General features: G+C 38.7%; 2 protein-coding genes and 2 long non-coding RNA genes across 5 annotated transcripts in view; 1 reads left to right on the top strand and 3 right to left on the bottom strand.

The window, feature by feature from the left end:
- Positions 1-11,564: 11,564 nt before the first annotated feature.
- On the bottom strand, positions 11,565-13,378 carry LOC118767902. The gene is made up of 3 exons (XR_005003813.1): positions 12,639-13,378; positions 12,030-12,229; positions 11,565-11,783 (listed from the first exon to the last, which is right to left on the bottom strand). It is a non-coding gene; the product is annotated as an uncharacterized LOC118767902 (long non-coding RNA).
- Positions 13,379-25,215: 11,837 nt separating this feature from the next.
- Positions 25,216-34,290, bottom strand: LOC115224524. 2 transcript variants are annotated; one of them, XR_005003811.1, is made up of 3 exons: positions 28,045-34,290; positions 25,617-26,618; positions 25,216-25,562 (listed from the first exon to the last, which is right to left on the bottom strand). XR_005003811.1 is itself a non-coding variant. In XM_036513274.1 (2 exons), the coding sequence occupies exons 1-2, from the start codon at positions 33,882-33,884 to the stop codon at positions 25,730-25,732; spliced, it is 6,729 nt and encodes a 2,242-aa protein (XP_036369167.1). In that variant the 5' UTR covers positions 33,885-34,290; the 3' UTR covers positions 25,216-25,729. The 2 variants fall into 2 exon arrangements, 1 of the variants encoding a protein (XP_036369167.1); XM_036513274.1 differs by having other exon boundaries at positions 25,216-26,618.
- Positions 34,291-34,470: 180 nt separating this feature from the next.
- Positions 34,471-89,389, bottom strand: LOC118767903. The gene is made up of 2 exons (XR_005003814.1): positions 89,198-89,389; positions 34,471-34,795 (listed from the first exon to the last, which is right to left on the bottom strand). It is a non-coding gene; the product is annotated as an uncharacterized LOC118767903 (long non-coding RNA).
- Positions 89,390-129,902: 40,513 nt separating this feature from the next.
- The window catches only part of LOC115224463 (solute carrier family 15 member 4-like), a 40,454-nt gene continuing 39,745 nt past the window's right edge, over positions 129,903-130,611 (top strand). The window contains exon 1 of the mRNA XM_036513430.1: positions 129,903-130,611. This exon is cut by the window's right edge and continues 43 nt beyond it. Within this exon, the coding sequence (XP_036369323.1) occupies positions 130,067-130,611 (545 nt within the window). The 5' untranslated portion in view covers positions 129,903-130,066.

Genomic DNA, 130,611 nt, shown 5'->3' with positions numbered 1-130,611 from the left:
CCGAAGTGTGCAGTATTGCAAGTGGTACTTGGCACGATGTGCAGAAGATGCACACTTTCCAACAAAGATTGTGTGGAGTGATAAGGCCACATTCAAATTAAATGGTTCAATTAACCACCACAATTGCACCGCCTGGGGACCTGAGAATCTGTATGTTATGGTGGAGCACCTTGTTAATTTACCAGGAGTGGCTGTGTGGTAAGTAGCTTGTTAACCAACCACATGATTCCGGGTTCAGTCCCACTGCGTGGCACCCTGAGCAGGTGCCTTCTACTATAGCCTCGGGCCGACCAAAGCCTTGTGAGTGGATTTGGTAGACGGAAACTGAAAGAAGCCTGTCGTATATATGTATATATATGCATGTGTGTGTTTGTGTGTCTGTGTTTGTCCCCCTAGCATTGCTTGACAACCGATGCTGGTGTGTTTATGTCCCTGTTACTTAGCGGTTCGGCAAAAAGAGACCGATAGAATAAGTACTGGGCTTACAAAAGAATAAGTCCCGGGGTCGAGTTGCTTGATTAAAGGCGGTGCTCCAGCATGACCGCAGTCAAATGTCTGAAACAAGTAAAAGAGAGTAAAGAGAGAGTGTGGTGTGGCTTATTATCAAGAGAATTAACTGGACCATTCTTTTTTGACGCTACTGTGAGTGGTCCCGTTTACTTGAACTTGTGGCAGCAGTCTCTCATGCCAAGCATTAGAGAAGACCTTGAAGATGAAGAGTTTTATTTTCAGCAAGGTGGCCCTCCCCCACACAACCATCACGCTGTTAGATCCTTCCTTGATGAGATCTTGCCAAACAGGTGGACTGGACGAAGGGGTTTCATTGAATACACTCCGTGTTCACCAGACAAGTTGGTGCAAGCATGGCTGGGTGGTAAAAAGTTTTCTTCCCAACTGCATGAATCTGGGTTCAGTCCCACTGTGTGGCACGTTTGGCCAGGCTGATGAAAGCATTGTGAGTAGATCTGGTAGAGGGAAACTGAAAGAAGTTCATTATGGCTCTTTTATTCTTTTATTTGTTTCAGTCATGTCACTGCAGCCATGCTGGAGCACTGCCTTAAAGGGTTTTTTAGTCGAACAAATTGACCCCAGGACTTATTTTTTAAGCCTAGTATTATTTCTATCGGTTTCTTTTGCCGAACTGCTAAGTTACGGGAATGTAAACACACCAACACCGGTTGTCAAGCGGTGATGGGGTGACAAACATTGACACAAAGACACACACACATAAATATACCCACGCACACACACATACACATATATTATAGTGGAGTAGGCCGGTTTATGGGATTGCCCTGGGTTTCTCACTCATAAGGGGTTTAGCCTTACGGCATATCTTCTGAGACCAAACACTGCTGGCCTCTTTAAAATATGGAGGGAGAAAGCCTCATTTTTAAGGGTAAGCCCCCTGGTGATTATCTCCCTTCACCATTGTCCATTGAGCTTTGCCCGTGCTGCCATCTTGCGGTCACCAAAGCACCACGAAGGTAAACAATTGTCTCCCTTTAGTCTTGACTATTGATTTCCAGCTGTGGTGCTGCCATATATGTACAATGGGCTTCTTTCAGTTTCCATCTGCCAAATCCATTCATAAGGCTTTGGTCAGCCTGGTGTTATAGTGGAAGATACTTGCCCAAGGTGCCACACCGTGGGACTGAACCTAGGACTATGCGGTTGAGAAACATGCATGTGTGTGTGTGTGTGGGGGGGTTGTCCCCCCACCACTACTTGACAACTGGTGTCAGTGTGTTCACATCCCTTTAACTTAGTGGTTCGGCAAAAAGAGAACGATAAAAATTTTCCAGAGATACTGGCATAATTTAAAAAAAAAAAACAAGATCAAAATGGTGCCCCAGCATGGCCGCAGCCTCGAGGCTAAAGCTTATAAAGAGTAAAAGAATGATCAAATGTGGTGCCCCAGCATGGCCGCAGCCTCGAGGCTGAAGCTTATAAAGAGTAAAAGAATGATCAGAAGTGGTGCCCCAGCATGGCCACAGCCTCAAGGCTGAAGCTTATAAAAGAATAAAAGAATGATCAAATGTGGTGCCCCAGCATGGCCGCAGCCTCAAGGCTGAAGCTTGTAAAAGAGTAAAAGGTAAGTTTGTTGATATGGAGGTTTGCTATGCTCTAAGGTTGGAAAATTTCATAGAAAAATATTTATCTAGCAAATTCCAGAAGGGAAAGAATGGAATAGTCTTCCAAATTCTTTTTCTGCATCATTGAAATGTAGGAGGAAACAAAGACGAGGCTTGTAAATCATCCGAAATCCCTCTCAACCCATTTGGAAAAAAAATTTTATGGCAAATTCCAGGCATGGCTGTGTGGTAAGAAGCTTGCTTACCAACCACATGGTTCCAGGTTCAGTCCCACTGCATGGCACCTTGGGCAATTGTCTTCTACCATAGCCTCGAGCCGACCAAAGTCTTGTGAGTGGATTTGGTAGACGGAAACTGAAAGAAGCCTGTTGTATATGTGTGTGTGTCTCTCTGTCTGTCTTTGTCCCCCCCCCCCCCACCATCGCTTGACAACCCATGTTGGTGTGTTTACATCTCTGTAAGTTAACAATTCGGAAAAAGAAACCGATAGAATAAGTACTAGGCTTACAAAAGAATAAGTCCTGGGGTTGATTTGTTCAGCTAAAGGCAGTGCTCCAGCATGGCCGCAGTCAAAATGACTGAAACAAGTAAAAGAATAAAAGAATCCAAATTCCACAACAAAAACCTTCTGGAAAGTATTTCTCTGTTATTCTTTTACTTGTTTCTGTCATTAGACAGCAGCCATGCTAGAGCACCACCTGGTGGAAGGATTTCCGTTGAGTGAATTGATCCCGATATTTTTTTTAAAAATGAGTATTCATTCTATCAATCTCTTTTTGCTGAACCACTAAGCTACGAGGATGTGAACACACCAACAGCGGTTGCCAGTGGTAGGGACACACACATATTATTTTGTTAGTTGTTTTAGTCATTTGACCGCAGCCATGCTGGAGCGCCGCCTCAAACGGTTTTAGTCAAAAAAGTCGACCCCTGGACTTCATCTTTGTAAACCTAGTACTTATTCTTTTTGGTGAACCACTAAGTTACCGGTACATAAGCATACCAGCATCGGTTGTCAAACAATAGCAAGAAGACAAACAGACAAATACATAAACACACACGCACACACACACACACATATACACGACGGGCTTCTTTCAGTTTCCGTCAACCAAATCCTCTCACAAGTGACACTTGCCCAAGGTGCTATGTAGTGGGACTGAACCCAGAACGATGTGGTTAGGAAGCAAACTTCTTACCACATAGCTACGCCTGCACTTATCTTTTAACAAATTCCAGAAGGCAAAGAGCACAAACAAATTATGTAGGTATGCCACCCACCCCAACATCAATATACGTATGTATGTATGTATGTGTGTGTGTATATATACATACACACACACACACATATATATATATATAGGTGCTGGAGTGGCTGTGTGGTAAGTAGCTTGTTTGCCAGGTTCAGTCCCATTGCACGGCACCTTGGGCAAGTGTCTTCTATTGAAGTCTAAGGTTGACCAAAGCCTTGTGAGTGGATTTGGTAGACGGAAACTGAAAGAAGCCTGTCGTATATATATATATATGTGTGTAGCCCAACATCGCTTGACAACCGATAGTGGTATGTTTACATCCCCGTAACCAAGCGGTTCGGCAAAAGAACCCATAGAATAAATACTCGGCTTGCACAGAATAAGTCCTGGGGTCGATTTGCTCGACTAAAGGCAGTGCTCCAGCATGACCACAATCAAAATGACTGAAACAAATAAAAGAGTACATATATTCGAAATGTATAGTATTAAATAGAATGTACCGATTATATAACTTTACGTGTGTGTGTGTGTGTGTGTGTGTGTCCATCAGCAGAGAGAGTGTCCAGGTTTTTACGTAAAGGCCTATCCTATCGATATAGTGGGACACGAAAGCTCAGTTGGTGATATTTACAGATAAAGGGAGATAACTTCGTCAGACCAAGAATAGCACAATGTATTTCTGTTACATGCACCGTTTTGTTTACGCTTTTCCCTTCTTATAAACATTGGGTCTTTTCACGTAACTCTTGGCTTCATGTACCGAATCGTGCTTTTCTTATTTGTGCCCTAAATTTGTGTGTGTCTGGCTCTGTGGTTAAAAGATTCGCTGGCTCCAATTGTATGTTCAGTTAGGATTAGGTAATTTAGTAAATTTCTTCTACAATAACTTCGTGTTGTGAGTGATATTTTGTGGACAGAAATCGTACACACACCTTATATATATTTATACACACACACACATAACAGTAAACCTATTTCTTTACTACCCACAAGGGGCTAAACACAGAGAGGCCAAACAAGGACAGACAAACGGATTAAGTCGATTACATCGACCCCAGTGCGTAACTGGTACTTAATTTATCGACCCCGAAAGGATGAAAGGCAAAGTAGACCTCGGCGGAATTTGAACTCAGAACGTAACGGCAGATGGAATACCTATTTCTTTATTACCAACAAGGGGCTAAACACAGAGAGGCCAAACAAGGACAGACAAACGGATTAAGTCGATTACATCGACCCCAGTGCGTAACTGGTACTTAATTTATCGACCCCGAAAGGATGAAAGGCAAAGTAGACCTCGGCGGAATTTGAACTCAGAACGTAACGGCAGATGGAATACCTATTTCTTTATTACCAACAAGGGGCTAAACACAGAGAGGCCAAACAAGGACAGACAAACGGATTAAGTCGATTACATCGACCCCAGTGCGTAACTGGTACTTATTTAATCGACCCCCGAAAGGATGAAAGGCAAAGTCGACCTCGGCGGAATTTGAACTCAGAACGTAGCGGCAGACGAAATACCGCTAAGCATTCTGCCCGGCGTGCTAACGATTCTGCCAGCTCGCCAGTAAACCAATAACTGACCACCTATCATTAGAGTCCTGTAGCCAACGACGCTATTGTTCACCATTGCCGCTATATACATAAATAAATAAACATCCAGCCAGTGTTTTGCTTTACTGCTAGCTCTGTATTTGTTCTCCCTGATCAACTTCTGTCTTTCTTTCACGCGGTTCTCGCGTATCTGCGATGTATTCCACTCAACTCTCGTACGCGTCTCTGTTTCCCCTCAGCAGCAAGTAAGAATCAGCGTGTACGCACTCTTTCTTTCTCGCTCTATCTATCTATCTATCTATTAATCTATCTGTTTATCTAAGTATCTATCTATACGTCTGTCTGTCTATCTATCTATTTCTTTACTGCCCACAAGGGGCTAAACATAGAGGGGACAAACAAGAATAGACAAACGGATTAAGTCGATTACATCGACCCCAGTGCGTAATTGGTACTTAATTTATCGACCCCGAAAGGATGAAAGGCAAAGTCGACCTCGGCGGAATTTGAACTCAGGACGTAACGGCAGACGAAATACAGCTACGTGTTTCGCCCGGCGTGCTAACGACTCTGCCAGCTCGCCGCCTTTTTACCAATTTACCTGTCTGCCTACCTATCTATCTATCTACCTGTCTGTCTGTCTGTCTGCCTATCTATCTATCTGCCTATCTATCTATCTATCTATCTGCCTATCTATCTATCTATCTATCTATCTGTTCCACGGGTAAACCTCACCTGTCCTCCCCTTTACACTTCATATTGACATTTCTGTGATAATGATCCCTATTGATCAATTTTTTTCTTTTCCCTCCCCCCTCCTTTTTTTTATCTTATCCCCCCTTTTTTTATCCTCTTGCTTTCCTTTTACGATCCCTTTTGATCGAAAACCAACCCCCCTTTTTTACCCCCAAAAGAAAAGCTCTACCTTGTAATTTGTCCTGTCTGTGTGCAGCCCTGTGTGGCTAATAAAGAAACATATCTGTCACCATGTCATGCACATATGGTTGTGATGCATGTGCCTGGTGTACCCTCATCAGATGGGTAGTCATGATGTGTATACTGGGCTTCGTATATTTGTACCCCAGTGTCACTTTGATGGTATGCACTGCTCTCTCACTCAATAATAATAATCCTTTCTACAAAAGACACAAAGCATGACGTTTTTGGGGAGTGGGGTGACTGGTCGATTACATCAACCCAAGTGCTCATCTGGTACTTATTTTATCAACCCTGTAAGCATGAAAAACAAAGCTGACCTCAGTGGAATTTGAACTCAAAACTCAAAGCCGGAAGAAATACACCAAGCATTGTTGTCTGTTGTGCTAACAATTCTGCCAGCTCACCATTTTAACCGTTTTGTTACCATATTTCTGTTGAGATGCTCTCTGTTTCTTTCAATTAATTTAAAATATAACAAAGAATTTAGTAAAATAACTTAGTTGTCATTCAGCTAGTGTTAGGAACATAAATTGTGACTAAGGTTTGGTGGAAGATTTTAATTCAGAACTTTTGAAAACAAGACATTTGTACTACAGAGCCAGAGGCGGTTTCAGCTGGGTTGGTATTGAAAGGGTTAAGAATTGTTCCTCTATTATATATTTTAACCCTTTTGTTACCATATTTCTGTTGAGATGCTCTCTGTTTCTTTCAATTAATTAAAAATATAACAAAGAATTTAGTAAAATAGCTTAGTTATCATTAAGTTAGTGTTAGGAACATAAATTGTGACTAAGGTTTGGTGGAAGATTTTAATTCAGAACTTTTGAAAACAAGACATTTGTACTACAGAGCCAGAAGCGGTTTCAGCTGGGTTGGTATTGAAAAGGTTAAGAATTGTTTCTTAACCCTTTTATTACCATATTTCTGTGGAGATGTCAGAGGCGGTTTCAGCTGGGTTCGTATCAAACTCATAATAATAATATTCTATTATGTCTGGGGAGAGTAATTTTCTTTTTGTGCCTTATAATGTAACACACTCACGGTAAAATTTCCACTTCTTTTTTTTTTAAATTTTAATTTTTCTATTTTGTAGGAAAATAAAAATAAGAAATAAATGGAGATTTTACTGGTGAGTGTGTTACATTAAAAGGCACAAAAAGAAAATGGCTCTCCCCAGACACAACAGACCTGGTCTTTAGCCGTCCGGAAAAGGTGGTTGTTGTCGACGTGACTGTCAGATTGGAGCAGGAGGACGCCTTGAAAGAGGCTGCCCTCGAGAAAGTGCACAAGTACCGACTGCTTGAGCAATTGCTTTTGCAGGAGTTCGACCGGCCGGTGGAGGTGCATGGACTCCCAATCGGTTCAACACAAGAACTCGCATAAAGAATCTTGCAAACCAAATCCCAAAACGAAATAATAATAATAATAATCCTCTCTACTAAAGGCACAAGGCCTGAAATTTGAGGGGAAGGGACTAGTTGATTACATCAACCCCAGTACACAACTGGTACATTATTGACCCGAAAAGGATGAAAGGCAAAGTCAGCCTCGGCGGAATAATAATAAAATTAACTCCAGATACTGTTTTGTATGAAATTAATTAAGTAAATCGAAAGAGAATTTCTTGCTAGATTACATTTCAGTCAGCTATAGGCACAGGAGTGGGGGTGTGGTAAGTAGCTTGCCTACCAACCACATGGTTCCGGGTTCAGTCCCACTGCGTGGCACCTTGGGCAAGTGTCTTCTGCTATAGCCTCGGGCCGACCAAAGCCTTGTGAGTGGATTTGGTAGACAGAAACTGAAAGAAGCCCGTCGTATATATGTATATAGGCGCAGGAGTGGGTGTGTGGTAAGTAGCTTGCTTACCAACCACATGGTTCCGGGTTCAGTCCCACTGCGTGGCACCTTGGGCAAGTGTCTTCTACTATAGCCTCGGGCCGACCAAAGCCTTGTGAGTGGATTTGGTAGGCGGAAACTGAAAGAAGCCCGTCGTATATATATATATATATATATAATATATATATATATATATATATATATGTGTTTGTGTGTCTGTGTTTGTCCCCCGAGCATCGCTTCACAACCGATGCTGGTGTGTTTATGTCCCCGTCACTTAGCGGTTCGGCAAAAGAGACCGATAGAGTGAGTACTGGGCTTACAAAAGAATAGGTCCCAGGGTCGAGTTGCTCGATTAAAGGTGGTGCTCCAGCATGACCGCAGTCAAATGACTGAAACAAGTAAAAGAGAGCAAACAACATTTTACGGAAGTATGAGCTCAGAGTCTCATGGCCACATTCCCCTACACAGGCATCAAAGTCCAATTAGGATGGGGGGGTCAGGGCGGGAAGGAGAATCACACAAACAGCAAGGGAAGGGGGATTGTTATGGAAGGAGGATTGTCACTTTGGTGCGGCACATGCGACATTTCCTAGAACATTTCTGTAATTAGCCCAGTCACATGTCGGCACCCACCTCTGTTAACGAGGGTGAAGCTACTGTGAAGGAGAACAAAGTTGCCAGTCAATCTAAGTGCAGTACCTTAGGCAAGTATTTTCAACCAGTAGCCTCAAATCAATTAATCTTTTAGCATTCAATCCAGCCCAAACATTCTGCCCATTTTATGTTAAAACTGATCAGATCCAGCCTCTCACACCTACCCTACAATGTCATTCTAAAAATATACGAACACAGGAGTGGCTGTGTGGTAAGTAGCTTGTTTACCAACCCCATGGTTCCGGGTTCAGTCCCACTGCGTGGCACCTTGGGCAAGTGTCTTCTACTGTAACCTCGGGCCGACCAAAGCCTTGTGAGTGGATTTGGTAGACGGAAACTGAAAGAAGCCCGTCGTATATATGTATGTATATATATATATATGCGTTTGTGTGTCTGTGTTTGTCCCCCTAGCATTGCTTGACAATCGATGCTGGTGTGTTTATGTCCCCGTTACTTAGCGGTTCGGCAAAAGAGACCAATAGAATAAGTACTGGGCTTACAAAAGAATAAGTCCCGGGGTCGAGTTGCTCGATTAAAGGCGGTGCTCCAGCATGGCCGCAGTCAAATGACTGAAGCAAGTAAAAGAGTAAAAGAGTACACCATTGAAATTTCGAAGCTACATGAGAATGTATGATTAATCTAAAACAATGTAAATAAACAAGCAAAGATTTTGACAGAGTAATCTGAATTCTGAAGCGTTAAAATTAATTTAATTTAAACAAATTTCTTATTTGCATATTTGCAATATGTTAATTTTCTCAATTTAACATAATTTATACCTTTGGAAACTTATTTCTGCAAAATTTCATTTCAGCATTTTAGCATTTAAACCAGTTAGGTCCGGCCAAAATATTCTGCCGGTTTTATGTTAAAACTGACCAAATCCAGCCTCTCACACCTACCCTACAATGTCATTCTAAAAATATGCAAACACACCATTGAATTCTTGAAGCTATTAAATAATGCATGATTAATTCAAAACAGTGAAAAATAAATAAGCAACTATTTTGACAGAGTAATTTGAATGCTGAAGGGTTAATGGATGGAAGCACTCCGTCGGTTACGACAACGAAGGTTCCGGTTGATCCGATCAACGGCCTGCTCGTGAAATTAACGTGTAAGTGGCTGAGCACTCCACAGACACATGTACCCTTAACGTAGTTCTTGGGGATATTCAGCATGGCACAGAGAGTGACAAGGCCGGCCCTTTGAAATACAGGTACAACAGAAACAGGAAGTAAGAGTGAGAGAAAGTTGTGGTGAAAGAGTACAGCAGGGATCACCACCATCCCTGCCGGAGCCTCGTGGAGCTTTAGGTGTTTTCGCTCAATAAACACTCACAACGCCCGGTCTGGGAATCAAAACCGTGATCCTATGACCACGAGTCCGCTGCCCTAACCACTGGGCCATTGCGCCTCCACTGAAGGGTTAAAATTAATTTAAATTAAACAAATTTCTCATTTGTATATTTGCAGTATGTTAGTTTTTCTGGATAAGGCCGAAAATGTCGCTAGAAGCTAGGATCACCAAGCATAGATTGGCATATTTCGGTCATATTGTGCGGAGAAAATCCCTGGAGAAGGACATCATGCTCGGAATGGTCAGTGGCAAGAGAAGAAGAGGCCGACCAAGAACCCGCTGACTTGACACCATCAAGAGCTATACCGGAATGGACATAGCCAGTCTGAAAGAAGCGGCCCAGGATAGAACTGACTGGAGGACACTGATCCAATGAGTGACCAAGAGTCGACTTCGACTGAGCAGTTAGAAGAAGTTTTTCTGAATTTTAACATAATCTATACCTTTGATAACTTAGCTTAGATAACTGATATTGGTTTTGGCCATGACTAACTCAACAGCACCACCTGGAAAAGTCTTTTAGTTAATTATTTAAGGACACCATGGACCACTCAAGCAGAGAGTTGTTGGTTGAGACAAATCCAGGTGTAGGTGGTTTATCCTGTATTTCCTGGAGGAATTTGTCCAGGTACCATTTGAAAGTTGTGGGGTCTCTTTCTACTTTAATTTCTTTCGGGATAAGTCGACCTTGGTGGAATTTGAACTCAGAACGTAACGGCAGATGAAATACTGCTAAGCATTTCGCCTGGCGTGCTAACGTTTCTGCCAGCTCGCCACCTTAATAATAATAATAATAATAATTATTATTATTATTATTTCTTTTTACAACCCACAAGAGGCTAAACACAGAGGGGACAAACAAGGACAGACGAGTGGATTAAGTCGATTACATCGACCCCAGAGCGTAACTGGTACTTAATTTATCGACCCCGAAAGGATGAAAGGCAAAGTTGACCTTGATGGAATTTGAACTCAGAACGTAACGGCAGACGAAATATGGCTACAGATTTCGCCCGGCGTGCTAACGATTCTGCCAACTTGCCACATTAACAATAGCAATAATTATAATAATGGCTTCAAATTTTGGAACGAGGTCAGCAATTTGGGGTGGGGTGAATCGATTACATTGACCCCAGTGTTCAACTGGTACTTATTTTATTGACCCTGAAAGGATGAAAGTCTAAGTCAACCTTGGCAGGAAAAAAAAGTGACAACACCAATGCTGGCGCCAACCATGACCACCATCTCTTTACTCTTTTATCTTTTACTTGTTTCAGTCATTTGACTGCGGCCATGCTGGTGCACTGCCTTTAATCGAACAACTCGACCCCGGGACTTATTCTTTTGTAAGCCCAGTACTTATTCTATTGGTCTCTTTTGCCGATCCGCTAAGTAACAGGGACATAAACACACCAGGATTGGTTGTCAAGCAATGCTAGGGGGACAAACACAGACACACAAACGCATATATATATGATGGGCTTCTTTCAGTTTCCGTCTACCAAATCCACTCACAAGGCTTTGGTTGGACCGAGGCTATAGTAGAAGACACTTGCCCAAGGTGCCACACAGTGGGACTGAACCCGGAACCATGTGGTTCGTAAGCAAGCTACTTACCACACAGCCACCCCTGCATCTATTTTTTAAAATTTATACATCAATAAGCATTGACAAATTTAAAGACTGCACTACCTCACCTGTCTGGTTCTTTTGATAACCTGTAACATATTGGTTGGCACCATTGATCAGACCATTCCACCATTCCAGCTTTATAAAAAAAAGGCATGACAATAAAATTTTAAAAAAAAGAAAAAAAGCGTAACAGAAATAAATAAATAAATAAATAAACAACAATAAAAGACAAAAGTTATTATTTGACCGAAATACACACCACTCATGTGACGAGACACACACATGGCATGTGTATATTTCACCGTTTATTTGTTCTCATTTCAGTGGGAGGGTGGTAGGTTGGAGGTGGGAGGAGAGGAGAGAGATTTTTTTTTTTTGTTGTTTTTTTTTTTTTCTTAAATTATTTTTTTTTTAAAGCTTTTCAGTTTGAGATAAAGCAAATTATACATTATACCTATTTCTTTATTACCCACAAGGGGCTAAACACAGAGGGGACAAACAAGGACAGACATAGGTATTAAGTCGATTACATCGACCCCAGTGCGTAACTGGTACTTAATTTATCGACCCCGAAAGGATGAAAGGCAAAGTCGACCTCGGCGGAATTTGAACTCACAACGTAACGCAGACGAAATACCGCTAAGCATTTCGCCCGGCGTGCTAACGTTTCTGCCAGCTCGCCGCCTTTTATACATTATACCGTAAACATGCATGCGTCAATGTCCTGAAATTCATCGTTCTTCATCACCATCATCATCATTATTATTTAAATTTTTCGTGTCCATTTCACCATGGTTTCATGTCTTGGACAAGTCTTTTCTGGCACAGTGTCAGGCTGTTTGTTGCAATTCTATGAGTTTTTTTTTTTTTCATTCATTTAATTATTTTTTACATTTTTTTCTCTTTACTCTTTTACTTGTTTCAGTCATTTGACTGCGGCCATGCTGGAGCACCGCCTTTAGTCGATCAAATCGACCCCGGAACTTATTCTTTGTAAGCCCAGTACTTATTCTATCGGTCTCTTTTGCCGAACCGCTAAGTGGCGGGGACGTAGACACACCAGCATCGGTTGTCAAGCAATGCTAGGGGGGACAAACACAGATACACAAACATATACACACACATATATATATATATATATTATATACATATATACGACAGGCTTCTTTCAGTTTCCGTCTACCAAATCCACTCACAAGGCATTGGTCGGCCCGGGGCTATAGCAGAAGACACTTGCCCAAGATGCCACGCAGTGGGACTGAACCCGCAACCATGTGGTTGGTTAGCAAGCTACTTACCACACAGCCACTCCTGCTTAGTTATTTTTTTTTTGTCATTTCTTTCATGAAATTTTCCACTTACTCTGAGATCAAATTTTTCTCCTCACTTCTTCCTCTTTTGCACGATTCCTTCAACGTAGGATCGCTTGGCACTTCTTTAAAAACCAACTGTCGGCCTTTGCATCATAACGCATCACATATCCACATGCAAGCACAGTCTTCTATCTTGCACCCTTATATTTATTCCCTCAAACAATCGCCTCAATTAAGGTTCTGTCATTACATACACACCGAGCATCCAAGCAAACTCGCTTCCTGCCCCTAACAACACCAATGATTTCCTACATGGCGCTTAAGGCCACAAAATCTCAGGTAAGTTTCACATCAGGCAAATGCAACATTTTTAGAGAAGTGGGCCACATGAGTCATGGCTCACCATCAAGGGCGCCGCACCACTAAGAAAAATATCCAAGGTAATTTTCCATTAGGTGTGCCATTCTTCAGTAAGTGCCACAGGTTGCAGTTGACCCACATACTGCTTTAGATGGTTAACATCGATCCCAGTATATGACTGGTACTCTATTTTATTGACCTCAAAATGATGAATGGCAAAGTTGACCTTGAAATGTTTAAAGAATGCCATTAGATACCACAAGGTTCTACTGATTCTATCAATCAATCATCTTAATAATAATAATAATAATCATCATAATAATAATGATAATAATAATTATAGTAATAACGATCCTTTCTACTATAAGCACAAGGCCTGGAATTTGTGGGGAGGGGGGACAGTCAATCACATGGACCCCAGTACTTGACTGGTACTTAATTTATTGGCCCTGAAACGATGAAAGGCAAAGTCGACCTTGGTGGAATTTGAACCCAGAATGTAATGACGGACGAAATGTCACAAAGCATTTTGTCCTGTGTGCTAACAATTCTGCCAGCTCACTGCCTTAATAATAATAATCACGTAACCGATGTTGTTATACATCGCTGGTCACAATGCGCTTCGCATTGTTTTAGCCTTTGAATGACGCCACCCCGCTGGCTAAGCGAGCAGGCCAACAGAAGAAAGAGTGGGAGAAAGAGTACAGCAGGGATCACCACCCTCTGCTGGAGCCTCGTGGAGCTTTTAGGTGTTTTCGCTCAATAAACACTCACAACGCCCGGTCTGGGAATCGAAGCCGCAAGTCCACTGCCCTAACCACTAGGCCATTGCGCCTCCACATAATAATAATAATAATAATAATAGTAATAATAGCTTAAGGGCTTAGTCAATTAAATCAGCCTAAACAATGATATCACTGCATACATAGATGCCAAAACAAATGCGCTTGTCTGATGTATATATATATACACACATGCACACATACATACATAGTCATCAAGCTAAAAAAACGTGCATATATCCAAAAACGTATAATGATGTTGAAGATGATGTTGATGACGATGATGATGACAGCAATGATAGATCATGTATCATTTGCAATGATGTATGTAGCAGTTGTTCGGCCAACAGAACTAAAGTCATTGTACTGAGAGTACATGTGGCTGAGTATACCTGACACTTGCACTCCAGAATGTGATCCCCAATCAGACATCTTGAACCACACAGTTATACATACATACATATATGTATGTATATATAAATATATATATATATAAATATATATATTATAAATATATATATATATATTTTTTTACTTGTTTCAGTCATTTTGACTGTGGCCATGCTGGAGCACCGCCTTTAATCGAGCAACTCGATCACGGGACTTATTCTTTGTAAGCCCAGTACTTATTCTATCGGTCTCTTTTGGCGAACCACTAAGTGACGGGGACATAAACACACCAGCATCGGTTGTCAAGCAATGCTAGGGGGACAAACACACACGCACATACATATATATACGTATATACGACGGGCTTCTTTCAGTTTCCGTCTACCAAATCCACTCACAAGGCTTTGGTCGGCCCGAGGCTATAGTAGAAGACACTTGCCCAAGGTGCCACGCAGTGGGATTGAACCCGGAACCATGTGGTTGGTAAACAAGCTACTTACCACACAGCCACTCCTGCACCTATATATATATTATATATATTGTTTGTTTCCTTGTTTTTGAGGCCGTTTTTCCAAATTAGTGAATATCACAAGTGATAAATGGTGATTTCTTTGTTGACAAATTGTCTGTAAGTTTTGTGTCTTTGAAAATATATGGAATAAGAGACTGCTTATTTAAAAAAAAAAAAAAAAAAAGGTGAGGAAGTGTTAGTGATGGGAAGGGCATTCATCCATCTGGTTGTAAAACAAAACCGCAATCATAAATTTGCCTAACCCATGCCAGCATGGAAAAAAAAAAAAACAATGAACAATCTATATATATATGTTTCTGTCATTTTGTGAACCACAAAGCTATGAGGACGTAAATACACCAACACCAGCTGTCAAGTGATGATGGGAGGACAGACACAAAGACACATGCACATAGGTACATACATATACTCTTACTCTTACTCTTTTACTTGTTTCAGTCATTTGACTGCAGCCATGCTGGAGCACCGCCTTTAGCCGAGCAACTCGACCCCGGGACTTATTCTTTTTGTAAGCCCAGTACTTATTCTATCGGTCTCTTTTTGCCGAACCGCTAAGTGACAGGGACGTAAACACACTAGCATAGGTTGTCAAGCAATGCTAGGGGAACAAACACAGACACACAAACATACATATATATATATATACATATATACGACAGGCTTCTTTCAGTTTCCGTCTACCAAATCCACTCACAAGGCATTGGTCGGCCCGGGGCTATAGCAGAAGACACTTGCCCAAGATGCCACGCAGTGGGATTGAACCCGGAACCATGTGGTTGGTTAGCAAGCTACTTACCACACAGCGTGTATATATATATATATATATATATATATACACACACAACAGGCTTCTTTCAGCTCCTGCCTACCAAATCCACTCACAAGGATTTGGTCAGTCCAAGGCTATAGTAGAAGACACTTGCCCAAGATGTCACGCAGTGGAACTGAACCCAGAACCATGCGGTTGGGAAATAAGCTTCTTACCACACAGCTGTGCCTATCGACACTGTTTTGAATTACTCATTTACCTTATAGCTTCACAATTTCAAAGGTGTGATCGTATATTTTCAGAATGTGAGAGGTTGGGATCTGGTCAGATTATAAAACAGGAGAATACTCCGGCCAGATTAAAAGGCTAAAAGGTTAAATGGTAAATCTTGGATAAAACATTAAATTGCATTTGGTGATGGTGCTCCAGCTTGGGAGTTGAGCAATTTTGTAGAGTAAGATGTTACTCTCTACTGCTTCCAGGTCAGGTGTGGCTCAGGGCGGTACTACCTGTCGAGGACTCCAGTTATGGGTCAAATAGTGGAATTTAAGCTTAGGCTGCAAAGATGACAGAACTAATTAATGCTGCAAGACATTATTTTGTTTACCTTAATTATATTTTATTGCCACAAGAGCGACAGGTAAATGGGCATTTTGGAGACAGGTAATTAACAAAAGAGAGCTGGTTACACAGATACTGAATGAAATGAAACGAGTGTCTTATTATACACATTTATACAAAACTAGCAGTATCGCTCGGCGTTGCTCGGGTTTGTAAGGGAAATAACTATATAAGCATTTTTAGAGATGTAAAGTATAATAGCCATCTCAATATGGCTAACCACAAAGGGGGGGTGTTACTGTAGCTTTTTACGTTCTGAGATTTAATAATACATTTTTAGAGAGTTACTTCCCTTATATAATAGCAAAAAAAATGCATTAAAAATGGGAAAAAATGATGGTAAATTTATTTTTAAATCGTAAACGTGCGCTAATACCCAGAAGGGCTCAATATGAATCACGACTATAAGATACCTGCTTTTGGTTACACTGCACCGCAAAATGTGGGAGTAGTTAGGAATCTAAATTGTAGGAGACAGACACAACTTCACTTTTAAATATAAAGATATGGTGATGTCCCAAGAAGAAAACTTGTCACACAGAGCCAATCAAGGAACAGTACAAATTCAGGATGATCCTGGTTACCAAGGGTAAATACCTTCTCGTAGCCCTCATTCTCAGGCTGACAGGTGCACACTGAGGGCAGGCTCATTCAAGTGAGTCATGCTTACCACTTTCATCCACCTCTACCAAATTTACTACAGGGCAGCTATTCCCTCTCCTTCCTCTCAAATGGAGTAAGGCACAACGGCCAGGCAGAAATATATAATGGGACGAGTAGACAATGTATGTATTTCCTACTCTCTTTTACTTGTTTTAGTCATTTGACTGCGGCCATGCTGGAGCACCGCCTTTAATCGAGCAACTCGACCCCGGGACTTATTCTTTTGCAAGCCCAGTACTTATTCTATCGGTCTCTTTTGCCGAACCGCTAAGTAACGGGGACATAAACACACCAGCATCGGTTGTCAAGCAATGCTAGGGGGACAAACACAGACACACAAACGCATATATATACATATATACGACGGGCTTCTTCCAGTTTCCCTCTACCAAATCCACTCACAAGGCTTTGGTTGGCCCAAAGCTATAGTAGAAGACACTTGCCCAAGGTGCCACGCAGTGGGACTGAACCCGGAACTATGTGGTTGGTAAACAAGCTACTTACCACACAGCCACTCCTACGCCTATGACCAAAACTTTCAGGGATAGCTTGCTCTCAATCCGCTTGTAACCTTGTCTCAGTTTCTTATTCATTTGGAGAACCTGACTGAATCAAACCCCAGTTCAGTGACCGGGATGCTGACTAGCAGCATGGACTTGCCTCATCAAGTGCTGATCTGCAGGCTCAGATTTGTCAGGGTTAATCTTTTACTCCTGTTACCACCTTGTATCCTTTTAAAGTGGTATCACCCACTATGACCCCCATGGTGTCCAGTGACAAAGTTTGTATTTCCTGACATTGTTCTCTGGCATCTTAGCTTCAAAAGGTTGTCCCTCAATCTCTCGACCTCACACAGCAATAGTTCAGCAGTCCAGTGCAAATATAGAAGAGATGAGAGAAGACACCTTTGATGGACTATGTGATTCAATATAGTTTCCATCAAGTGATGTGGCTATTTACTGAGATCATCAGGCCACTGGACAGATGCTGCCACACAAGGCCAAAAGCTGGCTGTAGTGGTACTACCAAGTAGCATTAGTTGACCATTGAATGCCACTCTCCCTAATAGTAATAATTAAATGAAACATCACAGATCCATAGTAATGTGTATGCGTGTGTGTGTAATGAAGGTGCATGGCTCAGTAGTTAGGGTGTTCAGTTCACAATCAGGGGTTCAATTCCTGGCGATACATGTCCTTGAGCAAGACACTTTTTTTCACGCTGCTCCAGTCCATTCATTGGACAAAACTGAGTAGTACCTGTTTTTCAAAGGGCCAGCCTTGTCACATGTTGTGTCATGCTAAATTTCCCTAAGAAATCCATTAAGGGCATGCATATCTGTGGTGTACTCAGCAACTTGCATGTTAATTTCATGCGCAAGCTGTTCTGTTGATCGGATCGATTGGGATCCTTGTCATCGTAATCAATAAATTGCCAATGTACTAGTGTGTGTGTGTGTGTGTGTATGTATATATATATATATTTTTCTTTACTACCCACAAGGGGCTAAACATAGAGGGGACAAACAAGGACAGACATAGGTATTAAGTCGATCACATCGACCCCAGTGCGCAACTGGTGCTTAATTTATCGACCCCGAAAGGAAGAAAGGCAAAGTTGACCTCGGCGGAATTTGAACTCAGAACGCAGCGGCGGACGAGATACCGCAAAGCATTTCGCCCGGCGTGCTAACGATTCTGCCAGCTCGCCGCCTTCTATATATATATATATACACACATTGTTGACATTATAAGAATTTAGAAATTTTTAGAGAATGTGAAATAATTTGTTTTTAACAGTTGAACTTGAAGAAGATAAAGCTATAAATAACAGTGTTGTAAATATTAAGTTGAAACACACTTTGGATAGAATAAATCAGCTGCTGCCCATAGGACTCGAACATACATCTCCTCTATACACGACAGATGGTCTAACACTGGACTAATTTTTTAACGTTCTTTGGAAGCCTAGTACTTATTCTATTGGTTGCTTTTGCCGAACCGCTAAGTTACGGGGACGTAAACACTCCAGCATCGGTTGTCAAGTGATGTTGGGGGGACAAACACACACACGTATATATATATATATATACATATATATGACGGGCTTCTTTCAGTTTCCGTCTACTAAATCCACTCACAAGGCTTTGGTCGGCTCGAGGCTATAGTAGAAGACACTTGCCCAAGGTGCCATGCAGTGGGACTGAACCCGGAACCATGTGGTTGGTAAGCAAGCTACTTACCGCACAGCCACTCCTGCATTTATATATATATATATATATATATATATATATATGTAGTATACTTTATTTAAAAGCAGCAGAAATATAACAAAAGCTGTTACTCAGAGTTTCACGTTCCCGTTCGTCGGACAGTTTTGTTATATAGTGTATATAAATGTATATGCAATATTAATGCTGACATGTAAAATAATCTATTGTACACTGGAATTATTATTACATGATAAAGGCTGCGAAGCAGTCGTAATCCCAAGGATAACAAGTGGGTTAAATATATTCACCTCTCACACCTCCTGACTTTTTATGGTTAATGTATGAATGAAAATGGTACATGATGGATATGGTGGACACATGTAAGGGAAAGACGAAAGCCAAGATCAAGAAATAAATCAAAATATTTGCTGAATGGATGGCGAGGGCAAAAAACCATTTTTGGTTCTGAAATAATTGATGGCTGCTTTTCTGGAAGCATCAACATCACAGCTTGGCACTACCAAAGGGAACGGTGTTAAAGAACTGGAATTGCTTCAGTCTCCAAGAGACTGTTAATAAAAAGAGTGCTCTAAGTGGTTAAATATATTGACCTCTCACACCTCCTGACTTTTTATGGTTAATGTATACATGAAAATGGTTCATGATGGATATGGTGGACACATGTAAGGGAAAGACGAAGGCCAAGATCAAGAAATAAAACAAAATATTTGCTGAATGGATGGCGAGGGCAGAAAACTAGTTTTGGTTCTGAAATAATTGATGGCTCCTTTTCTGGAAGCATCAACATCACAGCTTGGCACTACCAAAGGGAACGGTGTTAAAGCACTGGAATTGCTTCAGTCTCCAAGAGACTGTTAATAAAAAGAGTGCTCTAAGTGGTTAAATATATTCACCTCTCACACCACCTGACTTTTTATGGTTAATGTATACATGAAAATGGTTCATGATGGATATGGTGGACACATGTAAGGGAAAGACAAAGGCCAAGATCAAGAAATAAATCAAAATATTTGCTGAACGGATGGCGAGGGCAGAAAACTAGTTTTGGTTCTGAAATAATTGATGGCTGCTTTTCTGGAAGCATCAACATCACAGCTTGGCACAACCAAAGGGAATGGTGTTAAAGAACTGGAATTGCTTCAGTCTCCAAGAGGCTGATAATAAAGGGAGTGCTCTGCAGCGCAAGCTGTAATACACACACACACACACACACATGCATGTACAAAAGCTGATTCAAAACTTCAACACTCTTTTTCATCATCTTACAATTTTGCTGTAAGTGTGTGTGTTTGTGCGTGTCTGTGGGTGCGCATAAATGCACTCATGTACATGTATGCTGTATATGCATGTGTGTGTGTGTGTATAAAAGTAGACAGATGTGCACATTTTATCTTCAAAAAAATCGTATTACTTTTTAAACCACCTCAATGTCATTATAACAGTGATTATATATATATAAATATATATATATATACATACATACACACACACACATACATATACATGAGGGTGAACCAGAGAGTAATACAAATAAAAATTGCATATGTATGCATGTATGTATATATATAAATATATCTATACAGACATGCACAAACATACATATATATATATATATATATATACACATACATACAATTTTTTAACTGGATATTTGCAAGCTATTATTTATAGATTTTCCACTTTGAGCTCAACCATTAGAAATAAATTATATGTGTGTGTGTGTGTATGTATGTATGTTTGTATACATACACATACATATGTAATTGCAATATTAATGCTGACATGTAAAATAACCTATTGTACACTGAAATTACTATTACATGATATCTTTTACATAAATGTAAATTTCCTTTTGAGATTTATTAAGGGGCTCCGCACATGACCCTTTTCAACAAGACTGGCAGGATCGTGGTTGATTTAGATTTTATCAATAATGTTTGAAGGTATGTAACATCTGCAGGGAACATGTTAGCCAAGAGGATCAACGCTGTGGTGGTGGTGGTGGTGGTGCGGGGGTGGGTGGAAATAAGAAAAAAAAGGAATTGAGGTACGGGTGAAGGGGGGAATGGTTAGCACAGGATATGCCCGGATGAGACAGGGTGGTAGTGATGGTGGCAGGGTTTGGTCGGAAGGGATGAGACAGCTGTATCAAGCAGACTAGTTCCATCAGGGTAGCGAGAGGAAAAAAAAGACGAAAGACACAGCATGTCTGAGGGAGCAAGTACACTGGTTTCATATTTTAGCACAAGGCCAGTAGTTTTGGGAGGTGGGGGAGGAGGTAAGCTGATTATATCAACTCCAGTGCTCAACTGGTACTTATTTCATTGCCTGTCCCCACCTCGTGAAAGCATGAAAGACAAAGTCGATCTCAGGGGAATTTGAACCCAGAACATAAGCATGAATGAAATGTCGCTAAGCATTTTGCCCAGCGTGCAAACGATTGAGCTCACTGCCTTATGAGGAGACAGGTATATCACCTTTTATCTTCTACCTGTCTCAGTCATAAGACTGCAGTCATGCTGGGGCACTGCCTTCGAGAATTCGAGAACCTGGCACTTTTACTTTTTAAGCCTGGTACTTGTTCTACTGGCCTCTTTCGCCAAAGTGCTAAGTCACAGGGAAATAAACAAACCAACACCGGTTGCCAAAGCATGGTGGGAGACAAACACAGACGTAAAGACACACACACATATATATACATATGACAGGTTTTTTTCAGTTTCTTTCACAAGGCCTTGGTCAGCCTGAGGATATAGTAGAAAACATTTGTCCCAAGGTGTTGCACAGTGTGACTGAACCCGGAACCATGTGGTTGGGAAGCATTAGTAGAGATATGTGTTCACGGGTTATAGCACAGCTATAAAAATCCCCAGCAGAAAAGGACTCCGTCCTAGCAGCTTAATTATTTAATTTCTTAAATCTACCCAAGTTCACTTCTCATTACTGATGTACTCAAACGCAGGGCCATCTTTACAGCATTATAGTCCCTGGGCAAATTAATGCACTGGATCCTGTAGCATTTATTGACAGCAAGTACAGAGCTCAGAATCAGATCTATAGATCTGTGAGGGGTACCCCAGGTGACTACAAACGTGTGTCTACACCCTTAAGATGACAATGCTCGAAGGAAAGGTGTGAATGTCACATCTTCCTGTTTTGTTTTGAACATAAAAATTTGCAGTTTTATCTTGGTTTAGAAGGTTAGAAAAAATAAAAGAAGGAAAAATGAGTTAATAGAAATGGTTTTTTTTTTAATACCACTGATATTGTATTATGAAAATGAAAGTAAAGCGAACATGAAATACATGGAGTACAACAGAGTACATGTACGAGGCAGCAGAGACTCATCATATGAACAAAGTAATGTAAATCTATAATATACATATATATATATATATATATTATATATATAACATAATATTTATTTTATATAATATATACATACATACACACATATGTACATGTATGCATATATACATGTACATATGCACACATAGACACAAACATACAAATATATTTATATACATATTATACACAGACACACATATATACAGACACACATATATATATACATACACACATATACATGCATGTAAATAATAAAAAAAAAACACTGCTAATATGAACTCGTTTACAACATATGTGGTTAGTTGTAAAATACAATATAAAACAGCCAAAAAGCCCTATATATAGGTTTCTTTTTTTTTTTTGGTATTTTTTTCTTAAAAGAGACAGTTTCCTGATATTAAATAGAGGAGAGATAAATTACCCACTGGATAGGCAGCTAGTCTATCTTTGGTGCAAATTCACAACTTACTTATTGCAGCTGATTGGGAACTCATGATTTTTAAGCTGCTATCCAGTATGTTTAGACACCCTCCAATTTTGCATGATTGATTGATTGGTCGGTTGGTCGGTCAGTTGGTGACTCTCGTTTAGATAGGAAGGAAATGACAAAGAGGAGAGTGGTCACATAGACTGTCCTGATTTGGCAGTCTAGGGCATGGAAGTAGCCAATCAAAAAACATGGTAATGACATGCATGAATGAACCATGTCTGGTGTGTTAGCTACATGGTAATATAATATATTCCTGATAATTTTCCAACCATTACCATCCCTATATATACATACATACACACATATGTATATACAAATGTAATGATAATGAGGATGCGTACTCAACACTACGATTGGCAGATAAATATTTTCTCTATTTGTGGATAGACAATGTTACCATTGGTTTCATGCGAAACATTACAATTATCAAGTGTTCCATAATTAATGATGCAACTATGATTTACCTCCTCTTATCAGTATATCATGTATTTCACTCCATATCACCAAACAACGTTTCAAATCTCACAAAGTCTCTTGTAACCTTATATGGCTATGTCCAAAAGGAAATGGATTACCAATACTTTAAGTGATAATTGTGATGTATTGCATGAAACTGATGGTAGAATTGTATATCCACAAATAAAGAATATATATATATTATATATATATATATATATATAGTACAAAGTAAGATAGTGGTTATGGGTGAAACCCGCTATGGGATATCATTTATCCAATATACTGTTGGTAAAGTACTCAAATTCTTAATACATAAATGTTTTTAATTGCAATGCAATTAAGTCATTTATTGTATTATCTATTGTTTTATATAATATTTTTGTATGCTTTTGATGTTCTCATTTGTAAAATGAATAAATAATCCAGCATTATAATATCCGTAAGTTGATGAACAAACCAAATTTGTTTCTCCATTTTCATATATATATATATATATATATATATATATATTGCTCAAGAGTTTTACAATTTTGGTACCTAAAACGGTAAAGTTTTCATTGGCTGGATAACAGACATTGAGCAATTGAACAAAAAAAAAAATGCTATATGGTGGTCTAGTAGAACAATGTTCTTTGATTTACAGTTTTCTCTCCACCACCTTCTCATCTATGTTGGGTATATTAGAGACATGCACATCTAATACACCAGGACAATTAAGAAGATAGCTGTGTGACCTTCAGTTGTAAACAGAAAGCAAGAATACCAGCACTCCCAGTACCCCAGCCACCAACCCAAATGGGCCGTACAACGATGACGAAAACAATAATGGCAATGTCACACCATAAGTGTAACAGGTTAGCATGCTTGCCTTCTATTCCCAGATTTTCCAGTCAGCACAGGTTGGTTTTAAAAACGTTTATGAACCTTCTGGATCGCTGCTTTTATTTTTTAAGATTTGGATTTTTATCAAATAGAACCTCCAAACTCAGCACTTTAAGGCATTAATTTGGCTTTTTAGTGCTGAATACCACCCTCCCACAAATTCCTCTTCATTGTTTTTTTTCAGAACATTAACGTGTGTGTATATATACATATATATATATATACACACATATATACATACACACATATACATTCACACACACGCACTGATATATATATATATATATACACACATATGTATATATACACATATATACATACACACACACAAATACATACACACACACACACTCACATATATATATATTTATACACACATATGTATATATATATATACACACATATATACATACACACACATATACATACACACACATGCACTCATATATATATATATATACACACATATGTATATATATATATATATATATATATATAATATATATATATATACACACACACACATATACATGCACTCATATATATATATACACGCATATGTATATATAAAACGATAATCGTCAAAATAAATGACAATCAAATTGAAATACAGTCACTGTAGGAAATCTGTTGAATCACTGATAATTAATTAAACTTCAAAAAAAAAAAATTGTTTTTTTTTTTTAAAGCAAGATGATTTGATTTTTTAAACCAGTTTCAAATAATATCACGAGTTTTCCTCTCCTCACTTTGAACAACAACAAAAAAAAAAGAGCATGATAGAGAGAGAGAGAAAGTATAAATAAAAATAAAATAAATAAAGTCATAAATAAAGTTTACAAAAAAAAAAAAAAGAAAAAAAAAAGAAAATTGTGATATCTTACAAATAGCAGCAAATTCCAATACACCCAACCAATTATTATTATTCTTTGTTTTTTTTTTATAGTTTTCTTTGCTTTTTGTTTTTTGATGTAGGTTCTGAGATTCTCACACCCATACAACTACCGCCACACATACACATACACACACTGCTATATATATATAGTTTTTGGTTATTCAAAGAGAAAAGAAGTCAGCCATTCTTTCTTTAAATCTCCTTTTCCTTTCTTTCCTGTTCTTTGGTGTAACATTTACAAAATAAAAAAAAAAAAAAGAAAAAACATGATCTGTCTATGATATGGTAGTGGTGGTGGTAGTGGAGGTGGTCATCGTGGGGAGTGTTGGGAAGGAGGGAGGGAGGGAGGGTGAGTGTTGAAATTTTAATCCATTGATAAAAAAAAAAAAAAATTTGGACAGAAGTTAATTATTCGGTTTTGTTCATGTTATTGAAAAAAGACAAAAAAATTTTAATTCATGAACATACATCCACACACACACACACATACATGCATGCATACATACGTACGTACGTACGTACATGCATACATACATATGTACGTACGTACATATAGTCCCTTCTCAAACAAAAATTTTCTCTCTTCTTCCCATATATTCTTTTCGTTTGAGCAAGAAAACTTGTAAATCGTTAACGATATTCATAATTAGAAGGGAGACGAGGTCAGTGATGAGATAGATAAGGAAGATGAGGCAAATTAAAGCCGCAAAAGAAAAAAAAAAAAAACGATATATCTGATATATGTGTGTGTGTGTGTGTGCCTGTGTGTGTATATGTGTACACACATACACACGCGTGCACACACATAAATATATATATATATATATATATATATATATTATATATATATATATGCTTATGTGTAAAAATCAAAAATTCAGGCTTATATGATGCAAAAATGTCTTGAAGTGTGACATGAACGTTGAAAATGGTAGGCAGCAGAACTTTCGACTTGGTGTTGTTGTTGATGTTGTGAGAGTTATTACTGCTGCTGTTGCTGTTGTTGTTGTTGCTGTCGCTGCCGCCACTCTCAGGGGGGACCTCTGGCTCTGACCCTGGCCAAGCAGAAATCGAAGGATCAGATGTGACAGCCGCAGCGAGCTTTTTCTCGCAGCAGGCCTTCAGGTGCTGTTCGAATGCACTGAGCTGGTCAGTTTTGAAAGTACAGAAGGGGCAGCAGTACTTTAAGTAGTCTGTCCAGAGTGCAGACACAGCAGCGGCTGCCGATGCAGCGGTGAGGGTCAGGCTGGTGGGGCTTGAGGGCCACCACTCAGCAGTAGAAGCAGGAGGGGTAGTGTGGCCGTCAGAGGTGGTAACAGCAGAAGCAGCAGGAATGACAGTAGCAGCAGCAGCAGCAGTAGTAGTAGTAGCAGCAGCAATAGCAGTACTGGTAGTAGGACCAACAGGTGAATAAACTGAAGACTTAAATATCTGGCAAGGTTTGATAATACTCTCAGGAATATCCATCAGAGATTCATGGCAGAGTACGACAATATTGATGTTCTCTTTGGGAGTATTTTGGTGAGTGCGGATGTGGTTCTCCATAAATTCTCTGGAAATAAAAAAAAAAGTACACAATAGAAAACAATAAGCAAAATTAAAATGGGTTTTTTTTTTTTTTTTTTTTTTTTTTTGGAAGTATGGAGCAGTGTCTGTGACCTTTGTAATGTCTCAATAACTTTTGTAGGGTCTTCTGGAACTAACATGGGGCTGAAATGGTTTATGGTTTTATGTTGAGCCCAAACACCACCAGTCAATATCGGCAGGATATACATTAGCTGGAAGGGAATTCCAGGAGGTTGATGTGCCAAGGAAATAATAGGGTAAAGACCCCCTTCAGTCATAAATGACCATGGGAGTGCACCTAGGAAGTTCCCCCTCTGAGGTACAAGTCTGAGCAAGGTTGTTTATGGAAGACTAGCAGTCACCCATGCATACCAGCCTCCCACTTTTCATGCCACCAATGTTATCCAAGGGAAAAGCAAAGGGGCCAATACAGCTTGGCACCAGAGACATTGCAACTCATTTCTACAGCTGAGTGAACTGGAGCAACGTGAAATAAAGTGTCTTGCTCAAGAACACAACATGCAGCACAGTCCGAGAATCGAACTCACAACCTCATGATCGTGAGCCTGACGCTCTAACCACTGAGCCATGTGCCTTCACTATTTTTAATTAATTGAAAGAAAAACTGTATTTCAGCAGAAATATAACAAAAAGGTTAACCTTGAAATAAGGTGAACTTGGCAGGATTTGAACTCAGAACATAAGGAGCTGGAATAAATACCACAAGGCATTTTGTCCAATGGTCTGCACAGCCCTTATATTATTAATAGTGGTATAAGGTAGTGAGCTGGCAGAATCGTTTGCATGCTTTCTTCCAATTCTTTACATTCTGGGTTGAAACTTTTGTGGGTCGATAAAATAAGTACCTGTCGAGCACTGGTTCTGCCAGCTAACTGCCTTAGAAAAGATTATTAACAACAACAGATAATTAATTAGCAGAGTCATTAGAACGGCAGGCAGAATACTTTGAAGTATTTGTTCCAATTCACCACATGATGAGTTCAAATTCTGCTGAAGTCAACTTTGCCTTTCATCTTTTCCAGGGCCCTCCCCACCAAAAAAAAAGTACCAATGCAATATGATAGACTGGCTGGCTGGCTGGCAATATTTATTTCAGCTCTCAGTTCAAATCTCACCATGGCCTACTTCGGAGCTAAACTAAGTCTGTCACCCTGTTTAACATCACCACCTGGTACCTAAGGTATCTTTAGCAGGGTCCAACCCATTGCAAGTGTTCACACCCCTATTACAAGCATTTAGAATGGCTGTCCAGTTTTGAGGATTACCTTCCTCCCTAACCAGACTTAGAGATCCTGCAAGGGGCCATAGGCACTGCCTACCTTCCCAATTAAAAGACAAAAGATAAATAAAAAAAAATATCAGGAAAAAAAAAAAACAGGCTTTTCTCTTACCTTGGGTATGTTTTGAAGGAACACAATGAGCACTGGTAAATTCGTCCGTAGTGTTTAGTGACATGTTCAAAAAACAGCTTTTGGCTCACCAACTGTAGTGAACATATGGTGCAAGTGTAGAGAAGGGTCTGGTTTTTAATACAAGAAGCCTTTGAGTATAAGCTTCTATAATCGGTGGTCACATAGATGTCAGTGGACTCAGAGCTAGTAGTAGTAGCAGAAGTAGTATTAGTGGTAGTAGTAGTAGTAGTAGTATTCGTCGTCCGGTGTGGGTTACATACATCAGAGGGAGTTTGTTCATTCTTGATAGCCACATCAGCTGTGTCCGGTTTGACTGGATTATTTAGCAAGGAGTCCATAGGGTCAGGCGGTCGGTGATTACCTGTCGACATGATGCAGCCGTGCACCGCCTGCACATGCTTCGACATCTCCCCGTCGAACCAACTGGTGTAAGGACATTCTGAACATCTGTTCACCTCTAGCTCTAAATGGTGCATTCGAATGTGGTCCATGACCTTGCGGTGACTTTTTGACCTGAGCTGGCAGAATGGACATTTGAAAAGTTCAGAATCATCGAGTTGATACTTTATCATCCGGACGATCGACAACTGCTGCTGATCCGTGCAGCTATTTGAGACTTTCATTTGGTCGTCGTCATAACTCCAGCTGAAGATACAATCAACATCATCATCATCATCATCTGTAAAACTGTCGGCAAGGAGCATAGGAGAATCGGTGTTGCTCTTTTCTTCCTTGTTGCTCATCTCGTAGTCAGTTCCTGTCCTGTGCTGTGTTGACATTAACTTGTTTTCAGCCGCCTGCCATTTATTTGCATTCGGTCTCGGCTTATTTGAACTCGCTTTCCTTTTCTTTGGCTGCTTTCTGACTTTATAAGGATCTCTTTTCGGCTTCGGGTTTTTAGACTTTCGGTTTGCATCTGTAGCACCCCGTGGTTTGGCGGCAATAGGCACGATGATTTCTGGACGTCTGGTTTTCTGTCGGAAAATTTGGAAATTCTGACAAGGTAGTTCAGAGGGATTGGCAACCTTTTTCGGGTGCATCGAAAGAATGTGTTGTCGCGCTTCATCTTCGGTGGCCATGCTGGTGATGCAGAAATTGCAGAGGTAGGAACCATCGTAAGTCTTGAATATATAGCGATTATATATCTCCATATCGACTTTCTGTAATTCCGGCAATATCTCACCTGATCTCTGTGTCTGAGACTCTGTGTCATTCCCTGACTGAGCAGCCAGCTTCTCAGTCATATGAAATTCCCTATCACGGAGGGTTTCAGAAACCATATCATTATTTAAGTTCTCTAATGAATTTCTTTCATTAGCTTTGCTTTGAGCTGTTTTCTGTTTAAGTCGTTTTGCTGGAACACGCTGGTTTTGCTTCGTGGCTGGACGTTTAACTGGACGTGGATGGTCCTGGTTTTCATCGTATAATAAATTCAAAGCCAAGGCATCTTCACTTCCTTCCGGAAAACCATCACCTTTGGCAGAATTCCTTCGAGTATGCTTTAGGGCCATCGATTCTTCATTTGCATCTCTTGGACTAGATTGTTCGCTGGTATTCTTAGACTGAGTTTTAACCTTTCGACCCTTGGCAGGCTGATGTAAGTGTTTTTTAAGTAACTGTGATCTTTTGGAATTCTTGCGGGAAGATCCAGCGCTCTCCTCTTTGGATTTCAGCAAAATACCAACATTGGTTAATTCGTCAGAGTGCTCTTGCCACATGTGTTTCTTCACTTCGTCAGCAGACATGTTCACAGAATTGCAGAATACACAGCGATACAGTGTTGGCGGAGCAGATGGCACGGGAGAGGTGTTTTCTGACTTACCATCAGTCTTGGAGCTTTCTTGCTTCTCACCAGACAATTTGGATCGAACAGAAGCAGTCAGATTCATTATTGGAGATTGTAAGTTACCTTCAATGCTTTTACCAAAAGCGCCGTGAACATAAGAAATATGTCTCAAGACGTTTGTCTGATATATGCTACAGTAAGAACAAACCTTACACTTGTAGAGATTCCCAGGTAGTTTTTCAATTTCTATAATCTTCATTTCACTTGGAACTTTAATATTGCCTTCTTTCAATTTTGGTGACAAAGGAGGTATTTTCTCTTCACCCGTAGAAGACTGGGAAGTGGTCGTAGGAGAGAGGGGCATCTTTGGAGATTTTGCTTCTGATGTGTTTTGAGCCTTGTGGTTTTTGTTGGCAAGACAAATATTTATTTTCTTTTCCCAGTCTGGAATGCCAAGCCACTTGGCATATGGCTCGCAGCTGGCGTGATGCTTTATGCAGTGCCTCAGTATCTTACACTGCTGTAAATGGCGATAGAAACAGTAGCCGCATCGCCAGAAGTGAACATTGAGATGATTAGAAAGCAGATGCCGATGCATATAAGACGGAAAATCGGAGGAATAATCGCAGAGGTTGCATTCCTGAAGCATTCCTCTGACAGTGTAGAGTTGGGACAATTTAGAGGTTAAAACGGGGCCACCCAATTTGGAATATTCTTCTTTATCGACATCACTTTCTGATTGTTTATTCATGATAACTGTCTCAGATTCAACAGGGTATTGCATAAGAGCTGATGCATCTTTGCCATCAGATTCAGGAATTTCGTTCACGGAAATTTCATCAGGACTTTCTGCTGTTTTCTCGGAATTTTCGTTGGTCAAATTAACCAACTGATCTGCATTTATAGCAGCTGGTAATTCAGTTTCGGAATTAATTACTGGTACTGAATCAGAATCTGAAGTTTTGGGCACATCTTCAGCAGAGTTGGTGTTGCCACTGGCAGCTGTTTCTGAATATTTGTCATATTTAGGTTTGTGAAATTCGTATTTCCGTCTCGTATTTATACAAACAACCATGTTTTCATGCCGTTTGATGTGTCCATAGAAACCCATTACGCTCTGAGATTGATAGGGACACCGAGGGCAGTGGATGTATTCAGTGAAATGGTCCCCGACGCCAAACTTTATAATTTCCATTTCCTGCACTTTGTTAGGTGTTTCAGTTTTCAGTTCTTCTTTCTTTGAGGCACCAGATTCTTCAGGATCTGAGACACGCTGCTCCGTAGATGGCTTTTCAGGGATCACCTCAGTGTTTTTACTTTCAGCTGGCACATCTTTCTGTTTGAAGGGTTCGTTGTTAGCTTGTTGCGACCGGCCCCAACTACTACAGCGTTCCGAGGACACCTTCTTGACCGCATCGCTGTCCAATTTTTCTATTGGCTCTATGGTCTGGATCAGTTTCTTATTATTGTCTTGCTGCACCCGGAATTTTCTGGATATGATTTCAGAAGGCTCGTCTATAAGAAGGATGCCAGACTTGCGACCGAAATGTGTGCGTTCAATGTGTTGCCTAACAACAAGCTGAGATGATGATTTCATGTGGCACGACAGACACTGATGCAACGAGATTGGTTTGTTGTAATGCTCTCGATGACTACGAAATATGTGGATTTTCATAGAATTTATCTTTTCAAAGCTCTCAGAGCAGTACGGACACATGAATTTGTACTTGTCGTCCACAATATTATAAACAGAAGGCCGAAGAGTGCTGCGATTTTTTTTACCTCTCACACCCACAATTTTTTTCTTGTCTGGCATGATCTTTTTGCTTGGTAAGTCAAGATTGCTTATGGGCAAATGCTTTCCGTATGGCTGTTTCGGAACATTTTTCAACGCTTCCTTTACATGACAATGATTCAAAAACCCCTTTTTGCTGCTTGTTGCAAACGTGCACTCCTTGCACTCAAATTTCACCTCCTTGGGATTCACCATAGTTTTCAAGGGGAAGCAAGTCTTCATGTGTGCGAGGAACAATTGCGCCTTGGTCGTACTGAAAATGCAGTCTGGACAATTGTACCAGCGGCTTATAGTGTAATTACTTGACACATTACTAGAATCGTTATTGTTGAAGTTGAGGCTTTCATCGTCGTCCGCATTGTAACTGCTATTGTTCCTATTACTATCAAAGTTGTTGCCGTTCATAATCTTATCAATCCTCTTGCTGTTACTAATAAATCTATCAACAGTAATAGTATTACTTCTAACAATATCTTTTAAATTTTCAACACTACTACTGCTAAGGGTTTCAACATCAATATCATCGTCTTCAACTTCACTGTCACCAATGTTGTTGTTATTATTATTATTATTACTACTACTACTATTAATATTATTGGTGGTAGCGATGGTGGTGGCTTTCCTTTTTTTGGTTTTTTTTTTTTTAGTAATAGTAGTAATGGTAGTAATGTTAATATTATTATTATCATCATTATTGCTATTACTACTATTACCATTACTATTGATAGTTTCGTTATTATTCAAAACGAATTTCTGCTTATTCAGCAGGCTGACATAGGCGGCTGTCATTTGGTGGTCTTTCTCTTGAGGCGGTAATGATAATGTTGATGATGATAATGATGACACAGTGGCTTCTGCTTTGCTTCGGCAAAGAATCATGCTACCTGCGATCACCCGTTGAGACTCTCCAGGGTGCTCTGTGGAAATGTGTCGAAGGATTTCAGTTTTGCTTTTCTCTTTCAAATGGCAATGAGGGCACTTCACCCAGGGCACAACAAAGTTATCTCCGATATGATCAAGGAATGCACCAAGAGAGTTCAGATATGTCTGGCACCAGCGGCATTGGTAGGACGATAAATTGTCGTGATTCTCCGAGTAGTGTGCTCGAAACTCTCGGATTATGTTGGTGCCGAAATCACAATTTGGTACAGAGCATTGATGTAAGTAAACCTTTGACCGAGGAGCGGTTGTGTGCGACTGGATATGCTGCTCATAGGAGAACTGGTCAGTAAGGATTGTGGGGCAATGCAGGCACGAAAAAAGATCTTCATTTTCTTGCTTCACCACTGAGAGATCAGGAACATTTTCCTCTAGACCTGGTTCAAAGTGTGGTGATTCATTTTCTAGATGGCTAACACTGGATTTAGGGTCAGAATCCAATTCGCGCCAAGGGGCGTAATCAGTGGCATCGTAGTCTTCGTTGACTCTGACCTTTATAAAATCTGCGTAAGTACCATCTTCCGTGTCTTCCTCTTTCGTGTCGTTTTCGTCATCCCACATGTCAGCACTGAGCGAAAAAGCCGAGGTTATTGTCAAGCCAGGTAGAACTTCAGAACTTTCTGCACTTTCCGAATGTGTTGGAGACGTGTCCCCAAAATCAGTAGAGATGTCGTTAGTCTTTGCAGAAGAAACAAAATCGGAAATGCTTCTGACTCCTGAAAGTTTTACAGTAGCTGACGATTCCTGTAAACGATTTGGTGACGACGGGGTCGTAACGACATCAATGTCAGAATCCCCATCATCATCCTCTTCCTCCTCCACATCCACATCCTCATCATTATCATCATCATCTTTGTCATCAGTAGCTGCAGCGGTAGTGGCAAGAGAAAACTGACTACCGTTATCTTGATTCTCCAGCATCTCAGGATCTTCCTGATCGGTTCCACCGATTCTAAAATCATCAATGTTGGAATCTTGCAAACTGTTGCAGCCGTCCCTTCCAACGGGATCGATTGTGCCGCAAGCCGTTTCTGAGACCTTCACGCCAGTAATATGAAAAGTTTTGTAATGTCTCCCACTGGTAAAGTCATCCGTTGCCATGGTGGTGAACCCTGGATCACCTGACGGAGACTCTTTGTTCTTACTCTTAGCCAACGTTAGCTTCTCGGCCGAGTTGTTCTCCGACAAGAAACTATTACTATTATTGTGTATCTTAACTGGCTCGTTCTCTTCCGCATAGTCATGCAGTGGAGAAAACTCCTGCTGCCTATATTTCTCGACAGCTTTCTTTTTTAACATTTCATTGGATTTAATATTTTTCAACTCACAGAAAAAACATCATTATCATTATTATTATTATTACTATTAATATTGGAAGAGGTAGTCATTTCACATAACTAGACGGTGTATTTATAAAATACATAGTTTCTATGATACAAGCATGAAAACTCAGCTTGATGGTCGAATGGGGGGAACAGAAGTCCCTGAAACTCTAGCAAAAAAAGAGAAAGATGGAGACAAAAAAAGGGGATGATACAACATGTTACTTTGGAATAGACGATGGTGGGGAGTGATGGATGAATGGCTGGTGCATGGTTAGGGGCTTAAAACTCATTCGATAACATTGAGGAACTGTGTTACCGATGTTTCGTTATGCGTCAAACGTGAACCAAAAATTCATTAGAGTAGATAAAATTGAAATTCTTTTCTTAATTATTACAATTCCAGTCAGATCACAGTTCCTGATGTCAACTGACTGAGATGAAACAGAGACTTTTTGATATGGCTTCAGAAAATAAAAACAACAAAAAAAAAAACTTGAATGTTTTTTGCATAAGATAGCCAAAATAATGAAAAAAATGCTGATTTCAGTGTTTGGATTTCTTTTCTTTTTTTTAATTTTTGATTACAATATCTATCACTTTCTTTTTTTTTTTGTGTGTGTGTGTGTGTTTTTATTTCTCTCCCTTTTTATTTTTGTTTTTAATTCTTTAGATAAAAGTGAATGCGTTCTTGGAATTTGAAGATGATTTTTCTGGAATATGTTGCAGCACTTTCTTCTTTGGTTCAAAGAAAAAAAATTTAATTCCTTTACAACTTCAGGTCTTGTGATCAAGTATTGGTGGGTATTTTTCCTGTTCTTTACTTCAATCTATATTTCTTCAGTAAAATACCTATTTCTGCTCTTGTTTTGAACCAAAATAGATTTCCTGCAAAAGATTAAAAAAAAAAGAAAAAGAAATAAACAAAAAAATAAAATAAAACCATGAATTTATTTCCACACACATTATTAACAGGGTATAGAAAGCATAAATAATATTTTTTGCTCTGTAAAATATAATTGTTTTGGCAAACAACAGCCAGGATTACATAATGGTTCAGACATTAACCAATAGCACATGCAGCGTAGAGTACAGAGGTTGGGGACCACACCTTCCCAAGTGGGGGGGGGGGACTCTGAAAAGGGTCTCAGGGAGTAGCATCCCTGCCTTCCTGAGCTAGCTTCTCACCACATTTCTTTAAAATTGTGGTATCAGAACCACTCATGTCTAGAAACTGAGGTTGGGAGTAAACAAGGGTATGCTCTCTGTAGAAAATCCAGCCCCAAAAAAGCCTCATGATAGCAAAGGAGAATGGGCACCAGCGAGTCCAAAGGCTGGGGTGGGCTGTAGCTGCCTACTTCGGTTGCTATAGCATTGAGGTAGATCCGGCCACCCCCATTAACGGAGACAAAACCCAGATTTAAAACACTGGATGATGATGATATATATATATATGTATATATATATATATATATATATATATATATATATGAAGGTCTTTTCAGGTGCTGGTGCCACTACTGCATAAATGCACCTGTGCCGGTGGAACATAAAAAGCACCCAGCACACTCTGTTAAGTGGTTCACATTAGGAAGGGCATTGAGCCATAGAAACCATGCCTCAACAGACAGCTGGAGTCTGGCTGTCAAACTGATCACGATTGTGTATGTTCCACAGAGTGTAAGCATCTTGAGAGAAAAGTTGGTCATAAGAGGCATCAGATGTGCTGTGCAAGAGAGACAACTGCACTGGTATGGTCATGTGATGTGTATGGATGAGGATAATTGTGTAAAGAAATACTGATCTCTAACTGTGGAAGGAACCTGTGATAGAGGTAGATCCAGGAAGACATGGGGCGAGGTGCTGAAGCATGATCTTTGAACCTTGGGCTTCATAGAAGCAATGACTAATGACCGAGGCCTAAACATGCTCTATCCAACCGGACGCTGGTCAACATCTATCTCTTCTCTTGCTATTTCTCTTTTCATATTCATTCAGGATTTCTTCCAGGCATTACCCAACTTCCCCGTTTGTTTGGCCGAAAGGCCCTAAGTATTCCGTCTTCATTAATTGTTTCAAATTACACTTGTTTACTTTCGTTATGTCCACCCTGTACTGTTTGCTTGCTCAAGCCTTAATTCTCTGCAAATTTTGCGGGTTCTGCCAATATGCGAAGATCTCAGTCTTATCATTAAAGACATGAAACTGTACTGGTATTTCCATCGATAACTGATGAAGAATTAGGGTTTTTTAGTATTTGATGTATTTTTCACTTATATGAAAGAAAGCAGTAAGAAAAAAGGAGGAAGAAAGAGAGAAAGGTCTCTTTTTACTTTTTAGTCTGTGAGATGGCCTTTTAGGGATTGTCTGTGGTTAGTAGTTTTTTTTTTTACAGGTGGCTGATCTTAATGACATTTCAAGCAAGATGTCAATTTTGGTTTTTAAAGAGAGAAAGAAAAAAACAGGAAAAAGGAGGGAAGAGAGAGAGAAAGAGGGAAAGAGAGTGAAACCCAAGGTTCAAAGATCATGCTTCAGCACCACGCCCCATGTCTTCCCGAATCTACCTCTATCACAGGTTCCTTCCACAGTTAGAGATCAGTATTTCTTTACTGTGAGACTTCTTTTCAATTGATGTGGCCATCCTGTTGAAGTTTAATTACAATTGCAGATGTAAACTTTGATTTAGTCATTGTTTTAGAAAACATCTCTCTCTTACTATAAACATATTAGTATGTTTGTAAATATACACATATATACACACAATACACCCAACATGTAATATTACTTTATATATATACTTTATCTCTCTATATATAATGTCTGTCTGTGTGTGTGTCCTTTATACAAATCCACAATTTTTCAGTTAGAGGGCTGACCCCTTCTATGGTCATTCCACATCTTTACATTTCCCCAGTCACCCCACAAAACGAAGCGCGCCACAAAACCATTAAAAAAATCAATAGAAGTGACTTTTTTGTGAATTTTCTATCCAAAACTCAATCAAAATGCCTGAAACTTGATACGCCAATTGAATGCCAGCTAGCTGTATGTGATTGGTTGGAGATATGGACAGTATGTATAAAAATCTTGCCAAAACAGTCACAGAAGTCCAGTGCAGGCTTCTTTCTGGCTGGCTCCTGTCAAACTGTCCCACCCTGCCAGCATGGAAGGTGGATGTTAAATGACGATGATGATGATGAAATTATATAGGTATTATGTGTATATCATACAGAGACCTTTGGCAATATGCTGTGCTTAAGAAGGAGACCCATCAAGCCAAGTGAAATGTTAGTCATGGCAGATACTGGTGTCACACAGCTGGCACCCATGCTGGTGGCACACAAAAGCACCCATTACACTCTCGGAGTGGTTGGCGTTAGGAAGGGCATCCAGCCATAAAAACCATGCCAAATCAGACTGGAGTCTGGTGCAGCCTTTCAGTTTACCAGCCCTGGTCAAACTGTCCGACCCATGCCAGCATGGACAACAGACGTTTGATGATGATGATGATGATGAGTACATCTATTTACAGTACAAAAAAAACTATCAATTTCTTTTTCAGATTACTTCATACTGACATAAATCCTGTTGATACGATATCCTGTTACTGCCATCCACTTTTTATAAATAGGATAAAGATCTTTGCCGAGTCATACAGACTCATAGGGCCAGTTTCCTGAGGTTTGTGGTGCATTTATTACCCCTGGATGGAACACTAGTCCATTTCAGAATTACCCATTTCTGTCAGCTGAGTGGACTGGAGCAATGTGAAATAAAGTGTTTTGCTCAAAAACCACAATGCATCACCTGTCCCAGGAATTGAAACCATAATCTTAAGATCTGAATCCAAAACCCTAACCACTAAGCCACGTGCCTATACCAACCTTTTATATGGAAGCATACAAAATACATAACACAGAATGCAAACACTTTCATAGTACTTTTGTTTGAATATTTTCATTATTAACCGATTCCCAGTTGAAGAAGACATGTCAGTTATGATGCAAGAGCTCTTAGTAAAAAAAATGAATATCACTAGAGATATTTTTACAATTCTAAAAGCCATAGGGATTCTTGATTTCTCAGAAGGAACGAATATTCTCCAGTGGAAGAACACTGACAACTATGAAGCTATTTATTTTTGCAGACATTACTGCAAACAACAGAGAGAAATTCAAGTTACTAAAGCTAAAACAAATGGAAATAAATAAATTTGCAAATATGGTCAATCTATAGGCACAGGTGTGGCTGTGTGGCAGGGAGGAGTTGGCTTCCGAAATACAAGGTGCCAGATTCAGTCCAACTCAGGGGACAGAGCATGTTTAAGAGGGGGGGATAGAGCATTTTAGGAGGGGGGATAGAGTATGTTTAGGAGGGGGGATAGAGCATGTTTAGGAGGGGCGATAGAGCGTGTTTAGGAGGGGGGGGGTAGAGCATGTTTAGGAGGGGGGGTAGAGCATGTTTAGGAGGGAGGATAGAGCATGTTTAGGAGGGGGGATAGAGCATGTTTAGGAGGGGGGGATAGAGCATGTTTAAGAGGGGGGCAATAGAGCATGTTTAGGAGGGGGGATAGAGCATGTTTAGGAGGGGGCGATAGAGCATGTTTAGGAGGGGGGATAGAGCATGTTTAGGAGGGAGGATAGAGCATGTTTAGGAGGGAGGATAGAGCATGTTTAGGAGGGGGGATAGAGCATGTTTAGGAGGGGGGATAGAGCATGTTTAGGAAGGGGGATAGAGCATGTTTAGGAGGGAGGATAGAGCATGTTTAGGAGGGAGGATAGAGCATGTTTAGGAAGGGGGATAGAGCATGTTTAGGAGGGGAGATAGAGCATGTTTAGGAGGGGGGATAGAGCATGTTTAGGAGGGGGGATAGAGCATGTTCAGGAAGGGGGATAGAGCATGTTTAGGAGGGGAGATAGAGCATGTTTAGGAGGGGAGATAGAGCATGTTTAGGAGGGGGGATAGAGCATGTTTAGGAGGGGGGATAGAGCATGTTTAGAAAGGGGGTAGAGCATTTTTAGGAGGGGGGATAGAGCATGTTTAGGAAGGGGGATAGAGCATGTTTAGGAGGGGGGATATAGCATGTTTAGGAGGGGGGATATAGCATGTTTAGGAGGGGGGATAGAGCATGTTTAGGAGGGGCGATAGAGCATGTTTAAGAGGGGGGGCAATAGAGCATGTTTAGGAGGGAGGATAGAGCATTTTGGGAGGGGGGATAGAGTATGTTTAGGAGGGGGGATAAAGCATGTTTAGGAAGGGGGATAGAGCATGTTTAGGAAGGGGGATAGAGCATGTTTAGGAGGGAGGATAGAGCATGTTTAGGAGGGGGGGTAGAGCATGTTTAGGAGGGAGGATAGAGCATGTTTAGGAAGGGGGATAGAGCATGTTTAGGAGGGGAGATAGAGCATGTTTAGGAGGGGGGATAGAGCATGTTCAGGAAGGGGGATAGAGCATGTTTAGGAGGGGAGATAGAGCATGTTTAGGAGGGGAGATAGAGCATGTTTAGGAGGGGAGATAGAGCATGTTTAGGAGGGGGGATAGAGCATGTTTAGGAGGGGGGATAGAGTATGTTTAGGAGGGGGGGTAGAGCATTTTTAGGAGGGGGGATAGAGCATGTTTAGGAAGGGGGATAGAGCATGTTTAGGAGGGGGGATATAGCATGTTTAGGAGGGGGGATATAGCATGTTTAGGAGGGGGGATAGAGCATGTTTAGGAGGGGCGATAGAGCATGTTTAAGAGGGGGGCAATAGAGCATGTTTAGGAGGGAGGATAGAGCATTTTGGGAGGGGGGGATAGAGTATGTTTAGGAGGGGGGATAAAGCATGTTTAGGAGGGGGGCATATAGCATGTTTAGGAGAGGGAATAGAGCATATTTAGGAGGGAATAGAGCATATTTAGAGCATGTTTAGGAGGAAGTGAATGAAGGTGGGTTTGCAAGTGGATGGAAACAACTTGAAATATCTGGGATGAAATAAGATAGCAAATCTTACATGTTTAACACTGATACATGCACACACACACACACATTTTACATACAATAAACTCTAATAAACAAGCTCCTATCATCTCAAACTGGCACCAGATCATGAAGAAGTTCAGTTTTGCAACTCTACAAGTGATTGTTTTACTTATTTACTTACTTTTTTTTTTTTTTCCTTAGTTGAGATTCCATACCATTTTCTACTTACAGAAATAACAAACATTGAAGAGTCGGGGCAAAGACAATTATTTGGATTATTACCAAGAAGAGAAAAAAGAAAGAAGGAAAACAACAAAGCTTATGGTAAGTAAACATTTTTGAGGTTTCATTTACACCAACCAACCAATGTTTGTTTTCATTCCTTCTTTTTTCTTTCTTTCCTTCTTGCCTTTTATCCAAACTGCTGTGAGAAGACATCATCTTCAACCTAGAAAATACCACATCAATGCTGAGGCAGGGTTGTGCCAGCCGCAAAGCAAGCAGCCTGATATGATGTACGACTTGGTCTGGCAAAACATTGAGAAACATTTTTCTAACGGATGAAACGAGTAACTTTATCTGTCTCTAACATCATTCGCAGTACGTCGTCGGACAAAGGAAGAAGAGAATCAAAGGATGTATTTCCTTGAAGGATTTCCAAACAAGAGAAGAAACGAAAGAAAGAAAAGATGAAAAAAAAAAAAAATTGGAAAAGCTTTATCGTTAAAGATGTTTGTAAATAAATAATACTGCCTTCACGGATACAAGTGAAATTTGAGGAAAATCTCTGAAAGCATCTGCTTCATATATAAATAACGTAGCAACCATATTACGTCTTAAGTTGAGAGTAGGAGGAAGAGTCGTTAACATGTTGGTGGTGTTTTATTTCATCTTGGCCCTGGTTGAGTAGACCAATTATTGAAGACACCATCCGAACATGGCCGATGCCAGCGCCGCCTTGGCTGGCTTCCATGCCGGTGGCACATTAAAAGCACCAACCGATCGTGGTCGATGCCAGACCCCACCCCCTGGTACCTGTGCAGGTGGCACGTAAAAAGCACCCACTACACTCGCGGAGTGGTTGGCGTTAGGAAGGGCATCCAGCTGTAGAAACACTGCCAGATCAGACTGGAGCCTGGTGCAGCCCTGGCTTCCCAGACTCCGGTCGAACCGTCCAACCCGTGCTAGCGCGGAAAACGGACGTTAAACGATGATGATGATGATTCTAACTATGACCATCCAGTCCAATCTTTTTTAAACACGATTTCAAGTTATGATATCCCACATGTCCTGTTATTGGTTTCAAATTTGGGCACAAGGCCAGCAATTTCAGGGGACTCGGGTAAATTGATTAATTCAACCCCAGTGCTCAACTGGTACTCATTTTATCGGCCCCACATTCTAACTATGACCATCCAGTCCAATCTTTTTTAAACACAGTTTATTTTAGGTTATAATATCCTACAAGTCCTCTAGTTATCAGTTTCAAATTTGGGCACAAGGCCAGAAATTTCAGGGGACACGGGTAAGTTGATTAATTCAACCCCGGTGCACAATTGGTACTTATTTTGTTGGGCCTGAAAGTTTGAAAGGCAAAGTCGACCTCAGTGGAATTTGAACTCAGAACGTAAAGACGAACAAAATGCCACTAAACATTTGGCCCAGCATGCTAACGATCCTGCCAGCTTGCCACTTCATGTCCTCCTTCTATTAAAGATTTGAGAAAGATTTAGCTGCTATTACTAGCAAGTACATTGAGCTACCACACAGAAGCACCCCCATCAGCAGGAGCTGATATCATGTTAGCCTATCAGCTGATGACTTTACAGTTTATATCCACTGAGATGCAGGTGTAGTCATGCAGTTGAGAAGTTTGCTTCTCAACCACATGATTTTAGGTTCAGTTCCACTGTATGGCACCTCAGGCAAGAGTCCTTCACTACAGCCTCGGGCCAACCAAAGCCTTGTGAGTGGATTTGGTAGAGAGAAACTGAAAGAAGCCAATCATGTGTGTGTATATATGTGTGTATATATATATATATATATATATATATATATATATATATATATTCTTTTATTGTTTTACTTGTTTCAGTCATTTGTGGCCATGCTGGAGCACTGCCTTTAAGGGTTTTTTTAGTCGTAGAAATCGACCCCAGGACTTATTCTTTGTAAACTTAGTACTTATTCTATTGGTCTCCTTTGCTGAACTGCTAAGTTGTGTGTGTGTGTGTGTGTGTGTCCTTGTGTCTATTTGTCCCTCCACCACCACCACCACCAACACTTGAAAACTGGTGTTGATGTGTTTACATCCCCAAAACTTAGCAGTCTGGCAAAAAAGGGGCCAATAGAATAAGTACCAGGCATAAAAAAAAAAAATTCATACCGGGGTCAATTTGTTCAACTAAAATTTTTCAAAGCTGTGCCCCAGCATGGCCACAATCTAATGATTGAAACAAGTAAAAGACAAAAGATATATTATTCCTATCCATTCCTATGCTGATAGAATGATGTAGGTTAACCATACTCTTACTCTTTTACTTGTTTCAGTCATTTGACTGCGGCCATGCTGGAGCACCGCCTTTAGTTGAGCAAATCGACCCCGGGACTTATTCTTTGTAAGCCCAGTACTTATTCTATCGGTCTCTTTTGCCGAACCGCTAAGTGATAGGGACGTAAACACACCAGCATCAGTTGTCAAGCAATGCTAGGGGGACAAACACACAAACACACACACATACACATATATATATATACATATATACGATAGGCTTCTTTCAGTTTCTGTCTACCAAATCCACTCACAAGGCATTGGTCGGCCCGGGGCTATAGCAGAAGACACTTGCCCAAGATACCACGCAGTGGGACTGAACCCGGAACCATGTGGTTGGTTAGCAAGCTACTTACCACACAGCCACTCCTGCGCCTAACCATGTTTGCAAATTTGTTTATTTCCACTTGTTTTTAGCTTCAGTAATTTGAAGTTTCTTCTATTGCTTGGTACAAGCCCTGTGAAGTGCCCTGTCACTGTTATTTCACTATGAAGTATAGGTTTCTTCCAGCAACTCACAAATCGTTAGGATATTTAGAACTGGGGAAACCATTTGTAGCGATGTTTGTTTCTTTACTAAAAGCTTTTTCGTCATAACAGACAAGTTTTCAAGTGTGAATCTGAATCAAACTGTGGTGTTTATCTCAGCATAAAACACCACTGTCTAGTTCTTGACATGTTAAGTGGAGTCTACAATATTGCAGGAAAACACCAGCACTTGGTACTTGAGTGGTTCCTTTAGTAGAGACTACTTGGCTGCAAATGTCCAGGCCAGGTCTTCAGTTTTAGAATAATTTTTTCTTTCTTTCCATCTACTTATCCCAGAGATCTTGAAAAGTGTCGTGTGTGCTGCCTCTCTTCCTCTGGCTAAGCAACGAACACACACAACCCCTGAAGCAGTATTCACAACAATACTAAGTGTGTTTGCAAATAATATGTATATAATAGACAGCATATGATGTTAACTATTATATACATATGTGTCAAGAAGAAAAAAAGGTACAATTAGAATTTTTTTTTTGCTCATGGGAAGAGTCAAAGCTAAGATAAACCTCATACAAACAACTCTCAAAAGAACCAGTTGATAACAGGATACATAGCTAAGAGAATTGTTTTTATGAAATAGATGAAAAAAGAAAAAAAAAAGACAGAAAAGGAAAATCTTTTTGAAAAATGTTACTCAGCCCAAGATTTGACCTTGTCATAAATAAACAATATGAAAAGAAGTTAGCAAGTTTACAATGCAACAAAAGTCCTTAATCAACATTTATTTATCATATTTCCGTAACTAGCCAAACTGAAACAAGTTGAGTAAGGGAAATATCCGTGTCTGTCTCTCACTCCTCACAACTATTGTTGGTTTTTATCGCTTATCTTTTACTGGGTTCAGCCATTGGACTGTGGCCAAGCTGGGGCGCTGCCTCGAAGGGTTTAGTCAAAACAAACCGACTCTGGTATTTATTCTATCAGTTTCTTTTGCAAAATTATTAAGTTACAGTGGTAGGGAACAAACACAGATACAAAGACACACTCACACACACACACACGACAGGCTTTCTCACAGTTTCTGTCTGCAAAATTTACTCACAAGCTCAGGACTTAGTAGAAGACACTTGCCAAATACCACATAATGGGACTGAACCTGATACATACATATATAGGCGTAGGAGTGGCTGTGTGGTAAGTAGCTTGTTTACCAACCACATGGTTCTGGGTTCAGTACCACTACATGGCACCTTGAACATGTGTCTTCTACTATAGCCTCAGGCCAACCAAAGCCTTGTGAGTGGATTTGGTAGAAAGAAACTGAAAGAAGCCCGTTGTGTATGTATATATATATGTTTGTGTTTCTGTGTTTCTCCCCACCACCATCACTTGACAACCAATGTTGGTGTGTTTACATCCCTGTAACTTAGTGGTTTGGCAACAATAACTACTAGGCTTAGAAAGAATAAGTCCTGGGGTCAATATGTTCGACTAAAGGCAATGCTCCAGCATGGCCGCAGTCAAATGACTGAAACAAATAAAAGACTAAAAAACAGAAAAAACAGTGTAAAACATTGCTTGTAAATGGCAAATTTTAGATATTTTCACAAAAATATGACAAAAGTGAGAAGAATTTTACCACTCCCCTTTATTACTAATGCCACAACCAAACTGTGTAAGTGGCAACCATTTATATTTTATCTGCTCCATTTCATTGTCTGCGTGAAAATTAACACTCTTGCCTCTGTCTTATGACTAACCCAGCTGTAAAAATAAATACTTGCTCCCATGATTTATACATACAGACATGCAAAGTTTCAAAACCATTCTATGATTACGTAATAAAACTGATGTAAAACAGATTTTTAAAAAAAATTGTGTTCTATATAAATATTTAATAATTGTTACTAACATTTTGATGACGATGGTGATGGTTTCAAATTTTGGCATAAGGCCAGTAATTTTTTGTTTTGTTTTTTGGTGTGGGGATACGTAAGTCGATTATGTTGACCCCCAGTTCTAAGCTGGTACTTATTCTCATCAACCCCAAAAAGATGAAAGACAAAATCAACCATGGCAGAGTTTGAACTGAGAATGTAAAGATGGAAGAAGTGTCATTAACCATTTTGCCTGGCGTGTTAACAATTCTGAATGCGCAACCATCACAAGACTGTTGGCCACATCATCACTAGCTGCTCAATCTCGGTCAAATTTGAATATATTATACATACAGACACAATCAAGTAGTTATATCCACTGGGCAACATGCCAACCAGGGTTGTGGAGTTGGAAACAATTAAGGGGTGGCTGGAGTCAGAGTTAGTAAAACTATACTGACTCTGATTCCGACTCACAATGTCTTTATTCTTTAACCCTTTCGTTACCAAACCGCCCAAAGCCACCCGAAAAAAATTTTGGTTAATGTGACCAAACCCGCCCGAATTTACCTATTCATATTTAAATGAGAATATCAGAGCAAATCTCTTTAGTACATTTGTGAAAACACGTGATTATACTTCGTAAACAATTCATCTACAGTTTTGTACAACGATCGACGTGTAATTTTAATTCCCTGAATTTTGGGAGATTTTTTTCCACATTTTTTTCGGCATCGATTTTTCTTCAACTTTGAAAATGGATAAGAGTTTCATGTTATCAAGCATTGATTCCGAATTAGAAAATTTGTGAAACAAATACTGGGTACTGTTGTGGATTTAGTTTTTATACAGGGAAACTAATGTTAGTCAGCATGGCTTAGGGTATGATGTGGTCTGGAAGTTATTGTTTGAAGCGATCAATGCGGAAATAAATTTACGCAGATTGTAAACAAACACAAAATGGGGGTTCAAATTTCGGAAAATTTGTGAAGCAAATACTGGGTACTGCGTGGATTTAGTTTTTATACAGGGAAAATAATGTTAGTCAGCATGGCCTAGGGAACGATGTGGTCTGGAATTTATCACTTCCATACCATAACCAGGGCCGTATATTATTTTTTGACCGATTTCTTTAGTTCGGTCAAACTTACGGTGGATTCCAGTATTTCACTTTATTCCACCTTTATGATATAGTGATGTGCACAATTCTTCTTTATCAAAATTTTGTTGCATACCCATTTGAATATTAGCTGATGATTCATTTTCTATGGTGATGTTTAAACAAAATTTTAATATTTTTACCTTTTGCTCAATTTAAAATTTTAATATTTTTACCTTTTGCTCAATTTACCTGGATTTACCTGTAATTAAAGTCACTTTGAGACAAAAGTTATGCAATAGAATTGATTAAGAACCCTTTCTTTAATTATGTTCCAAATATCACATTAATATGTTGATAAGTAAAAAAGTTACAGTTATTTAACGAAACAAGCCTAGATTCATGATTATTTTAGAATTTAATTGAAACTCATGAGGGGTGTATTTTGGTCAGAAATATAGAAACGAAAGGGTTAATATAAGCCAGTTATAACATGTAGGCCGACTCAAAGTACAAGTGTATTTCATATGCTTTACGAGATGCGTAGACCATAATCATTTGATTACATAAAGAGGAGTTGGGGTCAGAGGTGCCGTACAGGAGTCGGAGTCAGAGATGCCGTACAGGAGTCGGAGTCAGAGGTGCCGTACAGGAGTCGGAGTCAGAGATGCCGTACAGGAGTCAGAGTCAGAGGTGCCGTACAGGAGTCGGAGAGTCAGAGGTGCCGTACAGGAGTCGGAGTCAGAGGTGCCGTACAGGAGTCGGAGTCAGAGATGCCGTACAGGAGTCGGAGTCAGAGATGCCGTACAGGAGTCGGAGTCAGAGATGCCGTACAGGAGTCGGAGTCAGAGATGCCGTACAGGAGTCGGAGTCAGAGATGCCGTACAGGAGTTGGAGTCAGAGGTGCCGTACAGGAGTCGGAGTCAGAGGTGCCGTACAGGAGTCGGAGTCAGAGGTGCCGTACAGAGTCGGAGTCAGAGATGCGTACAGGAGTCGGAGTCAGAGATGCCGTACAGGAGTCGGAGTCAGAGGTGCCGTACAGGAGTCGGAGTCAGAGATGCCGTACAGGAGTCGGAGTCAGAGATGCCGTACAGGAGTCGGAGTCAGAGGTGCCGTACAGGAGTCGGAGTCAGAGGTGCCGTACAGGAGTCGGAGTCAGAGATGCCGTACAGGAGTCAGAGTCAGAGGTGCCGTACAGGAGTCGGAGTCAGAGATGCCGTACAGGAGTCGGAGTCAGAGGTGCCGTACAGGAGTCAGAGTCAGAGGTGCCGTACAGGAGTCGGAGTCAGAGATGCCGTACAGGAGTCGGAGTCAGAGGTGCCGTACAGGAGTCAGAGTCAGAGGTGCTGTACAGGAGTCGGAGTCAGAGATGCCGTACAGGAGTCGGAGTCAGAGGTGCCGTACAGGAGTCGGAGTCAGAGGTGCCGTACAGGAGTCGGAGTCAGAGGTGCCGTACAGGAGTCGGAGTCAGAGGTGTCGTACAGGAGTCGGAGTCAGAGATGCCGTACAGGAGTCGGAGTCAGAGGTGCCGTACAGGAGTCGGAGTCAGAGGTGCTGTACAGGAGTCAGAGTTAGAGTCAAAGTTTTTTTGTTCTGACTTCACAACTCTGATGCCAACACTAACAAGAAATGGCATAAGCATATGCCAAACAAGGTACACGAAAATGACTGGGCCACAATCATCTGGTATATACCTCTTCAAACCAATAAAGAAATCTCAGTGAAATGGCCAGGTATTATATAAAAATGAAGGACTGAGAAGAAAACACCTGCTTACTGATGGACATTGCAATCCCTTCTGACCAAAATGTTGCCTGTAAAGAAGTGGAGAAACTGTCAAAATACAAAGATTTCGAAATAGAAATATTCAAGATTGGGAGCATGAAGGTAAAAACAATATCAGCCCAGGGTTATAGGAGAAGACACTTGCCCAAGATGCCACAGAGTGGAACTGAACCCAGAACCATGTGGTTGGGAAGCAAACTTCTTGCTACACATCCATGCCTTTTAATAAAAGGGGAGGGAGAAAGAAGAGAAAAATGTAGAAATAGAGATATTTTAGTAATATTTAGTTAGAGTAACATTTAATTGCTTTTGGCCAGCAATCCAATTTCACAAATGGAATTAGTTACCAGTACTTGAAACATTAATTATAATAAAATCAAATTAATTGATGCTGCTATTAGAATAATGTTTGTCTTAATTAGACACAAAGAGACCACCGTAAAGCCAGGAAGAGGAATATAATTGACTGAATCAACAACAGTATATGTGCATTTTATGGCTTAATTACAAGAAGGGTGGGTAGTGGCCTTCTGTCATACAAAATCTCTGGTTTAAAGTGTTCATACTGAAATTAAAACCTTTTACCCCAAAATCCTTTGTTGATCTGTTAAACATTAGGACAAAGGAGACTTATATAAAATTATGATAAAATGTTTTGAATTAAAAACGAACACTTTAAAAGAAGAGGTTGCATTTTATATACCAGGGACACAGGCATGGTCAGATAGATAAGAAGTTTTCTTTCTAATCATGTGTTTCGAGGTTTGTAGTTGTGTGGTTAAAAACTTTGCTTTCCAACCACATGGTTACTGGATCAGTTCTACTGTATGGCATCTTGGGAAGCCTCAGGCGAACTAAACCTTAGGAGTGGATTTAACAGAAGGAAATTGAAAGAAACCTATCAAATATATGCACGTTTGTAACTGACAGTGCTAAGAGCACTAGACTTGCGACACCTGAAGAAGTGCAGCAATCATCATATTTCTGATGCAGAAACTTAAAGTCCTGTATGTAAGTCGCTCTAACTGTATCCATAAAATCACCCACTACACTCTCGGAGTGGTTGGCGTTAGGAAGGGCATCCAGCTGTAGAAACACTGCCAGATCTGACTGGCCTGGTGCAGCCTTTGGGCTCCCCAGACCCCAGTTGAACCGTCCAACCCATGCTAGCATGGAAAGCGGACGTTAAATGATGATGATGATGATGATGATGATATAGTCTTGTTTCCAATGATATTGAGATCTACCACACACAATTTGTCAAACGCGCGCGTATGTCTCTCTTTGCTTTGACATCGCATCATAGATATAAATGGGTGTCACTGACATACAAGCAGTGTCATTCATCTCCAATATTCAGTGAAAACATGTCTGGCAATGGAGAAATATTACCTTGCTTAGAAACAGCACAACTTGGAGGGTATCTGGCCAGAGAAATTCTGTCTCAACAATTTCCAGCTGGCCCATGCAAGCACTGAAAAGTGGACTTTAAAATGATGATGATGATGATACTTCAAATTTTGGCATAAGACCAGTAATTTGAGGGGAAGAGGGTTAACCGATACAATCAACGTCAGTACATGAATAGCACTTTACTTTATTGACCCCTAAATGTCTGAAAGGCAAAGTCGACCTCAGCAGAATTAGAACTCAGAATGCAGAGAGCTGGAAGAAATGCCACTAAGTATTTGGTCTAACATGCTAATGATTCTGCCAGCTTGCCGCCTCAGTAATGGTAATTAATTCTTTCTAGTTTTGGCAAAAGACCAGGAATTCTGAGGAGAGGGGACAGGTTGATATCACTGACTCCAGTACATAACTGGTACTTGTGGGGTGGGGGACGGGGGTTGAGCTCAGCACACAAAGGGCCAGAAGAAAAGCTGCTAAGCATTTTGTGTGATGCACAAATGATGCTGCCAACTCAATGCCTTAATTAATGGTAATAATAATGATGATGATGATGATGATGATTTCCCCCCTTTTATTAGCCACAAGGAACTAAAACACTGAGAACAATTTACTTACGTTATGAGTAGTTTAACAATCTTTTGAATTTGTTGTTACTTAGCCCCAGATCAAGCTAACCTATGATCAAAGGACTTCCATCTGTGACCAGCTCCATCTTTTTGTATATCTAGTAGAAATCCTACCACCTTTTTTTTTTTGAAGGTGGTAGAATGTAATTTGGAGATTTTAGCAGTTATTTCCAACAGATTGAGCAACTATATAGAAATTCATTGACTCCTATTTGTAGGATTTCAGTCACAGCATATGTTGCCTAGCAGCATGGTTAAGATATAGAAGTGCAAAACCTTTTGTTTTGTTTTATTTACAACATTTCAACCATTACAAGTTGGTACAGCAAACAGTCCAGATAGCAAAATTTATACAAACAAATTCATGGGCTATAAATATAAATGACTTCTGAGAATTTGGAAAAGGGTTCTTCTTTGAAGCATAGATTGGTAGAATGTCATGAACTATGGAAATTATTCATTTTGACATCCATTTTTCTATGCTAGCATGGGTTTATCATCATCATCGTTTAGCGTCCGCTTTCCATGCTAGCATGGGTTGGATGGTTCAACTGGGGTCTGGGAAGCCAGAAGGCTGCACCAGGCCCAGTCTGATCTGGCAATGTTTCTACGGCTGGATGCCCTTCCTAACGCCAACTACTCCGTGAGTGTAGTGGGTGCTTTTACGTGCCACCAGCACGGAGGCCAGGTGAGGCTGGCAACGGCCACGATCGGATGGTGCTTTTTACGTGCCACCGGCACGAGGCTAGTCGGGGTGGCAGATACCCTTTTTAATACTAACCTTATCTGTTTTTCAAGTAAGGGGTTTTATATCTGTATGTGCATATTTCTTGTTTGTGCATTGTTTGTCTCCTATGGCAAGAAGTACTGTCTCCAAAACAGGTAGCATGTCCAGTCAGCCATGCCAAATCATTTTATTTTCATGCTGGTAGTACAAAGTACCCACCATTACAAGGTACTATTTAAGAAGAGTGGTCCCGGTGCATGCACTCGCGTGCTCGTGCATCCGCACTAGCTAGTCGTGACTAGTCAATCCTACAACGACTACCTATCCTATAACAAATGTTCATACAAATTTGGTTGAAAATTAGAAGTTATTAGATAAACGTTTGGTACCCCCCATCATAACTTAGAAGGGGTTTTTAAACAAATAGGGTGTTTTTTAAACAAAATAATTTTTTACACAAAGAAAATTTTTTTTGAAACAAAGTAAATAAAACACAAAAATACGAAGTAAATAAATTTTTTTAAACAAAGTAAATAAATTTTTTTTTCTAAACAACATTCTTCAAATAAATTTCAACCGAATTTGTATGAACACTTGTTATAGGATAGGTAGTAGTTGTAGGATCGACTAGTCACGACTAGCTAGCGCTGATGCGCGAGTACGCGCACCGGGACCACTCTTCTTAAATAGTACCCCATTACAAGTTGAATGAAGAAAAACTCATGCTGGTGAGGGATCCTTTATGCCAGTGGTTCTCAACGAGGGTCCACACAACCCTTGGAGGTCAATATAAGAGTTCATTGTTAACATTTATACACAATAAACTGGTTATGCTTCTACAATACACAAAATACCTTAACAATTATTTTAAATAATTTCCTAATATTTAATCCTTCAGCATTCAAACCAGCCATACCCAACTCAAATATTCTACCTGGTTTATGTTCAAACCAGCCAAATCTGGTCTCTGAAGCTGAAACCAGGTGGTTGGGAAGCAAATTTCTTAACACACAATTGACAACTAGCAAATCCCTTAACCCCATGCAGCATATCTGGGGCAAGAAAGCCTGGCAGGGCCCATTCCTCCCCAGGCTAAACTCATTTCTACAGCTGAGTGGACTGGAGCAATGTGAAATGAAGAGCTTTGCTCAAAAACACAATGGATCGTCAGGTCCAGGGATCAAAACTATAATTTTATAATCGTAAGTCCAACACCCTAACCACTAAGCCATGCACTTCCACTGGTGGTACCCATTTCTACAGCTGAGTGGACTGGAGCAATGTGAAATGAAGAGCTTTGCTCAAGAACACAATGGATTGTCAGGTCCAGGGATCAAAACTATAATTTTATAATCGTAAGTCCAACACCCTAACCACTAAGCCATGCACTTCCACTGGTGGTACCCATTTCTACAGCTGAGTGGACTGGAGCAATGTGAAATGAAGAGCTTTGCTCAAAAACACAATGGATTGTCAGGTCCAGGGATCAAAACTATAATTTTATAATCGTAAGTCCAACACCCTAACCACTAAGCCATGCACTTCCCTGGTGGTACCCATTTCTACAGCTGAGTGGACTGGAGCAATGTGAAATGAAGAGCTTTGCTCAAAAACACAATGGATCGTCAGGTCCAGGGTTCAAAACTATAATTTTATAATCGTAAGTCCAACACCCTAACCACTAAGCCATGCACTTCCCTGGTGGTACCCATTTCTACAGCTGAGTGGACTGGAGCAATGTGAAATGAAGAGCTTTGCTCAAAAACACAATGGATTGTCAGGTCCAGGGATCAAAACTATAATTTTATAATCGTAAGTCCAACCCCTAACCACTAAGCCATGCACTTCCACTGGTGGTACCCATTTCTACAGCTGAGTGGACTGGAGCAATGTGAAATGAAGAGCTTTGCTCAAAAACACAATGGATCGTCAGGTCCAGGGATCAAAACTATAATTTTATAATCGTAAGTCCAACACCCTAACCACTAAGCCATGCACTTCCACTGGTGGTACCCATTTCTACAGCTGAGTGGACTGGAGCAATGTGAAATGAAGAGCTTTGCTCAAAAACACAATGGATCGTCAGGTCCAGGGATCAAAACTATAATTTTATAATCGTAAGTCCAACACCCTAACCACTAAGCCATGCACTTCCACTGGTGGTACCCATTTCTACAGCTGAGTGGACTGGAGCAATGTGAAATGAAGAGCTTTGCTCAAGAACACAATGGATTGTCAGGTCCAGGGATCAAAACTATAATTTTATAATCGTAAGTCCAACACCCTAACCACTAAGCCATGCACTTCCACTGGTGGTACCCATTTCTACAGCTGAGTGGACTGGAGCAATGTGAAATGAAGAGCTTTGCTCAAGAACACAATGGATTGTCAGGTCCAGGGATCAAAACTATAATTTTATAATCGTAAGTCCAACACCCTAACCACTAAGCCATGCACTTCCACTGGTGGTACCCATTTCTACAGCTGAGTGGACTGGAGCAATGTGAAATGAAGAGCTTTGCTCAAGAACACAATGGATTGTCAGGTCCAGGGATCAAAACTATAATTTTATAATCGTAAGTCCAACACCCTAACCACTAAGCCATGCACTTCCACTGGTGGTACCCATTTCTACAGCTGAGTGGACTGGAGCAATGTGAAATGAAGAGCTTTGCTCAAGAACACAATGGATTGTCAGGTCCAGGGATCAAAACTATAATTTTATAATCGTAAGTCCAACACCCTAACCACTAAGCCATGCACTTCCACTGGTGGTACCCATTTCTACAGCTGAGTGGACTGGAGCAATGTGAAATGAAGAGCTTTGCTCAAAAACACAATGGATCGTCAGGTCCAGGGATCAAAACTATAATTTTATAATCGTAAGTCCAACACCCTAACCACTAAGCCATGCACTTCCACTGGTGGTACCCATTTCTACAGCTGAGTGGACTGGAGCAATGTGAAATGAAGAGCTTTGCTCAAAAACACAATGGATCGTCAGGTCCAGGGATCAAAACTATATTTTATAATCGTAAGTCCAACACCCTAACCACTAGCCATGCACTTCCACTGGTGGTACCCATTTCTACAGCTGAGTGGACTGGAGCAATGTGAAATGAAGAGCTTTGCTCAAGAACACAATGGATTGTCAGGTCCAGGGATCAAAACTATAATTTTATAATCGTAAGTCCAACACCCTAACCACTAAGCCATGCACTTCCACTGGTGGTACCCATTTCTACAGCTGAGTGGACTGGAGCAATGTGAAATGAAGAGCTTTGCTCAAGAACACAATGGATTGTCAGGTCCAGGGATCAAAACTATAATTTTATAATCGTAAGTCCAACACCCTAACCACTAAGCCATGCACTTCCACTGGTGGTACCCTTTCTACAGCTGAGTGGACTGGAGCAATGTGAAATGAAGAGCTTTGCTCAAGAACACAATGGATTGTCAGGTCCAGGGATCAAAACTATAATTTTATAATCGTAAGTCCAACACCCTAACCACTAAGCCATGCACTTCCACTGGTGGTACCCATTTCTACAGCTGAGTGGACTGGAGCAATGTGAAATGAAGAGCTTTGCTCAAGAACACAATGGATTGTCAGGTCCAGGGATCAAAACTATAATTTTATAATCGTAAGTCCAACACCCTAACCACTAAGCCATGCACTTCCACTGGTGGTACCCATTTCTACAGCTGAGTGGACTGGAGCAATGTGAAATGAAGAGCTTTGCTCAAGAACACAATGGATTGTCAGGTCCAGGGATCAAAACTATAATTTTATAATCGTAAGTCCAACACCCTAACCACTAAGCCATGCACTTCCACTGGTGGTACCCATTTCTACAGCTGAGTGGACTGGAGCAATGTGAAATGAAGAGCTTTGCTCAAAAACACAATGGATCGTCAGGTCCAGGGATCAAAACTATAATTTTATAATCGTAAGTCCAACACCCTAACCACTAAGCCATGCACTTCCACTGGTGGTACCCATTTCTACAGCTGAGTGGACTGGAGCAATGTGAAATGAAGAGCTTTGCTCAAAAACACAATGGATCGTCAGGTCCAGGGATCAAAACTATAATTTTATAATCGTAAGTCCAACACCCTAACCACTAAGCCATGCACTTCCACTGGTGGTACCCATTTCTACAGCTGAGTGGACTGGAGCAACATGAAGTGAAGAGTTTTGCTCAAGAGCACAATGCATCACCCGGCCCAGAAATCGAAACCACAATCTTACAATCATGAGTCCGCACCCTAACCGCTCAGCCACGTGCCTCCACCTTACCACACACAGCCACCACAATAAGCAAATCATTTGTGCAGGTTGTTCAGCAAAAGGTTGTAGAATCCTCATCTGCTGTTCACAACGGGAGAGTCCTCCTCCTCCACCATCACTACTGAAGCCCATTGCAAATAAGAGACTAGATTAGAAAACAATAGCAGTCTTGTCTGTGCTTACTTATTATACATTCCACTATTACATTTACACAATTGATTGAAATTCATTCATTATGGAATAACGATGTATTTGTTTACGGGGGGGGGGGGGGGGGGGGGAGAAACAATTCAATGTGGATATAACAATTCAAAATTTTAATTAAAACTACATATATATGTCAGCAAGTACATCAGAGTACATTATTCTCTAAGGCTGCTCTACACCATTGCTGATTACACACACAGACTAATATTTTTTATTTCTTTACCGTCCGCAGGGGGCTAAACATAGAGGGGACAAAGACAGAGAAAGGGATAAGTCAATTACATCGACCCCAGTGTGTAACTAGTGGTTATTTAATTGACACCGAAAGGATGAAAGGCAAAGTCGAACTCGGCGGAATTTGAACTCATAATGTAACGGCAAACAAAATACCTATTTTTTTACTACCCACAAGGGACTAAACACAGAGAGGACAAACAAAGACAGACAAATTGATTAACCCTTTAGTGTTTAAACCGGCCATATCCGGCCCAAATAATCTACCTATTTTCTGTTAAAACTGCCCAGATTTGGTATCTCACACCAACCTATAATGTCAATCTAAAAACAGGTGATAACATCATGGAAATCTTAAAGCTACGAAATAATGCATGATTAACTTAAAACAATATGGATGAATAAATATTATATTTGACAGAATAATCTGAATGCTAAAGGGTTAAGTTGATATAATAGACCCCAGTGCATAACTGGTACTTATTTAATCGACCCCGAAAGGATGAAAGGTGAAGTCGACCTCGACGGAATTTGAACTCAGAATGTAGCGGCAGATGAAATACTGCTAAGCATTTCGCCCGGTGTGCTAACGTTTCTGCCAACTTGCCGCCCTAATATTGAACAATGAAAATGGGAGCTCAACACTGCATTGGTGGATAAATATTCTTTATTTGGGGGTTAACAAGGCTGCCAATGGTTTCATGTAGAGAGAAATCTCTTAACAATTATCAAGCCTGCCATGGGTATTAATGTTCCTGTGTAGCAGGCTTGATAATTGTTAAGAGATTCTTCTTTACATGAAACCATTAGCAGCCTTGTTAACCCACAAATAAAGTGTGTGTGTGTGCATGCACATCTTTTGCTGGTTTCAGTCATTGGACTGCAGTAACACTGGAGCACTGTCCTGAAAAGTTTAGTCGATCAAATCTACTCCAGTGCTTATTTTAAGTCTAGTAATTATTCTATCATCCTTTTGGTCGAAATACTAAATTTCAAGGATGTAAACAAACCAGCACCAGTTGACAGGTAAGGTACACTTATTCTATGTATATAGCTTCATCCACATTCCTGTGAATTTTAGGAACAGATTTATATAACAAAAAGAAGTAGGTTCATATATAATACACACTTGAGTATAATGTTCACCCTTAATTATTGATAATGAAATCCCAGGAAAAAAATCTTTCATGTATAATATGCAAACTTATTATATTGTATGGAATTTAGTTTGGTTTATTACAATTGCTATATAAAATAGGTGTAGGAGAGCTGTGTGGTAAGTAGCTTGCTTACGAACCACATGGTTCCGGGTTCAGTCCCACTGCATGGCACCTTGGGCAAGTGTATTCTACTATAGCCTCAGGGTCAATCAAAACTTTGTGAGTAGATTTGGTAGATGGAAACTGAAATAAGCCCATCATATATATATATATATATATATATATATGTATATGTATGGTTGTGTGTATATGTCTGTGTGTCTGACCAATACCGCTTGACAACCGATGCTGGTGTGTTTACGTCCCTGTAACTTAGCGGTTCGGCAAAAGAGACCGATAGAATAAGCACTAGGCTTACAAAGAATAAGTCCTGGGGTCAATTTGCTCAACTAAAGGCGGTGCTTCAGCATGGCCACAGTCAAATGACTGAAACAAGTAAAAGAGTAAAAATATTGAACATCTGCACTTTTACCACCCTTACCAAGTACATCTGTTCTATAAAAAAAAAATGGCATCCTAAACAAAATATAAACAGGTCTGGCAGTGATTTTTTAAAACTTTAATGATGAATGCTGTCAACATGTACTTTCAGCATTCAACATGGTGGAAAGTACATGATCAGTGCTTCAGATACAATCAACGTTGTCGAATGAAAAACTATCATAAAATGGTTTTATGAAGTTAATCTCTCAGTGATTTAATCTACGGCAATAAATTGTCAGGCTTTATGAATCTTCCAAATGTAATGCTAGGTTTTAATTTAAATATTTAACCCTTCTGACACCAATATGCCTGAGACACTCACCCACCCATTCACACCGTAGTTCTATAAAACAAAAGTGGTGTAAATTAAAACCTTCCATCAAAACTTCACATTAATTTCTTCCAAACACCAGCTTAATAATAATGGCAAAATTGTTTTTATTAAATTCTTCATTGTTTTTGAAATTAATTGAAACAAAGTCAATGTATTTCAACTGAAATGTGCAGACAAAAGAGTTAAACACGACAATTTTAAAAACCTAATTTATTTTACTAAGCATTAAAAAACAAAAGACTGTTTTTTTGTGTGTCTGTATCACATATAGCAATTACTTTTTTTAACTTTTCACTTTTCAGCTTTTGACAAGCTTGTAAAAAATTGATTGAATATTTCTGAGGAACCCGTAGCAGGGTGAAATCACGTGATCTGAATAGACACTTGGATTCTATATATTATGGACAGGAGATTCAGTTGTTACCACACACTGCTAGGTATCTGTCACTGAGGAACCCATAGCAGGGTGAAATAATGTGATCAGGCAGTTCCAGTGGCTACAGCAGATAGTTCTCATCTGTCAACAATATAATTACATGTGCTTTTATGTACCGCATGTTCTTGAGAGATCCTCTCGGGTAAATAACACAGTATTCTGTGTTCTAAAATAATCTCTGTGCTAAGTTAGAAATCAATATTATCTTTTGGTATTGATACTGTTTCTGTTGCTATTAATTATTTTTTAATAAGCCCACTGGCTATTTGCAACACCAGTGCCTGAATAAACATGGGGATTCTATATATTATGGATAGGAGATTCAGCTGCTATCACGCTGCTGAACATCTTCCACTGAGGAACCCACAGCAGGGTGAAATCATGTGATCTGGCACTTTCAGTGGCTATACCAGACGATTCTCATCTGTTAACAATATAATTATATGTTTTTATGTACCACAAATCCTTATGAGAGATACTTTCATGGTAAATAACGCAATATTCTGCATTCTAACACAACTTCCATGTTAAGTTTCGGCATTAACACTGCTTTTGTTTCTTCAGCAATTGTGGGGGAGATTTCTTTGAAAAGGACTTTCCTGCTTTTGTAGACACAATGGCAGAAATGTATCAATAAATAATTTTGGTGGAATATGCTTTACATGGCAGTGAGCTGGCAGAATTGTTAGCACGCCGGGCGAAATGCTTAGCGGCATTTCGTCTGCCGTCACATTCCGCCGAGGTTGACTTTGCCTTTCATCCTTTCGGAGCTAATTAAATAAGTACCAGTTACCAGACTGGGGTTGATGTGATCGACTTAATCCCTTTGTCTGTCCTTGTTTGTCCCCTCTGTGTTTAGCCCCATGTGGGCAATAAAGAAATAAGAATCGTTTGCATGCCAGGTGAAATGCTTAGCGGCATTTCGTCTGCCGTCATGTTCTGAGTTCACATCCCGCTGAGGTAGACTTTGCCTTTCATCCTTTCGGAGCTGATTAAATAAGTACCAGTTACCAGACTGGGGTTGATGTAATCGACTTAATCCCTTTGTCTGTCCTTGTTTGTCCCCTCTGTGTTTAGCCCCATGTGGGAAATAAAGAAATATATATAGATTATACTTCACATGATACTCCTTTACTTGTTTCAGTCATTTGACTGTGGCCATGCTGGAACACCGCCTTTAGTCGAGCAAATCGACCCCAGAACTTATTCTAGTACTTATTCTATCAGTCTCTTTTGCCGAACCGCTAAGTTATGGGGGCATAAACACACAAGCATCGGTTGTCAAGTGATGTTGGTGGGGACAAACACAGACACACAAACATATATACACACACATATATATATACATATATACAATTGGCTTCTTTCAGTTTCCGTCTACCAAATCCACTCACAAGGCTATAGTAGAGGACACTTGCCCAAGGTGCCACGCAGTGGGATTGAACCCGGAACCATGTGGTAGGTAAGCAAGCTACTTACCACACAGTCACTCCATGATGAAGATATAAATTTATTAATTTATCTATCTTTCAGGCCAGGTATTTCCAACCACACACACACAAAATTCATGACCTCACATACGTAACATATAAGTTTTTTTTCCCTCTTGTTTTGGATTTTTTTCTTTCAATTAAATATAGCTTTTCTTTCATAAAATTTCTTCTGCTGTTTTTTCCTGTCCCCAGTAATTCACACCTCCATCCCTCCCTCCCATCCATCATCCACTTGCTTTCTCCTGAAGCCTCGTGCTCCATACCAATAAAAGAAACAAATCGCAGTAGGTGATTGATTCTAGATTTCTCCTTGGTATTCATTTCGTCAGATCTGCATTGAGACTGATAAATAATCAATACCCACCCACCTTCCATGCAAACTGATAAGCCTCTTACCCTACCCTACCACCACCATCATATACATATAAACACAACTTTTAATCTGCAACCAGGTATACTTAGCATACAGACAAAAGGCCTTGAAAACACCAGGTAACGAAGCATTAATAGTCTATTCACATCCAACGGTGCTAAAATACAAACATAGGCGCAGGAGTGGCTGTGTGGTAAGTAGCTTGATTACCAACCACATGGTTCCGGGTTCAGTCCCACTGCGTGGCACCTTGGGTAAGTGTCTTCTACTATAGCCTCGGGCCGACCAAATCTTTGTGAGTGGATTTGGTAGACGGAAACTGAAAGAAGCCCGTCGTATATATGTATATATATATGTGTGTGTTTGTGTGTCTGTGTTTGTCCCCCTAGTATTGCTTAACAACCGATGCTGGTGTGTTTATGTCCCCGTCACTTAGCGGTTCGGCAAAAGAGACCGATAGAATAAGTACTGGGCTTACAAAAGAATAAGTCCCGGGTCGAGTTGCTCGATTAAAGGTGGTGCTCCAGCATGGCCGCAGTCAAATGACTGAAACAAGTAAAAGAGTAAAAGAGTATTATAAATCTCAAGATATCAAAGCTACGACTGCATTATGCAATACAGCTGAAACTCAATCATAATTACCATCAAGAATTAATTAAGTCTTATTAATTCCAATTATCTTTGATGATGACTTGCTCCACAGAAGTTATGCCGACCCATTTTCAGGGTCAGAAATATGTATTTGTCCAGACCGGCAACTAAAACTATTACAAAGTGAAAATTCACCCTCCATTAGAATACTGTTTACATATATAAAAGCAGAACTTCTTTAGCAAATGTCTTCTACTATAACCCTAGGCCTACCAAAACCTTGTGAGTGGATTTGGTAGACAGAAATTGAAAGAAATCTGTCTAAATAAATATATATGTATATATACTCTTTTACTTGTTTCAGTCATTTGACTGCGGTCATACTGGAGCACTGCCTTTAGTTGAACAAATCGACCCCAGAGCTTATTCTTTGTAAGCCTAGTTCTTATTCTATCAGTCTCTTTTGCTGAACAGCAAAGTTACAGGGACGTAAACACACCAGAATCAGTTGTCAAACGATGTTGGGGGGGGGGGACAAACACAGACGCACAAACATATACACACATACATATATATAGATATATACAACAAGTTTTTCCATCTACCAAATCCACTCACAAGGCTCTGGTCAGCCTGAGGCTATAGTAGAAGACACTAACCCAAGGTGCCACGCAGTGGGACTGAACCTGGGACCATGTGGTTGGTAAGCAAGCTACTTACCACACAGCCTACTTGTTTCAATCACTTGACTGTGGTTTTTTTCGATGAACAAATCGAACCCAGGACTTACTCTTTGTAAGCCTAGTACTTACTCTGTTGGTCTCTTTTGCCAACTTACTATGTTAATGGAACATAAACATACCAACATCTGTTGCCAAATGATGGTGGGGGAGCAAACACAGACACAAAGACACATACACACATAAATATATACATATACATATATATATATGATGGGCCTCCACCGTCTACCAAATCCCCTTACAAGACTTTGGTTGGCCCGAGGTTGTAGTAGAAGACATTTGCCCAAGGTACCACGCAGTGGGACTGAGCCCGGAACCATGTAGTTGGGAAGCAAGCTTCTTAGCACACAGCCATGCCTGATATATGTATATGCCGCTGGACTGGCTCCTGTGCAGGTGGCACATAAAAAGCGCCATTTGAGCGTGGCCGCTGCCAGTACCGCCTGACCGGCCCTCGTGCCAGTGGCACGTAAAAGCACCCACTAATCCCTCGGTGTGGTTGGTGTTAGGAAGGGCATCCAGCCATAGAAACTCTGCCAGATCAGATTGGAGTCTGGTGCAGCCATCTGGTTCACCAGACCTCAGTCAAATCATCCAACCCATGCTAGCATAGAAAGCGGACATTAAACGATGATGATGATTATATATATATATGTCATCATCATCGTCATGGTTTTAATACCCACTTTTCCATGCTTGCATGAGTCAGACAAAGTGTTATTGAAGTAGATTTCTTAAAGCCAGATGCCTTTCCTGTCACCAACCCTCACTTGTTTCCAAGCAAGGTAATAGTTCCCCACAGCCAGACATGTTCTAGCAGAATATTGGAAATGTATGACACTGCTTATATGACAGTGACACTCATTTACAACTAACACGCACTGTCAAGACATACATGCACTCACACACACACATCATACAATGGGCTTCTTTCAGTTTCCATCTACCACACTTGTGTGTGTGTGTGAGTTACTGTCCCCTTGCCTTGACATCCGTATGACAGTTGTAAGCAAGTGTCACTGTCACGCAAGCGGTGCCCTTTATTTCTAATCTTCGATGTAAACATTTTTGGCCAAGGTGCAATATTACCTTACTTGGAAACAAAGTGAGGGTTGGCAACTGTGAGCGTATCCAGCTGTAGAAAGTCCAACTCAGCAAATTTAGTTCGAACCATGCGAGCAGTGAAAAGTGTACATTAAAACAATGGCAATCATGAAATGAAGACCCACCCACACACACGCACATGTATGTGCGAGCTGGATGCTTTTTACCCAGACACGGCCTCCTCCTATTTGGGTTAAAAAGAAACATCTAACTAGGGAAGAACTACAAATCAATGATTTATAGCCAACATACATCTGGAGTTATTTCTTGTCCTTCCCAGTGACAGTATAATGGTTTCGAAGGCGGCGAGCTGGCAGAATCGTTAGCACGCCGGGCGAAATGCGTAGCCGTATTTTGTCTGCCGTTACGTTGTGAGTTCAAATTCCGCCGAGGTCGACTTTGCCTTTCATCCTTTCGGGGTCGATAAATTAAGTACCAGTTACACACTGGGGTCGATGTAATCGACTTAATACCTATGTCTGTCCTTGTTTGTCCCCTCTGTGTTTAGCCCCTTGTGGGTAATAAAAAATTAGTATAATGGTTTCTGATTTTCTGAACAGTTGGCTAATTATAAACACTCTCTCTACCAACACCCACCTCTTATCTACAAATTAATCCCCAACCACTCCCAAATCATGCACAAAATTTTCAACTTGCGTTATTTTGTAATTTCTGGTAACTAAAGACAGCAAAAAATATGCACACACAAGGTTTTCTCAAACAGCTTAATGGTTGAATAAGCTGTTAGTCGACTAAACAATAGATTCAACTCGATTCTCAGTATTCTCAGTTGCCCATTTAGCAAATATCCTCGTTATTTTAAGCTAGTTTTAGAATAATTATTTCAGTATACTTTTACTTTTACTTTTTTCGGTCATTTGACTGCGGCCATGCTGGAGCACCGCCTTTAGTCGAGCAAATCGACCCCGGGACTTATTCTTTGTAAGCCCAGTACTTATTCTATCGGTCTCTTTTTGCCGAACCGCTAAGTGACGGGGACGTAAACACACCAGCATTGGTTGTCAAGCAATGCTAGGGGGACAAACACAGACACACAAACACACACATACATATATATATATATATATATATATATACATACGACAGGCTTCTTTCAGTTTCCATCTACCAAATCCACTCACAAGGCTTTGGTCCGCCCGAGGCTATAGTAGAAGACATTTGCCCAAGATGCCATGCAGTGGGACTGAACCCGGAACCATGTAGTTCATAAGCAAGCTACTTACCACACAGCCACTCCCGCGCCTATAATACTTTTAAATATAAGTATAATACTTTTAAATATACATGTATTATAGTTTTAGAAGAAGAGGAGTGACAATGACTGTGAAGTTTCAGTCTACTTGCTTTCATTAGAAGGCTAACGGGTCAAAACTTCGAAGTCACTGTCAACCGTCTTCTTGTAGAAGTATAATAAATACACTTACAAAAAGGTATTGAATAGTGGCACCTTGGGCAAGTGTCTTTCACTATAGCCTCGGGCTGACCAAAGCCTTGTGAGTGGATTTGGTAGACGGAAACTGAAAGAAGCCCGTCGCATATATGTGTGTGTGTGTGTGTATATGTTTGTGTGTCTGTGTTTGTCCCCCCAACATCGCTTGACAACCAATGCTGGTGTATTTACGTACCCGTAACTTAGCGGTTCGGCAAAAGGGATCAATAAAATAAGTACTAGGCTTACAAAGAATAAGTCGTGGGGGTCGATTTGCTCGACTAAAGGCGGTGCTCCAGCATGGCCACAGTCAAATGACTGAAACAAGTAAAAGAGAGAGTAGTCTTTCAGGTTAACATTAAACTGTTTCTACATAAAAATAAAACAAAACACATCAGAGATTGAGAGGGAAAGTGAGAGATATTGTTTCTACAGTAGTCAATATTCACAAGTAAAACAAAAAACAAAAACAAAAACAAAAGAACTACTAATTGCTGATTTATTACAACCACAAATCTAGACTTTACTCTGATTTGCAGCTCACAAGAACCTTGACTTTCATTTGTCAATTTAATGTCCTCTCAGGTCGGATCTCACTCATTATTTGCCAATATACTTGCTCTGTTTCCTATAATCATAACATCTGTTGTTTTACTGTAAATATCTACTGCTGCATTGCTCTATAGAACCATAGTAACTATGTGTATGTGTGTGTGGGTGGGTGCAGGCACACTATCTGTTTTACTCATTAATGGATTAATGATGGCTCTCAAGAGATCCAGTTCACATTTTGTAAAGTACTGAACCCTTTACCATAGATATAAAAAAAAAGCAGGACACAAAAGTCTTTAAAATACTCTTTCTTTTTTTCTTTTCTTTTTTACTTGTTTCAGTCATTTGACTGCGGCCATGCTGGAGCACCGCCTTTAGTCGAGCAAATCGACCCCGGGACTTATTCTTTGTAAGCCCAGTACTTATTCTATCGGTCTCTTTTGCCGAACTGCTAAGTGACGGGGACATAAACACACCAGCATCGGTTGTCAAGCAATGCTAGGGGGACAAACACAGACACACAAATACACACACACACACATACATATACAGGCTTCTTTCAGTTTCCGTCTACCAAATCCACTCACAAGGCATTGGTCGGCCCGGGGCTATAGCAGAAGACACTTGACCAAGATGCCACGCAGTGGGACTGAACCCGGAACCATGTGGTTGGTTAGCAAGCTACTTACCACACAGCCACTCCTGTGCCTATATGTGTGTATAAAGTGTGTAGTTGTGTGTGTGTGTGTGTGTTTTGTATCAGTGGATTGTCATCGATCATCAGATGTTTGATAGAGAATGGATCACATTCATACACAAAGTCCAGTATTCAATATTCGAAGTATTTGAAAATATGTGTGTGTGTGTGTGTGTGTGTGTGTGTGTGTGTGTGTGTGTGTGTGTGTGTGTGAGTGTGTGTGTGTGCATACCTATGTCTTTACGTGTCTATCTCACTGCTTCTTGTCATAGCACAAATTCCAATACTCAACAAAGTTCACTTCTAATCGGTGCCTTTAACTGAAACACTATTTGAGAGAGAGAAAGAGAAAAAAAAAGGAGAAAAAAAAAAGAAAGAGAAAGTGTGTGTGTGTGTGTGTGTGTGTGCACATGCATGTGTGCAAAGTGGACAATTGACTGAATCCTCAGAGCTTCGGATAAATTGTTTTACAGTAATCTTTCCATCTCTCAGCTCTCTAAATTCAAATCTTACCAAATTTAATTTTGCATTTCATTTTTTTTTGGGGGGTGGGAGGGCTATAAATAAAGGGCCAGTCATGTACTGGGGTAAATTCTTCTCTTTCCGTCACTCTTTCTTTCTTTCTGTCTGTCTGTCTGTCTTCCTCTCTTCTGAAAGGAATCAGCTGAGGTAAGATAAGACAAGCAGGAGGATGGGCTCCGCCAGAGCTCAAGAAATTGAGGGCTCAAGGCAAGGCGTAGTAATTCTCTAACACATGGTCATATGTCAGAAACATACATTTTAGGGGCAGGCATGGCTGGGCAGTTAAATAATTTGCTTCCTAACCACATGGTTTTGCATTCAGTACCACTCCACTGTATGGTACCTTAAGCAAGTATCTTCTACTATATGGCCAGGCTGAGTAAATTTGGTAGAAACCCATCTTTTTTTCCTTTGTTTCAGTCATAAGACTGTGGCCATGCTGGGGCACTGCCTTGAAGAATTTTTAGCTGAACGAATCGATGCCAGTATTTTTCTTTTTCAAGTTTGGGACTTATTCTATCAGTCTCTGTTACCAAACTGCTAAGTTATAGGGATCTGAACAAATAAACACCGGTTGTCAAGTGGTGGGTGAAGAACAAATAGACACAAAGATGCACATACATACATATATATATATACTCTTTTACTTGTTTCAGTCATTTGACTGCGGCCATGCTGGAGCACCGCCTTTAGTCAAGCAAATCGACCCCGGGACTTATTCTTTTGTAAGCCCAGTACTTATTCTATCGGTTTCTTTTGCCGAATCGCTAAGTGACGGGGACATAAACACACCAGCATCGGTTGTCAAGCAATGCTAGGGGGACTAACACAGACACACAAACACACACACACATACATATATATATATATATATACATATATACGACAGGCTTCTTTCAGCTTCCGTCTACCAAATCCACTCACAAGGCATTGGTCGGCCCGGGGCTATAGCAGAAGACACTTGCCCAAGATGCCACAAGGTATGTTAACCTCGAGAAGGGGTGGTTGCATCCAAGGAAATACTGGTTCAATGCCTAGTATTTTTAGGGAATGAAAATTCCTTAAAACAATAGGTATATATTAAGCGTATAGTTTATATCAAGTTAAATGAAGAAAAGAAAATGGTGATTAGGAAGTTAATAATTGTTAATTATTAACAATATATTGGTCATCTTCACTTCTTACAGCTGTTTTAATTGATAATCAATAATTTAATTACAAATTTGTACATTAAATTTACAGCAGAAATGAACTGATAGGCCCACATATAACATCCAAAAGTACATCTTTTTCTTCTCTGATGAAATTATACTCGTGTCCCATAAATATAAATTTAATGTACAAATTTGTAATTAAATTATTGAGTATGAATTGAAACAGTTGTAAGAAGCAAAGACGACCAATTTGTTGTTAATAATAAACAATTACTAACTTCCTAATCTCCATTATACACACACACACAATAGGCTTCTTTTAGTTTCTGTCTCCCAAATCCACTTACAAGACTTTGGTCAGTCTGAGACTATAGTAGGTGTCACATAGTGAGACTGAACCCAGAACCGTGTAGTTGGGAAGCAAACCTTCTTACCACACAGCCATGCCTACACCTGTGTTTGTGTCTTCGTGTCTTGATATCACTCAATACTTGTAAATACATACATAGCATATGTACACTTTACATGTGTATATATAAACGTTAATGCTGATGATGCAATATCTGTTATATAACTAAAAAGATTATGAAACAGTTGTAAACGAATGGAATATAAACATCTGGTCTCTCACCTCACTTCTCTTAGCTGTTCTATTTATACACACACACACATATGTATTATGTATGTACAGATGTGTGAGTGTCTGTCCATGTGTCTCCTTTTAATCACATTGTGTGACAGTTGTAAATGAGTGTCATTTGCTTTTATTAGTCTGTGAAAAAAATGTCTGGTCAAGAGGAAACGTTGCCTTGCTTAGAAACAAATGAAGTGTTAGCAACTGGAAGAGCATCTGGTGGTAAAAAAAAATTCTGCCTCTATAAACTCTATCCAACTCATAAAGGCATGGCAAAAATGGATGTCAAAATGATGAGGATGATCATCATAAATAATTTTTTCTACTCTAGGCACATGGCCCGAAATTTTGGGGGGAGGGGAGGACCAGTCGATTAGATCAACCCCAGTATGCAACTGGTACTTAATTTATCGACCCCGAAAGGATGCAAAGCAAAATCAACTGTGGCAGAATTTGAACTCAGAATGTAAAGATCACCATAAATAGTATCATTTGTTTGTTTTACATGTTTTTTTTTCCATACTAGCATGGGTTGGATGAGTACATATTACTGAGATTTTGTTTTACAACTAGATGCCCTTCCTGTCACTAACCCTTACCGGTTTTTCAAGTAGAGGATTTGCATTTTTTATTATTCTACACATCTTCAAAAGTGCAGTGTCAACAGATGATTTGCAAAATCTGTTAACATAGTATGTTAACAAACATCACTATTTGCTGGTAACACTTCTCACATGAAGCAGACATGCATGTGTGCGCATGCACACACACACACACACACGCACACACACACACAGGTATTTCCACACTATTTTACTTGCTTTTAATAGTATAAGAGGAAATATTCCAGTTTCTAAAGAGGACAATGTAACGAAAATAATGCCTTTTCATTAGTAGCTAACGACCATTCAGAGTCTTGATTAGCAATAATTACCAATGGCCAAACAGTTGAAATAATCAAACACTCAGGAATACAAACAAATCAGTTTAAACAAAACAAAATAAATACTCAATAATTAGAAGTGAAAAAATAAAAGAGACTATTTTAGGTAAAAAAAGAACACTATTTAATCAATAGGGGAGAGGGGGGAAAAAACCACAAATGTCAGGTTTTGTAGGTGTGGTCTGAGAAATGTTAAATATTTATCCCTTTAGCATTTAAACCGGCCAAAAGTATTCTGCCTGTTTTATGTTCAGACTGGCCATATCTGTTCTCTCACACCAACCCTACAATATCATCTTAAAAATTAACAGCTACCTCATCAAAATCTCATAGCTACAAGATAATACCTGATTAGTTCAAAACAATGTGGATAAAAAAGCATTAGTTTTGGCAGAATAATGTGAACACTAAAGGTTTAAACTGACCATATGTGGCCAAAACAGTCTATTTGTTTTATCAACCAGATCTGGCTTCTTACACCTACCCTATAATGTCATTCTAAAAATAAAGCATCGCATCATTGAAATCTCAAAGCTATCAGATAATGCATGATTAATTCAAAACAATGTGAATAAATAAACATTAGATTTGACAGAGCAATCTGAATGCTGAAAGGTTAAAGCAAAGATTTTATTTGAAGCAACACCGATATTGTGAGCCTTTAACGCCAGGGGTTCCCAAATGGTGTGATGCAAAATGTATAGCCGGTTGCACAGTGAAGACAATAAAATTTGTTTTATGTCTGTTTTTCCATGACGGCATGGGTTGGATGATTATATTTTATAGAGGCGTTATTGCTAACCCTTATCTGTATTTTGAGTAAGAGTTTACATTCCACTCATCTTTGAAAGTGTAGAACTACAGCATGCTTGTTGACATGGTAACAATCACAATCCATAGCTTGTTCATGTGAAACACAAAGTGTTAACATATTCACACACACAGAGTTTTTGTACAGTTTCTTCCTACTGAATTCACTCACAAGGCATTGGTCAACTCAAGGCTATAGTAGAAAACACATGCCCAAGGCAGGTACCAGACAGTGGGACTAAAACTGAAACCACACAGATGTGAAGTGACCTTTGAGCCCTTACACATTGAAATTCTAATAGACTCAAATATATAAATATTTTTGTTTTAATACATTTTTTATATATACATACATACATACATACACACATATATATACATACATATATATATATATATATATATATATATATATATATATATATATATATAATACATACAAATAGGTGCTGGAATGGCTGCGTAGTAAATAGCTTGCTTCCCAGCCACATGGTACTGGGTTCAGTCCCACTGCATGGCATCTTGGGCAAGTGTCTTCTACTATAGCCTAGGGCTGACCAAAGCCTTGTAACTGGATTTGGTAGATGGAAACTGAAAGAAGCCTGTTGTACATATATTTATATATGTACGTGTGTGTGTGTTTGCCCCCCCCCACCATCGGTTGACAACCAATGCTGGTGTGTTTACGTTCCCGTTTCAGCAAAAAAGGCCAATAGAATAAGTACTAGGCTTACAAAGAATTTGTTCAACTAAAAAGGCAGTGCTCCAGCACAGCCGCAGTCAAATGACTGAAATAAGTAAAATAAAAAAAGAATATATATATACGTACACATATAGGTATGTACACACACACAGATATATATATATATATATAATTTGAAACTGACTTATTGGAAGTCCACCTGAAGATTGTCGATCAAGACAAGAAACAATTGTAGTGGCGGTTTTTTTGACTATTTATTAAAATTTTATGTATTGATTAAGTCTTTCCTTGTTTGTTTTGCAAAATAGTGGTTTTGTCTCTAATAATATTTTATAATATTTTACTATAAAATTGGATTTAATCCTAAATCTGATTTTTTCCCTGTAAATTTGGATTTATTCCCTAATATTTATTATATATATATATATAATATATATATATATTATATATATATATATATAGGGAGAGTTTACGAAAAAAACAAAAGACGAAGACAGGTGGTGTACAAAACAAACAGATGTATTAATATAACGCTCAGGAATAGGAAAAACTTTTACGTTTCAAGCCTACGCTCTTCTACAGAAAGGGACACAGAAAAAACAAGGAGAGAAAAAAAATGTGTGAAGTGGCTAACACATATAGGTACATATATATATATACACACTGCAACAAAGAATAGATAAGGGTACAAATACTAAACTCTTACAGCTGGTTCTACTATGGGGTCGCCAAATCTTCCAAGTTTTCCACATCACACCAGTGATATACAGTGATATACACATAATTGTAATCAATTAATAAATAAATATAATTGAATTTTTACAGCGAGCAGACCAACAGAAGAAAGAGTGAAAGAAAGTTGTGGCGAAAGAGTACAGCAGGGATCGCCGCCACCCCCTGCCAGTGCCTCATGAAGCTTTAGGTGTTTTTGCTCAATAAACACTCAGAACACCCGGTCTGGGAATCGAAACCACGATCCTACGACCGCAAGTCCGCTGCCCTAACCACTGGGCCATTTTGACAATGTGACTCTCTCTCGTTTACTTGTTTCAGTCATTTGACTGCGGCCATGCTGGAGCACCGCCTTTAGTCGAGCAAATCGACCCCGGGACTTATTCTTTGTAAGCCCAGTACTTATTCTATCGGTCTCTTTTGCCGAACCGCTAAGTGACGGGGACGTAAACACACCAGCATCGGTTGTCATGCAATGCATATGTTGGGGGGGGGGTGTATACACAAACGAGGGGGTGCTGATAAGTTCCTGGTTTTAAGGGTATCAGAAAAGGCCTGGTTGGTGGCCCAACCTTCCTAGTTCTTTTACAGGGCTTAGAAAAACTGAAGGACAGCTGCAACAAGAGTGTGAATCTGAGAGGGGGAATATGTGGAATAAAATCTGTATTTTCTTTTACCCAAAGCCAGGAACTTTTCAGCACCCCATCATATCTATATATATAAAACTGTAGTTGTGTGAGTGTCTGTCCCCTTCGATTTAGATTCCTAACTACTCCCACATTTTGCGGTGCAGTTTAACCAAATTCGGGTATCTTATAGTCGTGATTCATATCGAGCCCGTCTGGCTATTAGCGCGCGTCTACGATGAGTCTACGATTTTAAAAATAATTTAACATCATTTTTCATTCCATTTTAATGCATATTTTTTCGTGTGTCGATGGCGGCGGAGTTGGCGTCCATGGTCACACCTGCACCTGTTTACTTCTCCCCCTTCTTCCCTCCCTCGTGAAGCTGTAGGGAAGGGAGTGTAAGGAAATCAACGTCGTAAAGCGTTGTCAAGGAGACCAGCGTTCTTTTAGAACGACTTCATAGCTTGAAGACACCAAAACAGAAATGGCTAAGAAAGCCCGAATTGGCATCTATAAGGGAAGTAACTCTCTAAAAATGCTTATATAGTTATTTCCCTTACAAACCCGAGCAACGCCGGGCGATACTGCTAGTTTTCAATAAAATCAGGAATATGCATTGGTGTTTTATTATTCAACCATGTCACTGTAATGTTCCATTTGTGTTGCAACCTGAAGATCTTTATCACTTTCACTATCAAAATCCACTTCCTCGAAAGATGAAAATTCAGACACATCTATATTTGATTTATCCGAAGACAAGTCACTGTTAATTTTTTCTCTCCATTTTCTAAGTCTTCAAGTGTAAATCCTTCCAAGTTAGAATTGCTACTTGCTGAAACCATATCAGTAATTCCAAAACAAATCAATCTCCACTTCAAACATCGAAAAATACCAAGTGTTGCCAAAAATTTCACAGCATTTACAGTCATGTTTAGGCATAAAAACCTTTATCTTGCATGACTTCATAACTGAGATTTTGACAATGTGACTCTCTCTCCCTTTTACTTGTTTCAGTCATTTGACTGCGGCCATGCTGGAGCACCGCCTTTAGTCGAGCAAATCGACCCCAGGACTTATTCTTTGTAAGCCCAGTATTTATTCTATCGGTCTCTTTTGCCGAACCGCTAAGTGACGGGGACGTAAACACACCAGCATCGGTTGTCATGTAATGCTAGAGGGACAAACACAGACACACAAACATATAGACACACATACATATATATATATATATATATATACACATATATACGACAGGCTTCTTTCAGTTTCCGTCTACCAAATCCACTCACAAGGCATTGGTCGGCCCGGGGCTATAGCAGAAGACACTTGCCCAAGATGCCACGCAGTGGAACTGAACCCGGAACCATGTGGCTGGTTAGCAAGCTACTTACCACACAGCCACTCCTGCGCCTGTTTATTTTTAGAATGATTATGATAGAATTGGTTTAAGAGGCCAGATTTGGCCAGTTTGAACATAAAACAGGTAGAACATTTAGACTGCATACGGCTAGTTTAAGTGCTAAAGGGTTAAACAAATACCTGTAAAAATCTTTGTTAAGATTAGAATATGAGTTGGGAATTGTGTTATCAGTAAGCAGAAACATGACTAATTGTGTTCCAAGGTCTAATGTAATTCGTTTATATAAGTCCTCACCATTTTTGGGAAGTAATTTTTCATAAACATTTAAATTAAAGGTCATAAGTCCAGGCTTATATCAAAGATGAAGCACATAAGGACAGATGGATAATAAACCACTGAGCACATCTCTATACATGCACTAACATATGAAAAAGAAGAAAAAAAAAAGACATACAAAAATGACAAACCAAATGAACATATACATAGGTGAAGGAGTGGCTGTGTGGTAGGTAGCTTGCTTACCAACCACATGGTTCTGGGTTCAACCCCACTGCGTAAAGCCTTGGGCAAATGTCTTCTACTATAGAATCGGGCTGACCAAAGCCTTGTGAGTGGATTTGATAGATGGAAACTGAAAGAAGCCAATCGTATACATATATATATATGTATGTATGTGGGTGTGTATGCATATATTTGTGTGTCTGTATTTGTCCCCCCCACCATTGCTTGACAACGAATGTTAGTGTGCTTACATCCCCATAACTTATCAGTTCGGCAAAAGAGACCGATAGAATACTTACAAAGAATAAGTCCTGGGGTCAATTTGTTCAACTTAAAGGCAGTGCTCCAGTATGACCGCAGTTTAATGACTGAAGCAACTCGAAGATAAATACATGTATATACACATATATAAGATTGTGTGTATATACACATAGATACATGTATATATACATATGAATGTGTGTGGGTCAAATATACATGATGCTGGCCACAGGTACATATATTGACATATACACACTTAAAAAGAAATACAACTATATATGCATATATAAAGGTACATATCAAAAGACTCCTATGAGAACATATGTATGCTTGTGTATATAGATCCACTATAAAAAAAATGGAAGCACTTATCAAGGATATGTAAGTGAATATACATACAGAAATATACATATATGCACCACAAACAGAAACATATATATATACATCATCAAATTTAAAATTACACCCAAATAATTGTATATATAAACACATACCAACATATATAGCCCAACTTGCAAGAATTTATCAGAGCAAACTCATACACCCACTAAACTACCACTCAAGAATTTTTCTGTCCCTTTTTGCCCTTTTCCCTATTACTGAATTTTTTTCTCTTTTTATTCTTTTTCTTTCTCCTTATGTACATCTCTTGAAAATAATCTAAATTTCAATTTAATCAGCATATATATTAACTTAATTAAATCCATGTCAAAAAAATATAATTTTTGAACTACACTTACATTGCAACCACTAAACCCCCACCCACAAGATGAACTAAAAAATATTAAAAAAAGGTTTGGAAAATTAAAAACATTTCAGGCTGATGAAGCAAACAACCAGCAAAACTTTAAAGACACTGTCAATATTTAATATTTTCCTTTTAAAAATAAATGTAAATGCATGTATTCACACATATACATATATATATATATATATATATATATATATATATATATACACTGAGTTTTTATCTGGACAAGCAGTAAAACCATTTGAAGAAAGAAAACTAAATCCCAACCCCTTGAACTGGAAAGGTGTAGAAGGCCTTCAGATAGAAAAGCAGCAGCTGAAATAGTTTCCTGTCATCTTACTTTTGCTGGTTACAGAATATTTTAATTACGGATATTTAGAGAGTGAGAGTGAGAGAGAGGTGTATGTGCCATACAAGAATATGTCACTATAATACAATGATGTACAGATGTCTTATGATGAGACAGCTGTCATTTGACATGATGAAGAAGCAATTCTCAGAGGTGTGTGTGTATATATATATATATATATATATATATATATATTCCACTGATGAGGCAAAGTCAGAAATCCGGGATCTGGAATTATCCAGTAATTTTTTTGCTAGTTTATTTTTGTCTTTTTGTCTTCTCTCCTGGTGCTGTATGAACTTTTAATGTGGTTTTAGAGTCAATTTTGGGCTACTATTTCAGGCATTGTGGTATCTCTTAGATACCCTAAATTATAATTTTATATATATATATACACATCCATACTCTCATCCAACAAGATGAAGCATGAATCTCATTGCTTTAATGTCCACTTTTCCATGTTTGCACAGGTCATTTAGAATTTACTGAGGTAGATTTTCTTTAGCCAGATGCTGCTCCCATCACTAACCCTCACCTGTTTTCAAGCAATTTAATATTTCCCCCCATGACCGGATATGTTTTCATTGAATACCGGAAATGAATGACACTGCTTATATGACAGTGATGCTCGTTTACAACTATAATAGGATGTTAAGAGAAGAAGACGTAAATATACATGCACACACACAGGATGGACATCTTTCAGTTTCTGCCCACCAAATCCATTCATAAGGCCTTGGGCAGCCCAAGGTTATAGCTGAAGACACCAACCTATGACACCATGTAGTGAGACCAAACATGAAACCATGTGGCTGCGAAGCAAACTGTCAACCACACAGTCACACCTGCACCTGTGTATGTATGTGTGGAGGGGAGAAAATGAGAAAGTGTGTGTGTGTGGAAGAGGAGACTTGGGATGAAGCAATGAAACTGATCAGTTGCTGCATCCAGTGGAAGAGATGACAAGGGGTCACACTAATTTGTGACCTGCCTGACCCTGTATACATGGTGAAATAGCTGTTAAAACTGTGTGTGTGTATATATATATATATATATATGATCTGCTACTTATTTAGAAACAATATCAGGGATTATACTCCCCTTGTTTTGACAAGTCATCTGTATACAAACTGGCCACAGACGAACACACAGACACAGGCTTTTATCAGCCGCGTGACCAACAATATCAGCAATATACTTTCCCTCTAGCTGCTTCCTAACATACTGCCACACATACACAGGCGCACACACACATACATGTAGGTAGGTTCTCACACCTAAATAAGATAGCTTTCATTCTTAAAACAATCCGAACATTAACATTAGTTATACAGAATATATTCACACCCTTTGGTTTTCAGTAATTCTTCCCCTACCAGATTTAACCGCAGTTTGACCTCGATTTATTCCAACGGACATTTTCGTCGGCCTTCACACACCCTGACGTCAACGCACATTGAGAGACAGTTTTGTGCCATTCCATGGGCTCCTAGGGAGCGTTTTGTTCGAATAGCTTGCTGCGCATTTGTTTTGGAGATTTAAATTCCTGGATTTTCCTGAAGAGAAAGCTGCAAAATAGTCTCCTTATTCATTCCGAATTTGGAAATTTGCAGCCTTTGAAACATGTGTAGAAAATAATAAAAGGAATTTTGTAGAATCTTCGTTCAGCTCCATTTCTTCCCTTCATTAAATATATAAAACTTCAATTATCCGTGCTAAGGCACGGTTGCGACACCCCATGGTCGTAACCTCAACCGTGTTTTTTCTGTTGTGATTTTTGCTACCCAGGTATCGGTTAAATTTTGAATAATCCGTAACAAGATAATTCATTTATCCATTTCAATAAAAATATATATATATATATGTGTATGAATTAATTACTGGTGGGAACACAGTATTTCATTACTGATATATATTACCAAGTATATCAAAGGTTTATAAGTCAATGCTATAGAAAACCTATAGAAATAGCTTTAAAAATGGTCTGTGTGTGAGTGTGTAAAGAGAGTTGACACAAGACCACTTAGCAAAATCATCGCAGAACAAAGAATCAAAACTAACAGGAGACTTATTCCAGCGACCAGATTAATGCAATTCTAAATAGCTTTCAAATGGACACCACTGGAGGGGAAAAGAAAAAGATGAAGACCAAAAAAAAACCACATGATACAGAACATCCATAATTGACAAGAGAGAGACCAACACCACAAGGCTGGATGCAGAGAAAACCAGGTGTCAACTTGCTGCCCAATGTGTCTGAGAGCAAAGAAGAAACTGAACTGGATATATGTGTGTGGGTGTATATATACAGGGCGTTCATAAATTATCAGTACAACTTGCACAATTTATTGTATCATTTAAATGTGTTGCAACCAATAGAGCCCACGTGGAAGTTTCTAATAAAAGATTGCTTTGCAATAAACTCTGTTGAGTTGTCCTTTAGCTTTCATTTTTTTCAAACTGTAAAGGTAATTTATGGACACTCTGTATATACATGTATGTGTGTGTGCGTGTGTGTGTGTGTGTGTATGAATATAAACATATATATACATACACATACATACATACTTTATTTGTGAGTTAACAAAACTACCATTTTTTTATGCCATGACAAATCTTTCAACAATTACCAAGCCTGCCACATGAAACAGAACTCATCTCCATCTTGTATTCTGGATCCAGTGAACACCAACATTCCATGTGGCTGGCTTGATAATTGTTGAGAGATTTATGTTGGCATGAAACCAGTGGTAGCCTTGGTTAGATAAAGAACATTTATCCAACAATGCAGTGTAGAGCACTCATTCGCACTGTTTGATATTAACATATATATGTATGTATGTATAAGGATGAAAAGAAACACACGAGTTGATATATATGAAAAAACAAGTCAGGATAGAAAATGCTAAAATAATTTTATAAAGAACATTTCAGTCATTGAGACCTTTTCAACTGTAACAATTATATAATTAAATTTAGAAAAATTAAAAGAAACGTTTTTTTAAAAGAATATTTGTATAGTGTTCAAATATAAGTGGCATTTTCCTTGTTTCTGCCTTTCTCTGTCTCTCTTGTTTACTCTTGTGTATGTATATATATATATATATATAAATGCAGAAGATGAAGTGTTTAGGTCACTGGTAACCTAAACTAATAGTTATGTGGTCTGAGTGCTCTAATTGATAAGCTACTAGGATTCAAGATCAGACAGGGGCTGGAGTTATGCTAGCCACTGTCCAGTTGGGAGAGAACCTACCTTCGAGTCAGTAGGTATAATTTAAAGAAGAGGAACACAATCAAGGCAGGCCAAGCTTATCAGTTCATTTAATGCCGAAGCGAAGTAAGTGACAGTAAAAATATTTTTATTTACATCGTTTCAGCATTAAACTAATTTAAACGAACTGATAAGCTTGTCCTGCCTTGATTAATTGTGTTCCTCTTCTTTAAATTATATAACAAATTAAATGGGTGGCTTATTAGTAATTTGAACCTAAAGGCAAAATTGATAGAGGTCACATAAGTGACAGCACCACTAAGAGGAGTACTTTTTCGGTTATGACGAGGGTCCCAGCTGATCTGATCAACGGAACAGCTTGCTCATGAAATTAATATGCAAGTGATTGAGCACCCCACAGACATGTGAACTCTTAATGTAGTTCTCAGGGAGATTCAGTGTGACACAGAGTGTGACAAGGCTGGCCCCTTTGAAATACAGGTACCACTCATTTTTGCCAGCTGAGTGGACTGGAGCAACATGAAATAATGAGATCTTGCTCAAGGACACAACGCATCGCTGGGAATTGAACTCACGACCTTACGATCGTGAGCCGAATGCCCTAACCACTAAGCCATGCACCTTCATGCTAGCACCACTATTGCTAGAAAGAAGAGTTAACTCAAAAAGCCACAAAGCACTATCTTAATGACTGACAAGGGGAAGTGGCTTTCGAGTTGTTTAACTCTTCTTTCTAGCAATAGTGGTGCTAGTCAGTACCCTTTGTTACTCTTGAGACATCTCTCTCTCTCTCTCTCTCTCTCTATATATATATATATATATACACATACATGTCAAGTTTACAGCTGCTGCCGCCTCTTCAACACTCTCTTTATCCCTTTAATACACTGATCACTTGTCTCCCTATCACCCATGCCCCAACAAATTCATCTCACAATCATTCTCCCCTTTTTACCCTCACAGTACAACACTGTCAGCATGACAAAGCATATCAGTGGCTCCCTCTAGTCCACCATATTTTGCTTCCAGTGTAACTAGGGATGTGATTGGGTTTATCTTCAACCTGCTCGCCCTTAGCTCTTTCATCTTGAGGTAAATCCAAAAGGGAACACATCAGATCTACACAGGCCTCGTAAATTCTATCACTACACACTCTATGTTCCCCCTTTCTCCTTTTATAATTCACTCTCACCATTCATTGCCCTCACTTTCTGGTGCTGATCTACACAGATACATATACACATATTTATAAATACATTTATATATGTATGCACACACACACACACAAGGTATAATACAAAACACAAAATAATACCGGAGATAGAATAATACAAGCTGACATCACTGCATTTTTATATATAATTACAAATTATACCAAAAAAAAATACACAAGTAATTGAATAACTATGGAAACATTACTAGAAGCAAAATACAAACCAAAACCCAACACAAGTACAACAAACCATGAAATCCACTAGGACATAATATTGCATAATTTTTAAATCCACCATTTTCTAAATTATTATAACAGTGTTCCTATAATCCTTTGTGGTCTTACTGCAAAGTGTGAGATCAACAAGCCAGTGTTACTGTCTCTCTATTCTGATAATCGGGATTGTAAAGGTCTTGAAATGTTAATGGGTTTGGGAAATGCCATTGTTGCAAATTGAACATAAAGGATGAATACGAAAAAAAAAAATCCTTAAAAAGGGAAAAATTTAACTCTTATTTTATAAGTTCCTAAGATGTTCCTTATTTACACAAATCATCATTATTACCACCACCATCATCGTCATAATCATCATCATCATCATCATCCCCATCGTTTTAATGGCCATTTTCTTATATTTGCATGGGTTGGACAGAGTTTAGTGTGGTGGATGTTCTACAGTTGGATGCTTTTACTGTTGCCAACCTTCACCTGTTTCCAAGCAAGAGTAATACTTCCCCACAGCCAGACATATTTTTTGCAGAATACTGCAAATAAATGACACTGCATCTATAACAGTGACACTCGTTTACAACACATAATGTCAAGATAAGGAGATACACACACACACATACGTATACAGTAATCCCTCACCATATCGCAGTTTATTATTTAAGCTTATGTTGATTCTTCTGTGGTGTTGTTTTACATTTATAATAAAATAAATATAGATAATATTTCGTTTTTGGATTTGGTTTGCAAGATTCTTTATGTGAGTTTGTGTTTTGAAGCATATTCTGTTGTGTCTGGGGAGAGACATTTCTTTTTGTGCCTTAACATACTCACCAGGAAAATTTCCACTTACTGAAAAGGTTGCAAGACGCAACAAAATTTTTAGGAAAATAAAAATAAGAAATAAGTGGAAATTTTACCAGTGAGTGTTTTAAATTATAAGGCACAAAAGGAGAATGACTCTCCCCAGACACAACAAAATATATATAAATTATACAAATAATAGAAAAAATATACAGTACTGTTTCTACTTCGCGGGGGTTTTTGGAATGTAACACCCCTGATAGTCGAGGGATTATTGTAGTGCAAGCTTTGGACACACAAGAAGTGTAGCAGTATCACAGGGAGGTTAAAGGAGATTATATAGTCTTTGTGTGTGGCAAATGTGTAGTGACAATAAGCACTAAAGGAAGACATGAGAGAAAGTGGTGAGAAAGGATCTTCGGACGCTGGGCCTCATTGAGGAAATGACAAGGGACCAGGAGATGTGATGATTTTCTGAACTTGAGACATGTCAAGCTAAGTAAAATCACTGTCTTCCATACACACACAGGCTTATCCTTTTAGGTGCCGGTGCGACATAAAAAGGGCCTGTGCTGGTGCAGCATAAACACACCCATGCCAGTGGCACATTAAAAGCACCCAGCACATTCTGATGAGTGGTTGGCATTAGGAAGGGCATCCAGTTATAAGAAACTATGCCATAACAGACAATTGGAGTCTGGACAGTGCTCTGCTAACCAGCCCCATGTCAAACCATCCAACCCATGCTAGCATGAATAGCAGATGATGATGATGACAGTGATATAGCTGGCACAGGTATGGTCATATGAGTAAGAGGTTTACATTGCAACCACATGGTCTCAAGTTCATTGCCACTGCGTAGGATTGGTTAATGGAAATCATAGGGGGTCTGTTCTATGTATTAGTATGTGTATATTCTCTTTATTCTTTCACTTGTTTCAGTCATTTGATTGCGGCCATGCTGGAGTACTGCCTTTAGTCGAGCAAATCAACCCCGGAACTTATTCTTTATAAGCCTAATACTTATTCTACTGGACTCTTTTGCTGAACTGCTAAGTTACAGTCATATAAACACACCAACATCAGTTGTCAAGTGATGGTGGGGGGACAAACACAGACACACAAGCCCATACACACACATAAACATGCATACTAATATATACATACATGTGTATGTATCTATCTATTCATCTATATACATACATTTATATATATACACACACACATATATATAGACATATCTGTCTACACATACCATGGGATTTGTACAGTATCTACCAAATTCAATAACAATGCATTGGTTGGCCTAGGGCTGTAGCTGATGACACAGGCCTGAGGTTTCACACAGTGGAATAGGATGCGAAACAACATGGCTGCAAAGTGAACTTCTTAAACCACACAGACATGCCTACTAAGCCTTAATATACGTGTGTGTATATATATATATAACGGGAAGCTTTATGAAAATAAACAAAAGACGAAGGCAGGTGGAGTACAAACAAACAAATGTATTAGTATAGCGCTCAGGAATAGAAATAGAAAAAGTCTTTTACATTTCGAGCCTACACTCTTCGACAGAAAGATACACAGAAAAAAACAAGGAGAGAAAAAAATGCATGTAGGAGCTAACGATCTATCATGGCGACAAGGTATAAATAATGGACATTACATATTTTCCTTTTGGCTCACAGCTGTTACCAGTAATCATTATAGGTACATTACTCATGGGTTCACTCAATTTGTCTATTGACCAGCCGAGAAAAATTGAATGACCTCAATTGACCAATAGACCAAGTGAGTAAACCTATAAGTAACATGCTTATAATGACTACTGGAAACAACTGTAAGCCAAATTTATTTTGATAAAGGAAAAATATGTCATGACCATTATTTATAACTTGTTTCATATATCACTCTGTGTAAAAACCAGTTTGTCTGGAGCCCAACCACGGATTTACAATATAGAATCACGATGAACCATAAACTTGGCCCTGCCATAAGAATAGCTGGAGTTCTTCAATAATCGAAACATTATTGTTAGCCTGTTGTACCAACAGAGAGCTTACGGAGTATTTTGTCCAGACTGATAACCCCTCTGGAATCTTATATGTATACCATTCTGCCTACAAAAAATGGATCTACAAATACAATATCCCTACACATCTCACATCTATTTTCTCTGCTCCACCTCACTCGCTATTTTGTATCTTATCTACATTAACTATTACTTAACCATCCTCTTACACCGTCTCCAATGAAGGGATATAATAAATATCCTGGAAACAGCTGTAAGACCATCTATCTATAAATGTTCTAAAATCTACACAGCCTTGGTTTTTTTATCTCATTACGAAAAAAATTTATATGTATATATATATATATATATATATATATATATATATACTGTCCAACCCATACCAGCATGGAAAACAGTTATAAATTATGATGATGATATTTACACACACACACACATATATACATAGGAAAAATAAGGACAAACACTGGTTTTATATAAAGGTTCCTATATATGTTTTACCATCATGGTTGTTTGGAGCCCTGCAATAGATGCTCTAAGTGCATATAGATGCTCAACCACAGCAGATCCTCAGGGAACACTTTATTGTATCACGTTAAAGATAACCATAATAATACCATTCAGTACAGTAGCTAACTAACAACTAACCGAAAGCAGACTGGATTAAGAAAATTTGTACACATAATTTATACTATATACAGTTGCGGCCAAAATGTTCAGAACGGCATTGTTTTCACCAGGAAAGTAAGTATAAGTTTTTATCAAAGTTGTTTTATATTCTATAATTTTCACAGACAATAAATATTATTTGTTATTGTTTGAGATTTTGGTGTAATTTGAGAGGATAATACAAAAGTTATGGATGATTTAGTGATTTACTGCAAAACCCATGGCGCAAAACACCAAAATCGCAGACAATAACAAGTAATATCATATTTATTGTCTGTGAAAATTATAGAATATAAAACAACTTTGATAAAAACTTATACTTACTTTTCTGATGAAAACAATGCCGTTCTGAACATTTTGGCCACAACTGTATATATATATATATATATATATATATGCAAAGGTGTATGGCTTAGTAGTTAGGGTGTTGCACTCATGATTGCAAGATTGTGGGTTTGATTACCAGAGCAGGCATTGTGTTCTTGAGCAAAGCACTTCATTTCACATTGCTCAGCGATCATTTCGACATGTGACATGTGGCATCCAGTTGTACCTCTACAGGTAATGTCAATTTGATGGAGGGAGGGAGCTTATGTCTACACAAACATTTGATCGCTATAAACAAATCATGTGTGGTTGTTTGGTAAGAAACTGTCAAACTCTCATATGCCATCTAATGACAGGAGATTTTATTATATACAAGTATATATAAGGAAATTAAAGATAAAGAACAGGAAAAAACAACAGTGGAAATAATGTTTTGAGCATGGCTCTCTGTCAGAAAGAGGAAAACGTCCTGAAAGGAGGAAAAGGAGGGAGCAGATAGTCCAGAGAAAAGCACGTGTTGTTACATGGCCAAAAAATAGTTTGGAATATCATCATCATTTAACACCCATTGTCCATGCTTGCATGAGTTGGCCAGTTTAACCAGAGCTAGCAAACTGGAGAGCTGCACCAAACTCCAGTCTGATTTGGTATGGCTTCTACAACTGGATGCCCTTTCTAACACCGACCACTTTATAGGGTGTGCTGGGGGGTTTTTACATGTGAAGATATACATTTATATATATATATTCATACACACACATAAGTAAATGAAAAACACAAGTAAAAGAAGGGCAATTTGAAGTAAGGAGACAAATAATATGTGAAGTTAGATGAATAAAACGTGGTAGAAAAAGTACAGAAATATGAAACAAAACAAAAATCGAAGAATGTGTATGGTGAATATAAATATGCCAATGAAACGAATAGAAGAGCATTTAATGTTTCAGGTAATACCTTCTATGAAAGAGAGAGAAAAGTAATACGAGAAGTAAGAGAAAAAGAAACAATAACATAATTACAATGCCTGTTTACATTGCAGGCTTAGTGTAAAAAGATGTGTATACATGTATGCGCGTAATAAATGAAAGCATGTCTGTGTGACAATGAAGTTCACTTCACAAATACATAGCTTTGGGCTCAGTACCACCGAGTAACATGGCCAGAAAGTATCTTCTATGACAGCTGACCAATGCTTTGTAAATGAATTTGGTAAATGAAAACTGAAAAACCACTGCTATATATAATCCTCATTTAACAAATGGATTCCATGTTGGCATGGGTTGGACTGCTTGAAAGGGCTAGACAAGTCAGACTGCAACATGCACTCACATCATATATATATATATATAGAGAGAGAGAGAGAGATCACATGATCAACCAGACTATCAGATGTTGTTATACATTGCTGGTCACAATGCGCTTTGCATCATTTTAGCTTATAAATGATGCCACCCTGCTGGCTAGGCAAGCAGGCCAACATCCCCCCTGATCGAAAGACTAGTCCATTACAAGGTCCACCCACTTATGGCTGAGTGAACTGGGACAATGTAGAATGAAGTGTTTTGCTCAAGAAAACAATGTGCTGGCAGTCTCTGTGTGTGTGTGAAGGAATGTAACCTAATGGTTAGGTGTATTGCACTCATGACTGTGACTACGTCACATGCCTACAGACACACACTGGGTGCAGCATATATAGTCACTCCTTATTCATTTTACCATAAAAGAAACATTTTTAGGTTTGATTAATGGAAGTTTACAGATTTGTTGTTATATTTATTGACAATATTCTCTATATATTTACAATTCAAAATGGTCATTCTTTGCTTTCACCAGAGCCCTTAATCTTTATGTTTAAATAAGGGGTTAATTCAAATTACCATCATCATTATTTAACATCTGCCTTACAAGCTGGCATGGGTTGGACAGTTTGGCAGGAGCCTGCACCATGCTCCTGTGTCTGTTTTGGCATAGTTTTTACTGTTGGTTGTCCTTCCTAACACCAACCACCCTGCAAAGTGGACTGAGTGCTTTCTCATGGCACCAGCATAGGCAAGATCAGCTTTGGCATGGCTTTTACAGCTGACTGCCTTTCCAAATGCCAACCACTTCACAGTGTGGACTGAATGCTTTTTGCATGGCACCAGCACTGGCAGGGTCACCGAGTAACTTGCAAGACAAAGAACCTTTGAGAGGAGAGGGGGCATTGGAGGAGGTGATCCTGTATCTGATGATGAAAGGTCAGAGTGTGACAGTGGGACAAATGGATGGATGTATGCATGTGAATATTATCTGTGTCTTCATTACTATAGCTTCAGCAAAAAATGATTGACATTGTTTACATTTCTCAATAAAGGTCCTGTAATTTCAATGTGTGAGGGGGCAGTAGAATGGAAGAAAAAAACCCACCTTACATGAAAAACAAGTTAGGGTTGGCAAGAGGAAGAACATATAACAGAAGAAAAGTTTCCTCAACAAAATCATGGGAAAACAAGCATTAAAACAATGATTATGCACAAACACAGACATATGTTAAGGGAGGAAATGAGAGTTGACTGCAGCTTAATAAATTTAGTTTTACTACCAGTATTGAGTCACCCCATTAGTAAAGGTTCTGGTTTTATTCATAAACTAGCTATAAAATAATAACCTTGAGGGACTTCTCCCCCTCAAATTCCTGACTTCATTTCCTTTATATGTTTATACTTTTTTGATGGCAATGCTTTTCTCTGTGTGTGTGTATATATATATGTGTGTGTGTGTGTAAATGTGTTCCCAAATAAAACTGTACTTCATTTCTGAAGCTCTGATGAAGCTATAGGGTGATACACAAGCACTCAACAATGAGTGCATTGCACCTTATAGTGGAAACACCTGTAAGTTAATGAAGTCCACAACAGAATATCGTATTCCCATGTCATTTTAATTTCTTAAATATCATATATATATATCATCATCATCGTTTAGCGATGATGATGATGATATATATATGATATTTAAGAAATTAAAATGACATGGAAATAAGAAATTATGTATATATATATATATATATATATAACGGGAAGCTTTATGAAAATAAACAAAAGACGAAGGCAGGTGGAAAACAAACGAACAATATATATATATATATATAGAGAGAGAGAGAGAGAGACACACACACACAAATACAAACACAAGCTAATTGTAAATATAAATGGAACATCTTGTATATTGTAATTAACTTTTGTTATATGTAGCACCCTCTACCATCAAATTTGTTGAGTACTTTTGCTTGACTTGCAGATAGATACCTTAACTGCATTACTTGGGATACCCATACTACAACTAACACTAATACTTTCTCTCTCTCTCTACACACACACATAGAGAGAGAAAGAGAGAAATACAGGTAAATACCATACAATATTATTTCTTAATTTATTAAAATTCATTGCTGCCTCTAGAATATCTATCATAATTACTAAATGACAATTAAGACTAGCTCCATATGAGGTAAGACTCAAGAATTTTCCAAAGTTGGCATGTCATCAAAGAAAAGGACAAGTTAGGGTTAGGGTTAAGAGTACTGTTGTGGGCACCTGTTTCTGTTTCAATAGACATTATCAGAACAAATGTCCAACCTTATCTCTAGCAACAAAGAATATTAGACATACACAAAAGAGAACACATCTTGACCTAGAATCTAGATCCTAAATAATTTGCATAGTTTAAACAAAAACGAGTGAAAAAGAATATCTCAGAGTGGTCAGTGGCACCTATCTGAACATAGACAAGTGGTACTCAACCAAGGTCTTACAGACCTTTTGTTAAAATTTTATGTGCAATGAATTGGTTTTACTTTTACATTACACAAAATATTTTAACAATTTTTCTTAAACAATTCCTCATTATATTTAATTATAAGAAATATAATATTCGAATGAGTAAAATAGGAATCCAAAGAGTCCATTGGTAAAGAATAGTTGAGAACCATTGAAAACAAATACGTACAAATGTGTTTCGTGGAAGAAAAACATTTAAGGTAGAAATATTTAGTGACACAAAGCATCCATGTTTGTTCATTTTTGTTTTCTTTTCTGTTTATATTATACAATCTGAACATTTAAATATGTTTTAAGAGATTTTTTTTTCAAACAGTACTCGAATTTATTTCAATTTTACGAAATTTTTTCTCTTCCACCCGTTCGTCTGCAAACGAAGAAATCTGACTATTACATTTCTAAACCGGAGAATAAAGAGAGAAAAACCATACGAAGTTAATATACTTAATTATTCAGAATCAACTCTTCTAGAATAGTTCTTGAAGATTTTGAAAACGTGGACAAAAAAAAAAGGAAATAGAAAGGACGATGTTTCGAGGAAGACATTTCAGTGAACACGGGAGCATATAGTCTAAACTCTTCGCCTTCCATCCTATTTTCAGTCTCATGGACCTTAACGTACCCCTACTTCATTAAATCCATTTCCATTGCTGCCAAGAGGAAGAGATCTCTCGAAAAAAAATGTGTCAACAAAGGTGAAGAATTGAGCAAAAACGTCTGTTCGCCATTCAATAACCAAACAGCAACAAGATGTTTCGTGACGAAAAGTACCAAGCCATCGAGGAAACCTGAGCTTGGTCGCTTGACCAACAGTAATTAGAAACCAAATGGCAATCAAATCACATGAAAATTACATAAAAAAAAGAAAGGGTACACCGAAAAATGTAGTCTCAAATGAAAGAAACATGATCACGATTGGACTGCTTCTGACCAAAGATCTGTTCGATCAGGGCCGAGATGAAGGGTTAAAGTCATCAAATAAATGCAGACTGGAAAGCCTCCAAACCATTTTTTCATCTTGTGTTTAATTACGAATCCTCTTTTTTAATTAAATTAATCTATTTGTCTTTTTTGCCCATGTTTACCTTTCGATATAACACTAGAAAACGTTTGGTATCTATTTTAAAATATCAATGCTTACGAACTTTATATAGATATATATATAACCATCAAAATTCACAAAATATATATATATATATATATATATATATCGAGCGATCTTCGCCGATGACTAAACCAGTTCTCGAGAAGAAAACAGACAATTAAAAAACGACACGTAAACATCGTAAATACAACGAATACCGATTCGAATGACTATGTAAAATTTGTGAAAATACACGTTAAATTTGGGGAAGTAACGTTTGTGAAATTGAAGAACATTTAGCTTTGTTCCATAATTAGCAAAGAGCACGAGAAAACATTTGACCCAAATAGAAAACGTTAAATCGAAAAGCTTCAAGACAAAATCCCCAATAAATATACATATATCAATACAATCAGCTTCAACTACATCATATATTTAAATATGTATATAAATCTGATAATTCACTCAGTCGTTACTCCGAGTTTAAACTCCCGAACATATATATATATATATATATATATATATATATATATATATATATTCATAAAGCATGCGAACGTTTTCCTTCGTGAAAAGAAAAATGTCTTTAGAAGCAGGAACGTTTGGTGATACAAAAGAATGCATGAAGTAAATACATGAAGCCGTTAGAATTAGAATATCACCCCCGCCCTTAAAAAGAAAGGAAAGAACTAGGTTAATAAAAGAACGGGATCGTTGTCTGAAACCATTTCAAAAACGGCTTTAAATTAAGACATTTTTCGACATTGCCCGCATCCACGTTACCGATCGCATTGCCTTATAATGTCCACATTGACAGATAAAATAGTTGACCTCAAAACCGTTCCATGTTGAATTGAAATCAAACCGAGCAGCATTGATAAACAGCGAAGAAAGGCAAAGGAATTGAAATTCCTGAACAAATTGGTTGGAATTTTTTGGCAATTACGATACAAATGTACTAAACAGTAATGTTATACGAATCGGTTTCGAATAAAAATGTCCAATATACTGAAATTGAAACAAGTACTCGATCGACATCGTTACGATGTGTAATGAATGAATACGAAAATGAAAACAAATAATGTTATACTGAAAAGGAATTTTTAATAAAATTTAATGTCGAAATGTTTATAAATCACGAAAAAATCGACCGTGTTCACGTTCAGAAAGTACATGGTACTGGAAATATCGACTTTTGATTCCATTGTTCTAAAAGACAGCGTGCAAATTTTATGTTAAAGAGATATAATGATTCATAGGCATTTTGCGTAAAACAGAACATGTGAAAGCGTTCGATACTCTCTCGAAGAGAAAAATAGTTCACTAAACGAATACACACAATTAATATCAGATTGCTGTTAAACATGTGCAAAAGAAGCGAAAAAGAATCAGTCATTGTACACTAATACACGGTTCTTGTCTTGTTCGAAGTGCTTCTGAAAGTCAACAAGAACCAGCCATTGATAACAATCACGAAAATATTCACGAGAATCAAAGGTGTTAAAGATGTTTAAAATCTAAGAATTCGGCACAAATATATTTAACATAACACAATTTCACGAAGCGAAGCAATCTACCATAAACATGCAGCTGCCGAATTGTGTTGAGCAGCGCGAAGAAAGCCGACGCCATATTAGTCAGAACAATCGTAGTCGATGGTAATTGAAATAAAGAATCGACATTGCTGTGTTTATTCACAACACGGTACTGCATCGGTGAATAAATGCTAGAAAGTGAATGGCTTTTAACATTGTACATATCAGCAACGACAAAAATGCAAAAATCTTGCTAAAAACTTACAGTAATCATCCAAAACACACAAGAGCGTAGCGACGTAAATATTCGTCCATAGGAGTTCCCTCCTCTATTCTGACTAGCTTCCGGTTTGCGCAATAATCGTACTGTGTTGTAAGGTATTAAACGAAGATTTAATCACTTGTTGTTTATCGATGAGATTTAATGTCGAATATTTCTTTAATTCGTAAACTCGCCGTAAAAGCAAGCGAGAGCAGTTCTTCGATATATATTTTTATCAATACTAAGCTATAATTGTAGCGGAGTCGAAAGACTTCAATAAACAACATGGCTGACATAAAATACTGTAGCAAACAATAAGTCAAGACAATATTTTTTTTTATTTGGTTTCCCTTTCAAATTAAACCTACCTAACCGTTATATTTTATAATATTGGGTCATATTCCAATTTTCTATCCGTACCAAAAATGTCTATTTTCAAGAGAAAAATGCTGGCTTTTGACTCAAGCTTTGCTAAACTAGAGTATGTTGGAATTAGCTAAAGCATTTTCAGTTGCCTGGCATTTAATTTCAAATTTGCAGCCAGCCATGTTGTATTAATTTGGCTTGAACACTTGATATTTTGGAATTCCCATAGGTGGGTAATATTTCACACATAAATAGGAACAGAAATTCAGAAACATTTCTATTTCTTTGTTTCAATCTTCTTTGTCAACTATATTGAAATAAAATAAAAACGTGAGTTATATAAATGAATAATTTTTTTTTTTTTTGGAAACAAACAGAAAAATAATTTTTTTCATACCTATTTATGTAAATTATTGCACATCAATACAGTAATTTCATCATCACTAATCTAGCAAGCACAGAATAGGCTATATTCTGAAGAGGTCTAATAACACTGAAACATGTGCAGAGTTATTACCCTTACTTGCCAAAATCAGTTTAAATTAATGTTGATGATTGGTAGTGTTAATAAATTATTATTGTTTCATTACTACACTAATAATGCTGGTTTTAATTTGCCTGAATAATATCTAGGTTAAATTACCATGCGCTTGTATTTCTGCTGCTATTGAATATATTAGATCAGCGCTCCTTGGATAAATCTATGCAACCAAGATACAGTGAACACTCCAAGGTTTTATTGAATAGCTTCATGTCAGCCCTAACTCAGCAGACTTGATTAAAGGCATCCCTGCCAGGTCAGTCTCATCAGTTTTTAAGAGGAGAGGGCGTAATTTGAAGGTGATTTGGCTGCTGTTGCTAGCAGATCCATCAACAATATGGTACCTTCTTCATTGCCTCAAAGACTCTAACTTTTTTTTAAACAATAGCTTACTTCAAACTTTGCCAGTGAAGCAATCTTCTAAATACCATCCCAAACATTTTACACTAAAACTTAGAGTTTAAAACATGTCACTACAGGTATAGTCATCTGGTTACAGAGTACAAATTGCAACCACATGGTTCTGGGTTCAATCCCATTATCCCATGGCACAGTAGCACAATACCTTGGACATATGTTTACTACTATAACCTCAGGTTGACCAGTATCTTGAGAGTGGAATTTGGTAAACAGAACCTAAAAACTGTCTAAAATCTGTCAAATATATGTATATAATATAAAATAATATAATATTATATTATGACAAGCTAGGAGAATTGTTACCACAGTGGACAAAAGGCTTGATGGCATTTCTTTTGGTTCTGAGTTCAAATTCCGCTGAGGTAATCTTTGTTTTTCACTATTTCAGGGTTGAAAACATAAGTACCAAGTGAGCTGTGGGGTTGAGTACAAAGGGTTGTCATTATTATTAAAGCAGTAAGCTGGCATCTGAGTTCAAATTCTGCTAAGGTAAATTTTGCCTTTCATCTTTACAGGGTGGATAAAATAAAGTACCAGTCAAGTACTAGGACTGATGTAGGTTACAAATTAGCTCTTGGATCTTTAGTCATTTTGTAACTTCTACAAATTAAAATAATCCTTCGCTATAGGTACAAGGCTTATTTTATCGAACCTGAAAGGATGAAAGGCAAAGTTGACCTTGGTGGAATTTTCTTTTTTTTTTTACCTTTCATCCCTTCAGGGTCAATGAAATAAGTACAAGTTATGTACTGGGGTCAATATGACTGACTTACCACCCCACTAAAAAAAATGTCAGGCCTTGTGCCTATAGTAAAAAGGATTAGTTTCATTGGCAGAAGTTATAAAATGACTAAAGGGCCAATTAACTTCTGTAACTTCTACCAATTAAAATAATAAAATATATATTCTCATGTTTTGAATAACTCTGCCTTAACCGGTCCCAAATTTGGCTGACAAAGAAAGAAGGTAGTAGATATAGAGCTAGGAGCCCTGCACTATCAATTACACTAACATAATTTTTGTCCTTGGGTAGCAACTGTTATTTCTTATTTGCTTACCCCTAAAGAGTATGAAAAAGGGCTAATATTTCCTTCAAATTTTGCTTTTGTTACATTTATTCAAACCCCAAAGAATCCCTCTCAACACATGGCTATGATGCTCTCCTACTATTCCTGCTCATGATCAGAGATACATGTATTGACATGCTCAAGTGACTTAGTCCAGCAAATCTGTGGTATTGACCAGAATATTTACTTTAACAATACTTCTGCTTCAGCAACCCAGCACTGAATCTATCTGATATGTAAAGGAAAATAGGTCAATTTGAAAACATTGATGTCCAGGTCACATAAGCAAAGTTTGAAAGAGATAGTTGTCATTTCCTTTGATTTCTAGGTAGAAGCATACAGGAAGTGACACAAACTAGGAGGAAAAAAAAAAAATTTTAATTTTGTTACATTATGCTATCTACATTGTTGCAAATGAGAATATATGAAACTGGTCCTGATCAGGGGAGACTGTCCTCAGATATTGTGTATGAAGCGATATAGTGAAAGCCAATGTGGCACAACTTTTTTCTCACCAAGGACAACCACACAACTGGCAACATGTGACATCACGACCATGTTCAAAACTAGAAGCATGGCAGACTGAAAAACAACATGGAAAAGGTCCACAAAAACTGAACCACTTGGAAATGGCTACACCTGAGAATAACCACAGTCTAATTCTAAAGATCAAGACAGAAATCTTCTGTTGTTTGATGCCTCATGGTCCACATGCAGTTAAAGGAATCTGTTTGTCCTACAAAACATGTGTGTGTGTGTTTGAGATCCGTTGTGTTGAATAAAGTCTTTCTGGAACATCATCATCATCATCATCATTTAATGTCCGCTTTCCATGCTAGCATGGGTTGGATGATTTGATTGAAGTCTGGTGAACAAGACTCCAATCTCATCTGGCAGAGTTTCTACAGCTGGATGCCCTTCCTAACGCCAACCACTCTGAGAGTGTAGTGGGTGCTTTTTTTACAGCACGAGGGCCAGTTTGGTGGTACTGGCAACGGCCACGCTCAATGGTGCATTTTATGTGCCACCTGATTTGACTATTTTCAGTGCAGAAATTAGTCAATTATATAACCATGAAATTGGAAATTTTAACACATTATATTAATTTCAAAATTTGGCACAGGGCCAGCAATCTTGGGGGAGGGGTAAGTCGATTACATTACCCTAGTGGTCAACTGGCACCTATTCCATTGACCCAGAAAGACAAAGTCAACCTCAGCGGTATTTGAACGTGAAGACAAACAAAATGCCACTAAGCATTCTGCCTGGTATGCTAACATTTAGGCCATCTTTTTTTAACACATTATATTACAATTTACGTTTTATTGGGATCAAAGTTAGGACACTTTTATGACCCTCTTCAGTCATAAATGACCATGGGATTGCACCTAGAAAGTTCCTCTCTGAGGCACAAATCCAGGCAAAGTTGTTTATGGAAGACCAGCAGTCTCCCATGCATTCCAGCCTCCCCTCTCCATGCCACCGATGTTGTCCAACTCTACAGCCCTGATCAGTAAGTTTTGCTGTTGCAAAGAGTGGAAAAATATCTTGTTTCTGAAATTGGTCTTTCTGTTGAAATTGTAATTGTAGTAAATTTTGGATTTAGATTTTTGAAACAATGTGTTGGTAATATTTTTTTGTGAAGGGTGGCGAGCTGGCATAATTGTTAGCATGCCGGACGAAATGCCTAGCAGTATTTCATTTACTATTATATTCTGAGTTCAAATTCTGCCGAGGTTGACTTTGCATTTCATCCTTTTGGGATCGATTAAATAAGTACCAGTTACGCACTGTGGTCAATGTAATCAGCTTAATCCCTTTGTCTGTCTTTGTTTGTCCCCTCTATGTTTAGCCTCCTCTGGGCAATAAAGAAATAAATATTGTTTTGTAAGGCAGCAAGCTGGCAGAATTGGTAGCACAGCAGCAAAATACTTAGCAGTGCTCCATTTGTCACGACATTCTGAGTTCAAATTCTGCCAAAGTCAACTCTGCAGCCAATAAATTAAGTACCCTCTTGGAGTCAATAAATTAAGTACCAGTTGAACACTGGGGTCAATTTAATCAACTTAGCCCCTTCCCAAAATTGCTAGCCTTGTGCTAAAATTTGAAACCAATATTTTTTGTAAGGATAAGCTTTTCAATCTTTTCCCAATATAATTCTTTTGTTTGCTGAAAGTGTAAACAAAGGCCAGTTCCTTGGCCAGACTCAAAGGTCCAGAGGACTTCTGTCAGATGAGACACTACACGCTGAAACACCAATGTCCCAGAATTCCCTGCGTCAGTGAGTCAGTTGTGTTGAATTCACTACTATCATAAAAGAGAGGTTTTCTCCTTTTATGTACATTACCTGCCTAGACATATCAGGTATAACTATGCAAAATGCTGATTCATTCTCTATTTCATTTGACAGGTGTAAGCGTGGCTGTGTGGTTGACAAGTTTGCTTCCCAGCCATGGGGCTTTGTGCTAAATCTCACAGCACAGCACCTTAAGGATAGTGTCTGGTAGGCCTATAACCCTAGGTTGACTGAAGCCTCCTGAGTGGATTTTGTGACATGGCTAAACATTAAATGAATTCAAAGAAGCCTCTATGAGTGTGTGTGTGTGTGTGTGGGATTTTGTGCTTTTTTACCTTGGCATCATGTGATAGTTGTAAATTAGAATCAGTGTCATTCATTTTCAGCCTTTTATAAAAACATACCTGGTCATGGACCAAACATTACTTTGCTTGGTAACAGGTGAAGGTCAGCAACAGGAAAGGCATCCAGCTGTAGAAAAACATCTGCCTCGACGAATTCCATCTGACCCATGCGAGCATGAAAAATTGGATGCTGCCTTGAGAAGCTCCCTTTCAATACAAAGCCAATGGCTTCTTTTTACAGTAAGCCCCAAATCTTATAGCTCTTTTATGGTCATATTATGATGAAATTCACTGTTCATGAGGGATTTAGGAAAACAAGGAACTTCATTATTAACCCTTATTACCATGCGTCTGTTGAAATACAATGTCTTTTGTTACATTCAAATATGAATAATCATGAAGAATTCAGTAAAAGAACCTTGTCCTTATTAATACTTTAGCATTTAAAGTGGACATATCTGGCCCCAAATTTGCATCTTGTTTTATGTTCAAACTAACAAGATCTGGCCTCTCACACCTACCTAAGAAAGGACCCTCTTCAGTCATGCATGACCATGGGATTGCACCTAGAAAGTTCCTCTCCAAGGCACAAATCCAGGCAAGGTTGTTTATGGAAGACCAGCAGTCTCCCATGCATATCAGCCTCTCCTCTCTGTGCCACCGATGTTATCCAAGGGAAAAGCAAAGGGGCCGATACAGCTTGGCACCAGTGACATCACACCTTATTTCTACAGCTGAGTGAACTGGAGCAATGTGAAATAAAAAGTTTTATTCAAGAACTTAACACACAGCCTGGTCTGGGAATCGAACTCACTACCTCATGATTTTGATGCTCTAACCACCGAGCCATATGCCTTCACCAACCTAATAATGTCATTGTAAAAATAAACCATCACATCATTGGAATCTCAAAGCTGCAAGATAATGCATGATTGGCCATTGCCAGCCTCGCCTGGCTCCCGTGCCGGTGGTACGTAAAAGCACCATCCATTCGTGGCCGTTGCCAGCGCCGCCCCGACTGGCCTCCGTGCCGGTAGCATGTAAAAGCACCATCCATCGTGGCTGTTGCCAGCCTCGCCTGGCCCCCATGCCGGTGGTACGTAAAAGCACCATCCGTTCGTGGCCGTTTGCCAGCTCCGTCTGGTACCTGTGCGGGTGGCACGTAAAAAGCACCCACTACACTCGCAGAGTGGTTGGCGTTAGGAAGGGCATCCAGCCGTAGAAACACTGCCAGATCAGACTGGAGCCTGGTGCAGCCCCTGGCTTCCCAGACCCCAGTTGAACCGTCCAACCCATGCTAGCATGGAAAACGGACGCTAAATGATGATGATGATAATGAATGTGAATAAATAAGCATTACATTTGACAGAATAATCTGAATGCTAAATGGTTCAACTTTTGACTGGAACAGAAATTAACATATTTTGATGGAAGAAGGTTTTAATTCAGATCACTGCAAGACAAAAAGATTGCATCATTGAACCAGGGATAGTTTCAGGTGAATTACAGAACATGTAGAATGATAGAGTTTAATAGTATTTAACACTTTTGTGACCATGGTAATAAGGGTCTCTTGAAATGCACTGACTTTATATTATTTACATTTGAGGGATCTTTGTCCTCGTCTTGTTTGTTAACACAATGTTTCAGCTGCTATACCCTCCAGCCTTCATCAGGTGTCTTGGGGAAATTTCGAACCTGGGTTCTCATTCCTAAGGTATTTTTCAATGTTCTTCTTCTTCTTCTTCTTCTTCTTATTATTATTGTTATTGTTATTGTTCAGGTCACTGCTTGGGATCGAACTCAGAATCTTGGGGTTAGTAGCCCACGCTCTTAACCACTATGCTATATGCCCATGGGCATATGGTGTAGTGATACACTGACTCTGTTTCAATTAATTTTGAAAATAATGAAAAATTCAGTGAAACAACTTCGTCCTTATTAAGCTATTGTTTAGAATATAAATTAACATGAAATTTTAATGAAAAATTATAATTTAGATTATTTTAAAACAGCTTGCATCATAAAATCATAGTCTCAGGTGAATTGGTATTGTGAGTTAGACAATTTGCATCAAAATTACAAAACTTAAGGAAAAAATTCTTTGATAAAATTATGAAAGGAGACTTAAATATACACATAAACACTTCAGAATGGCTTGTTTTGTATCTCAGAATGAGAGGCAGTCTCAAGTGAAATAGTATTAAAAGGGCTTAGGGATGGTCCATCGAGATTTCATGAGATTGCAATAAAACATTGATTCTTCCCATGTAAACAAAGAATCAAAAATTGGTTCACAGCCTTCGTTAAAATTTGTCAGATTTTTTACAATGAGGAATTGCTATCATTATAAACTGATATATTTAGACTAGTTTCCTGGAATTCTATCAAAAGGGTTAAGGACGAGCCATTGAAATTTTGTGACATCACTTAAGAACATTAAAGAATTTTCTATGGGCAAACAAAGAATCAAAATTGGGTTCATAGTCTTCACTTAATTTTGTCAGATTTTTTACAATGACAAAGTACCGTTATTATAAACTGATATATTTAGACTAGTTTCCTGGAATACTATCAAAAGGGTTAAGGATGGGCCATTGAAATTTTGTGACATCACTTAAGAACATTAAAGAATTTTCTATGGGCAAACAAAGAATCAAAATTGGGTTCATAGTCTTCACTTAATTTTGTCAGATTTTTTACAATGAAAAAGTACCGTTATTATAAACTGATATATTTAGACTAGTTTCCTGGAATACTATCAAAAGGGTTAAGGATGGGCCATTGAAATTTTGTGACATCACTTAAGAACATTAAAGAATTTTCCATGGGCAAACAAGGAATCAAAATTGGGTTCATAGTCTTCACTTAATTTTGTCAGATTTTTTTACAATGACAAAGTACCGTTATTATAAACTGATATATTTAGACTAGTTTCCTGGAATACTATCAAAAGGGTTAAGGATGAGCCATTGAAATTTTGTGACATCACTTAAGAACATTAAAGAATTTTCTATGGGCAAGCAAAGAATCAAAATTGGGTTCATAGTCTTCACTTAATTTTGTCAGATTTTTTACAATGACAAAGTACCGTTATTATAAACTGATATATTTAGACTAGTTTCCTGGAATACTATCAAAAGGGTTAAGGATGAGCCATTGAAATTTTGTGACATCACTTAAGAACATTAAAGAATTTTCTATGGGCAAGCAAAGAATCAAAATTGGGTTCATAGTCTTCACTTAATTTTGTCAGATTTTTTACAATGAAAAAGTACCGTTATTATAAACTGGTATATTTAGACTAGTTTCTTGTAATTCTATCAAAAGGGTTAAGGACGAGCCATTGAAATTTTGTGACATCACTTAAGAACATAAAAGAATTTTCCATGGGCAAACAAAGAATCAAAATTGGGTTCATAGTCTTCACTTAATTTTGTCAGATTTTTTATAATGAAAAAGTACCGTTATTATAAACTAATATATTTAGACTAGTTTCCTGGAATACTATCAAAAACATTATGGATGGGCCATTGAAATTTTGTGACATCACTTAAGAATGTAAATTTATTCTTCTTGCGTAAAAAAAGAGCCAAAACGTGGTTCACAATCTTTTGCTCAATTTTGTCCAAACATCTGATATATGCTGATATAGTTCTATACAGATCTATACTTAAGGGATGAGGAATTACGTACATTATTTACATTATTTACATTTGACGGATATTTGTCCTCATCTTTTTTGTTGTTAACACAACGTTTCGGCTGATATACTAACCTCAAGATTCCGAGTTCAATTCCAGACAGTGACCTGAATAATAATAATAATAATAATAATAATAATAATAATAATAATAATAATAACAACAACAACAACAATATCGAAAAATACCTTAGGAATGAGAACCCAGGTTCAAAATTTCCCCCAAGTCACCTGATGAAGGCTGGAGGGTATATCAGCCGAAACGCTGTGTTAACAACAAACAAGATGAGGGCAAATATCCATCAAATGTAAATAATGTAAATAATGTATGTGCTAATATATTCAGACTAGTATTCTTGGCCCAATTTAGTTGTTTTAGATAAGACAATAGAAATAATCACTGCGTATGATTTTGATAACTTTCTCAGTCAACTCAGTATGGTGATGAAAACCATATGAAAAGCAATAAAAATGGGGGGGGGGAGCCTATGACCATAATAAGGCCCCAGCTTTCCACTTCCTAATTGTCCTATAGGGCAATAAAATAGTGAATATAAGCTGAGCTGCGTAGCTAATGATCATGGGTTCAAACCATAGGTCAGTCAGTCAGGCTAAATAAATGTGAGATAAATGAAGCAGTGACATCACAGGGAGCAGAATAATTAATAAGGGGGTTTATTTGTGGTATGGACAACAGAATAGGAACAGTCTACTTGCTGTCATCATCATCATCATCATCATCGTTTAACGTCCGCTTTCCATGCTAGCATGGGTTGGATGATTTGACTGACGACTGGTGATCAGATGGCTGCACCAGGCTCCAATCTTGATCTGGCAGAGTTTCTACAGCTGGATGCCCTTCCTAACGCCAACCACTTGCTGTGGGTTTAATAAAGGGTTTGGAACTACAGTAATACCTCATCTTACAGCGAAGCACTTTACAAGACCCAGGTTTATGAGTTTTGTTCTTCAGCTCACTTTTGAATGGTGAGCTGAAATGTTTTAAGAACAAGACCCAAATTTTGAATCAAGTGCAGAAGTTTCTATTACCATAACAGATGTTTCTGCATGTTACAGAGAAATTTACAGAAAGCAAAGAAAAACTTCTAAGCAAACACCTCTAGACTTGTTTATAAAAAAGAAATCTCCAGGTCCATCTATGAGTGCTTGTAAATCAGCAATTATGTCTACAATTGGTGGTGTGCACGAGTCTAGTGCGAGTGAAAGTGATTCAGAAAACGATTACAATAATAACATTTTTTATTTATAAATTCAGTCCCTCTGCGTGGCATCTTGGGCAAGTGTCTTCTGCTATAGCCTCGGGCCGACCAAAGCCTTGTGAGTGGATTTGGTAGACAGAAACTGAAAGAAGCCTGTCGTATATATGTATGTATATATATGTATGTGTGTGTGTATGTTTGTGTGTCTGTGTTTGTCCCCCTAGCATTGCTTGACAACCGATGCTGGTGTGTTTACGTCCCCGTCACTTAGCAGTTCGGCAAAAGAGACCGATAGAATAAGTACTGGGCTTACAAAGAATAAGTCCCAGGGTCGATTTGCTCGACTAAAGGCGGTGCTCCAGCATGGCCGCAGCCAAATGACTGAAACAAGTAAAAGAGAGAAAAGAGTAAACGATCTTGACATTCTTTTTACTTTACATAAAATATTCTTTACATTTTACAGTTGTCTTATTGCCATTTATTTATGAGTATTATAAATTTTATAGCTAAAATATTTTTCTGAGAACGAAATACGATTTATAACATTGCTACTATGGGAAATTATTGCTCTGCTTGACAAGTTTTTTGCTTTATGAGTGGTCTCTGGGAACGAGTTAACTCTTATATCGAGACATTACTCTATAATTCTTTAACTCTTTGACAAGTTTCAGCTCAAGAGCTGCAGTTATGCTGGGGCACCAGCTGAAAATATTGTCAAATCCAACAGACATCTGAAGGAAGCTGCAAAGGTACAATGACCAAAATATTGTGACTGTAACAATCAAGATGCTTAAATATATACTCTTTACTCTTACTCGTTTACTTGTTTCAGTCATTTGACTGTGGCCATGCTGGAGCACCACCTTTAGTCGAGCAAATCGACCCTGGGACTTATTCTTTGTAAGCCCAGTACTTATTCTATCGGTCTCTTTTGCCGAACTGCTAAGTAACGGGGACGTAAACACACCAGCATCGGTTGTCAAGCAATGCTAGGGGGACAAACACAGACACACAAACACACACATACATATATATATATATATATATATATATATATATATATATATATATTATATATATATATATATATATATATATATATATATGTATATATATATATATATATATATATACATACATATATACGACAAGCTTCTTTCAGTTTCCGTCTACCAAATCCACTCACAAGGCTTTGGTCGGCCTGAGGCTATAGTAGAAGACACTTGCCCAAGGTGCCATGCAGTGGGACTGAACCTGGAACCATGTGATTGGTAAGCAAGCTACTTACCACACAGCCACTCCTGCACCTATATATATATATATATAAAAAAAAAAGATCAAAGGTCCTTTGCAAGCCATAGGCTCATAAGGCTGGTTTCCTGAATCCTGTGGTATATATATTTTCCACCTGGACGGGATGCCACTCCATCGCAGGATTACACATTTTTGCCAGCCGAGTGGACTGAAGGAATGCGAAATGAAGTGACTTGCTCAAAAACACAAGGCATCGCCCAGTCCAGGAATTGAAACCACAATCTTATGATCATGAGTCCAACACCCTAACAACAAAACCATGCACCTTCATAGTAAGAATATATTCATGTATAATAATTCTTACTACTATAAGCACAAGACCTGAATTTTTTTTTATTACATTGACCCCAGAACTCAACTGTGGAGACTCATGGCTTAGTGGTTAGGGTGTTGGACTCATGATTGTAAGATAGATGTTTCAATTCCTGGACTGGACAACGTGTGGTGTTCTTGAGAAAAACACTTCATTTCATATTGCTCCAGTCCACTTAGCTGGCAAAAAGGACTAATCCTTCGACAGACCAGTGTCCCATTTAAGTGGGGAATATCTATGCCATGAAACCGAGAAACTGGCCTTTATGAGTCGACATAACTCGAGAAGATAACCGTTTTTTTACAGTACCCAACTGATGACTCAAGACGTAAAGCTAGAAGACTGTTGCTAAGCATTTTGCTCACCATGATAACATTTCTGCCAATTCACTGCCTTATATCAGCCAATCATCATCATCATCATCATCATCATTTAACGTCTAGTTTCCATGCTGGCATGGGCTGGACGATTTGATTGAGAACTGGCAAGCTAGGAGGCTAAAGGGAAGATATCTGCCACAAGGTCTAGTTCTCATTACAATGTTGTCGCTTGTGTGCCTCAGTGACCCAGAGAGCTCTGCCAGTGGAGTGTAAGCCCTTGGTAGGGTCTCCCTTGCTGGACAGGCCAAAAAATAGAGGTCAGATTAATATGAATCCCAGAGATAAAAATATGTTTGTGTACAAGCAACATAGTTTTCTTGAAAGAAAAAAAAACCTAATAAACTATTTGTAAAACTTAAAATTATGTCTCCCTTTCATTTTCAGTGATGTTGTGACATCATCATCATTGTTTTGACATCTATATTTCCACACCTATATAGGTTGGATGAAATTTATTGAGGCAGATTTTCTTTGGCTGGATGCTTTTCCTGTCACCAACTGTCACTTGTTTCCAAGCAAGGTGATATTTCATGATGACCAGACTTATTTTCATGGACGATTACAAACAAATAACACTGCTTGTATTGAAGTGATACTTGTTTACAACTATCATGTGTCGAAGCAAGGACTCACAAAATCACACATACATGCACACACATGCATATATGACAGGCTTTTTTCAGTTTCCATCTTCCAAATCCACTCAGAAAGCTTTGGTTAGCTTGGTACTACAGCAGAAAGACGCTTGCCCAAGGTTCCACTCGGTGGGACTGAACCCCAAACCTTGTAGGTGGGAAGCAAACTTCCTAGGCACACAGCTTATGTCATTTGTTGAAAATATTTATATTCTTTCCTACTCTAGGCATAAGGCCCAAAATTTTTAGAGAGGGGGCCAGTTGATTAGATCGACCCCAGTGCGCAACTGGTACTTAATTAATCAACCCCAAAAGGATGAAAGGCAAAGTCGACTTCAGTGGAATTTGAACTCAGAATGTAAAACAGATGAAATACCACAAAGCATTTCACCCAGCGTGCTAACATTTCTCCCAGCTTGCCGCTTTACAAAATAAGAAATATTCTTTTTAGCTCTAGGCACAAGGCCCGAAATTTTGGGGGAGGGGGCCAGTCGATTAGATTGACCTCAGTATACAACTGGTACTTAATTTATCGACTCAAAAAGGATGAAAGGCAAAGTCGACCTTGGTGGAATTTGAACTCAGAGCATAAAGACAGATGAAATACCGCTAAGCATTTCACCCAGCGGGCTAACATTTCTGCCAGCAAACTTCCTAACCACACATCTTATATTTTACATTCTTGATACTTTTATTCTTCTTTAACTGGATGTCCTCTTGAAGTGTGACTATGGTTAAAGACAACCAAAGCTTACATCAGATGATTTAACAATTTTTAAAAAAGCTTTATTGTTTATAATTGGTCATATCCCTAACAAGGCTTGAGGCCACTCTAGCATAAAGGGACTACAAAGAAGGGGTAAAAAGGAGGCTACAAATTCAAATTATCCCTAATTGTCAGGAAGCCTAAAGGGCTGAATATCATAGATCAGAGGAAAACAAGATAATGGTGGTGAGTTCCAGAGAGGAGCAGTTTGAGGAGAGAAGCTATTAGAATAAAGGAATTATGACTACCAAAAAGCTCAACAGAGAAATAATGTGCCTGGAAAGAGAAGCAGAGGGACACATTTTAAGGTTTATATGGAAGGCGCTAGACAAGGAAATTCATTAGAGCAATGACCAGGGAAATACTTATTAAAGAAACAAAATGAAGATACATTTTGATGATGAGCAAAAGACTTTAGCCAAGTAGAAAGAAGAGGATCCACCATGTTGATAATTTGATTCTAAATTTGAAAAGAAAATGATGGTTATGAGTTCCAGAGAGGAGCAGTCTGAGGAGAGAAGCTGTTAGGATAAAAGGATTTGTGATTACCAGAAAGCTCAACAGAGAAAAAAATGTGCCTGGAGAGAGAAGGGGAGGGCAGGAGGAGCCATTGAGGTAAGTAAGCAGAGATAGGTGTGGAGAGGTGGGAAGGAGGTGACCTCATATGCATCACCACCACCAACATCCTCATCATTGACAGAAGATGAGACAAGGAAGTTCATTAGAGCAATGACCATGGAGACGCTTATAGAAAAGACACAACAAAGATACATTTTGATGATGAGCCAAAGATGCCAAGTAGAAAGATAAGGATCCACCGTGTTAACAACTTGATTCTCAATTTGAAAAGAAAATGATGGAAATGAGTTCCAGAGAACAACAAATAGAAGGACTTATGATTAACAGAAAGCTCAACAGAGAAAAAAATGTGCCAAGGAAGAGAAGCAGAGGGACCCATTTTAAGGTTTTGACAGAAGGTGCTAGACAAGGAAGTTCATTAGGGCAATGACCATGGAGATGCTTATAGAAAAGACACAATGAAGACAGATTTTGATGATGAGCCAAAAGGCTCCAACCTTGCAGAAAGAAGAGGACCCACCGTTTGAAGAACTCAATTCTGAATTTGATCAGACAAGACAACCAGGGTAGTTCAAAGACGACAGCCATATTTTTGATGCAGGTTCAAATGTTTAAATGGTGGCTTTGTGGTGATACAAGGTACAATCAGACATACAAAATATCTCTATCCCTTTTATATTTAACACACACATACATACACACACGCACGTGGCCCCATATGTGATTCTGTCTTTTAACGCGACCAAAAGAGACACAGTTCATGAAATGAAACAAACTATTCTTTAGCAAGAGGTTTTCTATAAGCCAAGATCATACTTATTTCTTCCATGTCTTGTGTGCGTGTGCGTATGTGTGTGTGTGTGTGTATGTGCGTGCGTGTGTGTGTGTGTGTGTGTGTGTTTGTGTTGTTTTTGACTTCTTTCGGTGGTATTGTCTCCTACTCATGAAACCGAATACCTGAACTACCTGGAATTTAGAAAGCACCAACCTTACAGAATTACAAACTAAATTCATGAATGACTTGCATATTTGCACTATTTTGCATACAAACTGCACTTACAGAAAAACCCGCACGTCACAGTCTTTTTTTAATTTTTCCTACTTTTTCTTCTTTGCATAACAATACCATCTGTTCACCATTAATACAACTCACTGACTCACATAAACTTCCTGAATGACAGATGCACAGATGTTAATTTGTAAACAGGGTGAATAATTCGAAGGTGGTTAAACATTTGTCTATAAATATTCTCTTTTCCTAATTGATTTTCTATGAAATATTCATAGTCATAGGATAACTGACCTTTATAACAACATATTTTTTTCTTATTATTTGTTTTGCTCAATGCCCTGAACATAAATATAAAATGGTGGTTTTTAAAAAAAATTTTTTATTTACGTTTGAATGTGTAGGACAGGTTTACAATTTTACAATATCCACAATTATTAGGTGTTGTATTTATTATATTCTTTATTTTTTTATTGTTTTACTTGTTTCAGTCATTTGACTGTGGTCATGCTGGAGCACTGCCTGGAAGGGGTTTTTAGTCAAACAAATCGACCCCGGGACTTATTTTTTTTAAGCTTAGTACTTATTCTACCATACTCTTTTGCTGAAGTCAGGGGACGTAAACACACCATCACCGGTTGTCAAGCAGTGATGGGATGAATAAATACAGGCAAAGACACACTCACATAGATATGTACATATGTACATACATAGATATATACATATGTACATACATAGATACATACATACGTACATATATACATACACGCACAAACACACACACACACACACACATAGAGGCATACCCAAGTACCCTAATTTTATCTAAAGATTTACAATACACTGAAAAGACAGAAATAACATATGAGGTACTGTAACCTCTTTGCTGAAACAGCTGTAAGAAACTGCTCTTCTTTCTCTATTCTAGAAATTACTAACACATGTATTCATATATTTTCTGAACTGTTTAAAATAAATAAATAGGCATATTATAATGTCTAACAACTGATGAACACTACCTCTGGATTCCCTCCATTTTCTTCCTGCCATATAAATTAAGGGTAAAACCTCTTATTACCCTCACCTAATTATTATACTCAGTAGGGTAATTGCCATGCAATAACCAACATTTGTGTATTAATTAGACATTCTACCAGCAGTATATTGGATGGTTACTATCCCTTTGTTGGTTGGATTCACAACGTCTAACTTTCTTTGAATTATATATATATATATATATATATATATATATATATATTTATATATATATATTGTTACAGTTGAAAAGCTCTCAATGACTGAAACCGGTACTGAAATGTTCTTTATAAAATTATTTTAGTATTTTCTATCCTGACTTGTTTTTTCATATATATATATATATATATATATAATATATATATATATATACATACGATAGGCTTCTTTCAGTTTTCGTTTGCCAAATCCATAAATTCACTTATTTGTTAGGAGAAATGTGGAGGATAATCCTCATTGCAAGGCTTCTGACATAGCAGAACAAGTTGATGCCAGTCCCAGAACAGCTGTTAGGTCTCTCCACAAACTCATTTTACTGCTGAGTGAACTGGAGTAACGTGAAATAAAGTGTCTTGCTCAAGAACACAACACGCAACCTGGTCCAGGATTCAAACTCACAACTTCATAATCGTAAGCTCGACACTCTAATCACTGGGCCATGCACCTTCACTTACGATACATATTTCCCCATTTAACATGATCTAAATTAAAATCTTCCTTTACATTTCTAGCGTGATTTATGTTCCAAACACCAGCTTAATGATAAAGTTATCGGCCTTTGCCTTTTCCTTGGATAACACTGGTAGCGTGGAGAGGGGAGGCCGGTATGCATGGGTGACTGCTTGTCTTCCATAAACAACCTTGCCTGGACCTGTGCCTCGGAGGGTAACTTTCTAGGTGCAATCCCACGGTCAGTCATGACCAAAGGGGGTCTTAGCATGTATCATAGAACGGAGAGCTGTCTCAGGTGGCTTGATATCAAAGAAATTAAGGGGAGAGGAATAATTATCAAATGGTTATGAAAGCAATATCTATTTCTTTACTACCCACAAGGGGCTAAACACAGAGAGGACAAACAGGGACAGACAAACGGATTAAGTCGATTATATCGACCCCAGTGCAAAACTGGTACTTAATTTATCGACCCTGAAAGGATGAAAGGCAAAGTCGACCTCGGCGGAATTTGAACCCAGAACGTAGCAGCAGACAAAATACCGATAAGCATTTCGCCCGGCGTGCTAACGATTCTGCCAGCTTGCCGCCAAAGCAATATCTGTGATGACACTGGTGCCAAATTGTATCAGTGCAAATCTGTGACCATTTTGGAGTTCTCACCGGGCTCCTGTATAATTCTTCTGCTTCTTTTATTGGCTCTAGAAGGATAAAATCAAAATGGTGTTTGGAAGAATTCGAACCTACAATGTAGAGGTTTATGGAATGTGATGTAGCTACAAGCCATCAAGTAACATTCATTTCAATTCCAAAATCCCAAATCTTTAAATTAATTGGACCATTCCCATAGATTGCCAACAGAGAGAGTCTTCGGTGAAATAACACTGATTACCAATCAGCTAATTCGGTTTTTTGTAGAAAAAGAAAGATTATTTTCTGACCATTCCTATTTTCTTCAGAATACTTGTATGTACAAACATATGTCCGTGTGTACATATATATGCATACATGCATGCAAGCTTGTTTGTATACACATATGCACATGCATTTTGAACTGTAGAGAAATGATATTCATTGTGCACACAAATGCACAATGTGTGTGTGTGTATGTGTTTAGTAGTGAATGATGGATATATATGTATATATATATATATATATGAAAAATATATATGTATAGGTGAGTCTGTGTGTGTGTGTGTGTGTGTGCATGTGTATGTGTGTGAGTGTTTAGTAGTGAATGATGGATGGATATATATATGTATATATGAAATATATATATGTATAGAGGAGTGTGTGCATGTGCACATATGTGTGTGTGCATATGCATGTATAGTGAATTATAGATATGTGTGTATACACACCGCCACTTATACACACACATGCAGGCAAATAGATCTACACACACACACACTTTCTACGCATCCATATAAGTAAAAAGTCAAGCATAGATGATCAACACAACACAACACAAATAAAAAAACATGTTTCCATCTTCGATAAGAAGCCAAACGAGCCATCTTTAATGAAGCGGACATATTCATCCTTTAACTCACCAAATACCTTCACCTCCGGTCGACTTTCACCAGTCCACAGCGAAACAACATGGGTGAACTGACTGACCCTGCTGGAAGCCATTCTCTTGGCATTTATATCGGTCAACCTAATCAATCAGTTCTTTCCAGATCACTCGACTTATTCTCCTCCTCCTCCTCCTTCTCCTCCTCATCATCGTCGTCGTCGTCGTCGTCATCATCATCATCATCCTCACCACTACCACTACCACCACCACCACTCTCCTCCTCCACCTCCTCCACCACCACCACCACCTCCTCCTCCTCCTCATCATCATCGTCGTGTGTATGTGTGTGTATGTGATCACGTGATCACATGACCGACCAGACCATCAGATGTTGCTACACATCGCTGGTCACAATGCGTTCGCATTGTTTTAGCCTTCGAATGACGCCACCCCGTTGACTAAGCGAGCAGGCCAACAGAAGAAATAGTGGTGAAAGAGTGGTGAAAGAGTACAGCAGGGATCACCACCCCCTGCCGGAGCATCGTGGAGCTTTTAGGTGTTTTCGCTCAATAAACACTCACAACGCCCGGTCTGGGAATCGAAACCGCGATCTTACGACCGCGAGTCCGCTGTCCTATCGACTGGGCCATTGCGCCTCCACTGTGTGTGTATGTACACATGTTTATTCTTTTATTCTTTTATACATTTCAGCCCTAAAGCTGCGACCATGCTGGAGCACTGCCATAATTGTATGTGTATGCATGTAATGACAGACTCTCATTTGAGTTTCTATGTACCAAATCCACTCACAAGGCTTTGGTCAGTCAGAGGCTACAACAGAAGGCATTTGCCCAAGGAGTCACACAGCAGGATTGAAACCTAAACCATGTGGCTGGGATGCAAATTTCTTAACCACACAGCTACACTTGCTCTAAATTTTGAAGAAGTACAATGGGAACACCATCTTTGAGAAGCAGTGTACCGAGCCATCGTGCTCCAGCAAATTCTGTTGGATAGAATTGAAGACTATGTTGTTGCTTAAAATATTCTTTGATTTGTTCTAGAAATCATTAATATGAATTCAGAATTTTTACTATTATTGTTATTCCAATAACCGTACTGTTCTTTATTGTAGAACTGTTATTCCAAATAACTATTCTTTTACTCTTTTGCTCTTTTACTCTTTTACTTGTTTCAGTCATTTGACTGCGGCCATGCTGGAGCACTGCCTTTAGTCGAGCAAATTGACCCCGGGACTTATTATTCTTTGTAAGCCCAGTACTTATTCTATCGGTCTCTTTTGCCGAACCGCTAAGTGACGGGGACGTAAACACACCAGCATCGGCTGTCAAGCAATGCTAAGGGAGACAAACACAAACACACAAACACATACATATATATATATATATATACATATATACGACAGGCTTCTTTCAGTTTCTGTCTACCAAATCCACTCACAAGGCATTGGTCGGCCCGGGGCTATAGCAGAAGACACTTGCCCAAGATGCAACACAGTGGGACTGAACCCAGAACCATGTGGTTGGTTAGCAAGCTACTTACCACACAGCCACTCCTGCGCCTATGTTCACCAACATATGATATTAGCCAAAAGCACTAATCCACTGGCATTGAAATTGTCCATATCCAGCCTAAATATTCTGCATGTTCTATGTTCAAGCCAGCCAGATCTGGCCTCTCATACCTACCCTACAATGGCATTGTGACACCCATGTCAGCCGTTCAAGAATTTGCACCTGAAGATCTTCATTTCCAGCGACTTCAAGGGCCACCTCCCAGTGGTTGGTGTCGAGTGTCAATGAAGAGCCCTTGACTACAACAAGACAACCAAAGTTTTTTTGTTTTTTTTCCCAAGGTCTGGGGTCTCCTGCCCCTAAGCCCTAGACCATCACCTAATCACCCTTACCCATCTTGTTGCTTAACAACAACAACAACAACAACAACAACAACAACAACAACAACAGCAGCAGCAGCAACGACAACAACAACTGCAGCAGCCACAACACCAACCACTACCACCATCACCACCAACAACAACAGGAACAGCAGCAGCCATCCAAGAATTTGGACCTGGAGATCTCCATTTCCAGCAACATCAAGGGCCACCTCCCAGTGGTGTCGGGCGTCAACGAGGAGCCCTCGACTACAGCAAGACAACCAAAGTTTTTTTGTTTTTTTCCCCAAGGTCTGGGGTCTCCCGCCCCTAAGCCCTAGACCATCACCTAATCACCCTTACCTGTCTTGTTGCTTAACAACAACAACACCCATGTCAGTGACAAGTAAAAGGTACCTCATACACTCTATTGAGTGGTTGGTGCTAGGAAGGGCATCCAGCTGTAGAAACCACTAAAGTCTGGTGCAGCTTTGCAACTAACCAGTTTCATTCAAGCCATCTAACCCATGCCAGCATGGAAAATGGACGTTAAATGATGATGATGGTGATGACGACGACAACGGCGACAACATCATCAAGATCTTGAAACTACAAGATAATACATGACTAATTTAAAACAATGTGAATAATGAAACCTCTGTGTGGTTGCTTGATATGCTAGGAATGCATGTGAATGAAGTCACCCTTGAATCATACGTCATCACCTTCTTGAGTAGGAAAAGCACAGGTTAGTGTAATTCTAGATATCCCTGTAAAAAAAAAAAACGAGGCTGTCATGACTGGAATGATTTTGATTATAGGTCTCCTTGACCAAAGTTGTCATGAGCAACAACAACAACAACAATAACAACAAATTACAACTCTCATTACAAATTTAGCAATCACAATTCTAATGCCACTATTTTATTTCAAGCTTTATACAAATCAATTTAGTTCAAACCATAGACAAACTACTATTATTTCAATAAATTACTTTGTCCTGTCAAAACTCAAACGACAGGCTTTTTGTTTTTCATCAAACTTTCTCCAATCCCTTGAACCAGACTTATGACAGAATGTTTCTTGACATTCGCTCTTGATTATTACTCCTGCACCAAACCTCTATGCCATAAATACGTCCAAAGTAAATTGTAAATCTTTATAAATCTTAACATCTTTTTCCAGGAGTTAGTTGTCATTTTTACGTCCAGTATGTTGCATACAAATGCCTAAATCAATACACAAATACACACACACACCATGATGTTTAATTTTCTGTGTCAGACATCAATAGAAGACTGGTAAGGTTAGTTGTGCTAACATTTACATCATAGAGCAGGGATGTTGCCTTCACTGTTCCTTTGAGAGTCATCTGCAGCAGCACAACTGCTTGTCATGTCCTCGTCAATTATAAAATAATTACCACATCACTTTCAAAGTACATTTGGAAATTAAAGATGAGAAACTGCTAGTGCCCCTTGAGTAATGTTAGATAAGATACAGTATTTAACAATAAATCATAGTCATATTATCCCTACCTCACAGAAAAGATCCATTTTCTCCACAATTCTATGCCAATCTTAAATATAAGAAACGAGCCTATTTAGACTTGCTGACACAAGACCAAATTCTTCCTCCAAAATTTCAAAGAGCCTTACTTTTTGATGTATGACAGATGACAACCTACACTGGTTATACTCCTTAAAAGCAACCCATTAATGGTTATGTGTAAATTCAACAAAACCAACCTAATTGAGTGTTCATCTCATATAATTTAATGTATATAGAATTCATTTTATGGAATATTGGCCCCTCAAATTTTTTTGAAAAATTCTGTTATTCATAGAAAATATTCTGTTGATGTAATTTATTTAAGATAAATTCTTTAAGGCGTAAATAAATCCTGTTTGACAGCAGAACACTGTTATTACACTGAAAAGCTTTTCTCCTTCACGGTTCATTGGTTTTACTCTGAATTTTGTCATTTTCAGAATATTTCCTTCGTCAGATTTGCTTGTCCTGTTGGGTCAAATTGTACAGAAAGCTTTTTATTTAAGGTTTGTGGGACATTGGCTCTGCATATCGCTTTTATGGTTGAGTGATTTTCAATGATGAGTGTTATGGATTCCTGTATATGTGTATTTGTATGTGTGTTTGTGGGTGCTTGTGTGAGGGTGTGGGTGGTTGTGTGGGTGTAGTTAGTTAGTTAGTTAGTTAGTTAATTTGGCTCAAAAGCAAATAGCAAGGCCATGTAGGGGGACATGGAGTTAAGTACAGGGTGGTGTTCATGTAAAGAGTTCAGGCCACTTGAGGTCCAGGGAGGCTTTGAACAAAGCGGTCATCGGCATCTTCACCATCTCGTCTGGCGGCTTGTTCCACGGATCCGCAACCCGGACGGAGAAAGCTCCTCTCCTTCGATTGAGATGAAATCGTCGCAGGTAGAGCTTTTCGGAATGACCCCGCAGCCGACGCCCTGGAGCAGGAGTGAAGAACAGCTCTTTCGAGAGGTTACACTTTCCGCTTATGATGTTGTGGGCGAGAATGAGATCACCACGAGCGTCCTCAGCCTTTCTTCGTAGGACAAATTTTTGAGACCATGTGAATGTAGGTTTGTGTGCTTGGTTTGAGTTAATTGCTTATAGTTTGATTCCTGTAAATATGAATGTAGGTAGATTCTTTTGGGGGGATAAGGGAGTAGGGGTATGGATGAGATGGGGGGAGGGTTAGCATTCTGTTGCCATTGGCATTTGCATATTTCCATGTTTCCATGTTTTCATTGGCTGTACTGCTGTTGCTGTATCATTGGTTGTCTATCCTATTTGTAGTTCTGATGATTCTTTTTCAAGATGAATTTACTTTGATGTCTGCAGTGTGAAAGGATCTCACTTCTTCAATTTAAGCAAGTCAATGTTTTGTTCAATTATGTTCTATTTTTCTATGATAAATAGGGGCAGATCTGGAACTATTTATAAAGAGGGCTGCACACTGGGGTTGATGTAATTGTCTTACCTCCTTCCTCGAAATTACTGGCCTTGTGCTAAAATTTGAAACCCACTTTTATGTGTGTGTGTGTGTGTGTTTGTGTGTGTGTTTGTGTGTGTGTTTATGTATATATATATATACATTTGCCTGATTATATATCTGCATCCATGTGTGTATATGTGTGTATATTTGTATGTGCAGGTATATAATTCACAGATGAACATCAACCATGGACATAAAATGCGAGAGAGAAGAACTGAATAACTACTGGCGGCATTCTATGACTGTTGGCATCTGAAATACTACAATGAATCCGTGATTAGTCGCAGTGTAAACCTGGAACCAACAATGCCATTATTCCCAAACTGCATCACAAAACAAACAAACAAACAAATAAATAAATAGACAAGTCTGAACTGCATGAACTTCTCTGGGTCAAACTATTTGAAATTCTCCAAGTTGAAATGTACTGGAATTCTCTGAGTCTGGATGTACCGGAATAATTCTCTATTTAATTGAACCATTCAAGTCATATGCACAGGGATGGTTGTGTGGTTAAGAAGCTCATTTGCAGCCATGTGGTTGCAGGATCGATCCCATTGCATGGTGTCTTGATCAAGTGTTCTTTTCTATAACTCCGTGCTGACCAATGCTTTGTATTTAGTTGACAGAAACTATATGGAAGACTGTTCATCATCATCATCATCATCATCATCATCATCATCATCATCATCATCATCATGCTAGCAAGGGCTGGATGATTTGACTGAGGTCTGGCGAACCAGATGGCTGCACTAGGCTCCAATCTGATCTGGCAGAGTTTCAGTTTCTACAGCTGGATGCTCTTCCTAACGCCAACCACTCCGAGAGTGTAATGGGTGCTTTTATGTGCCACTAGCACAAGGGCCAGTCAGTTGGTACTGGCAACAGCCACGCTCAAGTGGTATTTTTTATGTGCCAACTGCACAGGAGCCAGTCCAGCGGCACTGGCAATAACCTCGCTCGAATGTTTTTTCATGTGCCACCGGCACAAGTGCCAGTAAGGCGACACTGGTGACAATCACGCTCAAATGGTGCTTTTTACATGTCACTGGCACGGAAGCCAGTTAGCTGCCCTGGCAACGATCACGCTCAGATGGTGCTCTTAGTGCTCTACTAGCACAGATGCCAGTCATCGAATTTTATATATATATATATATATAAGAGATAATGGTGTCATTGAGACCCAAAGGTGTCAGATAATGCTGAATAAGTGCTATAGACAGACCATAGTTAAGTTCCAGATTCGGTAATATTGCGGATAAAGGGTTCAACATTGGTTCTATGTCAGCGTGTGTATATATGAATTTTTTGTGTATTGAGATAAAAAAACCAAGGCTGTATAGATATTAGAGCATTTATAGATAAATGCTCTAATATCTATACATCCTTGTTTTTTTTTATCTCATTACACAAAAAATTTATATATATATATATATATATATATATATATATATATATATATATGTACACATACACACATACATACACACCTAAGGGGCTTTTTTCAGTTTCTATCCTCTAAATTCACTCACAAGGTTTTGATTAGTCCAAGGCTATGGTAGAAGATTGTTGTCCAAATTACCAAGCAGTGAGACTGAACCCAGAACCATGTGGTTGGGAAGCAAGCTACTTACCACACACCTGTGTCTGCACCTACAGGCTTCTTTCAGTTTCCATCTACCAAATCTGCTTACAAGGCTTTGGTCAGCCCAACGCTACAGAAGAAGGCAACTGAACAAGTTGCCACGCAGTGGGACTGAACCTGGAACCATGTTGTTTGGAAGCAAGCTTCATACTACACAGCCATACCTGCACCTATTAAACAAAAAAAGTAAATATATATATATAAAAGGAAATTAATGAATGACTTTATTAATGTGAACAATAAATATTAGTGAAACCAAAGAGGACCTGCTAGAAATAGTAGCCAAATCTTCCTCATGTCCTACACTACCAGTTTCCCTCTCAAAATGTTTTTCATCATGGGTCTGCTGGATCAGGCCTGACCTGGGGTTAAACAATAAGAACAGCAATAACAACAAAAGCAACAACAAGGGTTAGTCATTTGATTTAGAAATTGTTGACTTTTAAGACATACATATATACATACACACAGACACATACACACACACACAAACACACACATACACAAACACACACACATACACAAACACACATATATATACATACACACACAAACATATATGGCACGTAAAAAGCACCATCCGAATCGTAGCCGAAGCCAGTGCCGCCTCGACTGGCTTCCATAAAATGCATCATCCGAATCGTAGCCGAAGCCAGTGCTGCCTCGACTGGCTTCCATAAAACGCACCAATCCGACTGTGGCCGATGCCAGCCCCGCCTGGCACCAGTGCAGGTGGCACATAAAAAACACCCACTACACTCTCAGAGTGGTTGGCGTCAGGAAGGGCATCAAGCTGTAGAAACGTTGCCAGATAAGACCGGAGCCTGGTGCAGCCTTCTGGCTTCCCAGATCCCCGGTCGAACCATCCAACCCATGCTAGCATGAAGAACGGACGTTAAACGATGATGATGATGATGATGATGATATATATATATATAAATATATACACACTCATATATATATATATATATATTTATATATACATACATATATGTACACATATATATATGGACATATATATATGCATATACACATACACACATACACACATTAATTTCACATATTCATTAATTCCTCATTTATTAATTAACAACGATGGAGCAAAATTAATCAATCAGTAAGTGAATTAATTACTCATTCCCCTGTATTGATATCCATAAACACATTTGTTATTCAATTACAAATATTTATTCTAACTTCAAATTCTGCTGAGGTTGACTTTGCCTTTCATCCTTTCAGGGTCGATAAATTAAGTGCCGGTTGCGTATTGGGGTCGATCTAAACAACTGCCTCCCCCCACCCCCAATTTTTTTTTCTTTTTTCTTTTTTTTTGTTAAAATTGCTTGTTCTTTGAATTGACTATATATATTATATATATATATATATATATATATATAGATTATAACACCATGATAGACCGTTAGCTCCTACATGCATTTTTTCTCTCTCCTTGTTTTTTTCCGTGTCGAAGAGCGTAGGCTCGAAATGTATAGCGCTCAGGAATAGAAAAAGTGTATGAATTGATTATTTCTATAAGGATTTTACATAAGATTTCCGAAAGTTCGTTTAAGTTTGTTTATTTGTATTTTGAAATTAGCTATTTCATCTTTAAATATGAAAAATTAATTTATTAGGTTTTTATTATATGTGCATATATATTTATTTATAGAGATTATTTTAGATCTTAATTATAATATTTATATACATTTATATATTTTCATTGATAATTTATATATATTAGTCATTTTTAAATATTTATGTAATTAGAAATAGACTAATACCGATATTAGATTATTGGTGGGTTTCCTACCTTATAAATTAAAATTAATATTTAACATTATAGTCGATTTTGATATAATCATAATTGTTAAGTTTTATGTTTCTAGTTTGCTCATCATTTGAGAGAAAAATGGAGGAAAAGAAGATTGAGATGGCTCAAAGTCTGTGCAAAGATTTATTCTCAGTAATGAGAAGGATGTGCAATCCTCCACTGCACAATTTGATTTACCTGTGTCTGGTCCAGTGGCATGGAGGAAATCCAGGATAACTGGGAATCATGGACAAACTGTAGCAAGCTGTTGTGTCCACTGTATGTAGTGGGATGTCTTTGCAACCAGCTCACTTGGCCCCTTATCCTGTTGTAGCTAACAGCAACATAAAACACATGACTTGCCACTGAATGCTAGAAAGAAACAAAGGGGGCATTGAGCAGGGCTGCAATCAGATGTTGGCACAGATGCTGTTCTGGATTTGACAAAGGCGAGAAGGTGAGGCAGGGCTAAGTCAACAAGCGACCCTTGCTCGCCTGAACATAAGAATGTCTTTGGACATTGCAAGTAGTTATTAGTAGCAGGAGGTTACCACACTTCAAGCCAGGGTATCCTCAGAACCTGCTGATGTGTTGTCTGCGACTTCTTATTGACTCATCATCATACTTTATATCACAGTTAACCTATTTCTTTACTACCCACAAGGGGCTAAACACAGAGGGGACAAACAAGGACAGACAAACAGATTAAGTCGATTACATCGACCCCAGTGCATAACTGGTACTTAATTTATTGACCCCAAAAGGATGAAAAGCAAAGTCAACCTCGGCAGAATTTAAACTCAGAACGTAGCAGCAGACGAAATACCTATTTCTTTACTACCCACAAGGGGCTAAACATAGAGGGGACAAACAAGGACAGACAAATGGATTAAGTCGATTACATCGATCCCAGTGCGTAACTGGTACTTAATTTATCGACCCTGAAAGGATGAAAGGCAAAGTTGACCTCAGCGGAATTTGAACTCAGAATGTAACGGCAGACGAAATACCGCTAAGGATTTCGCCCGGCGTGCTAAGATTTCTGCCAGTTAACCATCGTACTGATGGCTGTTCCTCAGTCTGCAACCTGAGGAAATGCTTGGTGCTGCATAGCTACAACCCAAGAACTATATACATACATTCCTACATATACAAGAGAGTGCTGAAAAATTCCTGGCTTTAAGAGAATCACAAAAGGCCTGGTTGGAGGTTCAATCTTCTGAGTTTTTTTACAGGGCTTAGAAAAACGGAAGCACCGCTGCAATAAATGTGCAAATAAAATCATAATTCTCCTGTATTTTCTTTTCTCCAGAGCCAGGAGGACATTCTAGTACGCCCTCACACACACATATCATCATCATCATCATCATCATCAACATCATCGTTTAACATCTGTTTTCCATGGGCTGGACAGTTTTACGGGCCACTGGCACAGGGGCCAGAAGGGGCTGGCAATGGCCGTGATTGGTTGGTGCATTTTACATACCACTGGCACAGAAGCCAGTCAAGGTGGTGCTGGCATCGGCCACGTTCAGATGGTACTTTTTACGTGCCATCTGCACAGGGATCACAACTACAATTTCTAGTTGATTTTGATATGTATATACGCACACACGCACACGCACACGCACGCACACACACACACACACACACATGCATAGAGAGATAGAAATAAATATACAAAGAGATATAGGCATTCACACATATCTATATCTCTCTATTTATCTATTTACCTATTTGAGCACTCAGAATGCATACCAGTTAGTTTGAGTCTTCCTGATGAAAACACCTCATATCCTTCATTTCTGTATATATATGTGTGTGTGTATATATATATATATAGTTAATCCAAACATGAAAGCACAAAAAAAACACAACAACGCAAGGACGTGGAACAAATATAGTATTATTGGACGCTCAGGAAAGAAGGAAAGAAGGAAGGTTTAACGTTTCGAGCGGAGCTCTTCGTCGGAAACATAGGAGAAGGAAAGATCCAGAGAAGGGAAGACAGAGGAAAAAAATTGCTAACAGTACACACGCGATATATATATATATATATATCTACATACATACCACAGCTGCATCCTTGTTACACGAGAAAAGCCATTGCCAAGAAGACTTACAGAAATGATGCATGATTGTTGCCATGTGTGCCCTTACATGACTTTTAAGCCCAGCCAAGCTTTTATACATTTTATTACATACTAGACAACTGTGCTGGCTGGCAGGAGAAACAGGTGTTACCATATGCACTCACTTAACACGGCTTTTTAGACCTCCAACTGAGAGGCACGCCCTTCCACATTTTACACATGTTCTGTTATGAATTTTAATAGGCGCAGGAGTGGCTGTTTGGTAAATAGCTTGCTAACCAACCACATGGTTCGGGGTTCAGTCCCACTGCGTGGCATCTTGGGCAAGTGTCTTCTGCTATATAGCCCCGGCCGACCAATGCCTTGTGAGTGGATTTGGTAGACGAAACTGAAAGAAGCCTGTCGTATATATGTATATATATATATAAGTGTGTGTGAATATGTTTGTGTGTCTGTGTTTGTTCCCCTAGCATTGCTTGACAACCGATGCTGGTGTGTTTACGTCCCCGTCACTTAGTGGTTCGGCAAAAGAGACCGATAGAATAAGTACTGGGCTTACAAAGAATAAGTACCGGGGTTGATTTGCTTGACTAAAGGCGGTGCTCCAGCATGGCCGCAGTCAAATGACTGAAACAAGTAAAAAAGAGTTAAAAAAAAAGAGTAAAAGAGCCACATCATTATTTATCATGGGTTGATTTCTATGAGAATTTTGATGGCTCACCAGGCCTGCATGACTTAAACACTTTCACCCACAAACCACACACATAAAAAAGCAACACTCTCTCACTTTCCACAGGTTCCCCTCTTCTAAGCCCCTTCCTAATTCTCTCATACTTCACTCTCTCACTCTCAGACCTTGAATAACCATCATGCACTATCTTCCTCCATCCATCATGGTCTTGCGTTTCCCTCTCCCAATTACCAGCTGCGATTCCTGTTTGTAATAGAGCACTTTTAGGGCAATCCTTAACCCTTCCTAGTGCTTTTGGTAGGCTTGATAGGCATCAATGGAAACAACATAATATATCTTCACAAATTAAAGTTAAGGTATATAACGCATGCGTCCTCCGATCTTTGCTGTATGGAAGTGAGGCATGGGTTACTTACCGTATGCAGGGAAAGCAATTGGAACGATTTCATCAATACTGTCTGAGAAAAATTTCGGAGATAAACTGGAAAATGGCCATTAGTGATGTGGAGGTGCTTGAGAGGAGTAGCAGTAGAAGCATAGAATCAATGATTTTGCAAACATGTTTGAGGGGGTTGGGCATTTGGTAAGGATGAGTGATGAGTGACTGCCCAAGCAGCTATTGGATAGTGAGCCGGAAGATGGCAGGAGACCAGCGCATAAGCCTAAACTAAGGTTTAAGGATTGCCTTAAAAATTCTCTATACACACACACACACTTATATAGATATATATATGTATATATATATATATATATATATATATATATATATATAATTATACTCATACATATATATAATATATATATATTTATCCATAATTATCTGCCTGTCTGTCTATCTGTTTATCTATATCTACCTATCTATCTATCTATCTATCTATCTATCTATCTATCTATCTATCTATCTATCTATCTATCTATTTATCTATCTATCTATCTATCTATCTATCTATCTATCTATCTATCTATCTATCTATCTATCTATCTATCTATCTATCTATTTATCTATCTATCTATCTATCTATCTATCTATCTATCTATCTATCTATCTATCTATTTATCTATCTCACTGGATTACATGTTCATTTCTTATTTTGTCTTCTGAATTTTATTGTCGATCTTCTATATACATGAAGATTTTTCCTCCGTCTGGCTGTTTTGCTCGCTACAAAACAGAAAGTTACATTGTGGAACAGTCATTTTAACGAGTTGTTTTTATTTATTTATTTATCCCCTGACAAGATACATATGCACCACAGGATGCCCTGAATCAGTTGTTGAGTGTCCTACAAGAGGAATCGATGCTAGATGTATTGAAACAATTGTCATGATTAATAATAAATTCTTGTATATTCCATCTTCTGTCTTTCATTTGTTGTATATATAAATATAGTGAGGGCGCGTGGCTTAGTGGTTAGGGCATTCGGCTCATGATCGTAAGGTTGTGAGTTCGATTCCCGGCGACGCGTTGTGTCCTTGAGCAAGACACTTTATTTCACGTTGCTCCAGTCCACTCAGCTGGCAAAAATGAGTTGTACTTGTATTTCAAAGGGTCAGCCTTGTCACTCTCTGTGTCACGCTGATTATCCCCGAGAACTACGTTAAGGGTACACGTGTCTGTGGAATGCTCAGCCATTTGCACGTTAATTTCACGAGCAAGCTGTTCCGTTGATCGTATCAGCTGGGACCCTCGTCGTCGTAACCGGCGGAGTCTTCTAGAATATAAATATATATATATTAGAAATATTGAATTTCTAAATGTCTCAAAGAGACATGAGCGGTGGTGGAGCGATAGAGTGGTTGTATACTGTCAACATAACGTGATAGTCCCGTAAGGGAATTACACCACCGCTGTTTAGCCCTAGGAAGCATTGACGCTTCCTGTCAGCTTTGACACATTTCCTGTGTCCTTATATTTGGGGGTGGTTGCCTCCCCTTCACAAATATAAGGACACAGGAAATATGTCAAAGCCAACAGGAAGCGTCGATGCTTCCTAGGGCTAAACAGCGGTGGTGTAATTCTCTTATGGGACTGTCACATTATGTTGACAGTATGCAACCACTCTATATATATGTATATATATTAAAGTAATGAAATTAATGTCTGGTCATAAGAATGACCAATGATTTCACATCCAATAAGGCTAACCGTAGCTTCATGGACAACTCTTGGACTAGAGTCTGATGAGTTGTCTGTGAAGCTACAGCCTTTGTGGATGTGAAACCATTGGTCAGTCTATGACCAGACATTAAACTTTATCACTTTAATACTTTACTGCTCTATACTTTAGAGCGTGTTTCTTTCTTGGATATACGATACATTGACAATATATGTATGTATATATATATATATATGTGTGTGTGTTGTATATATATATATATAATATATATATATATATATATACACAACACACACCACACACACATAATATATAAATATATAAACATACATCATACATATATATGTATATATATATATATACATGCACACATATATACTACATATATACAGATTATAAATACATATATATATAGTACATCATACATATATATAAATATATATATATATATATATTATATATATAATATATACATATATATATATATATATGGAAGCACTCCATCGGTTACGACGACGACGAGGGTTCCGGTTGATCCAAATCAACGGAACAGCATGCTCGTGAAATTAACGTGTAGGTGGCTGAGCACTCCACAGACACGTGTACCCTTAACGTAGCTCTCGGGGATATTCAGCGGTGACAGAGAGTGCACAAGGCTGGCCCTTTGAAATACAGGTGCAACAGAAACAGGAAGCAAGATGTGAGAGAAAGTTGTGGTGAAAGAGTACAACAAGGATCACCACCATCCGCCGGAGCCTCGTGGAACTTTTGATTTTCATCAATCACTCACAACACCCGGTCTGGGAATCGAAACCGCGATCCTACGACCGTGAGTCCGCTGCCCTAACCACTGGGCCATTGCGCCTCCACCATATATATATATATATATATATATATATATATATATATACCTTTTTACTCTTTTACTTGTTTCAGTCATTTTGACTGCGGCCATGCTGGAGCACCGCCTTTAGTCGAGCAAATCGACCCCAGGACTTATTCTTTGTAAGCCCAGTACTTATTCTATCGGTCTCTTTTGCCAAACCACTACGTGACGTGGACGTAAACACACCACCATAGGTTGTCAAGCAATGCTAGAGGACAAACACCGATACACAAAACATATAGACACACAACATTATATATACATATATACGACAGGCTTCTTTCAGTTTCTGTCTAACAAATCCCTCACAGGGCTTTGGTCGGCTCAAGGCTATAGCAGAAGACACTGCCCAAGATGCCACGCAGTGGTACTGAACCCGGAACCATTGTGGTGGTTAGCCGCTAACTTACCACACAGCCACTCCTGCGCATATATATATATAGATATATTATATATATATATATATATTATATATATATATATATTTATACAAACACAAACACCACACAGATGTATATGTCTGCATGTATAACACACACAACCACACCCACATATATATATATATGCATACATCTATATCTATCTAGCTATAATACACACCCAAACACCCTCTTCCTACCGCACATATCTCTATAAATTTGGTGACAATAACAGAGTATTTATATGTGTGAGGCCTGAGTGCTGCTGTCATAGAGCCGCTTGTAAACAACAGTCACCTGACTGGCATTGCCTGAGTCATTTCCATTTTAAAAAATATATAGTGGTGTCATATTGAGATAAATACATTTTTTAAAGCATACACAAACTAATATACTAGGATACTGAACAAATATCCGTTAATTCTTTATAATCACCACACCATATATATATGGACATTAGATAGTTTAATCCTTTTTTAGTTTTTATTAATGGTACAACCCACACATATGTATGTAATTATTACTATATATGTATATATATATATGTATATATATATATATAGATATATATATTATAATATAATCTATAGATGTATGTAATATATGTATGTATATTATATTATATATTTATTTTTTTCTTGTTAATAGGAATATAGTATATATAGTGTAGGGATGTTGGTATATTGAATATATCTCTCGTTACTTTTATTGGTGTCAGTCATTGGAATGCGGCCATGATGCAGCACTGCTTTAATCGAAACAATCGACCCCCCGGGGACTTATTCGGTGTAAGCCCATAATTATTCTGCGGTCTCTTTTGCCCGAACCGCTAAAGTAACGGGGACATAAAACACACCACGCATCGTGGTTCAAGGCAACGCTTTAGGGGAGACAAACACACACACAACACACATAGATTACATATATAACATATATATAATATATACTAGTATATATATATACATATATATATATATATAATTATATATATTATATATAATATATACATATATATATATATATATTATTAATATATCTATATAATATATATATATATATATATATATATATAATATATGTATATATATATATATATATATATATATATAGACTATATATATATATATATATATTACATATATATATATATATATATATATATATATATATATATATATATATAAATGAGGAAAATGGATAATAAAATATCCTACAATTCAATGCATGCTCACCATCAGATAATACCCACTCAATACTTTAATTAAATCATTACACAACAGCAATGACATTATACATAATATATTACAAATATAACTAGACATAGAAATAGAAATAGAAAAATACAATTACATTGTAGCTGACAGCTGTTCGGCCGTGAAGACAGGTATGTCCCATTAACCTATAGCCATATAAAGCAGGTATAAATGAGACATTAACAAGAATGTCTCTGGCCCCTCTTCAGAGAATTTAATGTAAGTATGAACAAAATTTACATATAAAATAAATAAAGAAATATAAATATAAAAAGTGTGATATATATATATATATATATAATATATATATATCATAGATATATATATATATATAAATGTGACTCGTGTGTACCATTGGCGATTTCTTTCCTGTCTTCCTTCTCTGGATCTTTCTTCTCTATGTTTCCGATGAAGTGAAGAGCTCCGCTCGAAACGTTTAAACTTCCTTCTTTCCTGAGCGCCCATAATACTATATTTGTTCCACGTCCTCGTGTGTTGTGTTTTCTCTTGGGTTTTCATGTTTGGATAACTTATATATAATATATATATAGATATATCTATATATATAAAACTGTAGTTGTGTGAGTGTCTGTCCCCTTCGATTTAGATTCCTAACTACTCCCACATTTGCGGTTGCAGTTTAACCAATTTGGGTATCTTATAGTCGGGTTCAATCTCGACCCATCTGAGTATTAGCGCGCGTCTATGATGAGGTCTACGATTTAAAAAATAATTTAACATAATTTTTATTCCATTTTAAAGCATAATTTTTTGTGTCGATGGCGGCGGAGTTGGCGTCCATGGTCACACCTGCACCTGTTTGCTTCTCCTCCTTCTTCCCTCCCTCGGGAAGCTGTGGGGAAGGGAGTGTAAGGAAATCAACGTCGTAAAGTGTTGTCAAGGAGACCAGCGTTCTTTTAGAACAACGACTTCATGGCTTGAAGACACCAAAACAGAAATGGCTAAGAAAGCCCAAATTGGCATCTATAAGGGAAGTAACTCTCTAAAAAGACCTGTTGAGGCAAGCGAAGTCGATACAGAACCTCATCCGACAACAGGCACCCATGCCAACCCCCTTTGCTTGCGAAGACATGTTGGGGAAAGCGAAATCGAAATCGAATTGAAGCAGCCAGGATCCCTGGTCTGGTGGTACGTAAAATGCACTATCCGACTCGTGGCCGATGCCAGCGCCGCCTCGACTGGCTTCCGTGCCGGTGGCACGTAAAATACACCAATCCGAATGTGGCCGTTGCCAGCCACGCCTGGCACCTGTGCAGGTGGCACGTAAAAAGCACCCACTACACTCACGGAGTGGTTGGCGTTAGGAAGGGCATCCAGCTGTAGAAACATTGCCAGATAAGACTGGAGCCTGGTGCAGCCTTCTGGCTTCCCAGATCCCCGGTCGAACCGTCCAACCCATGCTAGCATGGAGAACGGACGTTAAACGATGATGATGATATATATATATATATATATATATATATATATATAATATGAGGAAATATTATTCCAAACTTACAGGGAAAAATTCAATTTAGAAAATACTAAATTAAATTTCACAAAATTTAATTTTCATTATTGAATTGATAAAAAGGTTTTTTTTTCTAATTTTATATATATATATATATATATATATATATATATATATATATATATATACATATATATATATATATTATATATATATACATACATATACGCACATAAATATATATATGTGGGCTCAGGCATGATTGTGTGGTAAGAAGCTTGCTCACCATTCACATGGTTCCAGGTTCAGTCTCACTGCATGGCACCTTGGGCAAGTGTCTTCTACTATAGCCCCAGACTGACCAAAGCCTTCTGAGTGGATTTTGCTGATAGAAACTGAAAGAGGCCTGTCATATACAGCATGTGTGTGCACGTGCATGCATGTGTATGCACGTGCATGCATGTGTCTTTGTGTCTGCGTTTGCCCCCCACCACATAAGTACACCAGCACCACAACTGGTGCGGATGTACTTATGTCCACGTAACTTAGAAGTTCGCCAAAAGAGACCGATAGAATAAAAACATCCCGGGGGTTCGATTTGTTCAACTAAAACCCTTCAAGGTGGCGCCCCAGCATGGCCACAGTCAAATGGCTAAAACTAGTGAAAGAAAAGAAGATAGAGGACATATTCCTAATTACATTTGCTTTCTGATCTCAGGTTCACCCAATAAATTTGCGCAACATTTAATATGTTTGAGGGCAACTTTTACCGTAACCGTCCTGGTTTTTAACATTTGTTTAGGCTTTTTATTTGTTCTTCTGTTCACACGGTAGACTCTAGAGTCCAAAGTGCCCTTCCTTTACTCAAAATGGTAGGATGCAGTTTGATGGTAAATTTGCTGTTATTTCTAACAAGTGGCGCAGGAGTGGCTGTGTGGTAAGTAGCTTGCTAACCAACCACATGATTCCAGGTCCAGTCCCACTGCGTGGCATCTTGGGCAAGCGTCTTCTGCTATAGCCCCGGGCCGACCAATGCCTTGTGAGTGGATTTGGTAGACGGAAACTGAAAGAAGCCTGTCGTATATATGTATATATATATATATATATATATATATATATATATATATATGTATGTGTGTGTGTGTTTGTGTGTCTGTGTTTGTCGCCCTAGCATTGCTTGACAACCGATGCTGGTGTGTTTGTTTATGTCCCCGTCACTTAGCGGTTCGGAAAAAGAGACCGCTAGAATAAGTACTGGGCTTACAAAAGAATAAGTCCCGGGGTCGAGTTGCTCGATTAAAGGCGGTGCTCCAGCATGGCCGCAGTCAAATGACTGAAACAAGTAAAAGAGTAAAAGAGTAAAGAGTAAGTGGAAACAACCTCATAGAGGGGTTTCTCATTAGTGGTGTTGGCAGTGGTGATTGTGACAGTGGTAGCAGTGATGCTGGTGATGGTGGTGGTAACTTTGATGGTGACAGCAGTGGTGATGGTGGTATGGTTGTGGTGGTGGTGGTGGGTATAATGAAAGGCATTTTTGCTGGGATCATCCTGTTTCTTTTTTTTTTCTCCTTTTCCTTACGTTTTTTTTATTTTTCTCTCAGTTCAGAGGGTGGACTACATTATCCAAATTTGTGCTACCCTTTTTTTTTTTATAATGGCAGGATGTAATGTAATTTGATAGCGATTTGACTCTTATTTCTAGTAGGTTGAAAAGCCATTAAGAGAATCTCCCATTCATTGATGGTGACAGTAGCCGTGGCAGCAGCGGAGGAAGTGGTGGTGGTGGCAGCAGTGGCAGTGGTGACGGTGCAGTGGCGGCAGTGGCAGGAGTAGTGGTGTTGGCAGCAGCAGTGATGGTGGTGGCGGTGGTGGTGGTTGTAGTGGTGGTATAATCAAAGGCATTTGATTATATATTATATATGTATATGTATATATATGTATCTTTTATTCCTTACTTGTTTCAGTCATTAGATTGTGGCCATGCTGGGGCACCACTGCCTTGAAGAATTTTTAGTTGAATGAATCTCGACTGCAGCACTAATTTTTTGTTAAAGCCTGGTGCTTATTCAATCAGTCTCTTTTGCTGAACTGCTAAGTTACAGGGATGTAAACACAGCGAGTCAAAGAAAGAGACACACACAAACACACACACACACACACACTCACATACACACACACACATACAATGGGTTTCTTTCAGTTTCCATCTACATAATCCACTGACGAGGCTTTGGTTGGCGCAAGGCTACAGTAGAAGATACTTGCCCAAGGTGATGTGCAGTGGGACTGAACCTGGAATCATGTGGTTGGGAAGCAAGCTTCGGACAACCTTCATTCAGTTTCTGTCTGCCAAAAACATATACAAGGCACTGACTGGCCTGGGGGTCATAGTAGAGGACAGTGAGACTGAACTCAATTCCACATGGTTGGCAAGCAAGTTTCTTAACCACAAACCCACTTCTAAATGATTTTGTCTTTATACTCCAAAAATTTGGATCTGCTGATATTATTAGAGTTATCTTCCTTGTTTGTTTGTTTCTTACTTTACACAACACCAATGGGAGCTTTTGTCTCTTAATGGCAAAGGCAACTTCAAAGTTTTTTAGTTTAGTACATTAAGTTTGTAAGATATGTGTATACGCAGGTATGAATGTGTGTATGGATGTATGCAGGCATGCATCTTCCTTGTTTGTCATTTATTTTACACAACACCAGTGGGAGTTTTCGTTTCCTAATTGCAAAGATAACTTCAAAGTTTTTCAGTTTTGTATATTATTTAAGTAAGATATGCATATTTACAGGTATGTATGTATGTATGTATGTATGTATGTATGTATGTATGTATGCATGCATGTATGTATGTGTGCATGTATGTATGTATGCATGCATGCATGTATGCATGTATGTATGTATGTATGTATGTATGTATGTGTGTATGTATGTATGTATGTATTCATGTATGTATGTTTGTATGTATGTGTGTATGTATGTATGTATGCATGCATGTATGTATGTATGTATGCATGCATGTATGTATGCATGCATGTATGTGTGCATGTATGTATGTATGCATGCATGTATGTATGTATGTATGTATGCATGCATGTATGTATGTATGTGTGCATGTATGTATATATGCATGCATGTATGTATATATGTATGTATGTATGTATGTATGTATGTATGTATACATGTATGCATGCATGCATGCATGTATATATGTATGTTTGTATGTATATATGTATGTATGTATGTATGCATGCATGTATGTATGTCATTATTCAGTTTTGTTTCAAGATTTCTTGCCAATAGTGAAAGAGCTGGTTTCTAACCTAGATTCCTTGGAATTTCAACATCAACAGAGTATTTTTGCATGTATGTATCTGTGCAGTATTTGCAGTTAATGCATATGCAGACTTTTATGTATTGTTTTATTTATTTCTGTATGCATGTATGTATGTCATTATTCACTTTTATTTCAAGATTTTATGCCAATAGAGAAAGGGCCAGTTTCTAACTTAAATCCAAGGCTCATTCATTGGAATTTCAACATCAACAACAGGGTATGTTTCTATGTATGTATGTATGTATGTATGTATGTATGTATGTATGTATGTATGTATGTATGTATGTATGTATGTATGTATGTATGTATGTATTATGTAAGTATGTATATATGTAGAGAATTCACGAAAAAAACAAAAGACGAAGACAGGTGGTGTAGACAACAAACAGATGTATTAGTATAACACTCAGGAAGTGAAAAAGTCTTTAACATTTCGAGCCTACGCTCTTCCACAGAAAGGAACACAGAAAGGAACAAGGAGAGAAAATAAAGCATGTGTAGTGGTTACCAATCTATCATTGTATGTATGTATGTATGTATGTATGTATGTATGTATGTATGTATGTATTTATATGTGCAGAATTGTATGTTTTATCTATGTATTCTCATGCATATAGTTACCTATCTAGAAATGCTCATATATACTTAAATGATAAACTTCTGGAAAGTTTTACAGATTTTTACTGTTCCATTGATGGATTGGATCTGTAGTCTTTGAATTAGCTTTCTCCTTTCTGGTTTTGAGAAGCCTAATTTCTCAAGACTGGTATTTAGGCAGTGTGTTACACATCCCAGGGCCCCAATAATTACAGGTATAAACCTGAACTTCTTATCAATAGTTCAGCGTAGGTATTCTCTTTGCCTGTATGTATGTATGTATGTATGTATGTATGTATGTATGTATGTATGTATGTACGTATGTATGTATGCACACAAATACATGCATATATACATACCATCTGGTCTCAAAATATGTTATGTACTGATATATAATCCATTTGAGGAAAAAACTTGATTTTTATCGTAGCAATTTGATGACAATACACCCCTCACTCAAACACATACAAAAAGAGAGCGGGTGAGAGAGATAGGAAGAGAGAGAAAATAATACATTAATGGGTTTTTTTGTTTGTTGTTAATTTAATTTGAATTTACGATATCAATGACTTCAAGATTATTAATAGATTTTTTTCCAGCTCCAAAGTACGAATACCTATCGTTTACAACAGAGTGAGGGAGAAGAAATAAATATACATAGAGAGGGGGATAGAGAGTGGGAGAAGAAATAAAAAAAATAGAGAGAGGGAGATAGAGAGGAGAAGAAAGAAATAAACAGAGAGAGGGGAGGAGAGAGAGAGAAGGAAAAGAAAGAAATAAACAGACAGAGGGGAGGAGAGAGAGAAGTAGAAGAAAGAAAGAGAGAGAGAGGGGGGATAAAGACAGGGAAAAGAAATAAAGAAATAGAGAGAGTAGGATATAGAGAAGGAGAAGAAAGAAATAAACAGAGAGAGGGGAGGAGAGAGAGAAGTAGAAGAAAGAAAGAGAGAGAGAGGGGGGATAAAGATAGGGAGAAGAAATAAAGAAATAGAGAGAGTTGGATATAGAGAAGGAGAAGAAAGAAATAAACAGACAGAGAGGGGAGGTGAGAGAGAAGAAGAAGAGAGAGAGAGGGGAGGAGAGAGAAGGGGATAGAGAGAACGGGCGCGAGAGGGGAAGAGAGGGAGAGAGAGAGGAGAGAAAGAAAGACAGACGGGGAAACAAAAAGAGAGAAGGGAGAGTGGGAAGTGAAAGAGAGAGATGAAAAAGAAAGACAGGGGAGGGAGAAGAGAGGGGAAGAGAGGAGAGAGAGAGAAAGAGAGAGTGTGTTCTTTTTTGTGATTCGCTGATTTCGTTTCAGTTGTGACCCTGACATTATTTTATAAGCAACTCAGCTGAGATCAGCTGCATGTGATAAACGAAGATGGCTTCTGTTTTGGTTCACGTCGTTTGTCTTTAGTTATAAACATCTGAGAGTTTTTCTAGCGGAGAGGAAAAAAGGGATGAAATGTCAGAATCCGATCCTTTATTATTTAGGGAGCGCAATCCCAGCTTGTACAGCGAGAAATTGACGAATAAACCACCTTCGGTGATCCTCACCGACGACAATCATACATCGAAATGCAAAACGAGAACCTCCTGTGCTGCTATTTTAATTGTGGAGGCCTGTGAAAGAATTGCTTTTTACAGTCTTTTAGGGAACCTGGTGCTTTTTCTAAATGAGAACCCCCTTCACTGGAATGCCTACAATGCTTCGTCTCTTTCCTTCTATTTTCTGGGCCTCTCTTTTATTACTTCTTTGCTGGGGGGTCTTATCGCCGATACCCTCCTCGGACGCTTCAAAGGACTCCTGTTTTCCTTCCTCATCTATGTTATTGGTTATTTCTTCCTTCTTTTCGTCGCGGCACCGGTCCACAAAGATGGCAAGAAGAACGTCTTCTATAATTTTTGCCCCAGCCACACGCAAAACAGCAGTATGCACATTCCAAATCTCTTTGAAGAAAACTGTTCGATTCCTATTTTCTTCATTTTAACCACTGCTGCCATTGGAAT

The sequence above is a fragment of the Octopus sinensis genome, linkage group LG25, assembly GCF_006345805.1.
Source record: "Octopus sinensis linkage group LG25, ASM634580v1, whole genome shotgun sequence".
Lineage (NCBI taxonomy): Eukaryota > Metazoa > Mollusca > Cephalopoda > Octopoda > Octopodidae > Octopus > Octopus sinensis.
The sequence above is the reverse complement of the archived record's forward strand: the minus strand, read 5'-3'. Positions and strand labels throughout refer to the sequence as shown.

Excerpts from the sequence above, each read along its gene's own strand:
- LOC115224524 (XM_036513274.1), bottom strand. The coding sequence starts at position 33,884 with ATGTTAAAAAAGAAAGCTGTCGAGAAATATAGGCAGCAGGAGTTTTCT. Across the intron at positions 26,619-28,044 it reads TCCTTCAAAACATACCCAAG|AGAATTTATGGAGAACCACA; the intron begins GTAAGAGAAAAG and ends TTTTATTTCCAG.